Source organism: Phyllostomus discolor, chromosome 2 (genome assembly GCF_004126475.2).
Source record: "Phyllostomus discolor isolate MPI-MPIP mPhyDis1 chromosome 2, mPhyDis1.pri.v3, whole genome shotgun sequence".
Lineage (NCBI taxonomy): Eukaryota > Metazoa > Chordata > Mammalia > Chiroptera > Phyllostomidae > Phyllostomus > Phyllostomus discolor.
In genome coordinates, this window is record NC_040904.2 from 167,097,172 (window position 1) to 167,204,229 (window position 107,058).

Genomic DNA, 107,058 nt, shown 5'->3' on the forward strand with positions numbered 1-107,058 from the left:
GGTCTCAAGTGGTCAGCAAACGTTGACAAATCCTTCCTGCCTTCAGAGCTGAAAGTCATCTAAATCTGACAAAAAATTATTTTCTGTGCTCCTTGTCTCAGGCTTTTATGTATTAGTTAAAGCTGGTGAGCCTGGCCTGGTGGCTCATTTGATTAGTGCCTCGTCCCTGGTCTGGGCACATACAAGAATCAACCAATGAATGCACAAATAGGTGAAACAACAAGTTTATGTTTGTTTCTCTCTCCCTCCCTCCCTCTGCCCCCTCCTCTATTTCAAATCAATAAATAAAAATTAAAAAAAATAAAACTAGTGACACCAAAATATAAACCTTATTTTAATTGAACCATCCCCCAGCATTCTCTCAGTCCTCTGTGCTTGGCATTCATGAAGAGGAAGCTGAGGATGAACTCTGTGTGAAGCCTCCATTTTACACCGATATTCACTGAACACAAGCTGGACTGTTTGCAGTCGGACCATTGAGGATAACAGACGCTGAATTCTCTGCAATGATTTTTATCTCTGGTGTTTCTGGCACTGATTAAGGTTTCAGGCAAATAGAGGCACTGAGGACCTAGCGACAATCGCTAGGCAGCTTCCTGGTTGCCAGCAACAGTAAATGCCACAGAGACACAAAGACTCAACCTTTCACATGCTCACAATGAAACCTGGAGCCTGGTTTCTTATTTCAGATACAAGAGAGTCCTCCAGGTAGAGCACAACAGCTTCTTCTTTCCCCCTTTCATATTAGATTTTTAAATTTTTGTACAGAAACACCTATGGCCCTGGAACCAAGAACACTTATATTCTAGCCTCCCTCTTAATACTGTCCCTGTTTACTCTTCTGAGGAAGAAATGAAAGGAAATAGTGTTGTATACCTGAATTTGGAATTTTAAATAATGTGTGACTTGTTTAATGTGTTTGTAATTGTTAGTCTTCTGTAGCTTACAATTGAGTTCCACCCTTCTGAAAATATTCAGAAATCCTATATGAAAAACCATCCTAAGTTTATTCTTTAATTTTTTTTTAAAGAAAAGGTAGAAGCATACAGAATTTAGAGCACTGACAATTTAAGGTTTTTCCATGACTCAATCAAGGAAATTGCATAATAGCCTTCATCTGCCAACTTTACACACTGGTCTTCTCAAATACCTTGCTATTTTCCTTCTTCTATTTCCTCATTCTTGTCTCTTTTTCCCCATCTTTTGTACATGCCATTAACTTTTGTCTTTTTTCTGTAAGGCTGTAAAACACTCTAGGGTATAGTCATGTGGTATGCAAGGTGATAAGGAAAAACTGAAATATCCCCAAGCTTGTGAGTGTGTTTCCTAGCAACTGTGTGATACGTTGCTTAGTAACATGAGAGGTGAGAGTAAAGTCTCACTTACATATCTAAAAATACTGAAATCATTTTAAAAATTAATAGTAGGACTTACCTATTAAAATACACTAAATTCAGAGACAATCTTACCATGGGGGAGACTTATTTCAGGCCATGGTATCTTGAATAAACCTCCATCCACACACTCTTACAGGCTGTACACTAGAATAACAGATTGCTGTTCTTAAAACAGATGCAGAATAAACCCACTGCCTTTTCTAATCCTTTCTCTTCAACTTATGCATAATCAATGTTTAAGAGGAATGAAGAAATATTTTCTAAATGATATTCTAAGCTAGGCAGATGAAGAAAAATGTAGACTTTCCTTTCATCTGCACATGTATAGTTGATTTTTAAATCTAAAGGAAGATGGAGAAATGTTTCCTAAAACACCTTTTTAGGCTGGGTGCCATTGGGAGTTGTGCGTTTCAGGATTACAACTGTCTGGAGAGTAATTCTCTGTCAACTTACCCAGGAGTTATCAGAATTTAGAGGTAGCTGAACCATACCAACTGGAAGCACTAAAACGCTTTAGTTCCAAAGTTGTAAATTATTAATTCTAAGAAAATTTGACTTAGTATTTCTAAGAGAAATTGGCCTTCTAAATCAGATGCTCTGTTGCTGAAACTAGAAATTAGTATTTTTAACAAGCACCCAAGTTACTTCAGCACATGTAGGAAACTCTGGTGTAGAGATGATTCCAGCATGCTACAAGAGTTATATTCTGTTTCTGGGTCTTGGACTTCTAACATATAAAGTTTAAAGAAGAAGATTCAAAGACCAAGTCCTAGATATAATGTCACATTCTCTCCTTGAACTAGGCCCTTTGGCTAATAAAATTGGTCAAGCTTTAGAAGATTAGTCACTCATTCATTCTGCAAATATTTGTTAAGACAATTTTAAAATATAATTGACAGAATTTAGTGATCAGTTGGGACTAACTTAAATGAGTTAATATACATAAAGTGCTAAACATGGTGCCTGGCACATAGTATTATATGAGGTTATTATTATTTTAATCTAGCTGAGTGGACTAGAAAGATGGCAACAATGAGCTGATAGTGAGAAGAAAGAATAATTTAGTTATAGAACAGTAAAGAGGGTAATGGACAAAAGTAACTAATTCCATTTGGATATACTCAGTTTGAGTATATCCAAGCTGAGCATCTCAGTTTGAGATGCCTACAGGTCATCCAGGGGTATAAAATCAGTAACAAATGTGTCTTGAAGATGGGGGCATGTTGCATAAGACATTTTAAAAATAAATTCTTACTTTTTGTGTGGCTAGCTCTACATAAAAATTGGCCAGTTATAATTCCTCAATATTTTACTTCTAACAATAGCAATACATCTATAAACACTTTAGGAAACATTCATTTTGTTGTTGTTCACTGGTAAATGAATCTCATCTTGGTTATCTATAACATGGAGTTAATCAAGGCAAGGATCTGAGAGAAAAAAAGAAATACACATTTGAATGCTTGGGGGAGGGGACTCTGGAGCTTCTTTTGATTACTATTAAATCCCTGTAGCCAGTGTACCATGGCAACCTTTCCAGTCTGCCACCTAATTTCCATCTGCTTTGGGGAGGAAGGGAGGAACGGGATAGAGGTGGTTCAGTGTGCATTGTTGTGAGTGTGTGTAGATGAGTTAATGAAATGCAACCAAATTATAAACTGTGTTTTATGGAAAACTGAGATTATGTGCTGTCTTTTCCACTTCTTTCCCCTTCTTCTCCTCTCAGGATGCTTCTGAGCCTCTTCAAGTTTTATTCCTTTTTCAGAGTGACAGATTTCATCAGTAGGCTTAGGTAAACCACTTCCCCAGAGAAAAATTACAAATTAAAATGTGTAGCTCAGGACATAAATATTTCATTAAGGAGAGTGGTTCAGCCCTGGCTGGTGTGGCTCAGTGGATTGAGTGCCGACCTGCGAATCAAAGGTTGCTGGTTTGATTCCCAGTCAGGGCACATGCCTGGGTTGTGGGCCAGGTCTCTGGTAGGGGCATGCAAGAGGCAACCACACATTGATGTTTCTCTCCCTCTCTTTCTCACTTCTTTCACCTCTCTCCAAAAATAAATAAATAAAATCTTTTTTCCAAAGAACGGTTCAGTAAATTACTAAACATCAATGAGTAACCTGAAAGCATTTTATTACAATACCAGAGACATACTTTTAATATTACAGAGTACAAATGTTAATTGCATTGTTTTATGTCTTACTTCTGAAAGAGAAATTCATTAATATTTATCTTTGCTATACACATAAAAGTCCTCCCTAAAATAGATGAAACTCAATTACCAATATCACCACAGACAATTCTTACCATCATTATTAAAAAAACCCAAAAACTATTATTTAGTAATATTGCATTGTGTTGACTAGAGTTTGAGAAAGATAATATTAAGCTTTATTTTTCTTTAAGATTTTATTTATTTGTTTTTAGAGAGAGGGGAAAGGAGGGAAAGAGAGAGAGAGCGAAACATCAATGTGTGGTTGCCTCTTTTACACCTCCAACTGGGGACTTGACCTGCAACCCAGGCATATACCCTGACTGGGAATTGAACCAGTGACTCTTCGCAGGCCAGTCCGCAATCCACTGAGCCACACCAGCCAGGGCATTATTAAGCTGTAAATAAAGTTCTGAATTTAGATGTGGGTCATACTCTTACCTAAACTGTTAATGTTGGAATTTGGCCAATGTGAACGCAGTCTTTAAAGGCCATATTATAGTGAGAAACAATTCACTCAACATATGGGTCAGTATTGACCTCTAAAATAAAGATAAATGTAAATTCATCATGTCAGCATAACCATCTCCACCTCCCTGTTTAAATTTAGAGTTGAGGTGTGTTTTTATTAGAGAATTTAAGGAAAACCTACCTGCTTGAACCATTCTTTTATACTCAAACCTGCAAGGGGAAGGCAGTGTAAGGTGGGTAAGTATGGTCATTTCTCAAACGATGCAGAGACAGTGACATGGCACAAGACAATGAACACCATAGTGAGATGAATGTTGGGAAATGTGACCCAATTCTTTGTGTCCAGCACCTCCTGCATGAACCTTGCTCTCACAGCACTCAATACAATATACTGTAATAAGTTTCTATTCTTGGACCTTGAACTCCTCTGGATCAGGAAACATATTTTATGCCTTTTTTTTTTTTAAAGATTTTATTTATTTATTTTTAGAGAGGGAAGGGAGGGAGATAGAGATAGAGATAGAGGTAGAGAGATAGAGAGAAACATCAATGTGCGGTTGCTGGGGGTTATGGCCTGCAACCCAGGAATGTACCCTGACTGGGAATCGAACCTGGGACACTTTGGTTCCCAGCCCGCGCTCAATCCACTGAGCTACGCCAGCCAGGGCGCCTTTTTTTTTTTTGTATCGAGTCCTCACTGTATACTTCTTTTCGCTAACTCCAATGAACATTCTTCTGTCCTTATTAACAAACCTCTCTGCAGTAGTTGATATTTCTCAGCACTCTATCTGGACACTGTCCTTCCTTTGTTTCTGTGACATCAGTGGTTTCTGCTTTTCCTCCTCCTCCTTTAGCCAGTCTTTCTTTGTTTCCTTCTCTGACACTTCCTTTTCTTGCAGTTCTTTACTGGCTCCAATTTATTAAGTCTGCTCCTGAATCTGGTAAGTCGACCTCCTAAATATCTCCCTAAATCCATCTCTTTCCTTCCATTCCATTTCTTCTATTAGGCTTGGGTTCTCATCATGAAGTTTAGATGACTGAAATAGCCTCCTGAATAATTTCCTTGCCTTCCATCTCAAACTGCCTGATCCGTTCTTTAAAGATCTAACAGTCTTTCTAATCTGGTATAAATCGTGACAAAAAGAACTGAACCCATGTTTGACTGACGCTAGAGCTGGTGACCCCATCGTTCACTCTTTACTGCTGCTCATTCCTACACATCACCAGCTCCTCTAGACTCAACTTTCCATATATTTCCCAAATACATCTACTTTCCATTGCCATTACAACTTCTTTAAATCAGTCTTATCATATTAACCAGCAATCTTCTAACCATTTCCCTGTCTTACAGTCCCCATCCCCAACTCTACTGTATCTATTCTCTCTGCACAGAGCAGTCAGAAGGATCTTTGTGAAATGCAAAGGTCATTATTCCTCTTTCCTTTAATGGCTCTCAGTAAGTTTGGAATAAGGTCCTTTCATAATGGACTCTTTGCATAATCCTCCAACCTCATGGCTTCCCAGTTCTCTTTTCTAACGTTTTATGTAACAAACCACCTCCAGTTTCTGAAACTCACCCAGTAGTCTTTGTGTTTGCATATGCATGCTCTTTCCCATTTTTACCTACTACTCCTATTTATTTTTCAAGACAGTCCCAGTATCACCTCTTCCAGAAACCCTTCCTGCATTCTCTACACCAGAACATCCCACAAAGACCTGGAATTTATAGGTAATATGTATCTATTTGATCGGGATCATGCCATGCCTCTCTCTTGGAACTTATCAAAGTGTATTACATCCATTTAAATCTTAGTCAAACAAATACCTATTAATACCCTAGACTATGCCTGGCTCAATATATGTACCTTAGCAGGCAACTAATATTTGTTTCCAGAAAGAAGGAATGAATAAACAAATGTTTGAAACATGTAGGGTTGATCATCCATATGAGCTAATTACTTGGCTTTAAAAAAGAATATAATCATTTTTAAAATAATAAAGTTGAAATATGTATGAGCTAGAAAGAGAGAAGTTACTTTGATTTATGTATGACAAAAGTGTCATTCTATTCCAGTGGGGAAAGGGTGGTCTTCTAAATAAATAGTGCTTGGTCAACTGGACTTCTATATAGGGAAAAATAAATCTTGATCCCTACATCATACCAAACACACACACAAATATCAATTCCCATGTGCATTATGCAATGAAATGTAAAACATTAAACAATAAATCCTTTAGAAAAAATAAACCCTTTAGAATGTGTTCATAACCTTGTAAGAAGGCAAAGATTTTAACACTGTAACATTAAAACTTCTGTTCACCAAATGACACCACTGAGAGAGTGAAAAGGCAAGCTACAGAGTGGGAAAATATATTTTTAATCTTCAAATGCAACAAAAAACTCTTATTCATAATACAGAATGTACTCCTACCAATTCCTAAGATAAAGACAGGCAACCCATGAGAAAATATGAAAAAGACTTGAACAGGCATTTTACTAAAGAGGATATATCCAAATGAACAATGAACAAAACAAAAGGTGTCAACCTTATTAGTTAACAAATGAAAGTCACAATGTGATAAATATTACTATAAACTCTCCTGAATGGCTACAATGAAGGAGGATGAGGAATGACCAGAACTCTCCTACACTGCCAGTGGGAGTGTGCATAGTAATTACAACCACTCCGGAAAAACTGCAGTTTTTCTATTAAAGGTGAACATATACATGCTTTATTATCCCACCATTCCACTTCTAGGTATATAGCAGTAGAAAGACATACAACAGGCCTTGGCTCAGTTGGTTGGAGTGTCATCCCGTGCACCAAGGGGTTGCAGGTTTGATCCCCAGTCAGGGCAATACTTAGATTGTGGCTCAATCCCCAGTCAGAGCATATACAGGAGGTAACTTATCTGTTTCTCTCTCGCATCGACATTTCTCTCTCTCCCTCTCTCTCCCTGCTCCATCTGCCCCTCTCTTCCTCTAAAGTCAATAAGCATATCTTCAGGTGAGGATTAAATAAAAAGAAATACATACAACAGAAATTTGTAAATATGTTCACCCAAACACATGTACAAGCATGCTGGAAAATGCAAATATCCATTAACATTGGAAATGTATGAATTATGGTGTAGTCTATACACCATAACAATGGGATACTATAGAACAATGAGAACAATTTACAATTACACTCAATGGTCTGAATAAATTTCACAGACATAATACTGAGTGAAAAAAGCCATATATAAAAGGCTATTCCATCTATATAAAGTTTAATAACAGGCAAAATTGATCGATTGTGTTAGAATTTAGTGGGCATTACCTTTTGAGAGCAGATAGTGAGTGGATAGGAAAACAAAGGAGAGCTCCCTCAGGTAGTGATACTGTTCTGTTTCTTGATCTGCACGCTGGTTACACTAGTAATAATGTTAAGTTTGCAAAAATTCATCAAATTGTACATTTATGATTGGTGAAAATTTATGTCTGTGTTATCCTTCAATAACAAGTTTTCAAAATGAAGAATGAAAAAGAAAGCAAGCCTTCCCACTTGGTAAACATAATTACACCTAAATCATGTTTCCCAGTCAGTGGCATAACTTGAAATTCTGGGTTACACTTGGGGAATTCTATTCTCTTACCATACCACCAGCATATAATGCTGTTGTCATTAAGTTCTAAATATACATCTCCACTCCCTCTAATCCTGACCTTTCTACTTGCAATGTCAATCTCAGATTCCCAGTGGCCTCCAATACTTCAGCCCTCAATCCCTCTATCGCCTCATACCATGTAACATTTAACGTGTGAGATTACATCACTGATTGGTCCTGCCCTCAACACCCTCTGCACGACACACACAAACACACTTCCTGCTCATACTTACGTCCCTTCTCAATGTCCTCATTTCAGTAAAGAGTACCACTTACCATTTCATTCTCTTAGATCTCCAGGTTCAAAACATCAAGGGTTAGTTTTGATTCTTTCCTTTTACCTCATGTCCAAACAATCACCACTGGATTCTCCTTTGGGTAGTCTCTTCTATTATCCCTTTCAATCCATTCCCACTGTAATTACTATGGTCTGACACCTTCTGCTTAGATTATTGCAACAACCTCCTTTTCGGTCCACTTATCTCCAGTCTCTTTCCCTATTCCACTTACCTGTCAGATTAATTTTATGAAAATGCTGTTCCTTTCCCTTTACTCTTTAAAAAAAATAAAATTATAAAAGCTTTACACTGTCTGTGGACTCAAGCCCAAACTCCTTCTTCAGACTGCAGTTCAAAATACTTCATTAACTAGCTCCACTTTCCCCATATAACAAACACATCACCCACAATTCCTTCGAATGCCCAAATCAAGTAAATTTCTTTGCCTTCCTTTATACAGGCACCAGATCACCATCATACTATGTCTTTGCTAATATTATTTTCCCTATTTAAAGTACTCACTCTATTCTCATTCCATTCAGTCAAAAGCCACCGTTCCTATTGAAGGCTTCCATGATAAACCATAGGTCATAATATAAGGTCTTTTTTCTTCCTTTGAAATTTCTACAATTTTCTATTCATGGCAGCATGGAATAAATTATGAAGAAAATAAAACTAGTTTTTAACATCCACAATATCCTCTTTCCATATCCTTTGAAAATTTATTAAGGGATTTTCAAACATACTAAAAAAGAGAAAACAGTAGAATAAACTCCATATACCCATCATTAAAATTCAACAACTACCAAATTTTTGCCACAATCTTTTATCTACCATTTTTCCCTTTTTTCTTTGCTGGGGTATTTTAAAACAAATCTTATACCTTATTTTATTTAACCTACCATATTTCTGCATGCATCTCTTAAAATCATAAAAAATTTCTTATGTGATATTACCATTATATTTAATAAAAATAACAATTTGTTGGTACTATTTAATAACCAGTCCATCTTAAAATTTTCCTGGTTATCTCCAAAACGCTTTACATTTATTTTGTTTGGATCAAGGTCCAAACAACATCCATTGTTATGTTTATATGGCAGTTGTCAAACATCTCTTCTAACCCAGAGCAGGCCCCTCTCCCACCTCTTTAACCCCACCCCACCACTGATTTCTTGCAGAAACAACATAATTTGTCCTGTCACTGTCCCACACTCTACATTGGTCTGCAGTCTCCCTGTGATGCCTTGTTCTTACTCCTCATGTGTCTTGTTCATCTATCCCCTGCATTTCCTATAAGTGGAAGTTAAGAGTCTCTAAAAGCTCTAAAGATTTTATTAGATTCAGCACAGTTGTTTCTTGTAGATCACTTCATAGATGATGCCATGTACTTCCTAGTGGCTTACATCATAGGTTCATAAGGTCTGGTTGTCTACTTTTAATGATACTAACATTAATCAGTAAGTTCAGAGTGTAATAGCCTAATCTATTTAAAATATCCCCATCAATATTATATCTGAATTTTCATCCCCTTATTATATTTGCCTGACTAAATTATTTCATTAGAGGATGTAAAGGGTGATTTTTCTAATTCTATTTTTACTTTCGTATTTCCTATCTGGCATTTCATATTCTACAAAAGAATGATTTCCCCTAGTTAACTAGGTTCATTTGGTTACCCTAGAATACAGTTTGTACAGGAAATGCAGGACAAATGCTCAATTATTTATTTAATTATTTGATTGTCATTATGTAGAGTTGGCATCCTAGTTACTTCCAATACTGCAATGATATCACATGGGTATTTTTAATTCACTTTTTAAATCTTTTTTATTTTTCTTTTGCTTTGTGGGGACATCTTTGTAAACTTATGTGTTTATATTGTTAAAACTTTTATTATAAAATTGCATAAAATAATAATACATAAAATATAACTTTATTGCATAACAAATAATTATTAAATGAACATTCAGCTTTTATACCATTTACCTCCCTTTTCCCTATCAAAATCTCAGGAAAGTATCTTTACAGGAACTTTAATGTAATATAAAATCAATATGTCTTCTAGGGGATTTTTAAATAGAAGATTTAATTCTATTATAAAACTTAAAAGGAGTAATATTAAAGATTTGGTATCTTTATCATTTTTTATCTTATTATTTTTTATTATTTTTAGTATATTTTATTGATTATGCTATCACAGTTGTCCCACTTTTTTTCTCTCCTTTATCATCCTCTGCCCTGCACCACCCCTTCCACTACCATTCCCCCTCCTTAGTTCACATCCATGGGTCATACATATAAGTTCTTTGGCTTTTCCATTTCCCATACTATTCTTAACCTCCCCTTGTCTATTTTGTACCTACCATTTATGCTTCTTATTCCCTGTACCTTCCCCTCCATTCTCCCCGCTTCCTCTCCCTGTTGATAACTCTCCATGTGATCTCCATTTCTGTGATTCTGTTCCTGTTCTAGTTGTTTGCTTAGTCTGTCTGTGTTTTTTAGGCTCAGTTGTTGATAGCTGAGAGTTTGTTGTCATTTTACTGTTCAGTTTTTTTAAGATTTTATTTATTTATTCTTAGACAGAGGAGAAGCAGGGGAGAGAGGGAGTAAAACATCAATGTGTGGTTGCCTCTCATGCATCCCTCTGCTGGGAACCTGGCCCACAATCCAGGCATGTGCCCTGACTGGGAATGGAAATGGTGATCTTTTGGTTCGAAGGCTGGCACTCAAACCATTGAGCCACACCAGCCAGGGCCTACTATTCATAGTTTTGATCTTCTTTTTCTTAGATAAGTCTCTTTAACATTTCATATAATAAGGGCTTGGTGATGACGAACTCCTTTAACTTGACCTTATCTGGCAAGTACTTTATCTGCCCTTCCATTTTAAATGATAGCTTTGCTGGATAGAGTAATCTTGGATGAAGGTCCTTGCCTTTCATGACTTTGAATACTTTCTTTCCAGCCCCCTCTTGCCTATAAGGATTCTTTGGAGAAGTCAGCTGATTGTCTTATGGGAACTCCTTTGTAGGTAACTGTCTCTTTTCCTCTCGCTGCTTTTAAGATTCTCTCCTACCTTTAATCTTGGGTGATTTAATTATGATGTGTCTTGGTGTGTTCTTTCTTGGGTCCAATTTCTTTGGGACTCTCTGAGCTTCCTGGACTTCCTGGAAGTCTATTTCCTTCACCAGATTAGAGAAGTTTTCCTTCATTATTTTTTCAAATAAGTTTTCAATTTCTTGCTCTTCCTCTTCTCCTTCTTGCACCCCTGACTTGGATGCCGGAACATTTAAGGTTGTCCCAGAGGTTCCTAAGCCTCTCATTTTTTTGGATTCTTGTTTCTTCATTCATTTAGGTTGAGTGTTCATTTCTTCCTTCTGTTCCAAATTGTTGATTTGAGTCCTGGTTTCCTTCCCTTCTTTGTTGGTTCCCTGTATATTTTTATTTCACTTTGTATAGCCTTCACTTCTTCCTCTATTTTGTGTCTGTATGCAATCATTTCTGTAAGCATCCTGATTACCAGAGTTTTGAACTTTGTATCTGATAGGTTGTCTATCTCCTTGTCACTTAGTTCTTTTTCTGGAGGTTTCAGCTGTTCTTTCCTTTGGGCCATATTTCTTTGTCTCAGCACACTTGTTATGTAGTAAGGGGTCGAGCCTTAGGCATTCACCAGGGTGGGGGGAACCCACTTTGCTGTGTTGTGGGGGAGGGTCAGAGAGGAAACAACACCGCTTGCTTGGCTCTCACCTGCTTTCAGTCACTTTCCCTGCTACCCGCAAGCAAATTGGGCCCTTCCAGTGCTAATTCCAGGGTGGGTGGGTTTGTGTATGTTCTAGGACCCTGTAGATTTCTCCAATGAGCTCTCCTGTGAGACTGGGAGTTTCTCCCACCACTACAACCCCCACAGGATTTTATAGCCAGAGTTTTTGAAGCTTTATTTCCCTGATGCTGGAACTCCGGGTTGCGTGGTCTGTCTTGTACCCCCATTGTTCCTCCTGGCTTATCTGCCTGTGAATGTGGTACCACCTGGTCTGCCAGCTGCCACTTCACCCACCCAGTCGTTGCCTTGCACGTCCTCTCTGCTCTGGCTGCCCCTCTCTGTCCTTCCTACCAGTCTGGATGAATGTTTCTTCTCTAACTCCTTGGTTGTCAGACTTCCACACAGTTCAATTTTCTGTTAGTACTGGTTGTTTTTTTATTTTTAAACTTGTCCTTTTGGTTGTGGGAGGAAGCAAAGTGTCTACCTATGCCTCCATCTTGGCCAGAAGTCTGGTGTCTTTATCTTAAAACAAACAGGCATTGATCTGATTTACACAGTGGAGTGACATGATATATATCATGTGACATGATATGTAATATATATTATAATAAGATCACCAGCTGTGTGTGCAGACTGGACTGGGCAGGGGTAGGAGTGAATATAGAGGAAATGTAGGAGGGCACTGAAGTTGTCCAGACTAGAGATGATGTAGTTACTAGAGTTGAAGCAGTAGAGATGGAAAGAAAAGGATAAGATTTGAGGAATATTTAGGAGGTGGATTTAACAGCATTTAGTGACTGACTCTATGGTAATGAGAAAAGAAAAGGACAGATGTTAAAAGTAATTCTCATTTCTGACATGAGAAGTCAAGTTGCTTCATTTACTGAGCAAGAAAACTTGTAGGAAGCACATGTTTGTGTGAAGATAAGTAGTTCAATTTGGGATACCTGTGAGAAATCCAGCAAGAGATTGGAAGTATACTATATGATCTGGATCTAAGAAGACATGTTAAGACATCATTAGCATATAGAAAGGATCTTCGGCCTTGGGGATAAATGCACTTATCATCCACTGAAGTGGTTGAGGTCACATAGAATAAAACGAAGAAAAGGTCTAGGATTGAACCTTGAGAAACATCAACACTTAAAGATTAGGAGAGGAGGAAAAACCAGCATAGACTGAGAAAAAAATATAGGAGGGAAACCTAGAAAATGTAGCATTTTTAAGGCCAAGGGAAGAAAATGTCTCAAAAAAGAGGTAACAGTCAACTGTAACAAAGCTTTCATAGGTCAACAAGAACCAAAAAGTATCACATGGATTTAACAACAATTTTTTTTGTTTGGGAACCAAACCAAACATGAAGGGAATTTGGTTTTAAGGAATGGTAGTGGCAGAATCCATATTGGAATAAATTTAGGGATAAGTAGGAGGTAAAGAAGCAGGAAAAAAAAGTGTTGTACAATTCCTCTTTCCTAAGTTATGATACATAGGGTCATGCAGCAGAGTCTACAAGGGTCCTCTCCATACATACACAACACACACCATTATCAAGTCTATATACATGTATTTGTTTTATTCTTCAATTAGATTGGAAGATCCTGGTAAAAGGAGACCATGCTACTACCTGTGATTCTCACAGTATTTAGAATGGTCCAGGGTTTACAATAGACATTCAGTAAATGCTTTGTCTATGAAAAAAAGTTAAATACTTTATTAGCTACCTTTAAATTAGTAATCATGATAATAGTTATTGAAAATATGCACAGAGATAAGCTATTGACTTAATTCAACAAACATATATCAATATACGTCTAGTATATGCTTAGGCACTTTGCCAGGGACTAGGATTCACATTTTAATGGAGGAGAGGTATAGACATACAAATAAATAATTTAAATTCCACAATATTATGAAAGGGGAAAAATGTTTTATGCTAATCTTTTTTATGCTAATCATACTGCAGACAAGAATGAATCCATTAGTGAAATAGTTGATGTAAGCTAAAAAAAATTGGCAGTAAAAATAAATAAGTAAACTAGAATAAAATTTTTTTGTCTCATAGTTTGCATGCTATTAAATAAGACGAGGAACAAAAAGAATAGATTAGTTATTTCCCTTGCTCTCCTATTTATATATTTAAGATTATCAGTGCTCAAACAGTCTATTTCTGACCTAGATCTTATTGTTACTTATGCCCAAGGGAAGAAAAAAAAATCCTCATTTACATAAGGAGCAGAATGGTTCTGAGATAGAATTACACAGAATCAATTGCATGAACCCTCCTCTTTTTAAAAATTTAATCTTCAGTGTAAATTGCATAAAGAATTGAGACTATTGGGCATATCTCTTTTACATTGTAAAGAAAATAAAATTTAAGACTGTGCCTCTCATTCCCAAAAGATTTGTACACTTTACCATGGCCTAGTAGTGTCTAATTTATTTCATTATTAAAACATTGAAAGAAGTATTTTCAATGAGCTACTTAATTAATCCTTATACTTCCCTATGCATTGAAATCTTACTTTTGTTAAAAGTACTTCTGAGTTTAGAAAGAAGCATTCAAGTTGTCCTTAATTTTGCTGTCTCTTTACTGAAACATACTTTTATTTACTAAAGAAAGATAAGATGATGTTGAAGATTATTTTTTCTAGGAAATATGCAAGAAATAGATAAAATAATTTGTATGTTGGGTTTTTCACCCCTAGGGAAGACTACTGAAGCAAATTTGAAAAGTAAAACAGAGCTATGCAGAGTAGGCTAATAAATTCCATGGCCAAGGGCCACGGTTGTTAACACCACAACCTGTAGCAACTGTCTCAAGTCCCTCCCTCCCATGCCCGGTTTTGTCTGCTAGTCCAGCACGAATGAATGGGCTCTGCAGAGCACTGTAAACGGTGCTGCAAACCCTAAAAATAAGTCACTGAAAACTGAAGGGAAAATATAAATTTTCAACTTCGTGGCCATTACAAACCTCTTTATCTCTGAAATTTCATAGTAGTGTCAGGAAGCACCCAGTCTAACGTCTTATTCTCCATAGCTTATCTTTGTTGATAATGGAGCCTTTCTAAGCAGCAGCAACAACAAAAAAATGTTACTGCAATCCATTTCCTAGGGAGTGAAAGCAAACCCTTTTTGTCCCAACAGGCAATTGAGCAACCACCAGTCTCTAGTTGAATAGAAACGGTGTGAGACTGGCTACAATTCCCACAGTTCCCTCTCACAGATACACTAAATTCACATGAGATACATAAAAAAGAAATGCAGTTATTGGGCTAACCTCACACAGTTGTCTCTGGCTGGAGGAAATGATCATCCTTTTATGCTACACAGCCCTCCTCCTTTTTTATTTGGTGTCTCAGTTATTTTTCTCATTCCAGAAATTAGAACAATGCAGAATGTAACTGTATGCACAGGTAGTATTAGCTTTTGAACACAATTCTTTCTCCTTGCGTTTTTTCAGTTCTTTATCAGGAAAGATAATTCATTGTAAGGAACAATACACTACATAAAATATATTGCATAGACTTCTGGCAAAGAAATATTTCTTGTAAACTACAGTATGTTCATTATATCTCAATTATTGCCACGTTTGAACTATTTGTGTGCTTCCATATTTAGATGGTTACTCTTTCCATCTTTCATTTTTGTTTAGATACTTGAGGGAAGGCTGCAAAAAAAAGATCTGAAAATAAGTGACTTGAACTTGAGAAACCATTTTGGATGGCTGTTATTGAACCTTTAAAATTTGTTTTAAAAGGCACATTTACCCCAAGCCATTTTAAGCATCATCCCCATCGTCTCTCTTACTTTATTTTTAAAGCAATTACACTAGAGATGTTGAATCTTCACCGAATGTGGTCAAGTTTATTATACTTTGATGGAGGAACTGGGAGTAATTTTCCATTAAATATTTCATCTCAACACAAATTCTGCTATTAAGTTTTGGGAAACCCTTACATTGGTGGTTTTAACTGTAGTTTAAGATTCAAGCAACATAAACTCATCCAACCCCAGTTCTCTTTCTTCCCTTTTGCACCCCCTGCCTAGCCCCACCCCATCATGGATGCTCGGCTGACTGTTTTTTCTCGGTCTCTTTGTCTGAAGGATGCAAACAGTCTATGGATGCTAGGGAAAAGGGGGTGGAGGAAAGATTACCTCATCCCATGTCGTTTGCACCAATCACAACTCTCCTGTTGTGGCTTCTCTGGGCAGATTGAGGGGTCTGGACCAACAGGAAAAGGCCCCAGCCCATCCCCATGGTGACTGAGTTGTATATAGGGAGTTGCATCCGCCCATATGCCGCAGGTTCTCTTACATCGACCGCCTAAGAGTCGCGCTGTAAGAAGCAACAACTTTTCTTCCTCTCCGCCATCCGCTCAGCAGCCGCAAAGCAGCAACCATGGTAAGAATCTGTTTTCTCTGGCTCTTTGCGACCGTTGGGTGGGGTCAGTCTCCCGGGGTCTGCTTGAAGAATCTGAAACCCTTTTCCCTTTACAATTTCTTTGGTGAAGGTAGCTTTACGCTTTGTTAGCGAGATTAAGCCTCGTCTGTCCAGAATCCTTGAGCTGGCCGCTGCAGCAGTGCGGGGCACAGGAGCCCAGCAAGAACTGCGCCCAGGGCGCGGCAGAACTGTGGGGAAGAACAAAGGCGTGGAAGGGCTTTTTGTTACCCGAGCCTTTCCGAGCTGCAAGCAGCCCATCAGTTGATGTTGAAAGGGTCTGGGGGAGGGAAAGACGGTCGTGGCTTCTCCTGCTTAGCCCTCGTGTATGGGCATAACGTGTCCGTGTGGCGCAGAGAGGCCCTCTTCCTCCTCCAGTGTTTCCCCAAACAAGAAGACAAGTCTCGCCAAAAGACGAGGGGTCGGTGGGTATAGCTGGAAGGTGTGGGGGTTGAAAAGGACTGGAACAAAGTGGCGCCTTGGGTTAGCAGGGGGGAAAAAAAAGTTTTCCTTGCCGCTTCTCTGGCATTTTAGAAAGATACCGTATATTAACGGGGAAAAGTGGTTAGTTTCTGTAGGAGGCGGTGGTAGCTGGCGGTAGCCGGAGTCAGGGCGGCGCTGGGGCGGAGTTGTTTGTTTCTGGCTTCTCTGGCCTTGGAGCCACTGGGCGGGGTTCGCTCTTGCTAAACCTCTTCTGTCAGAAGAAGACTTTTAATAAGTCTCATAATTGCAGAACTGTAGGTGTTAAAAGGTTTTTCACTCACTCTAAAACGTAGACGAAATATTTTTTTGGGGGGGGGAGCAAAATCACAATTCACTTGACAAGCCCTTTAAAGTCTTGCCCAGGGCTATCCCGACGTGACTGACTCATCTGAGTGTCTGTCTCTGTTGCATGTGCCCAGAGGGAGAAAGACCACTGTGCAAGCCGGGGTACCCCAATCAATGTTCAGGACCCAGGGAAACGCCCTTCCCTCCCCACCCCCCATGTGTCAGTGAAGAGACAATGATAGACAATAGAAATTGTAGCCATAAAGATCATAGAGGAGAAAATATCTACTGAATGTGATGAGAATGAACATTCTGTGGTGGGTAGAAAAATCTCAGAATGAAAATAGGTATTATTTTGTTGTTTTAAATAAATACTTCATTTTCTTTTCACTGGGCTTTTATTCTTTGTTTCATAGCTTCTCATGTGATACTTGTTTCTAATTCAGGAACTGTTCTTTTAAAGATACTCATAATTTTTCCAGTTTTTTACAGTGGAGAAGATTCTGGAGAAACTTAAAAAAAAAAAGAAATTGCTGCAGACAAAGAAGAATTATACTGTGTCCAGCTGTCTTTTGTTCTCATGCATCTTCATTAATTCATTTCAATTTAGGCATATGGTCCCAGCCTGGCTCAGAGGAGGAAAACTGGCAGAATGGCACAATGAGATCATGTAGGCAGTTTCTGGAAATAGAGCTTGCTCTGTTAAATAATGTAGCAGACAGTACAGGCTAGCACCAGGCACAGCAAATGCGGCAATGCAGGAGTTAGCCCTTGTTGAGCTTCCAACTCCCTAAATACAGATGGATTCTGCAGATAGACTGCAGAAGGGTGTGGCTTCTGGCCTCAGCTGCAGTACAGATGTCCATGTTGAAATACCAAATCATATTTAGAAGAAACTCATCTTGATTTAAAGGGGAAGGATTCCAATTAATTAATTATTGAATTTAACTTTATAAAATCTGTGCTTTGAATATTTTTAAAGTATGAAAAGCCTATTCAAGCATGCCTGTGACAATGGGCTTGGACCATACTGTGAACAGTGCAGCATATTCAGGCCACACCCCTCTGCAGCATTTGTAGCAGGTGCTTTTAATTATTTCTGGCATGTTAGGGATATGACCTCAAATGAATTTCAAGAATATTTGTATATTCCTAAAAATATTCTTAGATAACTACTCAAAATTCAAAATGCTAACACAACCTAATTCTACAATTTTTCTCATTTCCTTCTAACAGCGTGAGTGTATCTCCATCCACGTTGGGCAGGCTGGTGTTCAGATCGGCAATGCCTGCTGGGAGCTCTACTGCCTGGAACATGGCATCCAGCCCGATGGCCAGATGCCAAGTGACAAGACCATTGGCGGGGGAGATGACTCCTTCAACACCTTCTTCAGTGAGACAGGCGCTGGCAAGCATGTGCCCAGGGCAGTGTTTGTAGACCTGGAACCCACAGTCATTGGTGAGTTGCCCTCAGTGACCCAAGTGAGATCCCAGGGGTCTGGGGCAGGAGGTGTGTCCTGGGGCCTCTGTGGATGCCCTGGGCTGGAGGGGGCTTGTGGGGGGTTGTTAGTGATGGGTGGCTGCTTTGTTTCCCTCCTCCAGATGAAGTTCGCACTGGTACCTACCGCCAGCTCTTCCACCCTGAGCAGCTGATCACAGGCAAGGAAGATGCTGCCAATAACTATGCCCGTGGACACTACACCATTGGCAAGGAGATCATTGACCTCGTCCTGGACCGAATTCGGAAACTGGTAAATACTACATTTGAGTCTATATATTTACATGAACCGATGTCACCCTGGTGAATTCAATTTTTAAAAAGATGCCAGAATATACATGAGTTAAGATAATGAATAAAATCATCAATAAGTAAACATTTAAATGAGTTGAGGGGGTTCTGTGGCAAATTAAGTGGAAAGCCAAACTGTAGCATTCATTCTTTGGTGCATGCCAAATGTGGGATACACTGCTCACTGTGTTAATTGGAGTCCCCAAGTTATGGGACTCTTGTGCCACTCTTCATGCTTACATCAATCTCTTATGTTCACGATTTAAAGAAATAGAAATTCTACATAAGATAAGTACCCTGGCATTAGAGAATTACATTTTCTTTTTCCTTTCTCTACAGGCCGACCAGTGCACAGGTCTCCAGGGCTTCTTGGTTTTCCACAGTTTTGGTGGGGGAACCGGCTCTGGGTTCACCTCCCTGCTGATGGAGCGTCTCTCTGTCGATTATGGCAAGAAGTCCAAGCTGGAGTTCTCCATTTACCCAGCCCCCCAGGTTTCCACAGCTGTAGTGGAGCCCTACAACTCCATCCTCACCACCCACACCACCCTGGAGCACTCTGATTGTGCCTTCATGGTTGACAACGAGGCCATCTATGACATCTGTCGTAGAAACCTCGATATCGAGCGCCCAACCTACACTAACCTGAATAGGTTGATAGGTCAGATTGTGTCCTCCATCACTGCTTCCCTCAGGTTTGATGGAGCCCTGAATGTGGATCTGACCGAATTCCAGACCAACCTGGTGCCCTATCCCCGCATCCACTTCCCTCTGGCCACATATGCCCCTGTCATCTCTGCTGAGAAAGCCTACCATGAACAGCTTTCTGTAGCAGAGATCACCAATGCATGCTTTGAGCCAGCAAACCAGATGGTGAAATGTGACCCTCGCCACGGTAAATACATGGCTTGCTGCCTGTTGTACCGTGGTGACGTGGTTCCCAAAGATGTCAATGCTGCCATTGCCACCATCAAGACCAAGCGTACCATCCAGTTTGTGGACTGGTGCCCCACTGGCTTCAAAGTCGGCATTAACTACCAGCCTCCCACTGTGGTGCCTGGTGGAGACCTGGCCAAAGTACAGCGAGCTGTGTGCATGCTAAGCAACACCACAGCTATTGCTGAGGCCTGGGCTCGCCTGGACCACAAGTTTGACCTGATGTACGCCAAGCGTGCCTTTGTCCACTGGTACGTGGGTGAGGGCATGGAGGAAGGAGAGTTTTCTGAGGCCCGTGAGGACATGGCTGCCCTAGAGAAGGATTATGAGGAGGTTGGTGTGGATTCTGTTGAAGGAGAGGGTGAGGAAGAAGGAGAGGAATACTAAAGTTAAAATGTCACAACGGTGCTGCTTTTACAGGGAAACTTATTCTGTTTTAAACATGGAAAAGTTGTGGTCTGATTAGTTACATTTGTATGTAGCAGTGTATACTCATATACAATTACTGGCCTGTGCTTTAAAACATGATGCTTTGTTACAGACCCAACCAGTTCATTTCTCTGATGGGTTTGAATAAAGTATTCCCTGGGTTTGAATAAAGTATTCCCTGTCTTAAATGAGTTCAGACTTGTTTGTCTTTTCTCTTTGGGTGTCTCTAAATGTTTATGTATTTAGTACATTGAGTAGAAAGTATAACTATTGACTGTGGTATATACATATATTATGAAGTGACTTTTAAAATATCTTACTACATTATAAAACTTACAAAATGTATATCTAAATATTATTAGATAACATCCATGCTATTAAGTTTTGACTCCATTATAATAGTTACTTAAAATACTAGTACTCTTTAGAATGAATAAATTGTTAATACACAGCCGATGGTCTGATTGGCTGCTAAGTATTACGAATGCATCATCAGGTCTTAAAACAAGTCTCCAAGCAATTATTCCCTATGCTAGATCTTGTTCTTTCCAAATTCATTTTCAGCTGAATGTGACAAGGGGAAAGCCTGATAAACTCACTCTAATATATTAGTTGTATATGTGAATTTTAACTCTCCAAAGATACTACTTTAATATGGGCCAATCACATCAATGAACAAAACTAATAGTGGAATTGCAGGCATCAGCACCAAAACAGTTTGAGCAAAATGGTTTCTTCAACAATAGAGTTCACCTGCTAGTCCAACTGATCAAAGGGCTAAGAATCCAAGGATAACAAATTGCCTTGCACTTTCAAGTTACCTTGTTCTGGTAAAATACCCAGTGGTGATTTTTTTGTTTTAGTATCAATTGCCTATTTAATCTATCTTTATCTTTGACACTATCAACCAAGGGGTAAATAGTATTGTAGTTACTGAAATCTTGAGTTTAACATAAGTTAAGGGAAATACAGTCATGTGCCACATAACATTTTAGTGAGGGACAGACTGCATATAAGACTGGTTCCATAATATAATGAAGCTGAAAATTCCTGTCACTCAGTGATGTAGCCATTGTAACATCCTAGCACACCACCACATTACATGTTTGTAGTGATGTTGGTGAAAATCATTTTGCTGCCAATTATATAAAAGTATAGCATAGTACATAATATTTTATAATAACCATGTTATTGGTTTATGTATTTACTTTTTATCATTATTTTAGAGTGTACACTTCACTTTAAAAAGTTTGTTGTAAAAGTGTGTTGTTCACACCAGCAGCAGCTTCACACATTTTTACTGTATCTCTTGATTAGCTAATTTTCTGTTGTGCTTAATTTAATCTTGGTTGTTTTGTAGAGTAACATGGCTTGTAGTCTGTGAGAACATAGCTTAGTTGTGTGGTAGACTATACCATCTAGTTTTGTGTAAGTTCATTCTGTGGTGTTCACACACATTGACACAATTGTCTGACAAAGCATTTCTCAACTCTTCCTGTTTGAATGACTAGTGCAATGAATGAATGTAAAATAAAAAATAAGCCAAGAATAACTAAACCCAATCTAATACTGCTCAGCAGTCTTAACTTGAAGCCAATGCAAATAGATCTGATGAACAAAAAATAAAAGTCCTCATCCAGATAAAAAGCAATGGAAACTAGATCAACTGTAAGTTTTTAATGTACATTCCCAGAAACTAGCAAAGTATAAGGGATATGGTAGGTATACAATGATTATTGGTTCAATGAATAAAGTGTAGGATAAAAGAGATACAAGTATAAAATCAAAGGGAAAACTATGATCCTAATTTTTAAAAGACACATTGAATAGCTTTGTCCACTGACAAGGCCTAGGACCACTGTAGCAATGAGTATCCCTAGCATTTAGGTGGTAGTCTCTAAATATCATTTTCCACTAAAAGAAACTGGAATGTTTTAGAGAAGAGACTGGCTCCAAGCTTGAAGCAGGAAATATATAAGTTCAGTCTCAATTTCTCATTCCAGAAAGCAAGGAAGACAAAAAACTAGTCATAACAGGAGTCAGGTTGAAGGGATGCTCATTGATGGTACAATGTGAGCATTGAAAACCATAGTGAGTGCAATAGCTTGAACCATATAAAATACATAAAATCAATGAGCTCATGGTATTTTGTGTTAAACAAGGGAAAACAGTATGGCAGCTACTTAAAAATATTAAATACTGAACTACCATATGATCCAGCAACTCCATTTCTTGAGTATATACCCAAAACAACTGAAAGCAGGGAGCTGGATAGATATTTGTATATCCATGTTCCTAGGAGCATTATTCACAATAGCCAAAAAGTGAAAGCAACTCTAATGTCTACTAATGGATGAATGAATAAACAAAATGTGGTATATACATACAATGGAATATTATTCAGCCTTAAAAAAAATTAAATTCTTCCCTGTCTGATGTGACTGGGTTGGCATCGTCCCCAAAAGCGGGTTGGCATCGTCCCCAAAAGCAAAAAGTTGTGGTTTGATTCCAGTCAGGGCACATGCCTAGATTGTGAGTTTAGTCCCCAATAGATGTTTCTCACATCCATGTTTGTCTCTCTTTCTCCCTCCCTCCCCTCCTCACCTCTCTCTCTAAATTAAAAAAAAAAGTAAGTAAATAAATAAAATTCTGACACATACTACAACATGGATAAACTTTGAAAACATTAAACTAGGTGAAACAGGCCAAACAAAAGAACCAGTGTTGCCTGGTTCTACTTACATGAGGTACCTAGAATAATCAAATTCATTGACACTGAAAGAATAGTGGTTACCAGGGACTGGGGGTAAGGATATAATGAGAAGTTACTGTTTAACAGATTCAGTTTGGAATGATGAAAAAGTTCTAGAGATAGTGGTGATTGTTGCAAAACAATGCAAGTATACTTAATGATACTGAACTATACACTTAAAAAGGGTTAAAGTGGTACATTTTTTAAAAAAGATTTTATTTTTAGACAGAAGGAAAGGGAGGGAGAAAGAGAGGGAGAGAAACATCAATGTGTGGTTGTTTTTCACATGTTCCCTACTGGGGACCTGGCCTGCAACCCAGGCTTGTGCCCTCACTGGGAATTGAACCAGAAGCCCTTTGGTTCGCAGGCTGGCATTTGATCCACTGAGCCACACCAGTCAGGGCAAATTTTATGTATATTTTGCTACAATTTCAAAAACAAACACTGAAAGCATAAGTCAAGAACTTAAACAAATGTTTACAGTGGTACCTCGGTACTCGTTAATTCATTCCAAAACTTGTGACCAGTGCCCAAATGACAAGTGCCAAACGATGAAGCATTTTATTTTAGCTTGTGGGGCGGTGTCATGACTCACACAAGTTCTGGCAAGTGTGATGAGTCCTAACCAAGCGCCAAGTGATGAAACATTTTTTTTTCCTTATCAAAGTGAGACAAGTACAGGGTTTGACTAGTTCTGAAGCTGACGAGTACTGAGGTATGACTGTACCTTTTGGGGAAAACACGGTCTAACCAAACTTTGAATGTATTGTATCATTTTACTATAGAAATATGTAACTGTATTACAAAATTATAATAAATAATTAAAGTAGAAAGTATCTCTAAAAATTAAGCAAAAGGAAACAAATTAATCTAACCAAGTATCAAGTATAGAGTGGGGAATTATTTCACTTGACTTTAAAACATAGTGATTTGGTTGTATATTCCTAGAGAGATATATTTTAATAAAAAAGAAATGCTAAAAAATAAACTTTTCAGTAATAATATTGCTAGTAATAATATATTTTAAAACTACATCAGATTAAATAAAATAATTCATTAATTTTATTAGCATACAAAACCTTAAAAGTTGTATCACATATGTTCAAAAAAGTGGATGAATTTTAAGTGGAGATATTGGAAAAATTCCAAATCAAAATTCTAGAGAAGAAAAATATATCTGAGGCCCTGGCCAGGTAACTCAGTTGGTTAGAGCATTGTCCCTATTTTCCAAGGTTGCAGGTTCCATTCCCAGTCAGTGCACATACAAGAATCAACCAATGAATGGATAAATAGGTGAAACAACAAATTGATGTCTGTTGCACTCTCTCTCTCAAATCAATCAATCAATAAAATTTTTTTAAAGAATTACAGCCCTGACTGGTGTAGGTCAGTTGGTTGGGTATCGTCCTGGTGCTGGTTCCGCTCCGTCAGGGCACATGCCTGGGTTGGGGGCCAGGCCCCTGGCTGGGGACATGTGAGAAGCAAACATTCAATGTTTCTTTCGCACATTGATGTTTCTTAGCCTCTCTTTCTTTCTCCCTTCCTCTCCTTCTAAAAATAAATAAATAAAATCATTTAAAAAATATAAATGAACTGTACAATGTTAAAACACTTAGTTTTGTTTATTTACATATATTTCATTTAAATTTATTTTACTTTTTATTTAATTGTAGAAAACTTAGCATAAAATTTACCATCTTAATCATTTTTTAAGTGTACAGTTCAGTAGTGTGATGTGCATCCAAATGGTTACGCAACCAATCTCCAGAACTTTTTATCTTACCTTGAAAAATTAAAACACTACTCCCATTAAATAATTCCTATTCCCTGTTGAGGCTAGACTTGTTCTATGACAGAGATTCCTTCCCATAAATTCTCTCAGAGACTGTTTGATCCATCCCTTCCCTATGCCTCACAGCATGGAACAGGCTTTTGTTCAACCCTAGGCAAGCAGGTAAGGTGTTTTCTCCTTATACGGAGTGGGTCACAGACCAGTACCCCTATCCATCCTGCACTGTTCTATATAATTCTTTAGTGCCTGCTACATGGCTGCACCTAACACACACCTCATATGTAAGTTCCCTTAATAAATTTTTGATGTAATGCTGGAGTTGTCAGAATTACATCAAGGTACTCAATTGTCTTTGGTCTTTACCTGCCCTCTGCTTATGGAGGCAGATTTTCAGGCTTACCCCAAGGTCTGCATCTATGAACATCCCCCCCTCCTCCTAGCCTCTGGCAACCACCATTCTACTGTCTGTCTCTATCAATTTGACTATGCTAGATACCTCAAATGATAGAATCAGGCAGTATTTATCTGTTTGTAATAGCTTATTTCACTTAGTATAATGTCAATGTACATCCATGTTTAGCATGTGTCAGAAATTCCTTCCTTTTTAAGGCTGAATAATATTCCATTGTATATACAGCATAGTTCATATGGAAAGTAGTACAATAATAAATAATAATAATAACAAGAATAAACTCTGTGCTTTGCATACTCACAACTGTAAATCTACTCTTGCCCTACCCTGTATATACCACATTTCCTTATGGACATTATGGTTTCTTCCACTTTTTGGCTATTGTGAATTATCCTGTTACAGCCCTGACTGGCACAGGTTCAGTCCCTGGTCAGGGTGCATACAAGAGGCAACTGATTGATGTTTCTCTCTCACATTTGTTTCTCTCTCTTTCTCCCTCCCACTAAAAATAAATAAATAAAATCCTTTAAAAATTGCTGTTGTAAATATGGGTAGACAAATACCTCTTCCAGATCCTGCTTTCAATTCCTTTGGGATATACCCAGAAGTGGAATTGTGAGATCACATGGTAATTCCATGTTTAATTTTTTTTGACTGACCTAAATTGTTTATTAGGTAAGAATTTCACAAACATTTCTTATATTAGCAGTAATGGAGAACTGGAAGGTATTATGCCTTCTCCAAGCTGCATAGCGAGAATCACCAATAGTGTGTGGTGGAACTTGTGTCCTTTCTAAGGTCATGGCACCTGAGGCTCACAGATGTCAGCCCTGGCATCTCCCCGGGTTTGTGGGCTGGTTTGGTATAACATAATGATTCAAGTAGGTGTCAGGATTCCTTCTGATAGCTGTATGGAATGGATCAAAGAGGATAACCTCAAAGAATTTGTATGTGGAATCTTCACCAATCCAGTAAGAATTCAGGACTCTCAGAGCCCCACAATGGAGCCCAGCTCACTCCTTGGCAACAGATGAGGCTTGAGGCTTGCTGTACATCACACCCTAGGAACAGGGCAATTGCAGCCACCACAGCACACTTGAGTAGGATATATGACATAACTTTGCTTGGCCTTGTATCCTAGCCTATGTGCTTTATTGGGCAAGGTGGGGGCGGTAGGCCCTGTGGAGCACAGGGAGCTTGTAGTAATACCAGCAGTGCACACTGAGAAGGACATTACATCAGACTACTTCTTCCTCCATAGCTCCCAGATGTACTTGTAAGCACCCATCTTGGTTTACCTGATGGCTGCGGCCAAAAGGAAAGGAAGAGCCTTTCTTCTATGTTTAATTTTTATGAGGAACTGCCATCCTGTTTTCCATAGAGGCTACAACATTTTACATTCCTGACAACACTGTACATGGTTTCTAATTTTTCCATATCCTTGACAACACTTGTTATTTTGGTTTGTTTTTTGATAGTAGCCATTTTAATGTGTGAGGTGGTATCTTGTGGTTTTAATTTGCATTCCCCTAATGATTAGTGATACTGAGTATCTTTTAATGTTTTTTTTTAAATGTGCTCTTTGGCCATTTGGATAGCTTCATTGGATAAATGTCTATTGAAGTCTTTTGCTCACTGTTTTTAATGTAACTTTTTAGCGAAGTATAATTGACATATTATAATTGTCATATTATAATTAACATAACACTATATTAGTTTCAAGTGTATAACATAATGATTCAAGATGTGTATATATTGCTAAATGGTCACCACAATAAGTCTAGTTAGGATCCACCACCATTCACAGTTACAATTTTTTTTCTAGTAATGACAATTTTTAAGATTTACTGTTTTAGCAACTTTCAAATATGCAATACAATAATACTAACTATAGTAACCATGCTATAGATTATATTCCCATGACTTACTTATTTTATAACTGAAAATTTATACCTTTTGACCCCTTCACTCATTTTGCCCACCCCCACCTCACTTCTGCCTCCAGCAACCACTAATCAGTTCTCTATATCTATCATTTGCTCCCTTTAAATTGGGTTGTTAAGGTTAGGGTTAGGGTTAGAAAAATAAAAAATAAAATAAATTGGGTTGTTAATATTAAAACATTTTTATCCCACTATTTAATCTGTGAGGTTATAAGAACCTTAAGATAACTAAAATGTAAAAAATAAAAAACTGACGGCAGGCCCTGCCTGGGTAGCTCAGTTGGTCAGAGCATCGTCCCGATAACCCAAGGCTGCCAGTATGATGCCCAGTCAGAGCACATACAAGAATCAACCAGTGGGCTTCAGACCTTCCTAAATCCCTTCACACAACCAGCAGCTGAGCCCAGCTCCCATATGTCTTGCTGAGTGGCCCCACGCCTGGCACTAACAACAGCAACCTGAAGATCGATTTATAGCTTATGCCAAGGGGCACCAGACAGAACACAGGTGGAAACTGACCTTGGCTTGCACCACCTGGGAAACCCGAGCCTGCACACCCAGCAGACAGTTACAGACCACGTCAGAGTACCACGCAATGACTTCCAAAAGTCACAGAGGGAGGTGGTAGCTAGCCAGGGATCACAGCCAGTCCTACCAGCTGTGTGGACTAGGTAAATCCCTCCCAATGATATACTGACAGCAATCAAGACAGCTATAAGAGGAGGTAATACTCGGTCCACACAGAGGGTGCCCCTTGAGTACCCAGCTTGGGAGACAGGCGAGGCTGTGCCACTGGACCCTACAAGACACCTATTACATTAGGCCATAAAACCAAGACATGGAGTCAAGCAGCTCTACCTAATACATAGAAACAAACACAGGGAGGCTGCCAAAATGAGGATACAAAAAAAATATGTTCTTTTGCTAATCCCTTCATCTTTTTTCAACCAGTCCCTATGTCCTCATTACCCTCTTACAGATGTCAGTCTGTTCCATGTTTCTATGACAGCAAAAGAATATTTTATCCAGAGACCATCATATAAATTTTATAATTCTCCTGTGTGTATTAATTCATTCCTATTAAAAGATAAAAAATATAATAATATAATAATAGAGGCTATGATGCTCATCTCATCCTTCTTTTTCTTTTTAATTATATTTTATTGATTATGCTATTACAGTTGTCCTGATTTTCCCCCTTTGCCCCCCCCACCCAGTACCCCCAGCTCCCTCAGGCAATCCACCCACCATTGTTCATGGCCATGGGTCATGCATATAAGTTCTTTGGCTACTCCATTTCCTATACTGCAGCTATTCTGTAACTATCTGTTTGTAATGATCAATACCTTCACCTCCTCACCTATTCCCCCACAACCTCCTCTCATCTGGCAACCATCAAAAGGCTCTTTATACCCATGATTCTTTCTCTATTCTTGTTTGTTTAGTTTGTTTTTTAATTTATTTTATTTTATTTTTTCCCCATGGGTCTTTTATACATGTTCATTAAAAAGTAAACAGAAATAGGCAAACACATTTTTAATAATTATTTTATTGTTGTTCAATACTTTTTTAGATTCAACTGTTGATAGATATGTGTTTACCACTTTATTGTTCATAGTTTTGATCTACATTTTCTTAAATAAGTCCCTTTAACATTTCATGTAATGATGGTTTGGTGATGACTAAGTCCTTTAGTTTTTTTCTTATCTGGGAAGCTCTTTATCTGCCCTTCAATTCTAAATGATACCTTTGCTAAGTAGAACAATCTTCACTGTAGTTCCCTGATTTTCATGACTTTGCATATTTCTTGCCAATCCTTTCTAGCCTGCAAAGTTTCTTTTGAGAAATCAGCTGACAGTCTTATGGGAAATCCCCTGTAGGTAACTAACTTCTTTTCTCTTGCTGCTTTTAAGATTCTCTCTTTATCTTTAACCTTTGGCATTTTAACTATGATGTGTCCTGGAGTGGGCCTCTTTGCATCTATCTGGTTTGGGACTCTCTGTGCTTCCTGGACTTGTATGTCTATTTCCTTCACAAAATTAGGGAAGTTTTCTCTCATTATCTTTTCAAATAAATTTCTAATACCTTGCTCTTTGTCTTCTCCTGGTACCCCCTATGATGTGAATGTTGGACCTCTTTAAGTTGTCATAGAGGCTCCTTACACTATCCTCATTATTTAAATTCTTTTTTCATCTTGGTGTTCCCATTGGTTGTTCTTTGCTTCCTTATGCTCCGAATCATTGATATGGTTCTCGGCTTTATCGACTCTATTCTTATTGCTCTGCAATTTTTCTTTATTTCAATTACTGTATCCTTCATTTCTGAATGGATCTTTTTATGTTGTTGAGGTCCTTACTAAGTTCCTTGAGCATCCTTATAAACAATGTTCTGAGCTCTGCCTCTCCATTGTTTATCTACATTTTGTTTAGTTCTTTTTCTGAAGTTTTGATTTGTTCTTTCATTTGGGCCATGTTTCTTTGTCTCCTCATTGGCAACCTCCCTGTGTTTGTTTCTATGTATTAGGTAGAGCTACTTTGACTCTGTGTCTTGGTAGTGTGGACTAACACAGTAGGTGTCTTGTAGGGTCCAGTGGCACAGCCTCCCCTATCACCCAAGCTGGATACTTGAGGTGTGCCCTTGTTGTGGGCTGAGTACACCCTCCTCTTGTAGTTGAGACTTGGTTGCTGTTGGCAAATCAATGGGAAGGATTTACCCAGGCCAGTCAGCTGCAAGGATTGGCTGTGACCACTGACCACCAACCTCCTCCCTCCATGGAGGATCATCTATGAAGGGGCAGCGTGGTGGTGCTCCAACGTGGTCTATACCTATACACTGGGTGCACTGGCCCTGGGGTTTCCTGGGTGATGCAGGCCAAGGTCAGCTTTCACCTGTGTTTTGCCCTACCCCCCACCCGGCCTGAGCAATAAAGCAATCTGAGATGGCTGCTGCTTGTGCTGGGCTGGGAGACTCCCAAGCAAAGCCAAGTTATGAATCCAGCTGGCTGTTGGAAGTGCCAGGCCTGGGGTTCACTGAAGCCAACTGTTGCTTGTTTGAGAGGACTTAGAAAGTTGTGTAGTATGAGCCAAGACCAGCCATTCATATGGGAAAGCAGCTTGGGTGAGTCTATAATTTGGGTGCAGCAGTCTCTGAGAATTTCGAAGGAGGGTCAAACAGTGTTAGCCAGGGTTGATGGAGTCTCAGATATGGCACCAGCTTGCTGGCTTTGTGGGGAGAGGGCTTAGAAAAGGGACAATGGCCCCTGTTTGCCTTGATGCCAGACACTTCAGTTTCTCCTTGTATACCACTGGTGCCTTTCAAGCTGCTACCTGGGTGCTGGAGCTCAGAGGGAGTGAGTCTGAGTAGGTAAGTCCATGTGTGTATTCTTTAGGAGGAACTGCTGGGGGCTCCAGAAGTTTCTTCCAGTGACTCAATCCCTACTGGTTTTTGTAGCCAGAAGTTGTGGAGACTTATCTTCCTGACACTGGAACTTTGGGCTGAGGGGCCTGGTGTGGGGCTGGTACTCTTCACTCCTTAGATATCCCTCCCGAATTTTTATCCACCACACATGGGTGAGGGACCATCCTGTTCTGTGTGTGTGCCCCTTCTACCAGTCTGGATGGATGTGGTTTCTTTAATTCCATAGTTGTCAGCTCGACATCTGATGGTTCTAAGTGATGGTTGCTCTGTATTTTAGTTGTAATTTTGATGTGATTGTGAGAAGAGGAGAGCGATGTCTACCTATGCCACCATCTTAACTGGAAGTCCTCCTATCCTTTTTTCTAGCTTTAATTGGAATGTAGCTTTCACCTTGAGACATATTTCTTATGTTTTTATCAATATATGAAAAGGATACAGATTAGTATGTGTTTCTATATTATTTATATATTTTAAGGTTTTTTATCAGAACTGATGTAGAATTTTATTGTCTTTTTTAAAAATATGATTTTTTATTTATTTTTGGAGAAAGGGAGAGAGCAAGAGAAGGAGAGAAATATTAATGTGTGGTTGCCTCTCATGCACCCCCAACTGGGGACCCAGCCTGCAACCCAAGCATATGCCCTGACTGGGAATCGATCCAGAGACTCTTTGATTCACAGCACGGCACTCAATCCACTGAGCCACACCAACTAGGGCTATTAAATATCTTTTCAGTAAAATTTAGAGATTGATGTTTTTCTCCTTCAACACATTATGATGACTTTTAAAGCTTTCCTAATGTTGAATCATCATTGCATTTCCAGGAAAAAACAAAACAAAACTTGGACACAGTGATTATTTTAGTAATATGTTGCCAGATTCTATTTGACATATAAATTTTCAGTCCCACCGGCAGTATGTGAGTATATGGCTGAGTCTTAAATTATTTTTCAATGTAGACAGTGGCATCATATCAGAGTATGTTCCAGGAAAATAAAAGGTGATTCCCCCAGAAGTCTGTATTGTACAGTCCAGGTAAGTAGGCCTTTTATGATCTAGCTTAATTCAGAGAAAGAATTTAAAGGAAATGATCAAAAGTAGATCATTCTTGATGACTAGAGGTGGTGAGAGCAGATACCCTCATCTTGTTTCCAATCTTAGAGAATGTTTAATATTTCACCACCAAGTAGAACGTTAGCTGTCAGTTTTTTATAGATATTCTTTATCACAGTAAGTTTCCTTCTATTCCTAATGTGCTGAGAGGTTTTCTTTTTTAAATAAATGGATGTTGTATTTTGTAAAATTCTTTTTCTGCATGTACCTATTGAGATGATTATACTTTTTTTTTCTTTATTCGATTCATATAGTGAATTAGATTCATTGCCTTTTGAATATGAAACTAACTTTGCATTCCTGGGACAAACTACATACAGTTGGTTTATATTTTAAAGCAGGAATTCCAAGTCTAGGGCTCTGGAAAGCTTAGGGTACTTCCTAGGTGATTTTCATGGATTGGTGAACTTGCTGATGTTGTAGGCAGAATTCTGTGAATTTGCTCATAGTAGATTGTTTCCAAAGATAGCTACTAACCATTTCTCTCATCTGTGTAGGTACGTAATACTTTTCCCATCAAGAGGTGGAGTCTATTCCTCTCTCCTTAAATCTCATTTGGCCTTGTGATTTTGCTGACTAATAAAATGTGACAAAGAGAATTTGTGCCAGATCCAGGTCAAGCCTTTAAGAAGCCTGGCAGCCTGTTTCACTCAGAGAGATCATGTAAAAAGAACCAGGGCACCCCACTCAACAGCCAGCACAAAGACCCCAGATGTGTGAGTGCAAATATCCTAGGCATTACAGCCCCAGCTAAGATCCCAGCTGAATGCAACTGCATGAGGGAACTAGATAACACCACATGGAACAAATGAATTGTCCTGAACCTGTTGGGGCCTGCCCTCCCTGGTCTCAGGAAGCTGTAACCCCCCATGACTTAGGCTGAGTGAGAGACCTCCAAACCAGGAGCCACTAAGGAGACAAAACTTATTTCCCTGGCATGAACGCTGCCTGTTCTGTGCCTGGCCTCCAATTCTTGATCAGTTAGCCAATGATGGGTAAGATTTCCCAAGGAGGGAATCTCCTAAGACAGGCATAATCATGTGGAGGCCTCAGGGAAGACACTCAGGGAGCTGTAGAAATAAAGGGGTAATGGACATCGACCCCTGCCCCCTCAGCTTTGTCAAAGCCTGGGTCCTTGTTCTTAGTTGTGAGAAATCCAAGTCTCCTGGCTGCTTTTGTCTCCTCTGCCCAACTCAGGCCTGCGGAAATAACAGGGGTGGTGCAGCCCAGACCAGAGTCGGCAGATCCCCAGGATAATCAGGCCTGGGACATAGAATATGCAAGATCCTGTGAGATCTGCTTGCTGGAGGATGCTATTGAATTAGAATATGAAGGCACAGGCAGGAAAACGGGACTAGCCTTTTAGGTCCTATAGTGATAAAACCCCAAACTCTGCCCAGAATCCCAGCAGGAGTTCTGTCAGCACCTTTGAAAATTACCTACTTGTTTAATCTTCCCTGCCAGGCTGTAATCCACAAACTGTGTCTGTATTCTTAGTGAAACCCTACTCAGGAGGGGGCTCAGGGCGCTCTCCACTAGAGAGAGTGGCCATTTTGTCCCTATTTCCCCACAGGACTCAGTTGTCTCTGTGTATGTTTTTCTCGTGTTTAGACGAGCCATCTGCAGCATTCCATGGTCACTGCAGGCCAGTGGCCGCATCATGAATCCATGGAATCAGGAGAATAAATAATCATTGTTTTAAGTCAGTAAATTTTAGGGTGGTTTGATACCTACCAATGGATAACTAAAACAAGGCTTATACATGCATGTGGAGAGATGACAGATATTTTCATCAGATTCTACAAAATGATTAAAACTACTAGAGGAATGAAATACTGAAAATACATCAGGAAATACACAAGCTCCTCAACATATTATGGGGTTACATCAAGATAAATCAATCATTAAGTTGAGAATATCATTAAGTCTAAAATGCTTTTACCCTGGCTGGTGTGGTTCAGTGGATTGAGTGCTGGCCTGAGAACCAAAAGGTTGCAGGTTCGATTTCCAGTCAGGGCACCTGCTTGGACTGTGGGCCAGGTCCCCAGCTGGGGGCATTCAAGAGGCAGTCAATTGATATATCTTTCATACATTGATCTTTCTCTTTTCTCTCCCTTTCTTTCTCCCTCCTGTCTCCTCTAAGAAGTAAATAAATAGTCTTAAAAATAATAAAAATATTAGGATATTTCTTAATGATGCATTCTCTTAGTTTTACAAGTCCATTTATTATTTTACAAGTCTATTTATAGCTGATACTAGCATGTTCTAGACAGCACTAGATAAGAACCTCCCCAAATCATTATTTTTTAAAACTCACTTTGGTAATGAGTCAGGAAGCAATTTCCTCCAAAGAATGCATTAAAGGTGCTAAGCAAATGTCTCACCTAGGCAACCACTAGCCCACTGAACCTGAACAATTCTCATTTTTGTTTTTCATTTTTCTCTTTTTGTAAAGAGGAAAATATCTTAATTTTATTAAGAGTGTATGATTTAGGCAATGTAATCTAATATCACCTATTTTAGGAATACTCTGATATAGATTATGTTTTCTTCTAATGACCTCAAATCCTTACTAAGCATTTCGTTTTCTGGTACTGGCCACTCTCAACCCTTACACATACCCTCCTGTATCCCATTTGGTTTCTTTACCCAAAGCTTTAATTTCTACCAATAGTCCACTAGTATCTGTAAAAATAGTCATTGATTACTTAAGATGTAATATTTCCCTAAAGTACTGGCATTTTATACAGGGAAATTTTAGGAACGAAAGGTTTGACTTTTAAGGGAATCATCTGGAAAACACAATTTCAAGCACTATCTAAGGCAAAGCAAGTAATATTTTGGATAGCTATTTTAAGTGCTCCCAGCCATTAAAATCAGAGTACACAGTAATGGACTAATAGTCACTCTTCCTACTCCAAGGCTAACCCTGCCTCTTACACTTTACCTTTTGTTTTTATTTCTAACATATATGTTGAAATGTAATTCACATATTATAGGGCCCTGGCTGGCGTAGCTCAGTGGATTGAGCGCGGGCTGCGAATCGAAGTATCCCAGGTTCAATTCCCAGCCAGGGTACATTCCTGGGTTGCAGGTCATAACCCCCAGCAACCACACATTGATGTCTCTCTTTCTCTCTCTCTCTCTCTCAAAATAAATAAATAAAAACCTAAAAAAAAAGAAATGTAATTCACATATTATAAAATTCACCCATGTACCTATCAGGTGTTTAGTATATTCATAGAGTTGTGCAACCATCATCACAATCAATTTAGACCACTTCATCACCCCCAAAAGAAACTCTAACCTAGGCAACCACTAATCTATTTTCTGTCTCAATGGATTTGCCTATTCTGGACATGTCATGTAAATGGAATCACACAATATGCAGCTTCTCTCACTTAACATAATGTTTTCAAATTCATCTATGTTGTAGCATATATCAGTACTTCACTTCTTTTTATTGCCAAATAACATTCCATTGTATGAGCATACAATATTATCTTTATTAATCATTTCATGGACTTTAGGGTTGTTTCCATTTTTTGGCTATTATGAATAATTCTTTGAAGAATAGAAGAATTTGCCATCCCAAAACATGCATCTTTGGATTATTTTGAACTGAAGGCAATTGAAAAGAAGCAGATAAAATAAAAAATAAAAAGCTCTCTGCTTTCCCCCATTTGCCTAACAGCAGGATATAGATTTGTACATGTTAATCACTGGCAATCTTAAATTTTTATCAGCCCAGAGGCAATGCCAGAGGACTCCATATAGCAAACTTTACTGACTAGCCGTTATCTTCCATTAGTCCCCCCATATATTTGCCTTCCCACAATCTGCCTCCCTTAGACACACAATGTCCTTTTCCTTTACCTTGTGACTTCTCTAAATATTTACTGTTTCTTCACTAAAATGCTATATAAGCCCGAGTTTTTAACCTTTGAGTTACTATCCGAGTTTCTCCCATATACATAAGAGATATACATGTTCATAAACTTCTATTTGTTTTTCTCTTGTTAATCTGTGTTCTGTTACAGAGCCCCAGCCAAGAACCTAGAAAGGCAGAAGGAAAAATATTTATATACACACTGTGGCAATGATCATTTGAAGATTTCATTTATTTATTCTTAGAGAGAGGGAAACTGAGGGAGGAAGAGAAGGAGAGAAACATCAATCTGTTGCCTCTGATACATACCCACAACCAGGGACCTGGCCTGCAGTGCAAGCATGTGCCCTGACTGGGAATCAAACCAGTGACCTTTCCACTTGTGGGATGATGCCCAAGCCACTGAGCCACACCAGCCAGGATGGCAACAAACATTTGTATGTCAGTTTTTGTGTGGCTATATGTTTTCTTTCCTTTTGGGTATATATTTAGAAGTGGAATTTCTGGGTTATAGGGTAGATAATATTACCCTATATTATCTTAATGCTTAATATTTTATGGAACTGCCAAACTGATTTCCAAAGTGGTTACAGCATTCACATCCCTACTAGCAGTGTATGAGAGTTTGAATTTTTTCCAAATTCTCACCAAGATTTGTTATTGCATGTCTTTTTGATGGTAGCCACCTAGTGGGTGTGAAGTAATATTTTACTGGGTTTTTGATTTGCATTTCCCTCATGGCTAATGATATTGGGGCCTTTTCATATGCTAACCAGCCATTCATATATCTTCTTTAGAGAAGTGTATATTTAGATTCCTTGACCATTTTAAATTGGATTATTTCTTGTTTATTGTTGAGTTGTAAGAGCTCTTTATATGTTCTATATACAAGTATCTTATAATATTTATAATTTGCAAGTATTTTCTCCCATTCTGTGAGTTGTCTTTTCACTTTCTTGACAGAGTCTTTTTAAGTACAGAAGTTTTAGCCCTGGCTGGTGTGGCTCAGGGGATTGAGTGCCAGTCTGAGAGCAGGTGGAAGGCTGGAGGGTTGCTGGTTTGATTCCCAGTCAGGGTAGCACATGCCTGGGTTGCAGGCCATGTCCCCAGTTGGGGGTGTACAAGAGGCAACCGATCAATGTATCTCTTGCACATCAATATTTCTCTCCCTTCCTTTATCTCTAAAAATAAATAAATGAAATCTTTTAAAAAATTGTGGATTCTGAAGTACAGAAGTTTTAAATTTTGAAAAGTCCAGTGTATCTATTTTTTTTCTTTTTTTGCTTACACTTTGGGTGTCATATCTGAGAAGGTTTTGCCTAACCGAAGGTCATTAAGATTTACTTCTATATTTTCTTTCAAGAGTTTTTAAATTTTATCTATTATATTAGGTCTATGATCTATTTTGAGTTAATTTTCGTACATGCGTCAGGAAAGGATTCAATTTTAGTTTTTGGATATAGATATCCAGTTGTCCCAGTACTATATGTTGAAAAGACTATCTTCTTTCCTCACTGATTTATCTTGGCATCCTTTTTTAAAAAATTAATTGAACACAACTGTGAAAGTTTACTTCTGGACTCTCAATTCTATTCCATTGATTATGTCTATCCTTATGCTGGAACCACAATCTTGATTACTGTTGCTTTGCAGGAAATTTTTAAATCAGAAAGTGAGAGTCTTCTAACTTTGTTCTTCTTTTTCAAGGCTCCTGGCTATTCTAGGTCCCTTGAATTTTCATATGAATTTTAGGATCAGTTTATTAATTTCTGCAGAAAAGCCAACTGGGGATTTTGATAGAAGTTGTGTTGCAGCTGTGTATCAACTTGGCAAATATTGTCATCTTAACAATGTTGTCTTCCAATCCTTAAACATGAAATATCTTTCCATTTATTTACATCATCTATAATTTCTTTCAACAATAATTTGTAGTTAGTCCATGATTTTAATTGCAATTATTACCAATTGTTAGGAAAAAAGGAATAATTATAATTCAGCTCTCTTGGTTCTTTTTCAAGATTTTGAAGAGAGATTTATTTGCTATATGGAAACTTAACCATTTTTTTATGCTTGGTGGGTCCTCAATCTAATTAATTTTTTCATTTCAGGACTATCAAATCTCCCATGAGAATAAGGTAGATTTCTTATTTTTGCTCAGTCTTACTTCCTCAAAGATACATTACTGTGCTATACAACATATTCTCTATTCTCATTAGGGATCCAATGTGCTTGTTATTTGTTCCCCTGGAATGGATTTTTATATCTGTGATAAAATGCAGGGATTTGGACTCCGGCCAAGATGGAGGCATAGGTAGACACACTGTGTCTCCTCACACAACCAAAATGAGGACAACAACAATTTAGAAACAAAATAACAACCAGAACTGACAGAAAATTGAACTGTATGGAAGTCCGATAAACAAAGAGTTAAAATGGACACATTCATCCAGACCGGTAGGAAGGGCAGAGTCAGGTGGCCGGGCGGAGAGGGGTCATGGTACAAAAAGCAATGGCACCAGGCACGCCAGACAGCAGCAGTGGGCAGACCGCCTGGGTGCACAGGCGGTGGCTGGCAGACCCTGGGTGCAGGGTGGCAATGGGCAGACCCAGCGAGGCAGCAATTGTGAAGCAAGGCATGGTGCCCAAGGTGGCTGGATGACTGGGCAGTCCCACATCCGCATGCAGATAAACCAGGCAAAACTGGGGAGTGAGACAGACCGCACAACCCAGGGTCCCAGCACCAAGAAATAAAGCCTCAAAACACCGATTGAAAACACCTGTGGGGGTTGAGGTGTAGAGAGAGACTCCCAGCCTCACAGAGTTCGTCAGAGAAACCCACAGGGTCCTAGAATGCACACAGGCCCACCCACATGTGAATCAGCACCAGAAGGGCCCAATTTGCTTGGGGGAAGCCGTAGAAGGAACCGAAATCCGACAGAGAGTGGAGCAAGCGCCATTGTTCCCTCTCAGACTCCAACCCCACATAAGCATCACAACCCAGTCAGTGACTGGGTTGCCCCGCCCTGGTGAACACCTAAGGCTCCGCCCCTCATACATAACAGGCGTGACAAGACAAAAAAAAATGGCCCAAATGGAAAAACAGATTAATGCTCCAGAGAAAATACAACTAAGGGACGAAGAGATAGCCAACTTATCAGATGCACAGTTCAAAGCACTGGTGATCAGGAAGCTCACAGAACTGGTTGAATTTGGTCACAAATTAGATGAAAAATTGAAGTCTACAATAAGTGAAATGAAGGAAAATGCATAGGGAATCAATAGTGATGGGAAGGAAACTGGGACTCAGATCAATGGAGTGGACCAGAAGGAAGAAAGAAACAACCAAACAGAAAAGAAGGAAGAAACAAGAATTCAAAAAAATGAGAGGCTTAGGAACCTCCAGGACATCTTTAAATGTTCCAACATCTGAATTATAGGGGTACCAGAAGGGGAAGAGGAAGAACAACAAGTGGAAATGTTATTTAAACAAATAATGAAGGAGAACTTCCCCAATCTGGCAAAGAAAACAGACTTCTTGGGAAGTCCAGGAAGCTCAAAGAGTCCCAAAGAAGCTGGACCCAAGGAGGAACACACCAAGGCACATCATCATTACATTACCCAAGATTAAAAAGAAGGAGAGAATCCTAGAAGCAGCAAGAGATAAGGAGACAGTCACCTACAAAGGAGCTCCCATCAGGCTGTCAGCTGATTTCTCAAAAGAGACCTTGCAGGCAAGAAGGGGCTGGAAAGAAGTATTCCAAGTCATGAAAGGCAAGGACCTCCATCCAAGATTGCTCTATCCAGCAAAGCTTTCATTTAGAATGGAAGGGCAGATAAAGTGCTTCTCAGATAAGGTCAAGTTCAAGGAGTTAGTTCATCATCACCAAGCCCTTATTTTATGAAATGTTAAAGGGACTTACCTAAGAAAAGAAGATAAAAAACATGTGTAGTAAAATGACAGCAAACTCACAATTACTAACAACCACACCTAAAACAAAAACAAAAACAAACTAAGCAAATAACTAGAACAGGAACAGAACCACAGACATGAAGATCACATGGAGGGTTAGCAATGGGAGTGGGAGGAGGAGAGAGAGGGAAAAGATACAGAGAATAAGTAGCATAAATGGTAGGTAGAAAGTAGACAGGGGGAGGGCAAACATAGTATGGGAAATATAGAAGCTAAAGAACTTATGACACATAGACATGAACTAAAGGGGGGAATGTGGGTGGGAGAGGGTGGGCAGGGGGGAGGGGAATGAAGGGGGGGAAATGGGACAACCGTAATAGCATAATCAATAAAATAATTTTTAAAAACCCACAGGGATTCCCCCCCCCTTAGATTTACAATTAAGTAAAACATCTTATTCTGCAGCTGCCATAGAAAATAGTATTAATATACCTTCTGTAGATCTTAAATGGGGCAAGGTATGTTTCTAATTTGTTACAAAGAAAGTTTACTTTTTTAAAAAATCCTTGACAGAGGATGTATCCACTATTCCAGAGGGCAAGGGAGAGAGAGAGAGAAAGGGAAGGGGGAAGAGAAGGGGTAGGGGGAGAGGGAGGGAGAGAGGGACATTGATTGTTCTGGTCCCTAGGTATGTGCTCTGACTGGAAATTGAACCCGTGACCTTTCTGTTTACTGAATAATGCTCCAACCAACTGAGCCACACTGGCCAGGGCAGGAGAGAGTTAACTTTAAAGAATCCTTATTTAGTATTCTGAACCTGAAGTTCTGCCAGATTGGAAATTTAAGTGCAGCAGCATTTTCTTCCTAATGTTGTATATAAATATAGAAGCAGATTATCCGCTTCTCCTCCAGAATTATATGTTGGTTGGTTGAACATATGCCAACATTCTTCATAACTTACATGGCTTCAGCTGTACATATTTTGTATCTCCCAGTTTATGCTTTTTAGAGGTATTTAAGCTAATATAGTCAAAGATACAGATTTCACTAATTTTTAAAAAAACTTTCTTAGATAATTTCCCCTAAAAAAATTTACAGAACTAAACATTGATTCTCTTCCACCACATATGAAATACATTGTTTCAAAATTTTATTAAAGGTAATTTAATTCAAATGAGTACTTCAAAATTACTAGTTTCTCATCCATTTTAATAGCTTGTCCTCCCTTCAAAAACACCAGCATTAAAATCAGCATTCTTTACTAACAACCCAACATAACTGCTATTCTTTCTAAATTACTAAAGTCAATTGACATTTTTAGTTTAAAAAAAAATCCTTGTTTACCATGCAGAAATGAGTACTACTTGGCAAGTATACATGAGAATTAGTTATTTTTTCTTTATGCACTAAGACAATGTATTAATACTTTTTTTGAGAACTAGTTCTTGAACCTGGATCATGCTAAAGATGAATCACTTTATAATATTTTCTGTGGAACCAAGGTGTTTATGTTATAGGCAAGAAAAGTGGTCCAAGGGCAACTAAATTAATTTAGAAGGCAAAAGAGCAAAAATACTATAAAATAAATCTAAACTCTAAAAATCTAAAAAATAATACGTTATTTGACCTTAAAATTTCTCAGTGGGAAAGCTTTCTGTGGAACCATTCTCCTCACTGTTATAAGTTAAAGAATGGAGACCAGAAAGAGTCATTTGTGGTGCTGAAGAGTGAGAACCTCGGTTGCTATCTCAAAGCTCAACAGGGTAAAAAGAAACTAGTTTTTTACACTATGCAAAATGTAATCTTCCCATACAAAAAGGAACAATACAGTACAATACAAGAGTGATACTATATCCATACACTCATCCATTTAATACCTTTGCCATACCAAATATATAACAGCCCTATGGTAGGCACTTGAGGATATACATTTATACATTCATTTCACAGTCAACACATTTATTCACTACTTACTACATAAGACTGGAGCTAAGACAGTGAAAAAAAAACAGATAAGATCCTCCCCTTTTAGAACTCATTTTCTAGTGAGGAGACAGAAAATAAGCAAATATATAATAAATGTGATAAGATAAAAAAGGAAGCAGATTAAGGGGGAAAGGAAAGGGATGAAGGGCACTATTTTAGAAAGGTCAAGGCCTCTTTGAGGTGATAATATTGGAAGTGAGCCAGTGGAAATCTGGGGGAAGAAGAGCAAATTAGGCAAAAGGAACAGGTGGAGAGCCTTGAGACAAAGTAGCACAATCACTGTGTCAAAGGTACAGTAAGAGGGCCAGTGCAGTGGAAATGGAATGAGAGGTAAAATGATACAAATGAAACCAGAAGCCAGACCACTACAATCTTTTAGAACATTGTAAGAATTTAGATATTATTCTAAAAATGAAAAGAAGCCTCCAGACTAGGCATAATCAAAGTTATATTTTTAAAGGATCATTAAAAAAAAGACAGCAAGAATAGAAACAGGGATGAAATAGGGAGAAAAGTAGACTATTTTCGTGTCTAGGAGAGAGATGACAGATAATTCTGGATATATTTCATAGGTAGACCTGACAGGATTTGCTGGTGCATTCGATGATGAATATTTTAAAAAGAAAGAAGTCAAGAATAACTCAGAAGTCTTTGGACAGAGCAACTGGATGACTAGAGGTAGCATTCACTCAGATGAAGAAACCCTAGGAGAAGAAAAGAGCAGATTGTGTGCATGTGAGTATGGGAAAGGGGTAGAATTCAAGAATTCTGTTTTGGACAGGATAAATGTTAAGTAGGCAGCTAAATATGTGCTTCAGGGAAAAGAGGAAAAGTCTGAGCAGGAGACATAAATTCAGTAGTCACCAGTATATAGATAATATTTAAAGCCAAGTGTCCTGGCTGACGTAGCTCAGTGGATTGAGCGCAGGCTGGGAACCAAAGTGTCGAAGGTTTGATTCCCAGTTCCCGAAGGTTCGATTACATGCCTGGGTTGCAGGCCATGGCCCCCAGCAACCACACATTGATTTTTCTCTCTCTCTCTCTATCTCCCTCCCTTCCCTCTCTAAAAATAAATAAATAAAATCTTTTAAAAAATTTCTTTAAAAAAAAAGCCAAGAGACTAGATGGACTAGATGCCTTTTTATAGTTATGTGACCATTTCTTTGTATCAGTGGTATTCATATTTTTGTTTGTGTACCACCTAAAATTCTTTTGAAAACTACCTATATCTTTAGACATTTTTAAGTCAATATCTAAAATTTAAGTTTAAATGATTTTTTTAAAAATGTACTTTTAAACATATTGTAAATTTTGACATTTAAAAAGAACTCTTGCACCTTTCTGCTACATCTAGTGAGTCTAAAAACACAGTAATTTGAAACTTATAATTCACATAAGGAAGCAAAAAACAACCAATCAGAACAACAAGAAGGTCCTGGCCGGTGTGGCTCAGTGGGTTTAGTGCAGGCTTGTGACTGAAAGGTCACTGGTTCAATTCCCAGTCAAGGCATAAGCTTGGGCTGCAGGCCAGGTACCCAGTTATGGCAACTGATCAGTGTTTCTCTCTCATTCTTTCTCCCTTCCTTCCCCTGTTTCTGAAAATAATTTAAAACAACAAGATGAAAAAAGAATCCAAAAAAAATGAGGAGAGTATAAGCAGCCTCTGTGACAACTTAAAAGAGGTCCAACATTCACATCATAGGGGGTACCAGGAGAAAACAAACAGCAAGAAATTGGAAATCTATTTGAAAAGATAATGAAAGAAAACTTCCCTAATTTTGTGAAGGAAATAGACATATAAGTCCAGGAAGCACAGAGTCCCAAACCAGATAGATGCAAAGAGGCCCACTCCAAGACACATCATAGTTAAAATGCCAAAGGTTAAAGATAAAGAGAGAATCTTAAAAGCAGCAAGAGAAAAGAAGTTAGTTACCTACAGGGGATTTCCCATAAGGCTGTCAGCTGATTTCTCAAAAGAAACTTTGCAGGCCGGAAGGGATTGGCAAGAAATACTCAAAGTCATGAAAAGGGGGACCTACAGCCAAGAGTGTTGTACCTAGCAAAGGTATCATTTAGAATTGAGGGGCAGATAAAGAGCTTCCCAGATAAGAAAAAAACTAAAGGACTTAGTCATCACCAAACCATCATTACATGAAATGTTAAAGGGACTTATTTAAGAAAATGTAGATCAAAACTATGAACAATAAAATGGCAAAAATACTTATCAACAATTGAATCTAAAAAACAAACTAAACAAACAAGACAGAGACAGAATGATGGATACAGACAATGTTTTGATGGCTGCCAGATGAGAGGGGTGTGCGGGAGTAGGTGAAGAGGTGAGGGGAATTAAGAAATACAAATAGGTAGTTACAGCATAGCCATGGGGATGTAAAGTACAGTATAGGAAATGGAGTAGCCAAAGATCTTATACACATGACCCACGGACATGAACAGTGGTGGGGGGATTGCCTGAGGGAGTAGAGAGTACTGGGTTGAGGGGAACAAAAAGGGGAAAATCAGGACAACTATAATAGCATAATCAACAAAATACAATTAAAATAAATGAAGTACTGATAGATGAACACTGAAAACATAAAGCCAGAGTAAAATAAGCCACTGATTGTATGGTCTGTTTACATGAAATGTCCAGAATAGACAAATGCAGAGAAACATAAAGCAGATTAGTGGTTATTAGGGGCTTGGAGAGGGGTAAATGAGGAGTTATTGCTCATTGATACCAAATTTCTTTTAGGGTGATAAAAATTTTCTGGAGTTAGAGTGTGGTGATGGTTGCACAACTCTATAAATATGGTTTAAAAACAAACACTGAATTGTACACTTTATTATTTTTAAGATTTTTTAATTTTATTTATTTTTAGAGAGAGGGAAGGGAAGAAGAAAGAAGGGGAGAGAAACATCAATAGGTTGTCTCTTGCATGTGCCCCAACCAGAGACTGGGCCCACAACCCAGGTATGTGCCCTGACCGGGAATCAAACCAGCAACCTGACACTCAATAACTGAGTCACACCTGTCATGGCTGAATTGTACACTTTAGAAGGGTGCAGTTTATAAAACGTGATAACTCAATGAAATTTTTTTACAAAGTCAAAAACACATACTTCTATCTCTTAGAGCCTTAACCCACTATTTTACTTTTTGTTGACTTTTTTATATTGATTCTAATTATAAAAATAATACATCTGGGTTAAAGAAACTCTTAAATAAACAAAAGCAGAAGAAAAACCAATTTAAATCACCACAAATCTTACCATTCAATATTAAGATTTCTATTTTCTTTTCACAAGGTGTTACCAGAAAGAGGACCTGGCCCTGAGCAGGCCTGCCTGGGGCCAGCGGGTAGTGTGGGTTCTTGACTTCCTGTAGGAAAAATTTCACAATATGAGTCCAAGTGATCTTTTAGAGGATATTTATTAAATCTGGGAACAGTAAACAAGGAAGGGCCCAGAACAGAAGAAGCAACAGGTGAAGGACTATGTGGGGAAATGAGCCTCAACTGGGCTGCTTTGGCTCTCTAAGAAGTTGGAGAAAGGGGGCCGTGGGGATAGGGTCAGGGGGTTAAACCATGAGGAGCTGCCACTGCCCATTGCTCCCTGGCTCTTGCAAGACTCATGTGGTCCCTCAGAGTTTAGGAGATGCATGCCTGTGGGTGAAGAGGGAGAAGGCAAAGGCATGGGCGTGCTCCAGGGAGGGAGAGCACACTGGCACCTTCATTTAGAGGGCTTTCAAAGACTGGGGGTTTAGTGGCCATCTTGGGAGGATCTCAGTAGGATATTCCTCTGCTTTATGCTGAAGTGCCAAATGAGACTTGTTCCCCTGATTTCATCTGTCCTTGGGTGTGGTTGGCAAATGGTGCAAATTAAATTTCTGCTCTCTATCTTCCTGAGCAGTGTGATTTAAACTTATTTACCCTCTGATTGGGGAAGTGCAAACCATTTACTCTTGTGTCCTTCATTTAGGGAAAATAGCGTTTACTAGCTGGCTGCAAATTGCTTGTTAACTATCTGTCTCATTTTCCTTATTATACTTGCCCCCGCTTACTGGCCTGTCTCAATTCCAAGCTAATATTGATTCCCATTCATAAATTAAGCTCAAGAAAGATAATCAAGAATCTAAAGTCATCACTATTAACTGACAAACTTAGAATTGAATTTAATACTATCTAAAATTAAAGTCCATTTTCTTTCCCCTATACTATCTGAAGAAAAACAGAACAAAGTGGCATATATAAATTTATAACACTGCAATAAATAGAAGGCCAAATATTTGAACATTTTTGAGGGTTCATAAGTTGTGGCTATTTGTTATGTCTTTCCTTGTAGAACTGGTTAAATGAACAAGATACTTTGTGAACTTTCGTGTCTAAGTCACAATATGAAACTATCAACCAATGTTACCGACCAGCTTAGAACAGTAACAAATGGCCATGATATTAAGTAGCAAAGATGGAAGGGGCTCAAATTAGCAACACAAGATTTCCCACTACATCAAAGATTCAAAGCAAGTAGTTACAGGCCCTACAACAATCCAAGAAAAGAAAAACCTATGTATCAGTTAAAATGTTAAGATGCCGGGTAATACTGTGTATATATTTCAGCAAGTTAACAACTACTGTTTAGTTGTTAAACAGAGACAAATTGTATACATCCATGAATAATATAAACATATAGTCCCATGCAAGTTTAGTATGGGTAAAAAAGGAAAAAATGTCAGCCTTTCCTCTCAGGTACTGCAAGGTAGAAAAATTAATTAACTTAGCATTATTCAATATTTTTCTGGTATAAAGATATCAAACTAGGTTATATTTAAACATCCATTTGGCTCTACTATTTTCTGAAATCTGAGGTATCATCAGGGACCTAAAATTATTTAATTAATTAATTAATTAAAAAAAAGAGAAGCTCGAGCTGTGGCTGGATAGCTCAGCTGGTTAGAGCATTGTTCCATATACCAAAAGGCTGCGTGTTCAATTCCTGATCAAGGCATACACCTAGGTTGCAGGTTCAATACCTGGCTATGGCACATATGGGAGGCAAACTATCAATGTTTCCATTTCTCTCCCTCTCTCTCAAATCAATAAAAAACATCAAATACTTCCTTATTCACAACAAGGGAATTCACAAATAACAAGGCTAGCAACGCTAATAGTTTTAAGAAGGTATCTGGGGAGACACCTAGGCCCACAGAAGCAAATCCCTGCAGTGAAAGCTCTAAGGCTCTGCAGAGATCTAGAAGGAGGGAGGTGCCTGCTTTCAAATGGCTTTCATCCAGAGCAGACAGCAAAATGGAGTTCAGCTAGGTGGTTCCCTAACATTCACACTTCCAGTGAAGACAAGCTTAATGACAAGCATTCCTTGGAGGTATTGTAGGTTCAGTTCCAGACCCCTGCAATAAAGCTAGTTGTAATCTTTTTACTGGTGGACAGCCTTGCCTTCAATTTGTAAAAAGTGTAGTATCTGTGATGCACAACAAAGCAAAGCACAATAAAATGTACATGCATTTTCCAACTCCTTTTGAGAATAAGTGGGACAAATAAATTTTCAAAAAAATGTGTGTGGCAACCTTAAACTAATAGGATATTATATGTCAAGAATAAGTGAGAAAATATTCAAATATATTCTTTTCCCCTATACCAGTTTGGAAAGTGTGTGAAAATTTGGGGTTTTGACAGGACTGATAAAACATTTATGAGAAATAAATAAGCACCTCTTTGTTTGCATTCCAGGTTCATAGGAATATGAATGGAAAAAAACATATATCCTTACAAACTGCACACACAAATTAACAGTGTACATTTTTTTTGCATGATATGAAGGGTGAAAGCTTTAAAAAATCTGAATCAGGTAAAACTGAATATGAACTGTGAATTTTTACTGTTTTATGTTTACCTTTTTTGTTACTAATACACTATTACTAGGAAGATATTTTGAATAGCGTAGTAACAATAATAAATTTCTGCTATAACCATTTAAAAGCCACACTTTAACCCTAACTAACCTCCTTATGTATTTCCAAGGGTTAGCAATGGTCTTGAAATAGTCTGCTGAAAGGAGAGGGAGAAAAAAAATCTACTCACTATAATCTGGGCCTCCTACCACTAAACTATAACCAACTGATCTATCTTGACACAACAGAACGCAGTTATTAATTATATAAAAAGTTTTACGAAATTAACAGAAGGAATCCCTACTTTCAAATATCCTTCTGTGTCAAATTCATCCCTACCCAAGTTTCCATCCTCACTTCTTCAGTTCAGCTACCACATTTGAAATGCGTCTTCAAACCTCCCTTTTTAAAAGTCCCTAGGGCTACCCTATAAAGTTGGTGGTTGAGATCCAAAAATGGGGCCCTTTTAACAGTTTGGATGTGAAATGCTTAGGTACCGTAATACTCTTGAATAACTGTCTTTTGCTCAACCTTTGGCACCTTTAAAGAACAAGTTATTATAGTAAACCAAATAGAACTATTCTGTTTTCTAAACCTCGCGTACTCCACATTATCAGGGGTGTACAGTATGAATGCACTGCTTTTAAAGAAACTGAGAAAAGGAAAAGGCAAAACTCACTGACGAATTGTGGCAACATGAAAATAATCAGCTGAGCTAACCGGACCAGAAGTTTCTGTATTTCATGGTGCTTCCTCTTTAAAACTGTATACACTTCTTAAGTCTTAGAGTTAGTCCAAATTAAGGCAAGCTTCCTCTCGAATTCCCAGGATGGTTTGTTTCCGAACCCAGCCCGCCCTCTGCCCAGGCCTCGGCAGCCATCACCGCAGACTGCAGCACCCGAGCTCGCGGCCCGCAGGCGCAGAGGCCCCCGCCCCGCTGGGCCGGCGCGGGGAGGGGGCTCCAGACTTGGAGCCCGCCTCTGCGGCGGCCGAGCCCGGCACCGAGTGGGCGCGCCGGGCCGGAGGAGGGGCCCGCGGCCGCGGCACCGCCTGTGCCCGCCGCCCCTCCCCGAACCGCTACTTAAGCAACTCTGGCACCTCCCCCGCCTCAGTGCGTTACTTACCTCGACTCTTAGCTTGTCGGGGACAGTAACCGGGACCCGCTGTCTTCTCCTGCTGCTTGCGCCTTCTAACCTGCAGCCATGGTGAGTGGGCCGCGTGCGGCGCCGCCCTCGCTGGGGATCTCAGAGGGCCTCTAACTACAGAGCGCTGGGACCAGCGCTGTCTGTTTGGAGAGCAAAAAATGAGGCGAGCCAAGGGTGGGTATAGATGGATTCCGGTTTGTGGAGAAAAGCTGGTGCCCGGAAAGGGGGGCCCCCACCTCTTCTTGGACTCTGGTAGGGGATGGTGGCGTGCCGGTTCCCTCCACCGTGGTTAGGGCTCTTATTTAGCCCTTGGACCCCGGGTGCCGCGCGCCAAGACCCTGCAGGCTTTTCCCGCGCGTTCCCATCCCCCTTTCCTTCCACTGCCTTTGGCGGGCACGCGCGCGCTCTCCCCGCCCTCACTTCCTCCTCGGCGCGAAAAGCAGAGGCGGGAAGGAACCTGACAAAAGCGCACGCGCGACCGTTACCTTCCCGCCAGGGAGCGGCGGGAGACAGCCACTGCAGTCTGCGCGTGCGCGCTAGGGCGCTGCGGGTCTATGACTGGAGAGTGTCTCCTGTTACCTGGAGTTTCTGTTTAAAGATGAAAAGAAGATGAACGTAAAGGAAGGCACCTTGTCAGTGTGTTGCACAATGCCAGCGTATTAGAAATATTACCCCCCAACAACCCGTAGAGACCATCTGCCCCTCTATGGCCTCTCTGCTATGTCAGGCATGCTTGTGAGAACAGGTGGTGATGGTGAGGGATTTTGAGGGAAGGGAAATACGATCTTGGTCCAGATATGTGCTGCGGATAATCCCCTGAAGTGCCTTAACAGATGTGGAGGTGCTTGGTTGAGCCCAACTCCTGATGGGAGCTTAGGATGGTTGGCCATGGCAGTGCTCTGCCTACGTGGCTGGGCCTGTTCCGTGTCTGCAGCTGCGCGGTCCCGCTGGCCGCAGCGGGCGCGGTCACGCACACCCAGAATTGCTCATTCATCCTGTGCCGCAGAGCCCTGCCCCTCATGGCTGGGGCGGGGGAGGGGGGGTGGGGGAGCCGGTGCCCAGACACTTCCTGTTCCCTGCTCTGGACACGTGCTTCCTATACTGGGAGCTGCCCGGAAGTCTGGCCACCTAGTCTGGAATGGTATTCTGGGGCCTGACTGCTGGACGAATGGCCTCCTCCCTATCTTGGTCCTTCACAGGAGGAAGCTATGACTAAAGTCTTTTCTTGGTTTGGAAAGAGGTCTTCCTAAATTAGAGGGGGAAAGGAAATTCATTTAAAGCAATGTGGGTAAAAAATATATAGCAGTAGTCCCCTAGAAAAGTTTACGTTTTAATTCATCTTAAGAGGCAATCTGTAAAATTTAAAATTTCATACGTATATTGTTCTTCACATTCATTACCAGATTGCTTTCATCCTTATAATTTTTTTTCTTTTCCACAGCGTGAGTGCATCTCCATCCACGTTGGGCAGGCTGGTGTTCAGATTGGCAATGCCTGCTGGGAGCTCTACTGCCTGGAACATGGCATCCAGCCCGATGGCCAGATGCCAAGTGACAAGACCATTGGCGGGGGAGATGACTCCTTCAACACCTTCTTCAGTGAGACAGGCGCTGGCAAGCATGTGCCCAGGGCAGTGTTTGTAGACCTGGAACCCACAGTCATTGGTGAGTTGCCCTCAGTGACCCAAGTGAGATCCCAGGGGTCTGGGGCAGGAGGTGTGTCCTGGGGCCTCTGTGGATGCCCTGGGCTGGAGGGGGCTTGTGGGGGGTTGTTAGTGATGGGTGGCTGCTTTGTTTCCCTCCTCCAGATGAAGTTCGCACTGGTACCTACCGCCAGCTCTTCCACCCTGAGCAGCTGATCACAGGCAAGGAAGATGCTGCCAATAACTATGCCCGTGGACACTACACCATTGGCAAGGAGATCATTGACCTCGTCCTGGACCGAATTCGGAAACTGGTAAATACTACATTTGAGTCTATATATTTACATGAACCGATGTCACCCTGGTGAATTCAATTTTTAAAAAGATGCCAGAATATACATGAGTTAAGATAATGAATAAAATCATCAATAAGTAAACATTTAAATGAGTTGAGGGGGTTCTGTGGCAAATTAAGTGGAAAGCCAAACTGTAGCGTTCATTCTTTGGTGCATGCCAAATGTGGGATACACTGCTCACTGTGTTAATTGGAGTCCCCAAGTTATGGGACTCTTGTGCCACTCTTCATGCTTACATCAATCTCTTATGTTCACGATTTAAAGAAATAGAAATTCTACATAAGATAAGTACCCTGGCATTAGAGAATTACATTTTCTTTTTCCTTTCTCTACAGGCCGACCAGTGCACAGGTCTCCAGGGCTTCTTGGTTTTCCACAGTTTTGGTGGGGGAACCGGCTCTGGGTTCACCTCCCTGCTGATGGAGCGTCTCTCTGTCGATTATGGCAAGAAGTCCAAGCTGGAGTTCTCCATTTACCCAGCCCCCCAGGTTTCCACAGCTGTAGTGGAGCCCTACAACTCCATCCTCACCACCCACACCACCCTGGAGCACTCTGATTGTGCCTTCATGGTTGACAACGAGGCCATCTATGACATCTGTCGTAGAAACCTCGATATTGAGCGCCCAACCTATACTAACCTTAACCGCCTTATCAGCCAGATTGTGTCCTCCATCACTGCTTCCCTCAGGTTTGATGGAGCCCTGAATGTGGATCTGACCGAATTCCAGACCAACCTGGTGCCCTATCCCCGCATCCACTTCCCTCTGGCCACATATGCCCCTGTCATCTCTGCTGAGAAAGCCTACCATGAACAGCTTTCTGTAGCAGAGATCACCAATGCATGCTTTGAGCCAGCAAACCAGATGGTGAAATGTGACCCTCGCCACGGTAAATACATGGCTTGCTGCCTGTTGTACCGTGGTGATGTGGTTCCCAAAGATGTCAATGCTGCCATTGCCACCATCAAGACCAAGCGCAGCATCCAGTTTGTGGACTGGTGCCCCACTGGCTTCAAAGTCGGCATTAACTACCAGCCTCCCACTGTGGTGCCTGGTGGAGACCTGGCCAAAGTACAGCGAGCTGTGTGCATGCTGAGCAACACCACAGCTATTGCTGAGGCCTGGGCTCGCCTGGACCACAAGTTTGACCTGATGTATGCCAAGCGTGCCTTTGTCCACTGGTACGTGGGTGAGGGCATGGAGGAAGGAGAGTTTTCTGAGGCCCGTGAGGACATGGCTGCCCTAGAGAAGGATTATGAGGAGGTTGGTGTGGATTCTGTTGAAGGAGAGGGTGAGGAAGAAGGAGAGGAATACTAATTACCATTCCTTTTCATCCTGCAACATGTCATACTCAGAATTTCAGGTTCAGCAGCTGCTCTCTGATTAGATTTTCTTTGCTTTTACCTGTAATCATGTCTGTCGTTTTCATGTATACCTGTAAGATTGTCTGCTCATTTCAAAGTAAAGGCATTGAGAAAGAAGTTTGGCTTTGGTCTTTGTTCTACACTGATTTCTCTACACTTGGAGGATAGGGTCTCTGCAACAAGGTGGTAATATCAAGGAACCCACATGTGTCTAGCTGCTTCTCAGAAGAAAAAGGAGCATAGTTCAGGAAAAGCAGAGCATGATTCTGTTGTACTGAAAGTCATTCGGCTAATCCAGTTCCTGAAATCAGGTAATTACTCATGATTTAGGAATAGTAAGTACAGATATACCTGGTCTTACTGCACTTCAGAAACATTGTTTAAATTGAACATGTGACCATCCAGCCAAAAAACTTCAATTCCCTTGCAGTTTGTTGTGATCTGGACCCCAGCCCACAATATCTCCAAGGTATGCCTGGCAATCGCTTTGGATCTCCTGCAAATGTGACTGCTGGTAAAGTGTGCATTTGTTAAGAGTATTGCTCTATTACAGAGGGTTAAGTGGGAACATTTCTAAAGGATAAGAGCTTACATTATTCCAAGTATATCCTTTGTCTACATCCAAAGGAATCTAGAGATAGAGGATTTAACCTAAGAAAATGTTTCATTCAGAAAACATAGGGACAATTAAGTTTTGAAAATGTTGATGGAATAAACTTGTCCCACTCTGTATTAACAAAACAACTGTTGTAGCTTCTACCCTGGCTGGCATAGCTCAGTGGATTGAGTGTGGGCTGCGAACCAAAGCATCACAGGTTCGAATCCCAGTCAGGGCACATGCCTGGGTTGCAGGCCACAGCCCCCAGCAACCGCACATTGATGTTTCTCCCTTCCCTCTCTAAAAATAAAATCTATTTTAAAAGTTGTCGCTTCTGAAAGAAATTCGATTTGGCAGAGATTTGAGAGAGTTCTGTTGGGGGACACTGCAGGCCTAGCATAGCCACACAAATGTGGCCACCACAGTCTGCAGAGGAAGGTAATTGCCAGTGCTTTAAATTGGATTAATGGCCAAATTAAGTTTTTCAGTTGATGCTCAACTCCCAAAGGGAAGACAATTTTGAGAGATATTTGAAGGCCCTTTGAAATGTTCCTTTTATTTTTGTAAAACGAAGGTAAGATAGCTAGGCCAGAGCCTGGAAAGCAGCAACAAACCAGTGCAGAAAAGAGCTTGCTTTTCAGGCAAGCAATGCTCAATGCAGAGGGTGCCATGATGCTTTTTCAGAGTTATGAGGCACAAAGCAGGGACAGGATTAAGCCAGTGTTTAGACTATAATGTTTTATTTTGGAGAGAGGGGGAACAATGCTTTTTTTTTTTAAAAAAAAAAAAAAGGAAAATTAGAGTAAGGTAAATATTAAAATGACAAGCTTGGGTGGTAAGTACATAGGTGTTTGTGATCTATCTGTTAATGCATAGCAAATTGACCGACAATTCTGTGGCTTAAAACAGCATATGGCCCTGGCCAGTGGTTCAGTTGGTTGAACCAACACCAAGGTTGCGGACTTGATCCCCAGTCAGGGCATTTAAAGGAGTTAACTAGTGAGTGAATGAATGAATGGGTAGAACAAACTGATGTTGACCTCTCAAATCAATAAAGAAAAATTTAAAAACAGTATATGTGTATTACCTCATGTAATTTCTGAGGGTCAGGAATTCAGAAGTAGCTTGACTGGGTGGTCTGTCTTGGGGTTTATCATAAGACTGCAGTCTTCTGATGCTTGATGGGCTGGAGGACTCACTTCCAAGGTGGTTCACTCACATGCCTGACAGGTTAGTGCTGGTTGTTTGCTGGCAGCCTTAGTTCTTCACCTTGACCTCTCAAAAGGTATCCTTGAGTGTCCTAATGACATGGCAGCAGGCTTCCCCCAGAGTAAGTGATCCAAGAGACGACAAGTTAGAAACCATGTCTTACGACATAACCTTAAAAGTTGCACTGTCATTTTACCAGTATTCTGTATATTACACGTCAATACTATTGTGCGAGGAAACTGCAATAACAGGAGGTGGGAATCAGTGGGAGTTTATAATTTCTATGTTGCCTAGAACAACATGATAGTTACAATCTCCTATTTTCTGTAGGCTTCAAATACTTTATTTTTTAAAAGGAGGGAAACCTGTAATTTAGAAAAGTTTTTCCATTTTCTACAGTTCAAACTCAAATTTCAGTATTTTTAAATATATTTTACTGATTATGCTATTACAATTGTCCCAATTTTACCCCTTTGTCCCTTCCATCTGGTACCCCCCATTCCCTCTACCATTCGTCCTGCCCCTTAGCTCATGTCCACGGGTCATGCATATAAGTTCTTTGGCTTCTTCATTTCCTAGACTGTTCTTACCATCCTCCTGTCTATTCTGTACCTACCAATTTGTACTTCTTAATCCCTGTACCTTTTCCCCCATTCTCTCTTCTCCCTCTAAACTCCCCCTAAAAGATCTCCATATCTATGGCTCTATTTCTGTTCTGCTTGTTTACTTAGTTTGTTTTTTAGATTCAATTGTTGATAGTTGTGAATTTATTGCCATTTTAATGTTCATAGTTTTTATCTTATTTTTCTTAAGTCCCTTTAATATTTCATATAATGGTTGGTTGGTGATGATGAACTCCTTTAGCTTTACCTTGTCTGGGACACACTTTATCTGCCCTTCCATTCTAAATGATAGCTTTGCTGGATAGAGTAATCTAGGTTGTAAGTCCTTGATTTACATCACTTTGAATACTTCTTGATAGTCCCTTCTAGCCTGCAAAGTTTCTTTTGAGAAATCAGCTGACAGTCTTATGGGAACTCCTTTGTAGGTAACTCTGCTTTTCTCTTGCAGCTTTTAAGATTCTCTCTTTATCTTTAACCTTTGGCATTTAATTATGATGTGTCTTGGTATGGTCCTCTTTGTGTCCACCTGGTTTGGGACTCTCTGTGTTTCCTGGACTTGTATGTCTGTTTCCATCACCAAATTAGGGAAGTTTTCTTTCATTATTTTTTGAAATAGATTTCCAATTTCTCGCTCTTTCTGTTCTCCTTCCAGCACCCTTATGATTTAAATGTTGGTACATTTGAAGTTGTCCCAGAGGCTTCTTGGTCTATCCTTGGTTTTTAGGATTCATTTTTCTTCTTGCTGTTCTGATTGAATTTTTTTTCTTCCTTATGTTCCAAATAATTGATTTGATTCTTGGCTTCATCTACTCCACTGTGGATTCCCAGTAAATTTTTCTTTATTTCACTTAGTATAATCTTCATTTCTGCCTGAGGCCTCTTTATACTGTCGAAGTACCTAATGAGTTCCTTGAGCAACCTAATAACTAGTGGTTTGAACTCTGCATCTGATAGGGCCCTTGAAGAGGAGACTCCTGAGACTCTCAAAATTTCTTCCCCACCCCAAACCCTACCAATTTTTACAGCCAGAAGTTGTGGGGACTTATCTTCCTGGCACTGGAACCCTGGTCTGGGTGGTCTGGTGTGGGGCTAGAATTCCTTGCTCCTGAAGTATTCCTCCAAATTTTTTTTTTTTATCTACCACAAGTGGGTGTGGGACTACTCATTCCGTGCCTCCATGCCTCTCCATGCATCTCCATGTCTCTGCCCCTCCTACCTGTCTGGATGAATGCAGCATCTTTAATTCTTTGATTGTCAGTCTTTCATACAGCTCAATTTTCTGACAATTCTGGGTGACATTTGTTTTGTAGTATAGTTGTAATTTTGCCATGGTTATCTGAGGAGGCAAAGTTTGTTTACCTGGAAGTCTCAAATTTCAGTATTTTTATTGCCTTGTGAGCTGTCCTTTACAATAGACACCTATCTACACTCCTGAGCTATCCTATCCCTTTTATACCTTAATTATTTGGTTATTGATCAAAATAGTTGCTAAAATTCAGTATTTACTTCTGTCCCCTCTGTTCCCAAACATTTTTAATGTCAAGACAATGACTAGTAGTTGATTAGTAGTAATCAAAGCCTTTGGTGACATGAGATGCCAAGTGTGTGACATGGCAAGGATGGCCATAATGAAATGCTAAGACACCCAGGAAATGCCACCAAGCATTCCTTTAGGGGAGTACTAGGGTCTTATCATCTACATCTGTGCCCCAGCAGCAAGCACAGTGTTTGGTAATGCTTATGGCCCACAGATTGCTCCCATGGAAGTAAAAATAAATAATGATCATTTCCCTCTTAGGCCAGATTCTTTATTGTTCTAGTCAATGTGAACATTTAACCCTAGAGCTTTGTAAAACACTCACCCTCTCTAGGCCCAGGTCTCTTCAAGCACCTCCTAGAAGGTGAGTCTCAGGGTGGCAAGTCCCAGGGAACAGAGAAAGACACTTGACCTCTTGTTCTGTTACTAGTCAGGCTGTCAACCTTCTGGCCCTGTTCTCCCTTTAGTACTACAGACTTCCATCCTGCCTTTCTCAGAAGAGGGTGGTAAATAGGGCGATCAAATCTTGGAGGACTTGTAAGCTTAGAGATGTAGGTCTGGGCTTGGGAGGTGAGGAGCAGGGCACCTCAAGCCAGGACATTACAGCTCTGCTCAGGGTTACCCCAGAGCCATCGCCAAGGGAGAATGAGAGTCATTTACTCAGAAAAGAAAGAAATATAAGTAAAAGCCTAAGGAGGGCTTACTTAGAGATGGTGAGGACAACGATAATGATACATAACAGCAACACCTTCAGTTTACTACCCAATTGCTTTTTTTAAACACCAGAAGGCTTAAATACTTCCACAACCCAGCATTCTTGGCCTCATTTTTTTTTTACAGAGGGCAGATTTAATTGGGAAGGAAGAAGGGAAGTGATACCACAGCCCAGTATCCTGCTTTGTATCCTGCCTTAAATGTTGCCTGCCACAAGATCAGAGGCAATAGGGGTCTTGAGGCCCTAGGAAGGACCAGGGCTGTGATTTAAGGACATGCTCAGATTGAGGCTTGAGAGAGAAAAGAAAGAGATGCCATTTTTCCCTCCCAATTCCATCAAATTCCTGGCAAATTCCTTAATGCCCTGCAGATGGCACCACTGACAAGGAGTTCTCTGCCCAGAAATGCTGAGCTCAGATTTGTGAACTCCGCCCTGGCTGTCACCTGGGAGCTGAGCCTAAAAGATATAAAACAAACTGGCATCCCTAGCATCCCTAGCATCCCTAGCATTCGCATGCTTGTCACTTTTTGTTCTGTCCATTCCTGGAGCCAGCTGGACCCCATGCTAGGCCATTGTGAATCAGGGAGACACAGGAAACCCCACACACATGGAGCTCTTGACCTCAGCTCCTCTTCTGGGTGCTTCCCAGGGCAGATGGTTATAAAAAACATGGCCTTGGGGTCAACAAGGGGTAAGAAAGGAGTGTGTTGACAAATTAAACTAAACTCAATATTGATACAAAATCAATAACCACCCGATTATGAGGATATCATCATGTAGATACTGATATCATTGTGTTGCAAGGGCCAGGTTTTCCTTTCCTCCGTCTGGTCCATAAACTAGAATAAATGCCCTACCCTACCCACCCCGCAACTGATGAAGCCATCTCCTAACTGACAGCCTGCTGTATGTTACTGTGTCCAACTCTGATGGAATCAACCTTATCACTTCAGTCCTGCCTGGGGCCTTCAAACACTATTCTCTCTGCCGATATGTAATACTTGTTCCATCCACAACAGACCCCACCCCCTTTGCCCAGTTAACTCACACTCTTCCTTCAACGATGAAAACCCACATATCATGTCATCAAAGATTTGAAGACTAGGTCAAACCAGATAAGATTTTCTAGTATATATATATATATTTTTTTATTTTAATCATTGTTCAAGTACAGTTTTCTCCCCCCTACTCCCATTCCAGCCCACCCACCCAACCCTCCCCCCTTCCCCCCCATTACCCCCCACCCCTAGTTTTTGTCCATGTGTCCTCCAAATTTGTTCCTGTAAACCCTACCCATTCCCCCCTGAAATTCCCTCTTCTCTCCCCTCTGGTCACTGTCAGACTATCCCCTATTTCAGTGTCTTTGGTTATATTTTGCTAGTTTTTTTTTTTGTTTTGTTGTTTAGATTCCTGTTAAAGGTGATATCATGTGGTATTTGTCTTTCACTGCCTAGCTTTTTTCGCTTAGCATAATGCTTTCCAGCTCCGTCCATGCTGTTGCAAAGGGTATATCTTTTTATAGAATTATCTACTTTTCTCTGAAATTAAATAATTTCAGAATAATTAAATAACTGTATTTTGGGGTTACATATTTATTTGTGTGATTATTTATTTAATTAATATATTTCCCCACAAGATTTTATAAGCTCCATGTCTATTATACAGTTACCATCCTTATCAACAGTACCTAGCTTAGTGTTTAATATGTGACTGACACTTAACAAATATTCCAAGAATTAATTATGGAAAAGAACATAGATTCAAACTTTTAGCTCTGTAAGCTAGCAAAGACTGCCTTCCTCTTTCCCCACTTTCCCAGTCCCAAAGATCTAAGATACCTGAGGAAGGCAGTGACATCAAATGAAGGTGAAAGAAAAAAATTGCTTCCCTGTTCTAAAGATTCTTCTTCAATAAGAAGAAATCCCTTAGCCTCTCTCTGGCCCAACCCTAGTATCTCACGGTGCTAATACTCAGGAACTTCTGCTGGCTCACATTGACCAGATGAATGTGTGCCATGAGACAGGTGTGACTCGGCTGCCAGAACAGGCTGATGTCACCTAAGACATTCCTTCTCTACAACAGAACACAAAGCTAGGTAGGTAGGTATTCCCACCATCCTCTTCACTAGTTACCCTACAATGCAAACTATTGTCCACTTCTGTGCACCTTAAGAAGGATATGGACAGGCAAGACAGTTTCCTCCAAGGGGTGAGTGGAGTGGGTAAGTAAGGGGTCCTGGGTAAAGCAACTCAGAAAACTGAGGTTTTTTAGATTAGAAAAGAGAAATCCAAGGAAGAGCTCCTATCCAGAAATGACAGCAAACTCATTCCTCAAAACCCCAAAGGTCAGGGAAAATGATGGGAAGAACATCACAGCTCATTTTCTAATAATTAGCTAGGTCCCACAATGGACCACTATGCCATCCACGTGGTGAAAAGCAAAGAGTTAGAACTGAAGACTTCTGAGATTCCGCCTCATTTCCAGAGTCTAGGATTTCCAAATTTTCCAACAATCTCAAGCCAATCTTTCATTATGTCTCTTCTCTCAAATATTTTTTGGAGAGGTCAAGATAGGTAGAGGCAAAGGAACAGGGTCTCTCAAAGCATGTTTCTTAAACCTTTCCCCCTAATCCTGCCAATAACAATAACAACAAAAAGTTCTGCTCGGGAAGCCTTGACTAAGGGGAACCTCTGGTTTCCCTACAATCTTAGACAACAGGGACATTCCAAAATTGTTGGTTTATTTCTAGAAATTGGTCCAGTTTCCATCAGAAAGAAGGGGAAAAGTTTACAGCCTGTCTTAGTTTGGGCTGCTATAACAAAACATCATAGACTAGAAGGCTTAAACAACAAACATTTATGCCTCACACTTCTGGTAGCTGGGAAATCTAAGATCAAAGTGCTGGCAGATTCAGCTTTGTGAGAGCCCTCTTCCTAGCTTTCACATGGCCCACTGCCTTCATGCTGTGTCCTCATATGGCTGAGAGAGAAAAATTCCTAGTCTCTTTCTCATCTTATATGACATTAATCCCACGATGGTGGTTGTACCTTACGACATCATTTAAAACTAAGTACCTCCCAAAGGCCCCACCATCACATTTGGGGTTGGGTGTTAACATGTGAATTTAGGTTTGGGAGGACAAAAACACTTTGTCCACAGCACAGCATTTAGTATTTTCACCTTAGAATTGGATGGGTTATTTCAGAAGACCCAGAAAGTCCTGGGAATAAAACCACCCTAAAGTTACCAGTCGTAGAGTGAGCAGGAATTTTTCTGTACTCTTTTTAAGTTTTCTGTGGGAAAATTGAGACATGTAAATAAGAATAGAAAAAATTAAAATAACCCATAATCTAAATGCTGAAAATTTTGTTTTTTTTTTAAACGGTAACTTTTGAGTGCCTTCCAGTTAAGATGGCGGCATAGGTAAACATGGCTCGCCTTCTTGAATAACCACATGAAATTTACAACTAAAATATAGAACAACCATCAGAAATCAAGTTGAATGGAAGTCTTACAACTATGGAATTAATAAACCACATCTAACTCTGGCTGGTGTGGCTCAGTGGATTGAGTGCAGGTCTGTGAACCAAAGGGTCTTGGTTCAACTCCCAATCAGCATACATGACTGGGTTGCTGGCCAGGTCCCCAGTAGGGAACATGCAAGGGGCAACTACACATTGATGTTTCTTTCCCTCTCTTTTTCCTTCTCATCCCCCCTGTCTAAAAATAAATAAAACCTTAAAAAAGAAAGAAAGAAAGAAAGAAAGAAAGAAAGAAAGAAAGAAAGAAAGAAAGAAAGGAAAGGAAAGAGAAAAGAGAAGAAAAGAAAAGAAGAGAAAAGAAAAGAAACCACTTCTATCCAAACTGGTAGGAGAGGCAGGGATGGGAAATGGACTGGTCCCACACCCACGTGTGGAGGATAAAAATCCAGGAGGGAAAGCTCAGGAGTGAAGAGTCCCAGCCCCACACTAGGCCCCCCCAGCCCAGGATTCCAATGCCAGGAAGAGAAGTCCCCATAACTTCTGCCTGGAAAAACCAGTGGGAGTCAGTGGAAGAAACTTCTAGACTCCCAAGCAGATCTCTTTGAAGAACCCACACAGTGACTTATTCAGACTCATTTCCTTTGAGCTCCAGCATAAGGTAGCAGCTTGAAAGGCACCAGTGGCATACGGGGAGAAACTAAAGTGTCTGACATCAAAGTGAAAGCTGAGGGACAGCTTTTTCCCTGACAAAAAGGTGAGCAGAGGCCATTGTCTCTTTTCTGAGCCCTACATACACAGAGCCACAGAGTAGGCAGGCTGGTGCTATATCTGAGACTCCATCAACCAGGCTAACACTGTCTGCCCCACCCTGGAGAATCCTGAGACTCTGTCCCACCCAATTTACAGGCCCACCCAAACTGTTAAACCTTGACTTTTTCTATTGAATGGCTGGTCTTAGCTCCTGCTTCACAACTTCCTAAATCCTATCAAACAAGCAACAGCTGGCCTCAGTAAGTCCCCAGCCCTGTACCTCTTGCTAAGTGGCCCCAGGCCCAGTACTAGCAGCAACCAGCCTAGATTCACAACTTGGCTTTGCTTGAGAATCTCCAAACCCAGCACAAGAAGCAGCCATCTCAGGTTGCTTTATAGCTCAGGCAGGGTGGCCCCAGCAGAACACAGATTGGGCTGACTTTGACCTGAACCACCCAGGAAACCCCACAACCTACACATCCAGTGGACAGCTACAGACTATGTTGAAGAACCACCACAGATGGCAGAGGTTGGTGGTCAGTGGTCACAACCAGTCCTTGCAACTGACTGGCCTGTATAAATCCCTCCCATTAACCTGCCAACAGCAATCAAGGCTCTACTACGAGAAGAGGGTGTACTCAGCACACAACAAGGGCATACCTCGAGTACCCAGCTTGGGTGATAGGGGAGGCTGTGCCACTGGATCATACATGACACCTACTACATTAGGCCATGCTACTAAAACAGGGAGTCATAGCAGCTCTACCTAATACATAGAAATGCAGGGATGCTGCCAAAATGAGGAACCAAAGAAATATGGCTCAAATGAAAGAACAGATGAAAACTTCAGAAAAAGAACTAAACAAAATGGAGATAATCAATCTATTGGATGCAGAGTTCAAAGCACTGGTTATAAGGATGCTCAAGGAACTTACTGAGGACCTCAACAGCATAAAAAAATCCAGTCGGAAATGAAGGATACACTAGTTAAAATAAAGAACAATTTACAGAGAAACAACAGAAGAGTGGATAAAGCCGAGAATCAAATAAATGATTTGGAAAATAAGGAAGAAAAAAAAACCATTCAATTAGAACAATAAGAAGACAAATGAATCCAAACAAAGCAAGGATCAGCCTCAATAACAGCTTCAAGAGGTCCAACATTTGTATCATAGAGGGTACCAGGAGAGGAGAAAGAGCAGGATATTAGAAGTCTGTTTGAAAAAATAGTGAAAGATGGGGATGGCTGGGGTGGGGGCAGTGGTTGGGGAGAAATGCAGACAACTGTAGTTGAACAAAAATAAAATAATTTTTTAAAAGATTTTATTTATTTATCTTTAGAGGGGAAGGAAAGGAGAGAGGGAGAGAAACATCAATATATGGTTACATCTCATGCACACCCTACTGGGAACTGGCCTGCAACCCAGGCACGTGCCCTGACTAGGAACTGAACTGCGACCCTTTGGTTTGCATGCCCGTGCTCAGCCCACTGAGCCACACCAGCCAGGGCAATATATATATATATATATATATATATATATATATATATATATATATATATATATATATATTTTTTTTTTTTTTTTAAAGAAGATATAGTAAAAGAAAACTTCCCTAATTTGGTGAAGGAAATAGACATGCATGTCCAGGAAGCACAGGGAGTCTTAAACAAGATGGATGCAGAGGGGCCTACTCTAAGACATCGTAGTTAAAATGCCAAAGGTTAAAGATAAAGAGAGAATCTTACCTGGCTGGCGTAGCTCAGTGGATTGAGTGCAGGCTGCGAACCAAAGTGTCGCAGGTTCGATTCCCAGTCAGGGCACATGCCTGGGTTGCAGGCCACAGCCCCCAGCAACCACACATTGATGTTTCTCTCTCTCTCTCTCTCTCTCTCTCTCTCTCTCTCTCTCTCTCTCTCTCTCTTTCTCCCTCCCTTCCCTCTCTAAAAATAAATAAATACAATCTTTTAAAAACAGAGAGAGACAGAGAATCTTAAAAGCAGTAAGAGAAAAGCAGATCACTATTTATAAAGGAGTTCCCATAAGACTGTCAGCTGATTTCTCAAAAGAAACTTTGTAGGCTAGAAGGGATTGGCAAGAAATACTCAGCCATGAAAAACAGGGACCTACAGCCAAGATTACTCTACCCAGCTATCATTTAGAAGTGAAAGGCAGATAAAGAGCTTCCCAGATAAGAAAAAAACTAAAGGAATTCGTCCACTAAGCCATTATTATATGAAATATTTCTTAATGTTTTAAAATATTTTATTTAGGCCCTGGCTGGCGTAGCTCAGTGGATTGAGCACGGGCTGGGAACCAAAGTGTCCCAGGTTCAATTCCCAGCCAGGGTACATGCCTGGGTTGCAGGCCATAACCCCCAGCAACCGCACATTGATGTTTCTCTCTCTCTCTCGCTCTCCCTCCCTTCCCTCTCTAAAAAAAAATAAATAAATAAAATCTTTAAAAAAATAAATAAAATAAAATAAAATATTTTATTTATTTATTTTTAGATAGAGGGGAAGGGAGGGAGAAAAAGAGGGAGAGAAACATCAATGTGTGGTTGCCTCTCATGTGCCCCCCACTGGGAACCTGGCCTACAACCTAGGCAAGTGCCCTGACTGGGAATTGAACCAGTGACCCTTTGGTTTGCTGGCTGGCATTCAATCCACTGAGCCACACCAGCCAGGGCAAGCTTTTGAAATAAATGGTTTATCTTTGCTTTAAGCAAGGCTTGTCCATTGTTTTTGTGCATCTAGGTTAACATATCTTTTTATTTTTTAGCTTTGAGAGTAAGTTTATTAAAGCTGGGAACAGTGAAACAAGGAAGGGCTTAGGACAGAAGCAGCAAATGGAAAGAGAGCCTAGGTGGGGCTGCTTTGGCTCTCTGGAAAGTGAGAGAAAAGGAGGTCCTTGGGCTAGGTTGAGGGGGTTAGTGTGGGATGACCTGCCACTGTCTGTTAGTCCCCTGGTTTCACGTCCCTGAGGTCCCTTAGAGTTTATGAGATGCACACCTGTGGAGGAAGAAGAGTGGGAAGGGAAAGGCAAGGGCGTACTCCTGGGAGGGAGAGTCCCCTTGGTTAACATACCTTTGAAATCAACTGAATCATCCTCAAGAAAGCACATAATGCTATTAACTACCTGTAAACCCATCCCACCTTGCTTTCTTTCACCCTCATATAATCTTCCTTATGTTTCCTCGTTAATTTCAAATGCATAAAAGAAACTGCAGAACTGTCATCAGTTTGGGCTCCAATAAACTTATAAAAATTCTCTGCAGGTTTGGATGCTCCTCTGTTGACAAATGCAATTCTCTTTATTTATTTTAATTTTAATTTTATTTGAGAGAGACATCAATTTGTTGTTCCACTCATTTATGTAGTTATTGGATCTCTTTTTAAGTAAAAAGATGTATTTATTTATTCATTTATTTACAGAATGAGGAAGATTAAAAGAGGAAGACAAACATCAATGTGAGAAACATCATTTGGTTGCCTCCCATATGTACTCCTACCAGGGACCAAGCCTGAAACCCAGGCATGTACTCTGACCAGGAATCAAACTGGCGACATTTTGCTTTGTGGGGTGATGCCCAATCAATTGAGCCACACGAGTCAGGATGGTGGTTGCTTCTTTGTCTTCTTCTTCTTTTTTTTTTTTGTAAGATTTTATTCATTTATCCTTAGAGAGAGGGGAAGGGAGGGAGAAAGAAAGGGAGAGAAACATCAATGTGGGAGAGATACATCAATCTGTTGACTCTCACATGCCCCCACCTGGGGACCTGGCCTGCAACACAGGCATGTGCCCTGACTGGGAATTGAACCAGTGACCCTTTGGTTTGTAGGCCAGTGTTCAATCCACTGAGCCACACCAGCCAGGGCAGGACATTGGTTGATTCTTGTATGTACCCTGACCAGGGATAAAATCTATAACTTTGGGGTATTAGAACAATGATCTAACCAACTGAACTAGCCATCCAGGGCATAATTCTTTTACTTTAGGAGCCTAGATGGAGGAGACATAAAAATGCAAACTAAGTTAAGGCAACTTATAATAAATGTGACAAAAATAGATTGCTTTAGATAAGGCAGTGGGGGTGGGGGAGACTCCTCTGAGCAAACATTTAAGTTCAAACCTGAAGAAAACAGGAACCAGCCAAAAGTGAATTGGGAAGGAGGAGGGGAAGTAAGAGCTCTCTTAGGCAAAGGAAACAGCAAGTGCAGAGTCCTGAGAAAGGAAAGAGCTTGGCAGGGTCCTCCAGGGACTGACCAAAGGCCAGAATGAAGAGGATGCCAAGTCAAAGCAGTAGAGAGAGGACTGCTCACAGGTCACAAACTCAAATGCACAAGTTAGCTGACAATATAAATGGAAACTGGTGAAGTATAAGTGCTTACCCAAGTAACAGGAGCTGTGGAAGTCTAGTACATCCTTCTCCGTCTACAGAGCCACATGTCCTTGTTGCCTATGTCTGCCAGACCTTCTATTTAAGAGACAGAAATCTGAATTTTTAAGGTGTCATCTCCTGATTTTTAAACCTTTGTTCAAATTTGTTAAAATGCTGTGAGCCAAACAAACATAGCATGTCTAATGTAGTCTGAAGGTGAATTTTTTAAAAATATTTTATTTATTTTTAGAGAGGAAAGGGAGAGAGAGAGAGAGAGAGAGGGAGGGAGAGAGAGAGAGAGAGAGAGAGAGAGAGAGAGAAAGAGAGAGAGAGAGAGAGAGACGGAAGGAGGGAGAGAGAAACATCAATATGCGGTTGCTGGGGGTTATAGCCTGCAACCCAGGCATGTACCCTGGCTGGGAATCGAACCTGCGATACTTTGGTTTGCAGCCAGCGCTCAATCCACTGAGCTACGCCAGCCAGGGCTCGAAGGTGAATTTTTTAAGTTTTTATTTATTTATTTTTAGAGAGAGGGAAAGGAAAGAAGAAAGAGAGGGAGAGAAACATAGATGTGCAAGAGATACAGTGATCCCCTAACTGGGGACCCAGTCCACAACCCAGGCATGTGCTCTGACTAGGAATCGAACCGTCTTTCAGTTCGTAAGCAGGCACTCAATCCACAGAGCCACACCAGCCAGAGCAAAGGGACATGAATTTTTAAGTGCAAGTGGATGATTTTTGAGAGCTTTTGAGCTATGACAAGATCTAATCTGTGTTATAATAAAATCATTAAAGTACATAGGCTTGAAATTAAGATCTGAGAAGTGTTAAGCTCAAGACTACCTCTCCCTGACAAGCTGTGAATTCCTCCAAGCCAGGGTCTTGACCCATTCATGTTTGTTCCTACAACACGCTCAGTAGACCCCAGCCACCTCTCTTTTCCTTGCATCAGAGCTAAGCACCCAGCCAGCTATCTTCTCTTTGAAACTGTGTCTATTTTCTCCCTTCCTATTGAAGTTCTGTTTACTTCAAGCTTGGTTGCTAAAAGGGAAATCCGTTCTTCAGGTTCTCTCATTATTGTGCTATCACCAAAGGTGGATATATAAGTATGTATGTATGTATGAATGAACAAATGCATGCTTTTTATTTCCCAGGTTCTATTGCAAATCACTGGGGGAACAGAAAACAGATAAAAATAACTTGCCCCAAGAAGTTACGAAGGTACAGAATTCAGTTGTTAATTCTGACCCGACTCTTGTTCAGATAGTAGCTAGGTGCAGCCTAAGGCCTTTAAAATTGGGCTTTGCAAATTTCAGCCCTTCTTTTGAGTTTTTCTGCACTGCTCCCTCCAATTTAGAGGATTTAACTTCACCATGGTGAGGCTTTTCAAACAGTAGTTATACCAACATCTCAGGAAGGTAACTTGCATTCCTTAATTATGTTGCCTTGGGCGTATGACAACCTCTCATCTTTTCCTAATCTCTAAAATACTAGTCGCAACACGTTCTTCTTAACGGTTATGATATTAAAATAAGATAAAGTGTGTAAAGTGCATGGCACATACATCGGCAAATGTTTGATTCAGCCCCACTCAACCATGTTCCCTTATAGGCATTTCCTCACAAAGTTTGGAAAGAATATTTCTGTAGTTCTCTATTCAGTTTTTTTTTTTTTTTCCTCTAGCACACACTTGGCCATCCACAAAAGTGACTTGAGTGAAAACTGGCCGCAAAGGAGTGCCCCACTCCATCAGGACACACTTTCAGAAAATGGTGCTATGGGCCTTGGGTTCCAGGGCAGTCGTACCTTTCAGAACCCCCACGGAACTCTCACATCCTGCCTGCTCCAAATGGTTCATTTACGTAAGTACGGCCAAACTAAAATTTTGGTCGCTGTACTATAATGCAGTAATCCTCCCTTCTCAACAGCAGGAGGTAAGGGAGTCGGTTAGTTGTAGAATGAGCAGCGATTGGTCTGAAAAATCCCGCCTCCTTTCTCAGGGAAAGCCTATCAGCGTTCCTCTCGCTATGAGCGGCAGCTCTCTAGGAGCCAATGAGTTCTGCTCTTTCAAAGGAACCCGCCCTTCCCTTGTGTTGTCGCTCGGTCTCCCGCAGAAAAGGACCAACGCTTCTTTACAGCCAACCTAGAGGCGGGTGTTGGCGTCTAAACGTGACCTAGGCCCGACCTTAAAGGGGAGGGGGAAGAGGGGGGCCGGGCAGGGGCCCTTAAAGTGAGGCTTGCTGGTGCCTGCCCCTTTAAGGGCGGGGCGTCCGGACGACTGAATCTCAACCTCCGATTACCCTGAGTTTCCGGCGCAGGCTGCGAGGAAAGCCTCTTCGGCTGGGTCCGGGTGTTTGGCGGCGGCGGCTTTATCCCCGCTCGTCCTCCCCGGGCCCGGAGACACCCCCACCTCAGTCATGCTGAGCAGAGTATGGAAGCAGCTGACTACGAAGTGCTATCTGAGCGAGAGCAGCTATTCCACGAAAGGGTCCGCGAATGTATTGTGAGTATGGGACCCGGGCAGGAACGTTAGGACCAAAGGGAGGAGAAGAACGAGTGTCGTGGGAGAGGTTCAGGTCAGAGTACGACCACCTGGGCTCAGAGCGCCTTCAGACTCTGCCTGGACCAGGGGTGAGCAACGAAGGGCCCCGGCCCGACCGAAGAACTGGTGCCCCAGCTGGTGAACCACTAGGTGGGATCAGCTGGGTAGCTGTGCGGTAAACAAAGCCGGTCGGTTTCCGTTCCTCCCCTCTGCACGCCCCTCCCCCTCCCTCCCTTCTGTCGCTCAACACTCCCACCGTTCTGGGTCCTTCGGGATCTGAGAGTCTGGTGAGTCTGCCCATCTTAGTTCGAGAGGGATGGGTTTGATTAAGAGAGGGCTTATTTGCATTTACTCTCCTCCCCCAACCCCAACTAATGTTTGTTGAAAGGAGACTTTGGTGGGTCTCCCCCCTTTGGAAGAAGGAACTCTTTTTGGGGTGGATTCTACTAAGTGGAGGTGGAGAACAACTAAAGTCCCCCCCCCCCCATCACCACTCCTTTATGGGTGTTAGGAATCCTGCGAGGCCAGGTTTCTAGCTAGCTACCCAGCCATTTAGGGATTACCATTTAGGTATAGTGGTTCCTCTCAGTGTTCTAGAGGGCACCTGGCTTCCTTCCTTACTCCCTGACTGCCCGCTAGAGAATCAGCTGAACCTGCCACCGCAGATGGGATTCCTCAGTTCTGGGCAGTGGGCACCCAGAGGCGCTTAGGAAGTCGAATCTTCCTCAGGCCTGCCTTGAACTCTTATCTTTCTCCTTTCTCCTCAGTCTTCTTCCTCGGGAGCTCCCCAGGGTAGCCCTCTCTTCTATATACTTGATGGGAAGGAAAAGAACGGTTTGGAAGAGTAGAAGTGTTACTGAGTGGGCTCATCCTTGGTTTTTCTCAAGCTGGTCTCTAGTCTGCCCAGGGCAGCCTCAGATTGGAGGAGGGATAAAGTGAGCCTCGACTTAAGTGGATCTGTCCTTATCTGTGAGGACTGAAAAGTAGGAAGTATATCAGTCCACGTGTAGAATGCCTTATCTGCCTTCAGGAAGCCTTTCTCTTGTGTCCCTTAGTGAATAGTCCCACATGGTGAGGTTGGGCATATCATTGAGGCTCCCCCAGGCCTTGAGACAATGTGTGGCCAGAGGCCCACATTCTTAGAGAACAGGGAGGGATGTGACCTTGGACAGAGAGGCAATCCTGGGTGTCTCCCCCATCCTTTAGTCCCATTAGCTGAGGACATCGGTGCTGGCAAGGGCAGCCTGAACGCTTCTGGTAGCTCCTCCACCTGGCTCCCACCCCCTACTCTAGAGAATGGACTAGGCTCTGTTGGAACTGGGTGGAACTTCAGCCTGACCTTTTGAGCCCTCCTACCTTCCTGGCTATTACGCAAGCCAAGGGCAAAGCACTAGGCTGTAAAAATTCTGCAGTTACTGTCTGAGTGGCTCATTCTATTCTGCTTCCCTAATGTCAAAAGCTACAGCTTTGTCCTAGACCCATGGCTCTCCTGGAGTCTCTCTGACTTCTTCCCTCTTTGGTTAGCTATGTACAGATTTTCTGTGAGGACTGGAGGACCCACAAGACTGATCCTGTCTTTGACTACTTGCAATACTGTCTCTTCTCAAGACTCCCTGATTGTGGAGCCAAACTGAGCAGTCGCTTCTCCCCTTAGAAATAGCAGCTTACCTGGGGTGGGGTAGGGTAGGGAGGCGAGCATGTGCAGAGTATTCTGGCCAAGTCCTGCCTTAACTGTCAGTTGGAGGTCCAGTCACCCAGAGGCACAGGACAGGCCTTGAGAGGCCCGGCCCTAGTGTTGGGAAGTCACTTGTGGGAGGAACCAGGGCTTGACAGCCTTTAAAGGGGCTGATGCTGACTCTAGAGACTTTGTAGATGTTGGGCCCAATTAAGTCCTCCTCTTAGGGGCAGAGTGTTAAATGAGGTTCTGGTTTGGCCCAGAGCAAACCTGATCTTTCAGGGTCCCTGAATAAACACTGTAGAAGAAGTTCTGATTTGATCTAGTGACATGATTCCTACTTACTCTCTCCTGGAGCTTGGGTCAAGGTGGCAGTGGGGGAGGAGGTGAAATGTGGGAAGAGTGAAGTGTTAGGACAATGTAGATATCCCCTTCTTCCCCTCAAACTTACTCCCCCGTCCAGTAATGTGCTAGAAGTAATTCCTCTCGTTCTGTGGCCCGTTTCAGGTATGTGTTCACGTGTATCTTTAGTTTTTTCTGCCCATTTACCAACCAGTATTCGGCCATTGCTATTTTATCCCAGGAATACCCTTGTAGGGGCTGTCCCTTGCTGTTTCTCCAGGTGCATGGGACAGTCCCTGTCTGTGGCTTCTTAGAGGCTCCTGAGGCCCTGACTAGAGGAAGTACCAGGGAGAAAGATGGAACCCCTGGAAATATGGAGACTTTTTGGGGGGAATTGATCCCATGGAGTTAACAGAGAGGCCACTGGGGCTGTGGATGTGCTGGGGGTTAGAATTTCTCATCCCAGCTCACACTCTGCCACAGATCTCAACACTTCTGTTTGCGACACTCTACATCCTCTGCCACATCGCCCTGACTCGCTTCAAGAAGCCTGCCGAGTTCACCACAGGTACCCGTGATTTCCCTGCCTTCTGCTTACCCTCTGCCAGTGTTCCTGTTGCCATGGGGCCAGCCTCAGGAGAATGGGCGGGTAGTGCCTGCTGGGAAGGGAAAGGTGGCTGTTCTGGAGCCTGTGCCTCTTCTGCCTCTATACGTCTGCAGGGAGGCACAATGTGGTATAGTGGAAAGTCTAGATAGAAGTGTCCACAACTGAAAAAGCCACTTGGAAAGTCCTGTAACTTTTCTGACTTTTAGTTTCACCATCTACAAAGTGGGCCTAATCCCTACACAGTCCATTGTCATTGTGTGGACCAAACAAGATGGTTAATATAAAAGCCCTCTGTAAACCTGAAGTGGGCAACTGCAAGGCGAATGTTATCATGGGCACAAGCTCTGTCACCACCTCTCCTAGTGCTCCCAAACCCAGGACCAGAGACCTCTTTGACCACTAGGACCCCAGGACCTGGTGGTGGTGGCATTTCTCTAGAGCCAAAGTGTGCTCACATTGGAGCTTTCCTTTCTGTAGGCATTGTGTGACTTGTCAGGGGGTGGCACACTTGTCCCAGTTCCTAGCCCCAGCCTGTCCAGGTTATCCTGTCCTGGCCCTAGCCTATCCTCCCTTCCAGATGGCTTCATGAGCCCCAACCTGGGAAGGCAGCTACTCAGTGTAATTCTCCTGGGGACTTTTTCTGTGAATCTCCCCTCCTCCTACTCACTGCATTTCTCTTTGCTGCACCCAGCCACTGATGTAACCAACCTCACAGACCAGTTGTTTACGATATGTTGAGCTTACAAAGAGGAACCTGTGATAGGAGACGTCATGGGGAGGGAGAGAAGTGAGGGAGTTTCTAGCCTGTACTGTCTCCACCTGGGACTACTGCCACCCTGGCCAGAGAACATGTTGTGGGGTTCATAGCATGAGCCTTCCCAGAGCCTCCTGTCCAGCTCTGTCCCTGCGGGTGAAGGCCCTTCTTTCGGGGGCAGGAAGGCACATAGCAACACAAACTGTTCCCAGAGCTGCCCACTGATGTCCTGCTTCTTCCCCATGCTTCTGTTTCTTATAGTGGATGATGAAGATGCCACAGTCAACAAGATTGCGTAAGTGTTGCTGCCTGAGCACCTGGCACCAGTAGCGTTTAGAAGCTGAGATCTAGTGAGGTTCTGGAACTGGCGGAGAGAGTGGGGTGTCACAAAGTAAAAAGAGAGTTTCTGCTTCCATCCTATTTCTGGCTTCTTCCGGCTTTACCCCACCCTGGGGACGCTTGAAAAAAGCTGCTCTTCCTGTCTCCCTGGTTAGTCCAGGAGCTTCTGGGATCCACATGGCCAGGAACTATCAGCTGGGACCTGAGTCACCAGAAATGGCTTCAGCTTGGCTTCACCCCCCAGCAACCATTGGGAGGGAGTAGGGTAGGATGAAGGCTAATGAAACAGCAGGAGATGGGAAGGTGGAACCCCCCCAAAGGGGAGGCATGCTTGATTCTAAGAGGATGGGCCCTTGTTCCAGGCTGCTATTATTCACTAACAAGTATAAAGAAAAAAGTAGAGATGTCCCCTCTGGGTCAGCAGACTACAAGAAGGCAACTTTTCCCGCCTTGATGGACCAAATCAATAAAAGTGTCCCTTCTTTTCAATGGATGTGGTCCAGGACACAGACCCTGGCTACAAAGCTAGGTTTTAGCTCCTTTTTCCCTCTTTGTCCTAGTGCCTTGTGCAGGGCATAGCTATATGGGGTGACCCTGCTATTATGTGGGCTGAAGAAGGCAAGCTCAGAAATCCACATCTCTGAGCAGAGGAGCCAGGCCCCAAAGGTTGGCATCATGCCTGGTGCACCCTACAGGCATGTGTGGGAGGATCACATTCCTGGGGACAGTCTGGGCAAGTGACCTGGCAGGTGACCAGGTTCCCATGAATGCCTGAGATTATGCCCATCACATATGTCAAGGCTTCCCTTAAGGTAAGGGCCAGGATGGGGAAGTAGTGGGTATAGCCCCAGCTGATGGCTCCTTCCCTCAGTCTGTCACTATTCCAGTCAGTTCCAGGAGAAACCACAGGTGCTCACAGGGATGGACAGGCTTTCAGGCCCAGGGAAGTGTCTGAGCTAACCAAGGGGCACTACCTCTTCTCTGCCCAGGCTCGAGCTCTGCACCTTTACCCTGGGCAGTTTCCCTGGGTGCTGTCCTCCTCCTGCCCTTCTCCATCATCAGCAATGAGGTGTTGCTCTCACTGCCTCGAACTACTACATCCAGTGGCTCAATGGCTCCCTCATCCATGGTATGTGGCTCCTGGTTGCAGCTTGGGGTGGGTGATAGGGAGCAGAAAGCATCAGGCAGATACAGACAGCCTTGGACTCATCAGTCAGAATCACCCCATCCCTGGATCCCTGATCATATGGTCGGTTCCTCAGTGGGTTTGGCCCCCTTTCCTGACCACCCTTGCCTTTCTTTTTTTGCTCTAGGCCTCTGGAACCTTGTTTTTCTCTTCTCCAACCTGTCCCTCATCTCCTCATGCCCTTTGCATACTTCTTCACTGAGTCCGAGGGGCTTTGCTGGATCCAGAAAGGTGAGTGAAGCATGCATTAGTCAGTCCAGGGGGGGCAGCAGAATTCCACTCAGATGTTTCAAGTAAACAGATTTTAATGAAGAGACTATTTGCAGGGGTATTTTTCAGAGTTGAGGAGACCAAAAAGGAGTTTGAGATGCTAATGATGGCAGAAGTCAGTACCACTCTAGGCTTGTGGGAACAGAGGAAGAGATAGCTTCTGGAAGCCACTGATAGTTGATGCTGGGGAGGTGCAACCATCTAGCAGAGGAGTGGCTGGTCCTTCCCAGTGGGCAAGCTGAACAGGAACCCCAAGGACAAAGGGGTTGTGTTATGCAGACCTCAGGGGTCAGCCTGCCAGGTCAAGACAAGGATGGGGAAAGGACCCAGGGAGGGGGGTTACAAAAGAAGAATATCCAGGATAAAGAGTGGCCCCAGATTATGGGGTTGGAGGACAAAGTGGTCTAGCAGAATAAGAGGGAGATGGTTTTTCCTGTCTCCCAAATCCAGTTCTCTGGTTCCCCAGGCCAGGCTGCTTTCCCCAGTGTTTCCTTCTTTCCCTACACTGCCCAGATGTTAGGATTTCTCTCCACTCCACACCTGTTGCCTTCTTCCATAGGGTGTCCTGGGCCGAGTCTACGAGACGGTGGTAATGTTGGTGCTGCTCACCCTGCTGGTGTTGGGCATGGTGTGGGTGGCATCAGCCATCGTGGACAACAAGGCCAGCAGGGAGTCACTCTATGGTGAGAGGGCCTACTTCCTTCCCACCCTCCAGGCTGAGTGGCTCTTTAGTTGGCTAATGTTCCCCTGCCCAAAACAACTGTATCCCTCTAAGATGGAGAAAGTTGGGATCATTTCAGTCATTAGGCTGAAGTTTTGAAATGATAGGCTTCAGGCCAAATCTAACCTGCAGAAATGTTTCGTTGGGCCCATGTAACGATGTAAAAATATATACGAGTCAGTTGCTGACATGTTAAAGTTGGGAGGTTTTACATTAATGTCAGGTCTCTGGCTTTGCTTGACAAGGCTGAGGATCTGGCTACACTAGTCCCTGGTGACTGTGGCTGAATAGCCATTGTGCCCTGATTTGTGTTACTGGCCTAACCCCTGTAGGTTTTATGTTGTCTCTGTGGCCTCTCAGTCCCAGTAAGCAGGAAAGAGATGGGTTGAGAGTACTTCTTGTTTCACCCACAGACTTCTGGGAGTACTACCTCCCCTACCTCTACTCCTGCATTTCCTTCCTTGGGGTCCTGCTGCTCCTGGGTGAGTGCTCATGGTCTGGGAGAGAATGGGAGAGGTCCTTGGGCCAGAGCCACCAAGGTCGGAGAGAAAGGGAATGGAGGGGTGGGTGGGGGGAATGATGGAGGGAAGGGTCTGGCAGGTGACTGGCTTCTGTCCCCACAGTGTGTACTCCGCTAGGTCTCGCCCGCATGTTTTCGGTTACCGGGAAGCTGCTGGTCAAGCCCCGGGTATGTAGTGCTCTTTGTCCTTTGATCCTGTGAGGTGATCTTCCTGCAAAGCTGAAGCCAGACAGCCTTGCAGAGGGCCACAGCCTTTGTTGGCTCCTGTATCCTTCACCCCCATCATCTGGAGGGGGTTCCCAGACATACAAAGCAGAACACAAGGCAGTCAGGCAGGATGGATAAAATTGCTGACCACAGGGTGGTCATTGAGAGGTAGGGGAAGGAATGGGACTCTAGAGCCCGAGGGCAGGAGCCTCTTACTGTGAGTCCGTTCCTTTCCACTGCCCCAGCTGTTAGAAGACCTGGAGGAGCAGCTATACTGCTCAGCCTTTGAGGAAGCAGCTTTGACTCGCAGGATTTGCAGTGAGTTGCAATTCTTCCTAGGTGGGATGGTGGGTGTGGCTCAGCAGGGGCAGCATCATCTTCTCTGCCCTCAGATCCCACCTCCTGCTGGCTGCCTTTGGACATGGAGCTGCTGCACAGACAGGTCCTGGCTCTACAGACACAGAGGGTCTTGCTGGGTATGTGGGTTGGTAGGGATGGGAATGCCTGGGTTTTTCCAAGGAGAGTAGCCCTCAGTTCAAGGACCTTGCTGACCACTTCCCATTCCTACACAGAGAAGCGGCGGAAGGCTTCAGCCTGGCAGCGGAACTTAGGCTATCCCCTGGCCATGCTGTGCTTGCTGGTATTGACGGTGGGTACACCGGCCTTGGTGGGGAGGGAGTAGTAGGCCTTCTCAGGGAAGAGGGAGGAGATGCAGGGACCTGGTTATCCTCAGTAATAGTAGTTGCTTCTCACTGAGTGTCTACTTTGTGTCTTGCCCCTGTTGAGCACATCAGTCCCCATTTTGTAAATGAAGAAACAGAGAAGTTAAGAAGTTTTCCCAAGTTCACACAGGGCCACTGAGTAGTTATCCAGGTTTGCTCTGGAGTGAAAATAAAAGTTGAAATCCAGTCTGTTCCCCCACCTGTTACAACCTGGACTTGGGGATAAGTCTTACTAGTCTGGAAGAAGAGATCCATTTTTCTATTTGGCTTTTTTTTTTTTTTTTTTCAATCCTTCCACCTGGAGAGGGTGCCCTTAGCATACCCTCAAAGGTTTTCTGTTCCTAGCACTAGCCATGAGGAGGTCCCATACAGCTACTTAGGAACTGAAAATGTTGGGCCAGAGTGTCTGCTCTTAACATTCAACTCTGGTACAGCTATGAGTGGGGGCTAGAGATGGGGACCAGTGACCTTTGTTTCACACAGGGCCTGTCTGTGCTCATTGTGGCCATCCACATCCTGGAGCTGCTCATTGATGAGGCTGCCATGCCCCGGGGCATGCAGGTACTGGGCTTCCCTCCCACCACGTCTTTTGCAGAGGGCCTGAGAAAAGACTGGGTGAGGGGCCAGAAAACTAAGGCCAGGGGAAGGCTGGGCACTGGGTGGTGCTGATGGTGGAGTACTCCACAGTGACACTGCTTCATCTCTCAGGATGCCTCCCTGGGCCAGGTCTCCTTCTCCAAGCTGGGCTCCTTTGGTGCCGTCATTCAGGTCGTACTCATCTTGTATCCTTCTGGAAACCCATAATTGCCTCTGTGCACTGAGTCTGTCTTCTTTGGGACTCTGGACAGGACTGCGTTGGAGTGGGGGGTAGGGGGCAAGTCCTCACCAACCTGAGGTTCACAAAGAAGGAAAAGACTTGCTTTTGAAAGGAGGGCTGGGGGAAAGGGGTTCTTCCCTTTGAGATGAGGCATTAATCCTTGGGAGCCAGCCAGTTCTTCCCTAACCCCAGTGACAGTTACCTGATGATATCCTCAGTCGTGGGATTCTACAGTTCTCCACTCTTCTGGAGGCTGCGGCCCAGATGGCATGACACAGCCATGACGCAGGTAGCTGGGTGAGAGTAGAGAAGGTATTCTGGGGGCATGCATGGGGGCTTGGTACTGACGGCTCTGCTACCTCACCTCCCCTTTCCTTACTCCTACCCAGATAATCGGGAACTGTGTCTGTCTTCTGGTCCTAAGCTCAGCACTTCCTGTCTTCTCTCGTACTCTAGGTAAGTAGCAAAAGAAGATAAGGAGAATTGGCTCTTTTTTTTAGTAATTTCTGGTGCTAACCAGGCACTTTATACACATGTTCTCCCTAATTTCCACAGCAGCCTATGAGGTGTTGTCCCCATGATACAGATCAAGAAACTGAGTCTCTGAAATACTTAGGCTGATTTAAGAGTAGTGTTGCTTCAAAGCTCATACTTTTCCATTTGCTACATCACATAGCCTTCCCCATTTTTAAAAATTGTGTTTAAATTTTAAAGGTAGGGAGAAGAGAGGGAGAGAGATATCAGTGTGTTATCTCTTGTACATGCCCCAACCAGGAACTGAACCTGCAACCTAGTTATGTGCCCTGAACAGGAATCAAACCCACAACCTTTTGCTTTGCAAGATGACACCCAAACAACTGATCCATACTGGTCAGGGCTAGCCTTCCCCATCTACTGCTGTTTATTTTAGTGAAAAGGAACCACTTTTCCCCAAATCTTCATTTGTGCTGGATCATCTAATAAACATTCTCATTTTAAAAATGAGGCACAAAGAAGCTAATTGATTTACCCAGTTATACAGCTAGCTTGAGGCAAGGCCAGGTCTCCTTGTCTCAACCCTTGTCTCCTAAATCCTGATCCAGTGCTTTTTGCACACTCCAGAGCATTTAATAATACACTCAGTTCAGCCATCTTTCTTTATTTAAAATTTTATTTTTAGAGAGAGAAAGGGAGAGAAACACAGAAGAAAAACACCAATTTGTAGTTCCACTTATTTATGCACTCACTGCTTTTTTTTTTTTTTTAAGATTTTATTTGTTTTTAGACAGAGGGGAAGGGAGGGAGAAAGAGAGAAACATTAATGTGTGGTTGTGTCTCATGCACCCCCTACTGGGGACCTGGCCTGAAACCCAGGCACACACCCTGAGTGGGAATCTAACCAGCAGCCTTTTGGTTCTCAGGCCAGCACTCAGTCCACTGAGCCACACCAGCCAGGCCTCACTGATTGATTCTCGTATGGCACAGGTGGCAAACACAAGGCCCAAGGGCCGAATCTAGCCCTCCACCTTGTTTTGTCCAGCCTGACACCTTGTTTCTACCTGGTGGCAGTGCCGAGCTCCTTGCCCCTAGTTAAGGAGTAGTTACATTTACACAGTCCTAAAATTACATTCGGCCCTTTGAAGGCAACAGGAGGCTGATGTGGCCCCCGATGAAAATGAGTTTGACACCCCTGTTGTATGGTATATTGGGACAGCGTTCTAACCAATTGAACTATCCAACCAGGGCAACTTCTCCGATCTTTAGAGCTATGATCTAGAATTACCTGGTAAAAATATTCTTAAAAAATGTTTTAAAATGTAACTACTTCACTCCAGGATAGTGTGAGAGTTGCATAGGTAATTCCTCGCCCCTAACTACATCATCCATACATCATAAATGATTTGATATTTAAATTAGTTCTACTTGGGCATGGTCCCTTTCTTGAGCATACTCAGGTGTGTACTTTTGCTTTCTTTCTCCTGAGCTCCAAGAGTTCCCATGAACTTTGTAACCCAGGGAGCGGTGGGCAGCAACAGTTTTTCCCAGGCTAAGCCCCTGAACTTGTCTCCAAGGACTCGCCTTTGCCTTTGTAACTTCCTTTCCCGAGTCCATGCAGTCCAGTGTGGCTACCTTGTGTTACTCTGACTTCCTTTCCTGTGTCCTAGACAGCCCAGTCTAGGCTCACTCCTGTTATCCTTTTATCTTAGCCTTTCATTTGTGTCACTGTCCCAAGCTTTTTTTTTATGTTGTATGATGATGTTTTATTGTATTTTACTTATTGGGTTTATTGGGGTGTCATTGGTTAATAAGATTATACAGATTTCAAGTGTATAATTTTAAAATACATCATCTGTATGCTGTACTGTGTGTTCACCACCCCGTCAAGTCTCCCTGCAACACTATTTATCCCCTCATGCCCTATTCTACCTCCCCACACCCCCCAATGTCCCCAGTTTTAATAAATACACTCTCAAAATTAAAAAAAAAAAGTTTATTTGGTTTTAAAATCCGTACTTTCTCTTGTACCACTTATACCTAAACCATGAGGATTTAGTAGTAAACTAGGCTTATAGGTCCACCAGTTAGTTCCTGTAAGTTGGATCCATGTAGGAATTGTTTTTAAATGGAGGATGGCCCCCCCAGATCTTACTTGTGATGATGATATATTATTGTGAAGGGCTCAGTGTTAAAATAGTGCCCGGCACATACAGCACTTAATGTGTGTTGTCTTGTTCTGTTCTCACAGTCCCATTATTTTCTCTATATAATTTGATAGTTGAGGAAATTGAGGCACAGGTGTTTAAGGAATTGCCCCAGATCACACAGTTAGTTTGGGTGGAGTTTGGATGTGAACCAAAGCAACCCAATTAGAACTCTCAGCCTCCACACTGCTCTACCTACTGAAAAAATATTTGACTAGCTTAAGGTTCCTGACCCAGAACAACTGGTGGGCCCAGGGAGCTCTTTGGGACAGCTGGAGCCAGAGGGATCCCCATTGGAGAACATGCCAGACTCTGGAAGGAAGGTTGCAGCAAGCCTGGCTGCTGACACTTTTTTCAGCAGCCCTGTAACCACCCAAGACAGCTTGGGAGGTAGGAATGATTTGATAGGAGAGGCCAACCTATCAGTTGCAGTGTTGAGATACAGCCACCAGGAGGCAGCACAAGCTGGGCTCTGAGCCAGGGAGGGGCTGGAGTGCCCACCTCTCATCCTGGTCTTTGTACATCAGGACTCACTCGCTTTGACCTGTTGGGTGATTTTGGACGCTTCAACTGGCTGGGCAATTTCTACATCGTGTTCCTCTACAATGCAACCTTCGCAGGCCTCACCACTCTCTGTCTGGTGAAGACGTTCACGCAGCTGTGCGGGCAGAAGCTGATCCGGGCTTTGGTGAGAGGGAGTGGGGAGCACAAGTTGGTGGGGTGATTATGAGGTGGAGCCCTCTGGAATAGTGGTCATCCCAGCAGGGGAGGTGGCATGCTCTCCGCTTTGTAGCTTCCCTCATCCATGCATTTTGTGGCCTGGTTGTCATCCCAGAGTCCGGGTGTATGTCCTACTTTTGATGGCCTTCTCCCCTCTTTTCCAGGGCTGGACAGACTGCCATTGCCTGTCTCTGGTTTCCCCAGGGCATCTAGGAAGACCCAGCACCAGTGACCTCCAGTTGGGAGTGGGAGGGAGAAAACTGGACACTGCCATCTGCTGCCTAGGCCTGGAGTGACACAGGAGTGGGTGGACCTTAGGACCTAGAATCTGAGAGGGGTGGGTGGCAGAGAGGAGCTGAGCACTCTGCACTGTTGCATAATCTGAGCCAGAGTTTGGGACCAGGGCCCCCTGCTTTTTCAGATTTAACTATGGGCCTCAGCATGGGGTGGGGCTGGGTAACTGGGTCTGGCTCCTGGTCCCAAATCCGTTTACACATCAATCTGCCTCACTGCTATTCCGGGCCATGCCCGTAGCCATGTTTACATGATTTGATGTGCAATAGGGTGGGGTGGGGACAGGGGAGGGACTGAGCAGGGGCAGACTTGGGAGGTAGATTGTCTCCCTTTGCCTCTGTCCCAGAAGAACCTAAGCACTGTGCTATTCTGGAGGGGCTTTGGACCACCAGAGATATGAGGGCATGGGGAAGAAGAGGCCACAACCATCAGCAATAAAGTCAATCCCAAGGTTTGCCTTGTTGTTGTTGTTTTTAAGATTTTATTTAGTTTTAGAGAGGGGAAGGGAGGGAGAAAGAGAGGGAGAGAAGTATCTATGTGTGGTTGCCTCTCACGTGGCCCCCACCGGGGACCTAGTCTGCAGCTCAGGTGTGTGCCCTGACTGGGAGTCGAACTGGCGACACTTTGGTTCACAGCCCACACCCAGTCCATTGAGCTACGCCAGCTAGGGCTGCTGTTGTTTTTTTAAGGGCTTGTCTGTGTCTGTTTGAAACATCATTGCTCTCTTTAGTCCTGAGTCTGTCAGCTGAAAGAAACAGGAGTCCTGTCCACCATCCTTTCCCTCCCCCTCCATCTGCATTCTTAATGTTCTTTGGAGACTTAAGTCTAGTGTTAGGACACACAATTAGGCAGCCTAGAGCTGGCTGGTCCTCTGCATCTTCCTTATGCCCATGGCCTTGTTTCTGTGCTTTGGTTATTGGGGGTAGGTAGGCAGGCATCGAATGCAGGGATAGGATAACCTTCCCCTGTACACACATACACCCTCAGCCCTGTCCTCCCTGACTTGACTATTGGATATGGAGTAAAAGAAGAGGCTGACTAACAAGGGTTTGAGATCTACCTCACAGAAAAAACTAATTCCATCTTTCCAGAGGCTATCAGCCCCTTAAATACTATGCAGACCCTTCACTACATTGAGGCTAGGGACAAAGTTCGTGCTCAAGGTTACACAATCTGTACATTGTACAGCTTTCAGGGCCACCATTCACCTTGTAATCTTATGTATAGTTACTATGACTTTTTTTTTGCAAATGGCAGGTGTGAGGAAGGGGTGCTTTTTTCCTACTATACACAAAGGTGCTATGGAGCTGCATGAAGGGTGAATATGAAATACCAAAAAAAAAAAGTGTAGGTGCCGTGAATACAGGCTGAGCACTTTACTATAGATAGGCCAGGCAATTAACTATGGGTTATGTGATAAGTAAGTTTGTGCTTAATTGCTTTGTCTAGTAAGGGTGACATAATTCTAACACCAAACCACAATGGATGGCAGTTAATTACTGGTTCTCAAGGAAACACAGGTGGGCAGTGTCAGGGCATGAGAGAAGGCTACTTAGAGAAAGTGATTTCTCAAGGATAGTAATGGATGGGTGAAGTGCTCCAGGCTCAAAACCTCCGAGATAAAACCTGAGTGTCTGGAAGCAGAGCCCCAGGCAGTCCAGAGAGGTAGAAAGCTAGAAAAGTGGCTAGATGAAAGTTAAAAAGTGCTCATTAACATGTTAGAGACTTAATAAGTACCCACTGCCCTTCAGGACCTTCCAATTGACAAGTTACTCATTTGAAAAAAGAAGTTGGGTGTCTGGAGATGACAAAAGAGCAAATTTTGAAGTCCTAAACCAGAGTAGAACTATGAACTTCTTGGGGGAGCTTCCGAGCAGAAGACTGCAAAGCTACTAAGGAAAATAACCCCTGGTACCCACTCCTTCCAGTCCTGGTTACTGCTGAAGAAGAGAGGCGGAAAGGGCAGAGATTTGGGGAGGCCCACAGACAAGGGAGGCTCTGGTTGTATGTATGCCCAAAGAGCCTGGCTGGCCTTGGCAGAGACTGGAACCAATACTTCCTGGGTGGTAGCAGAGAATATGGCCTGCTAGGATAGGCTTTGGGAGAGCAAAGATCAAGCATCAGGAGGATGGTTTGGTGCCAAACTTAGAACAGGCAACGGACTGGAAAGCTGCTAGAATTTCATAGGCAGGTAACTGCCTAGTTTCCAAGATGGAACACACTTAAGTCTCAAACTGGACCAGTGGTGACCAGCTAGAGCCCCCGCCCTGGTGGGAGGGGGTGGGCCAGTCCTGAGCAGAGGGCGGGGCCAGGGGCCACTTAAGGCGGAGCCCCGGCGTTGTGGCAGCGCCGGAGCCTGGCGGCAGAGCCAGGCTGAGCTGGCACCCACCCACGACCCCCCTTTCCTCCTATGATGGCCAGACAGTAGCAGGTTCCAGACCCCCAGGGGGGCATGTAGGCAGAGCTAGGGGCAGCCAGGTGCGCAGAGCCACAAGAGTTCTAGGGCACTCTGAGGGCAGTTCTGCCTGCTGCGCTCTCTGGTGCCGGGGGAATGTCCAACCGCAGGGCGTGCTGGTGAGGACAAGGACGTTCTCTTTTGGCCGGAGTCCGCTGCATCCATGGCGCTGCTGTCCAGTCTGGTGCCCCTGTGCTGCTTGGCACTTCTGGCGCTGCCAACCCAGAGCTGTGGACCAGGCCGGGGGCCGGTTGGCCGGCGCCGCTACGTGCGCAAGCAGCTTGTGCCGCTGCTCTACAAGCAATTTGTGCCCAGCGTGCCAGAAAGGACCCTGGGCGCCAGTGGGCCGGCGGAGGGGATGGTTGCAAGGGGCTCAGAGCGCTTCCGGGACCTGGTGCCCAACTACAATCCCGACATCATCTTCAAGGATGAGGAGAACAGTGGCGCAGACCGCCTGATGACTGAGGTAAGGTGTGTCTCTCCTCACCTGCGCCAAGTTCTCTACTTTCCTATAGCAGCCCAGGAGGGGAAGCTGGGCTTCACCTATAGAGAGACCTTAATCTCAAAGACCTCCCCTTGCCCCACCCAAAATAAAACCTTTGCTGGTAGGACTGAGTGATCCGGAGAGATCAGAACAGGGGGAGGGGGAGGAGGGACTAGTGAGAGTGAGTCTGGGAGAGACTTAGAGGGTGAGGGCGGGGAAAGGGGGATGGCGGCAGGCGAGACGGGAAATGGCTAAGGCGTGGACCGGGGGTCAGCTACCCAGCCAGGCAGGAAGGGCTGGGGTGAGCTGGGGGCCAGGAGCTGGCGAGGCTTCGGACAGAGAGCTGTGCCCTTAGCCTGGCTTCTGACCTGATTGTGGAAAAGCTGAAGGGGGCTGGGAAGGGGTGGCCAGGCCTTACCTGAGCAGGGGCTGGCATGGGAGAGGCATCCTAGAACCAGGGCAAAGTTATTCAAGAGTCTACACAACTGTCACAGGGGCGGGCCGGGGGAGCAGTTCTCAATGGGAAGAACAGATGGGCGCACCTAGAATCAAAGGGGGTTCTTGTGTCCCTCAAGATCAGTTTAGCTCAGGACTTTCCTTGGAATCAAGTAACTAAAATAAATTCAACTGCCACATATTGAACAACTGCTGCAGACCAGAACCTAAACCTAACCAACCGAGGAAGAGGTGAGCAATGCCCTGGGAGAGAAGGACCACCTCCAGCCAGTAATCTCAAATGTCAGAACTGGAAGGAAACTTGGAGATCACATTCTTCCACCATCACCCCACCCCTCATTTTACAGTGAAAACTAGGCCCCAGGAGGAAAAGCGATTTAATCAAAGTCGTAAAACTAATTAGTGGCATGGCTGGGACTAGAATTCAGGACTCCTGATTCTAAGTCCTATACACTTTCCATTACACCACCTAATTGTGTATGGAGCGAGGAGGTGGGGGGAGAGGGAGGGGTACGGATTTCCTCTGATTAATTGCCATAGTTTTTCAGGTTACTTTGTTAGGAAAACCTGTCCAGGAGAGAAAGAATCCCTTCTTGTTCCTGCTTGAAGCCTTCCTCCCACCAGAGATTGGGAAGAGGACACCCCTTCCCCCCCTTGGTCATGGAATGTTATGGCCCTTTCCTCTGGCTGCCACCTGCAGCAGAGCGGGCAGAACAGGGGACAGGCTCAGGAGGGGCTCTGACGGGCTTGGGAACACTTTTGGTCCTGCTTATCTCCCACACCCTGGCTGCAAAAGGCCTCCATTGAGTTGGCTCTGCAAAGGGCTGCTGCCCCCGCAGGTCAAGGCCTCAAGGCCTCCGTAGGGGACACAACGACAAAAAGTTGGAAGGAGTTACCACTTTTTCTGTCTTTCCCCTCCCTCCCTCTCCAACCCTGCGGAGCTGTAGAAGACCCTGCAAGAAGGGCAGGGGGACATTGTCCCCCTGGCAGTTAGGAGAAAACCAAGTTCGAGGTGAGAGGTCGGAGGAGGGGGGAAGAAAAGGAAGCTGTCCTCTTTGCACCTCCTCCCGCGGTGTCCGTGCGCTATGGTGCGTGCCAAGGTCTCCGGCTCCCAAATTGGAGCGGCCAAGATAACCGTGGTCTCACTCCCCCGGTGCAGGCTTCCAGCCGAGACTGCTTTTCCTCCTCTCCGCTCCCACCCTGCAGGGGGCCCCCCAGATCCGCACAAGGGCAGCTCCGGCTGTTCTCAGGTGCTACTCCCACGCTTCTCTGGGCTGCATCTGGACCAGAGATGGAGAGATGGCGGCTCTCAGGGCTGGCAGAGACTGAGCTGGAACCTGGAGGGCTGGCCGAGCTGGGGGAGGGGACTGGCGTGGCCGGAGCAGAGATGGGGGGGCGCGGCTTTCTGCCCTTTCCTCTCCCTGAGCCGGGGTGGCTGAAAAGCGCCTTTGTGGATGGAGCTGCTGAGTCCGCTTCTCCCAGCGCGTCCCCGGCCTCGGCCCGGGATTCTCGCTTGGTTAAGTCATCCCAGAGAATGGCCATTGTACTTCGTGCGGCCCCCGCCACCCTAACCCTTTTCCTAGCAGCCTTGATCCCCGTACAGCTCCGCTAGGTCACCTCTGTGGGGGGCACTCGCACTGTGAAGGGGTTAATGCTAGGGGCCGAAAGGAGGAGGAGGAAGGAAGGAAGGAAGCGATGCCCGGTGCCAGAGAAGGCAACGAAACAAAAGATGAATCAGGCAGAGGGAGGGCAGCCAGGGCTTGCAGGGGGGTCCAGGCTCAAACAGGGGCTCCTCTTGGGGAGCCAAGCTACTCAACCACTCCCTGAACAAGCTTCCACCGCCCTCTCAACTTTGCCCTCTCCCAGGTTGAGCCGATTGTCCAGGACGAGCAGGGGTTAGGGGCGGGCATTAAAAACGGGGAAAGAGCTAGGTATAGGCATCCGCCTCTCAACCTCAGACGTGACCCCGCAGCTCTGCCACGGTACTTTGGGAAGGGAGTGCAATTTGGCAACTACACCTATGCAGATTCTTACTTCCCCAGGGCATTCAAAGCTGGGAACGAGTGGAGTGCGGAGGGGAAAACAGAAGAGTCGACCTTCCTATCCAGGTCCCGTTTGCCCCCATAGTGGTGGTAGTGATAGTGAGGAGACTGATTCCTTTATTCCCTGACAGCGCTGTAAAGAGCGGGTGAACGCTCTGGCCATTGCTGTGATGAACATGTGGCCCGGAGTGCGCCTGCGGGTGACCGAGGGCTGGGACGAGGACGGCCACCATGCTCAGGACTCACTCCACTACGAAGGCCGTGCCTTGGACATCACCACGTCCGACCGCGACCGCAATAAGTATGGGTTGCTGGCGCGCCTGGCAGTGGAAGCCGGCTTCGACTGGGTCTACTACGAGTCCCGCAACCACGTCCACGTGTCGGTCAAAGCCGGTACAGTAGGGGGTGGGTGGTGAGGTCCACCCAAAGGGGGTCTCTCTGGGAAACAGTCTGCACAGCCCTGTTGCAACTCTAGGGGTGACCAAGGTGGGCGTTAACGTTATAAACCACCCTTCCACTTCTGCCCAGGCTGGGACCAGATCCGTGGGAAACTGTAGTTGTGCTGGGCCTGGTGAGGGCTGCGCTGGGCTTGACCCACATCTTTGAGAATCTGTACTAACATTCTTCACCCGATCCTCTCTGTGCTTGTTCCCTGCAGATAACTCACTGGCGGTCAGAGCGGGCGGCTGCTTTCCGGGAAATGCCACTGTGCGCCTTCGGAGTGGCGAGCGGAAGGGGCTGCGGGAACTGCATCGCGGGGACTGGGTGCTGGCGGCAGACTCGGCAGGCCGGGTGGTGCCAACGCCAGTGCTGCTTTTCCTGGACCGGGACTTGCAGCGCCGGGCCTCTTTCGTGGCTGTGGAGACCGAGCGGCCCCCGCGCAAACTGTTGCTCACACCCTGGCACCTAGTATTTGCTGCTCGAGGGCCAGCGCCAGCGCCTGGCGACTTTGCACCGGTATTCGCGCGCCGGCTGCGTGCCGGGGACTCGGTGCTGGCGCCTGGAGGAGACGCGCTACGGCCGGCGCGCGTGGCCCGTGTGGCTCGAGAGGAAGCTGTGGGCGTGTTCGCGCCTCTCACAGCGCATGGGACTGTGCTAGTGAATGACGTCCTGGCCTCCTGCTACGCGGTTCTAGAGAGTCACCAGTGGGCGCACCGCGCCTTTGCTCCTTTGCGCCTGCTGCATGCGCTGGGGGCGCTGCTTCCCGGAGGGGCTGTCCAGCCGACAGGCATGCATTGGTACTCTCGGTTCCTCTATCGGTTGGCGGAGGAGCTGCTGGGCTGAGTGCTGTAGGCATAGAAACCTCGAGGCACCCGCTCACCCAAACGAGGGCTGGGGGCTGAGATCTAGGGCTGCGGGCTGCGGCTGACGTTGATTGGGAGGGAGGGGGGGGGGATGGGGAGAAAAATGGAGTCTAAGTGGGACTGTCTAGTTTAGGGGCAACCTCCAACTGAAGAGGTGGGCCCGAGTCCTAGGCAAGTGGAGTTGATAGTGGGTACTCCTTGACAAAGGCTATTTCACCTCTTGTTCCCCAATGCCTCAGCCCTAACCGATTATTTTATTTTATTTTCTATTTATAAATCATAATATAATTATCTGTTTGCCTAGCCTGGCAGGATGAGGGGCTGGGGCACGGCGTTAACCCTGTCTTACACAGTCAGCCAATCTGACGTCTTGACATTTTCCTACAGGGGGGCTAATAAAGGGAAAGCTTCTGGGAGATTATTGGAAAATATCTTTATCTCAAGGATGATTTACCTCCAGAGTTGGGAGAAAAGGGACATATCCAGAGTCAATACCTTACATCCTCCTTCCTTCCTTCCCCAGCAGTTTTCCTGCCCCGATTCTTCCCCTCAGAGGGGGAAGCCCTAATCAATCAGCAAGAGACCAAAAAAAGTCATGCCTCTTTCTAAGCTGCTGGTCCCTTTTCTCACCCAAAGAGGACAGTATTCTGCATGCACAGTCATAGGAGTGTGCTGGCTGTTGCAAGGGCCAGTTGTTCAAGGAGCAAGAGGGCCCATGCGCCTCATTCTCTGTTCATAGGTGCTCCAGCGGGGCTGAGACTATCGTGGGTACCGATACTCAATTCTGCCCCCGCCCCACACACACATTGTTAGCCTGTAAGTCCTGGTCCCTTTCTCAAAGCCATGCATCAGTCTAGCCCCCTCCTACTCCTACCCTGGTGTAGGGTCTGGATGGAACCGGTTTGTTTGTTTGTTTTCTGGATATCATTGGACCAACTGGCGGACCCGTGGGAATTCCTAGTTAAATCATAACTGACAGTCCCCACACTCCTTGGTCAAGACAAAGAAACTGAACAGAAGAAGGCTAGAACCTATTCCTTCTGAAGGGCTGTGAGGGCGGAGAACCGCTTTCAGCCCCAATGTATGGGAGGAAATAGGCACTCCAAGCAAGGGCAAAATGGGTGTTACAACCCAAGCACCCTTCCTGATCGCCTGCCCTGGTTGTTGCCACAGGCGTCCATCACCATTTCTCTCTTTCCCCTCTCTCATTATTGCTGGCTCCGCTTCCTTGGCCTGAGTGTTTCTGGAGCCTTTGCTTCCAACACAACAGACGCCTCGAGTCCAGGCAGGCAGGTGCCCCTGAGTTACGAATGGAAGGTCTGAGGAGGTTGGACTGTACTGGAAAGGGGAGTGTCTAGGGCATGGGGTTGGGGGTGGAGGGAGGTGGTCGGAGGTAGGTGGTACTACCCGGAGCCCGCCTTCCCGGTTGCGCCTGTTTCTTCCTAGCAGCCGGGTCTCTGCTGTACACCGCCCTCTGGTGGTCTTCAGTACCAATTCCCTTCTAGACCAAAGGAACGGAATTATACAGTTTGACCTTGAACCCACCAACTGGCGTTAGAAGCGCCAACCTCCCACGCAGTCGGAAATTACCTGTACCTGTGGAATGGGACTGGACCGGCGCAAAGAGCCTGTTTGCAGGAGTCAAGAGATGGTACGTGGGGCTTGGGGCTTGTTAAGCTGCCGGGACTGAGCCACAGGTGTCAGGGGCGGTCGAGAAGCCACCCTGCCTGTCTTTGAGAATGCCCGTCCAAACTGTGGCATTAATGCATCTCTCGTGCCTGATTTAACTCTGTGGCTCCTGGAAGCTGGAGGTATAGCACTAGTCCAGATTTTTCATGCCCATCCTAGTTGTCCCTTCATCTTCACTCTTGTGACCCTTGAGTTAATATCTGAAGGTGAAAGCATGCTTAGGTTCCCAGGTAGTGCTTGATAAAGGCAGCATTTGAAAGTGGCTAAATTTACTTTTACCCTTTAGTGCCCTTCCACCCGACTTCTCTCAGTCCACACCAGGTGCCTATTTTTATCTCAGAAATGCACTTCAAGCTGTGGACCTTTTCTACTTGGGTTTTAAACCTGCCCTTGTCACCTTCTGTCAGATCTGATGCCCTCCAGTCATGTCACTTCAGGCGATTACTATTCTGATAAGCCAATTAGTCTTTTTCTGTAGATGGGCTCCTTGTTTTTACTACCCTTCCCAGGAAATGCATCTGTCTTAAATGTCTGCTGAAAACAAGCTCTTGAGACATAAAACCTGATGGTGCTGATTCCTAGTACCTTAATAAGTTGGGCAGGGCATGTTTGAGGACAAGGTTTCCCTTAGACTACATCCCATCAGCCCAGGCCTGAGACTCATCTCTCTCACACACCCCTTCCACCCCTTTTTATCCTTGTCCTCTGGAGGCTCTCCAGCTTCCAAAAAATAAATAAATAATAATAATAATAATAATAATAATAATAATGGTAATTTATCACCTGCCTGCAAGCAGCAAAGTGTATTATCTCCAGGAAGCTGGCCCAGAGGGCATATTCACTTTGTCACACAACATCTCCAATTGCAATACCTCTTTTCATCAATGAAAGAGGCAGTGCGGATTGGAGAAAAGGCAGGGCTTGGAAGTCAGGCCAACCCGGGAGATGATGATACTTCCCTAACAGAGTGGTTGTCGAGATCAGTGTGTGTGCCTGGTGTGGAGCAGACACTTAGTGAGTGTTTCTGTGCTCTGCATCCACATTTCACTCCCTTTGCTGCTTCTGATGCCTGTCTGCTTCTCTTCTTACCACTCCTATAGAAGCATTATCAATGATTCACAAAATGTTTTGGAGGGAGGGGTTGTTGCCCCTATAATATTTGACTTCATAAACACTCCTTTCTCCAGAAGGCACAGTGTGACACATTGGGTGTGTTTTAGAACTAAAGTGTAATTAAAAGTACTCTTGTTTTTAGAATTTACAGAGAATTTTGTGATAATCCTGGTAAGACCTCTCTGCATACTGGGAAACCATAGTTGAGAATCACTGCTTCAAGGTTCAGGTGACCTTTTTATTGTTCAGAATCCAGACCTTCCCCCCACCCTTCCTTTCTTTAGTCAGGATTTATTGAACATATGTAGTGTAGCACTGTATAAGGCACCAAAAAACACACAAAACATTAGGGAACAGCTTTCCCTTCAGGAGTGGTCCTAAAGGTATAAGATGATTAACTACCACAGCAACATTTTTACTTAATCAGGGTGAGTTGAATAGGCAGTAAATACGAGTACAGAGAAAGCCTTGCGGAGAAATAGGACGTTGAAGCACGTGTAGGTGAAGGAAACTGGAAAGGGCATTCTGGGCAGAACCGTGTGAGCAAGGCCTTGGAATCTGGGATGAAGATGTGCAAGCTGGTTGGAGAAGGAGAGGGGGAAGTGCAACTACATGGAGCTAATGTTTCCTGATCATTTACTACATGCCATGCCCTGCTCTAACACTTCACATGCATTCTCATTTAGTTTTCACAATTACTCCATGAGTTTGTATTACAGATGAGGAAACTGAGGCTAAGAGAGGTTTAAGTCACTTGCCCAAGTTACCATGGCCAATAACTGGTGGAATTGGAACAGGAATTACAAGATATAAGACTGCCTTGATGGATGAGGCCATAGCTTATGAGATTTAAACTATTTTTGACTCTTCTTCATTTTCTTTCTTGAATCCTAATAAGTCCTAGCTTTCTGACAGTTATTCTCTTTCATTTTCATTGCCTCTTCTTCTTCTTGCCTGGATGGCTGGTTTCCCTAACTAGAGCTACTTAGCCACCAGTTAAGGAAATATATATACATAGGTGCAGGTTTCTGGCAGGAAAAACATGCAGGCTGGCACACTAGCACAGAAAGCATAAGAAGACTCTCAGCTGTTTTTGGATTAAAGAAGAGAGGAGTTGAGTTTTGTTATGGACTGAAGGTATGTGTCCCCCGAAAATTGTGTTGAAGCTCTAGTGCTTATGTGGCTGTATTTGGTGATGGGGCCTCAAAGGAAATAATTAAGGTCAAATGAGGTTATAAGAGTAGGACCCTGATTTGATAGAATTAGTGTCCTTAAAAGAAGAGCTTGCTTTCTCTTTGCATGTACCAAGGAAAGGCCATGCCAGGACAATAGTGAGAAGGTGGCTGTCTTCAGGCCAGGAAGAGAGCTCTTTCCAGAAACATATGGCTGGAACCTTGACCTTGGACTTTCCTAACCTCCAAAACTGGGAGAAAACAAACATTTGCTGTCTAAGGCACCCAGTCTGTGATATTTGGTTATGGCAGCCCTAGCAGACTAATAATACAAGCTTCCAGAAATGTTGAAGTAAGGAAAGGCCGCTGCTAAGACAGGGCCTTTACTTAGTGAAAATAATCAGCTCTGCTTGAACATAATGAGTGTTTGTGACCTAGAGCCTCCTTGACATGTTTATTCCTTTTTTTTAAATATATTTTATTGATTATGCTATTACAGTTGTCCCATTCCCCCCTTCTCTCCCCTCCACCCTGTACCCCCTCTCCCACCCATGTTCCCCCCTTTAGTTCATGTCCATGTGTCATACTTATGAGTTCTTTAGCTTCTACATTTCCCATACTATTCTTGCCCTCCTCCTATCTATTTTCAACCTACATTCTATGCTACTTATTCTCTATACCTTTTCCCCCTCTCTCCTCCTCCCCCCCCCCTGCTGCTAGCCCTCTATGTGCCCTCCATTTCTGTGGTTCTGTTCCTGTTCTAGTTATTTACTTAGTTTCTTTTGGTTTTGCTTTAGGTGTGGTTGTTAATAATTGTGAGTTTGCTGTCCTTTTACTATACATGTCTTTTCTTTATCTTCTTTTCTTAGATAAGTCCCTTTAGCATTTCATAAAATAAGGGCTTGGTGATGATGAACTCCTTTAATTTGACCTTATCTGAAAAGCACTTTATCTGCCCTTCCATTCTAAATGAGAGCTTTGCTGGATAGAGCAATCTGGGATGTAGGTCCTTGTCTTTCATGACTTGGAATATTTCTTTCCAGCCCCTTCTTGCCTGTAAGGTCTCTTTGGAGAAATCAGCTGACAGTCTGATGGGAACTCCTTTGTAGGTTACTGTCCCTTTATCTCTTGCTGCTTCTAGAATTCTCTCCTTCGTTTTTACCTTGGCTAATGTAATTATGATGTGCCTTGGTGTGTTTCTTCTTGGGTCCAACTTCTTTGGGGCTCTCTGAGCTTCTTGGATTTCTTGGAAGACTGTTCCCTTTGCCAGAATGGGGAAGTTCTCCTTTATTATTTGTTCAAATAACTTTTCCACTTGTTGCTCCTCCCCTTCTGGTACCCCTATAATTCGGATGTTGGAATGTTTAAAGGTGTCCTGGACGCTCTTAAGCTTTTCCTCGATTTTTTGAATTCTTATTTCATCATGCTCTCCTGCTTGGTTGATTCTATCTTCCTTCTGGTCCACTGTATTGTTTTGAGACTCAGATTCCTTCCTTTCACTATTGGCTCTCCTCCGCACATCTTCCTGCATCTCTTTTATGGTAACCTGCATCCTTTCATCTAAATTGCGCCCAATGTCAACCAATTCCGTGAGCTTTCTGATCACCAGTGTTTTGAACTGTGCATCTGATAAATTGGCTATTTCTTGGTCACTCAAAGGATGAGTCCTGGGGGACTGATCTGTTCTGTTGGAAACATGTCTTATGTCTTTCCCTATCTCTACTTTTTTTTTTTTTTTTCGGTCTGGTCGCTCTTGTTACGGTGGTGGGCAGAGCCTTAGGTGTTCACCGGGGCTGGGCACCCCAGTTGCTAGATTGTGATGTTATATGTGGGGGCGGGGGCAGGAGCGGGGATGGGAGGGAACAATGGCGGTAGTTCCGTTCTCTAGGCTCAGACCCTTCTCTGGGACCCTGGGCTGCGAGCTCTGCCCTGGTACACAATCGCTGCCTCACTGGGTCCCCCAGCCACAGCTTGTGTACTCAGGGATCACCGCTGCGTTCTTGCGCCCCAGATGGCTGTTGCGCCGATTTCACGCCAAATTTTCCCCGACCTCCTCGCGCTGATGACCCGCGCCAGCCCTGCGCCCACCCAGCTCGTCGCCCCCTACCAGTCTGGATGTATGGGTCTACTTCAACTTCTTGGCTGTCCAACTTCCATTCAGATAAATCCTCTGTCAGTTCTGAGTGTTATTGTCTGTAAATTATTGTTGTTCTATTCTTGGTTGTGTGAGGAGGTACGGTGCGTCCACCCATTCCTCCATCTTGCCGGAAGTCGACGTGTTTATTCCTGACTGCGCTTTTGTGGTCCCTGCTATATTAGAGGAAACTTTCTTTTCTGGCTGGGAGACTAAGAAAGTTGTCTATGAGAAGAAGGCTATAGCTGGTCAGGGTATTTCCCTGTGGGGGATTTTGTAGCACATTCAAACCTCCTCTCCCTGTTATTGTCTCTATGTATGACTCAGTATACGTATATGTGTACAAATGAACCTCTCCTGTGAGAGGGTAAGGGGGGGGCTATCTTCAATAAGGTTTTACAGTGTGCCAAACATTGTGCTGTGCCATGGGGATAAGGCGTTAAAGTCAAGCATGGCTCTTACAGTTCATATCTGGTAAGGCAGGCATAGGTTGTTAGAAGGTTATTGAGTGTGACAAAAAAATTGAGAAGTGACATTTCAGCTGAGACCTGGCTTATGTGTAAGAGTTGTTGAAGTCGAAGGAATAGCAGTGCAAAAGCCTGGAGTTGGGGAGCAAGAGTAGATGAATCTGAGCAGCATCAACATGTTCAGTATAGCAAGAGGGAGACTGATGCACTTCAAAGATTTTCAGTGTTGTCCTGACGATGAAAAGCAATTGTAGGATTTAGAACAGGTGAAGAGGGGGGGAAAATCAAACTTGCATTTTAAAAAGAAAATTGGCATTTGGGCAGGCTTTTGGGGTTGACTTTATCCCTCAGCTGGTCCTCATCTTAGCATATGAGTATTGCTAGTTCTGATCACAAGCAGGGAATACCCCATCTTCACACAGTACATGTTATGGGAGCAGATGGTAGGGAGCAGTGTGGGGATATTGGAGCAGGACAGGAGGGGATAGGAACAGAATTGAAGGTGATACCTCACCTGACAAAGCCCTGACTTTGCTTTTCTCTGAAACTGAAACTAAACCTAAACCACCTCTCAACTTTTCTCCTTGGGACCACACAACCTAAAAACACAGTTGTGTGATTTCAAACCACATGATGTCCAAACAGCAGTCCTTTGAAGGGGAACTTTTTTTTTTTTTTTTTTTTTTTTTTGCTATTCTCTTTTGCTTTCCAATGATTCTTCCAGCAGAGCCTTGGCTTAGCTTGGACCTGATGGCCCTAAGCTGAGATGGAGCTGCCACCCTGAGAGCTGGGTCTGGGCTGAATATTGCAGCTGCCCAGGGAACAGCTGGTTAAGCCATCAGCAGCTGCAGCAGCTGGGATTCTACCCAACATGTGAGCTGAGATTAATCACATTTCCTCCACACACACATCCCTTCCTTGTTCTAGTCCCTGGTGGGTCTATAGTATCTCATAGAATATTTGAGACTAGATATTATTAATCTCTTCATGAACTAAGCTTAAGCCAAAGTCACCCACTTTCCTCTTCTCTTGGAGGCAGCTGGCCCAAAGCACTTCAGGGCCACCACAAGAAGGATGGTGTGGGTCTCTCTCACACACAGCCTCTCTTCTCTCCTTCTCTCTACCTTTTGATAAACAGGCTAGGATAGATTATTCTTTGAAATGTCTGATTTTCAGTAACCATTACAACTGTCTAAAGATGAAGGGGCTTCTTTGATAGGGTGAGGAGGTGGATATCCTTATCTTTGAAAGACTCTATACTAAGGCTTGGAAACTTGGTGGGAGTGTTGCAGGAGGATCAAGCATCATACTAGTGGTTGTCACTTTTAAACTGTGATTGCTTCTCACTTAACTATAATTTGATAGTTAAGAACAATAGAGCTATATATTCTATTTGGTGCTTATGCACCAGCTGTGTGACCTTGAGGAAATCATTTTATAAGAGATGCCAGAGACTACAATGAGGTACTTCTAAAAGGTTGGAAATAAGGAGGTGCTCTGAGATTTAAACAAAGCAAGGCAAAATTAATATGTAAAGGTATAAGGCAGTTCTTCCCAGGTCCAGAGACTTGACTCCCTCTTTTCAAGAAATTTTTATTAAACCCTAGGAAGTACTAATAGGCATTGTATTATGCTAAGAATTTTTAATATTTTTCTACTGAAACAGGCAGAAATCAATCATGAAAACATGATTGATTTAAATGAATTAAATTAATCATGTTTTAGCATAGAAGAGTAGCCTGATCAATTTTGGGTTTTAAAAGGATCCTTCTAGCCCTGGCCAGTGTGGCTCAGTGGGTTGGGCATCATCCTGCAGCCTGAAAGGTCATGGGTTCAGTTCCTGGTCAGGGCACATGCCTGGGTTGTGGGCCAATGTTTCTGTCCCTCTCTTTCTCCCTCCCTTCTCCTCTCTTGAAAAATAAATAAATAAAATCTTAAAAAAATAAAATGAAAGAGTAATTGATCAGACAGTATCAATCTATTAATCCCAAAGGGAATGTGGCAAAGGGGCAGCTCAGTCAATCAGAATTGTTACTGTGTGCCCAGAATTTTCCTGGGGAGGGAGATGCCCAGTGTGGTCACTGGTGGGGCAGGGATGGTTTTTCAGACCTCTGTATGACCTGGTGGAGATACCCCACAGAGAGAGTCCTCTCCTTTTATCCTGAATTTATGCTTGTGGTTGCCTCACCAGAAAAGGCAATGCCCTAGAATCTAGGCCCTAGAGAGAGGACACTGGCATCCTGGGTGATGGAAGAGAGAGCAATGAATACATTGGCATGGTGGGACTCAGGTCAGGTGCTCATGTATTAGGGTGAGGCTTCCCTGGCACATGAGAATTTGGAGTTATGAGCCATTCTCAGTGATGTCCAGGGAGGGAGCCAGACCATCTGCCCTCCTCTGACAATCTCCCTCTAGCTAAACTGGGAGTTCACTTTTAACATTTTATTTATTTGTTTGTTTGTTTGTTTGTTTGTTTGTTTATTTATTTATTTTAGAGATAGGGGAAAGTAGAGAGAAAGAAAGGGAGAGAAATATCGATTGGTTGTCTTTTTTACAACCTGACCTGCAACCCAGGCATGTGCCCTGGCGGGTAATCGAACCAGCGACCTTTTGGTTCACAGTCCAGCGCTCAATCTGCTGAGCCACACCAGCCAGGGCGGGAATTCACTTTTAAACGAATAATGATAATTATTATGGTGGCTTCAATGTAGTGAGTACCAACTGTTTCTTAATAGAGTGATAAGGATATCACATACATAATCTCATTTGCTTTTCACAACAGTTGTGCAAAAATAAGTGCTTGATTCCAGAAGGATTTAAACGGGTCACGCATGGGGCTGAGGGCCTGGGTTCCAAGGGCATGTAGTCAGAAACAATGCCTCAAATTATAGAACCATGGCAGTTGGGGTACTCTGGCAACTGCCACTGAATGCTAGACACTGCAGTTGCAGGCCACTGCCCTGACACCGGGAGCTGGAAGGCACTGCTGACTCTGCTGCCACTGTCTGCCCTGGAACTCCATCTTTATGTTGGTGGCCAGAAAGAATGGCAAACATCTACCTTGTTGTTCTAGCCATTTCATAGAAGAGAAACTGAGGTTTAGAGTGGTTAAATAGCCTGCTTGAGATCATGTAGTGAATAATCCAGGATTTAAAACCAGGTCTGTTTAACTGCCAAGTCCATGTTCTTTCCACTATGTTTTGCTGTCATGAAGCACTTAACTTTTCCAGGCTGCAGTTTCCCAACCTGTAGTCTGAAGAAGTTGTACTACATCAGTGATTCTCAAAGCATAATCCTCAGACTGGCAACCTCATTATCACCTGGAAACCTGTTTAAATGCAAATTATTGAGTCCTGCTCGGACCTACTGAATCAAAAACTTTAGTGTAGGGCCCAGCAATCTTTGCACTAACAAGTCCTACAGGTGACTCTGATGTATCCTCAAGTTTGGAAATACCTATACCAGATGATCATCAAGATCTCCTAGCTCTAAGAGCTTATAATTCAATTATTTTGTGAGTTGCTGGTTGTGGTCCTTGAATTGAGCAAGATCCCCTGAGAGGAGCTAAGTACTTCCCATTTTCCTAAAATGGGTTTGTGTTTATCATATTACATGCTAACAGAAAGAGTAAGGGGAGAAGTAGACATATGGACTGTGCAAGAAGATGCCTGTATGTACATCCTGATTATTTTTCTGTGGCATGCCTATGTCCCTAACTGGCCCATTGACATGTGAACATTGGAGAAGCACCCCAAAATCCAAGAGTCAACAATAAATATAAGGGGGGAAGGGTATAAGGGGACTACATGGTAATGGAATAAAATACAATAAAGATTAAATTAAAAATACCTTAATTCAATTATTTCCCCATGCCCTCACTTAAAAATTCCTGTTCTTCTCATGTCCTCTGATTATATAAATGAAGTTGCCACCTTTCTTCACTGGATCTCCTTTAATCAGGTCATCAATTTCATAACTTCTACCTGGAGTACTCTTTGTATGAGCCTTCACCATCCTCTTTGTTACTACTCTCATCTGTCCCCTCATGGTATTGGTTTCCTAATAGGGCTTGCTGCCTCTGGCCCCCACCTCTCTCTTTACATTCTCTACAAGGCCACCAGGGTGATCCTTACAAAGCCCAGCTCTCCTCATGGCACTGTCCTCCCCATAACACCCCACAAAAAAAACAAACAAACAAACAGCAAAAGTTCCAATGCTTATTGCAGTGCTTTCCAAACCTTGTTGTTTCCATGAGGATGTCCATGGTCCCTTTCCACCCATATAATTATTTAATGTTTTTCTCTAATTCAACTAATTTGTCTTACTGCCAACTTTAACCTCTTCTAAGCAAGAATATTTATGATCTCATAGTTTTGGCCTTATAGCTGTTATATTTTCTACCATGCATTAAAATTACATAACAATTTTTTTAAGTTTGTGTATTACTTAAGTCATGTTATATATCACTAGTGGTATATTTTGAGAACCCTGGGGGGGTCAAATAAAGGTTAAATTCTTAAAGCTGGCATTCAAAGCCATCCCTGATCTGATCCCAGCCTAATTTCCAGTCAATTTTCACGCAGCCTACACACAGAGAGTGCTCCATGTACAGTGTCCACTTGTTATTCCAGACACACTGTTTTCACTCTTCCCTTAGCATTTTGTATTTTCCCTTAGGGTCTTCTAAAACTTAAGGCTCATCTCAATCATCAATTACATTGTGAAATCTCTGATCCTTTCAGACAGAATCATCAACTTTGGTCTGTTTCTTTCTTTTCTTTTTTTAAAGAATGTTTTCTTACTCTGTGCTTCTAGCTACTTATATTGTAACATGAGACAATATAAATTTGTCTTCTAATCTTTTATTTGATGATTTACCTTACCATAACATTCAGAAGTATATCATGCAGAATCCTTGGAGGAAAGTGTTTGCACACCCGAATGAGGAATTGAGGAGAATATAATGAAAGGTCTGTTCATAAAGTTGTGGCCAGGGTGAAGGAGTATCTGCGAGAGTGGTAAAGCATTCTGAGTTTGGCATCAGTGGGGAGCTACTACAGGTGGTAACTCCTAGGCTTGAAGGGTCAAGGGAAGGAAGAGTTGCAAGGACCCACAGAGAGCTATAACTGTAGCTGTAGTTGAAGGAGAAGGCCACTCAACAGGGCCTGTGGCCTCTAGTTGCCATATGAGTGAGTCCAGGAGAGAGAACAGAATTGCTAATTCAACCCACAGGATCATGAGAAATGTGTTATTTGTTTTAAACCACCAAGTTTTTATATATTTTGTTATGCAACAATAAATAACTGATACATCGACAGGGATGTGAACCCATAACTGTTTCTCCACCAAAGCTGTGGAAAACCAAGAATACCTGAAGACCTGTGCCATGCAACCCATAATTTTAATGCAAAAATGGTAAAAATAGTAAAAATGTTTTCACTTTTCATAGAGATACTTAAAACAGTTTTCTGGGAGCATTTCATCTTATTTTGTCTCAGTTGTCTGAGACATAACAATATATAATGCTGTCACTAGAAATGTTATTCCAAGTCCATTTACCTAAAGTTAGTATAATTTGCTTCCTTTATTGGATCCTATATTGGTGATCTTTATATATATATATATATATATATATATATATATATACACACACACACACACACATATACATATATATATGAAGTAACCATTTAGGCATTACTTTTTTAGGTGTTTGATATTTAATAAACAAATATCTTGGTCCTGAGATTGTGGAGTGGTTCATTAAACATTTATTCCTAGTCCCCCTTTTTCCCTTCCTTCACTATAGAGGGTAGAAAATAAAATGCTAAAATTTCCAGGCTCCCTTGCTGCTAGAGATGACCACATGATATGGTTTTGTTCAAGGAGATAGATGTAGCTGGAAATCTGCTGAGATCTCTTATTTAGTAAGCCACAAAAGGAGAAAACCTTTTGTATTAGTCCTTTTGCTTTCTTCCTGACTAAAAGCAAGAGACTTGGAATGAGGATGGTTAATAAAGAAACTATTTACAAAGATGTGAGCAGGGCATAGAGAAACCACAAAGGGTAGAACAGTACCCCAGGGTGAGTATCAGAGAGGCTGTTACCGTGGTAGGCTTGAGGGGTAAGGAGAGGGAGTTACTAGAAGACAAAAGAGCTGTGTTGGGGGGGGTAACGTGCCTTGAGAGGTGCTGTGTCACAACCTTCACTGGGGGACATAGACACTGTCCTCCCTCCATTTGATCTCCTATGAGTGCTCCCCTGTGACTGAACCTCATTGGGATTTAGGGATCAAGGTCTGCCCCTTGGACACAAATCTGGCTGGGAAAGAGTGGAGAGACAGTGTATAAGGCATCTCTTATGTATCTTTATATCCCTGCTGTGTAACATGTAGTAAGAATGCCTGGTTCAAAGTAGAAGATGAGTAAGTTTTTACTGAATTTAATTGAATCCAGTTCTTTGTTCTGTCTTACAATACTTAAGACCCAATCTGGAATCACCACTAACCTCACTCAGGCCTAGTTACCACCAAAATTGCTAATCTTCAAAGAACTTCTTTTACTCTATAGAAAAAGTATTTTGGGGTTTCTTTCTGAGGCCAGATTAAGAAATGGCTTTTTGAAACAGCTTTCATAAATCTGGATTTTTTAAGACAATTAAATGGTTCTGTAGTTTTACAAAGACTGCCCTCTGGTATAATTCAATTCTTAAATACCTACTTCACCAAGGCATTCCAGGAGAAATAACTTCTGTGTGCTACTTGTATGACTCTCAATTCCTACATTTGTAACCTAAGAGCTAACCATCATTCAAGTCTCAGGTACAAATGTCACTTTCTCAGGCTTTCTAGGATATCACATAAAAAAAAAAAAGAGGAATATCACAGCCCAAGTTACCTCCATTAATATCTTGTTTTTTCTCATCGCAGTTATAACTTTTTTGTTGTAACTTATTTATTCTTTATTTGTAGATTGTTGGTCTTCTCCCAAAAGAATACTTGCTCTTTGTAGAGCAAGGAATTTGTCTGTGTTGTTCCTTGCTCTTTTCCCAGCACTTGGAAGAGTGCCTGGGACATGGTGGTTGTTTGATAAATATTTATTTATGAATGAATGAATAATACCAATTATCAACCTTAGGGTTTTTGTGAATATTAAATGAATAACAATGAAATGCACCTGTTTTCTTTCTCTCACCTCCTGTATTCAATCCTTCAGCAAGCCTGCTTGCCCTCAGCCTCAAAACTTACTTCCAAGAAATCCCAAATTCTTATTTCATTCATCTCTACCATCTTCACCTTTCACGTGACTACAAGTAACAGTATGTAGCTGATCTCTCTACTTCCCCACTTGCTCTTATCCCCTTCAAACCCCAATCCATTCTCCATAGTGAGGGAGATTTTAAGAAACACAATTCAGCTCATGTCTTGCTCCAACTTAAACATCATCAACAGCTTTCTAGGTACTAGAATTAGCCCAAACTCCTTTTACATGGCCTGGTTCCTGCCATCCTCTTAGGCTTCATCTGCTTTAGGCTAACTGGTCTCTCTCTCTCTCTCTCTCTCTCTTTTTCTCTCTCTCCCTCCCTCCTCGAATTTTAAAAATTTATTTTTGTACAAATTGTCATGCCAGAATACTGACACTGAAGGATTCTTCTGTGGGAATCTTGTGCTAGCTGGCCCCCTGTTGTCACTCAGACCTGAGTTTAAACAGGGCTTCATTTGAGAGGAAATATCACTAATCTAAAATGATCATTTCTTGTTTTAAAAAGTTTTATTTATTGACTTGAGAGAGAGGAAAGGGGGGTTAGGAGAGAAAGATTTGTTGTTCCACTTATTTGTGCACTCATTGGTTGATTGTTGCGTGTGCCCTGACCTGAGATCCAACGCAACTTTGGCATTTCTGGACAATGCTCTGATCAACTTAACTACCACACCAGGGCATAAAATGGTAATTTCTTATTATGCCACCTTTTGCACCTAATGCTACCTAGTATGTCCTTGTTTATGTGTTTGTCTCTTCGCAAATAGGTTTTAAGTTTCATGGATTCAGAGACCTTGTTTCTCATGTTCATCACTCTATTCTCAAAACTAAAGCAACGCCTGGAACATAAAGTATACACTTAGTAACTATTTGTTGAATAAATAAATGTGTTGATGATGATGTTGACAACGAAACCTCAGTCCTGGCCTCAAATTCTAACAGTTTGCCCAAGAATAATAATTGCAGTTCCGAAGTTATGTTAGATCCTGGAAGACTGTGGAAACATGGCAGTAAAGATCTGGGGCTGAGGGCTGGGGAAAGCGTTGGGAATATCTTAGAACTTTGGCCTTTTTTTCCCTATCCAAGGACCACACAGACCTTGCAAAAGGGAGGCCTAAAATCTTTTGACGAGAATGTCCAGGCCGGCCACAATGGGTATTTTCTATCAACGATTCTCTACAGCCACTTGGGCTAGGTTGCGAATGCGCAAACACCTCTAGGACCCCGGGTTCCTTTCTGTTTCTTTATGAATGAACCGGCTCCAGTCTGCGCACGCGCAGCTTCTTGTTCTCCCGCTACACGTGAGGCCCACCCTTTCCACCGGCTGGTGGCCCCACCCTAATCCTTTCTAATAGACCAATGGCAAGCGGCCTGGGGGGCGGAGCCCGGAGCAGCGCGGCACTGTAGTTCTTCTAGAGCGCCGCTCCCCTGCTTTAGTCTTGCAGTGTTGTGATCACGTGGTGAGCTGCGGGCGCGGCGCTTGTTTTGGTTTCTCTCTAGCTTGCCCTGGCAGCTTGGGGTGAACGCTTTTTTGTGCCGGTTGCTGCACCTATCTGCACTGTGGCCTCCTCTTCTTAGGGCTTTCTCAGCTCGCAGTTCTGCAAGCCCTTCGGGGCCGGTTCCTGCCATGCCGCTAGTCCGCTATAGGAAGGTGGTCATCCTCGGGTACCGCTCTGTAGGTGAGTCTCCGCCCTGGGGAGAGCATGGAGGCACCGCCGCTTTGTGGCCAGAGGAGGCGCGCTGTCTCAGGAACGCGACCCAGGAGGAATGGTGGCATCGTTAGAATGGAGATATAGAACGAGGATTGAAAGGATGTTGGAGGAAAACCTGGGGTGGTGGTAGTGTGTGGAGGGCTGCAGGAAGCGGAATATGTAAGAGTTAATGTGGACTTGGCTGCCGGAACACCGGAGTGGTTTCCAGTGTTACTCTGGGCGGTAGGGGTGGGGTCAGCGTTTGATGACAGGGCGCGGTCTGTGTTGGGCAAGTCTCAGGTGTCCGGGTGTGGAGCAGATTTGATCCCAGGGAATCTCGGATCTTTCTGGAGGTGGGTGGGGAAAGACTTCCTGCGGGGCTACTGAATGCATTCAGTTGCCAAGATGCAGAGATCCAGGGCTGAAAGAGGGTGAGGGTAGGTTAAGAGAAAGCATCGCATGGGGCACTCACAAGCTAGGGTGCTAATTTGGGGTCCCCTTTACTACGGGGCCACAGCCCGAAAGGACAGAGAGTGTGGATGTGAATAGCTGATTTAGATACAACTACCACTGCTTCCCACAGGGAAGACATCTTTGGCACATCAATTTGTGGAGGGCGAGTTCTTGGAAGGCTATGATCCTACAGTGGAGAATAGTGAGTGGACTTCTCCCTAGGGATGGGTCAGGGAGGGCTTGGGTGTCCCACACACCTCCATAATGTGGGATTTTCCTGGTGCCAATGAATGATTTAAATATATATGAAATCTAATCCCTTCTCTAGCAATCCTATTCTATGAGTGAAGCTGGAGTGTGAATTATGCAAGATACTGAGTCCAGGATGGTGTAGATGTAGACAATAAGATCCTTAACATTGTCTCTCCAGATTCCTGGAGAGCTTCCTGGACCTGGTCCATCTATGTCACTCCCCCAGGGTTAAGAATGTATCGGGGCACATATCACTAGCCTTACAAGGCACTCACAGTCAAATTTTCTTTTCTTTTCAGCTTACAGCAAGATAGTCACTCTTGGAAAAGATGAGTTTCACCTACACCTTGTGGACACAGCAGGGCAGGTACTAGTTTGGGTTAGGGTATCTAAATGTGACAGTTCAGCCCTGGGGGATGAAGTCTGGTAGCCCCTGTGGCTCATCTGTAAAGTAGTATTAAAAGAAAAGCGTTTTAGCACCTAGTGGTATGTAGCACTCATTGGAGCTACTCCATAAATACTTGTTGAATAAAAGTGACTGGAATTGGGAGTGCCCAGGGAGGGTACCCAGGATGCAGCCTACCAACCTTTGACATCTGAGTGTTATGGATCTAGACATTGGTGTTTCTATTTTTTGTCAGGATGAGTACAGCATTCTTCCCTATTCATTCATCATTGGGGTCCATGGTTATGTGCTTGTGTATTCTGTCACCTCTCTGCATAGGTAAGTGACCAAGGTTGTAAGTGGGGGACTTGCGAGGATCTGAGGATTGTCCCAGAACAAAGTTATAGCTCTATTTCTTGTGTTTAAAGCTTCCAAGTCATTGAGAGTCTGTACCAAAAACTACATGAAGGCCATGGGAAAACCCGGTAAGTAGGCCTAGTGCAGAGACCTAGTGTGGACACTACTGCATGGAAGCTAACAGAGAGGACTATTGGCTTTAGTTAGGGAGGAGGCTGGGATGTAGATCTTGTCTGGTTTTCTGGGGAATTGTCCAGTCCTAATGTGAAGAATGTTGGGGTCCACAGGCAGTTGGAAGGGATCCTAGAGTAACTGCTGTTTTCTCACAGGCTGCCGGTGGTGCTAGTGGGAAACAAGGCAGATCTCTCTCCAGACAGGTATGGAAATCTGTACAGCTCAAGGCAAAGGAAAGTGAGCTGGACTAGAAATCAGGCATGCTCCAGTTCTGGCTCTGCCACTGACTTGAACCAGTCATTTCATCACTTTTTGTTTCTAACTTGAAAGTTAAAACAAGATAACTTTTCTGTTGCAAAAGCTATAATTTCATATTTCAAGCCTCACTTCCAGACTTCTGTGTTTTACTTATATTTTCTCCTTTCCCAACCCTCCATCTAAACCTTGGAAGTGGGATGGGTTAGAAGAAATCCAGATTCTATAAAGATGTTGCAGAGAACATGAGGGCATTACTATCCTCCATCTTCATATCCCAAATTTGGTTCTAGGGAGGTACAGGCAATCGAAGGGAAGAAGCTGGCAGAGTCCTGGGGTGCAACATTTATGGAGTCATCTGCTCGAGAAAGTCAGGTGCTGGGCCTGAAGATTAGGGAGATGATGGGGTTGGCAGTATTTTTATTATGGAATTGCTTGGTGTTGGGGATGGTGGAGGAATGGGGTATTCACCTCAGAACTGGATGGTATTATTGGCAGTGAACTCACTGACAGTTTTGCCCTGAATTTCTATCCCATGCAGTTGACTCAAGGCATCTTCACCAAAGTCATCCAGGAGATTGCCCGTGTGGAGAATTCCTATGGGCAAGAGCGCCGCTGCAGTCTCATGTGAGCCCTCAGGCATGGTATAGCTGCTGGGATTCTCCCCCTGGCACTTACCAGGCTCCAATGGGGGCAGGTTCTCAGGACTTCACGGGTATGGTTGCCAGCTGTGTCCCTGGTCCTCTGGGCACACAATATGGTACCCTCATGTTTGCACACTTTTCCCAGGCTCCAGGGGCCTGGTTGTCAATGTTTACAAAAGGGGCAAGAATGTCTCATGGGCACTGGCCTCTGTTTTTGCTAAATGAATTCTTATAACCTGCAGGGTTGCGATATGAGTCCTGGGTATTGTTTATTCAGGACCCAGTCTCCTATGTAGGTTTTGGATATTGTTTGGGTGAAGGGAGCTGGGGACTCCAGAAGTGGAGCTGGCTCCCTAGGGTGAGAATGTATATATGCAAATAAACTGAGAAATCTTTTTGTTGTTGACTTCTCTGTGTCAAATATCACATTGACAAATAAGATATTGTGTCACCAGTATCTTATTGGGAAGAGCTCAGGGCCACTATCTCCTTTTTCAAGGATTGATGATTATGGTCTTTGGTGGGGAATCGGGGCTAATTTCTTTCCAACTACCTCATTCCAATTCCTTACTCATTCAGAACCATCACCCTAAGACTTACTACTTGCATTTCCCAGCTTTCGGTTTCTGCTGGGTTCTTCCTAATACAGGTACCACCAGTTGGCTGCCACTCCCATCCAAGTTCATAGGTTCTCAAGAGCCTGTTTACCACAGAAATACCACCCTCTAGTGGTCAGCTGCCACATGCTGACCTAGCTTCTCTCCTGGGCCTTGGCATTTGCTGGAACTCAGAGAGGGTAGGATTTGGGGAAGAGGAAGAAAGCCCCACATTCCTAATATTGTAAGAATTGAGAAGGAGTATGACTAAAGTGTTGTGAAGATTTTGTCTAAGAGAGTTAAGTAAGAAATAATGCCTTTGGTGTGTATTAACCCCCTGTGCCCCATACCCACAGTGCCTTTCATTAAAATAGATTGTTATTTTTCTACCTTTGGTGACCTTTTGATGCCTTCTACACCTTTGGAGTTGTGCTCTGTTTTTTAGGTGTCAAAGCTATAGCTTCTGCCCTTAATGACTCACCACTTCATTAGGAGGATGGATATATTTCAGCTAGGAAGGTTTGGTCCTACATACCTCTAGTTTTAGTGCTCCTCCCCCACTCCCCACCTGTCCTAGGGCCTAATTGACCAGTGCCTGCTGAGGAGTTACTTAAATGGTATCCTTCACAAGGAGGAGGGCATAGACTTCTGCCTACTGGGTAGACTAAGGTATTAGTTGGGGAGGATGGACAAAATCTAGGTGTGATTTTTAGCTCTGACCTTGATAGTGCCTGGCTCCAGGCTAGTTGGGCTTACAGTTGGGTATAATGGTTTGTCATGCCGGTTTTCAAAAGTTCTGCCAACTGCTTTTGTATCTCTGATCCACACGCTAAAGAGAAATAAGGGCTACTGGAAGAAGCATACTGCAAAGAGCAACCTTGGCTTATGAATCTCTTTAGGGTTATCACCCTTTCTCTTTACATTAAATTAGGTCTTTTTGCACATCTCACCCAGAATACTCATGACAGATACCCACCCTCCTGCTGCCATTTCCATGAGGCTTGATATAGACTTACAAACGCCTGAGATTTTCTAGAAGTGTATCAGGCAACCTCAAAACCTAGTAACAGTAAAAAATAGTGGTGAATGGTTGGGTTACTCTTTCACTTAGCTGTGGAATCTCGTGCAGTCACCTAACCTCTTTGAACCTCAGATTCTCATTTATGAAGTGTAGTTAAACCTTCTACATAAGGTTGAGGTGAGAATTAAACTGAGGTGATATATGGAATGTTTGGCAGTTTCTCATACATAATAAACACTTAAGAAATGGTAGCTATTGTGTTATTGGAGGTCTTTCTGGTGAGAGCCTGCCTTCCTGCCTTTGGGTGCAGATACTAGGGAGGTACCTTCTATTTTCCAACCTTTGCCTCTTGATTTATTATTTCCACTATAGCTGGGACAGGTGTTGGGTCGCTGCTGGAATTTTTTGCTGAAATAGACTTGAATGGTCCTTGAACAGCACATGATGTCAGTGCGTGGCTAGCACAGGACATGTCTAGTTTTAACCCCCCCAATGACTCTGGCCAGTAGGGATTTAGAGCTCCTGCACTGTCCAATACGGAAGCTACAAGTCATACATGGCTATTTAAGTTTAACTCAGTATTAAAATTAAAAAGTTCCTCAGTTGTATCACCTGCATTTCAAAGTGCTCAATAGCTGCATGTGGCCAAGTTATATTAGGTACAGTAGCTACAGTGCATATTAGACAGTGTAGCTATAGTGCAATGCCATCATTGCAGGAAATCTTTTTATAGCTCTCTAAACCCTTTCCCACAAACCTGGCCCTGCACCTGATTTGCCTGCCTTTCTCCACATCTTCCCTAAAAAAAAAAAAAGAGTGTGTGTGTGTACATACACACACATATTCTCCTAGAAAGGCATGCAGTTGGTTGAATCATGGCTCTATTTCTCACTAGATGTGGTTCGTTGGACAGTTGTTACCCACTTTAACCTCAAATCTTATTATGTATAATACAGGCATAATCCCACTTGATGCATAACGAGGGTGAGGAATAACTAAGAGTATATAAAGTACGTAGCACATAGTTAATTTGTCTCCTCATAGACCATCCCTTGGGTAGAGCTAAGACAGAAAAGGCATTCCATTTCTCATCCAGACGTATGGGGGGGGGGAGGGGACGGGGGGAGCTTGCAACCAGTGTTTGGGATCTCGTCTAGAGTAACAGTACTCCAGCCAGGTAGCAGTCAGACTCCAAGGTAGAGCCCGTT

The 107,058-nt window shown here is 43.1% G+C and overlaps 5 protein-coding genes across 7 annotated transcripts; all 5 read left to right on the forward strand.

The window, feature by feature from the left end:
• The first annotated feature begins 15,969 nt into the window (after positions 1 to 15,969).
• On the forward strand, positions 15,970 to 20,287 carry LOC114513013 (tubulin alpha-1A chain). Its single transcript, XM_028532117.1, has 4 exons — positions 15,970 to 16,173; positions 18,214 to 18,436; positions 18,580 to 18,728; positions 19,106 to 20,287. The coding sequence occupies exons 1-4, from the start codon at positions 16,171 to 16,173 to the stop codon at positions 20,084 to 20,086; spliced, it is 1,356 nt and encodes a 451-aa protein (XP_028387918.1). The 5' UTR covers positions 15,970 to 16,170; the 3' UTR covers positions 20,087 to 20,287.
• Positions 16,049 to 51,873, forward strand: LOC114513014 (tubulin alpha-1B chain). 2 transcript variants are annotated; one of them, XM_036019088.1, is made up of 4 exons: positions 16,049 to 16,173; positions 49,837 to 50,059; positions 50,203 to 50,351; positions 50,729 to 51,873. In XM_036019088.1, the coding sequence occupies exons 1-4, from the start codon at positions 16,171 to 16,173 to the stop codon at positions 51,707 to 51,709; spliced, it is 1,356 nt and encodes a 451-aa protein (XP_035874981.1). In that variant the 5' UTR covers positions 16,049 to 16,170; the 3' UTR covers positions 51,710 to 51,873. The 2 variants fall into 2 exon arrangements, with proteins under 2 accessions (XP_035874981.1, XP_028387919.1); XM_028532118.2 differs by lacking the exon at positions 16,049 to 16,173 and adding an exon at positions 48,323 to 48,455.
• Positions 51,874 to 67,154: 15,281 nt separating this feature from the next.
• Positions 67,155 to 79,902, forward strand: LMBR1L (limb development membrane protein 1 like). The gene is given in 21 exon segments (XM_036019090.1): positions 67,155 to 67,553; positions 70,093 to 70,177; positions 71,232 to 71,265; positions 72,299 to 72,323; positions 72,325 to 72,394; positions 72,397 to 72,438; positions 72,623 to 72,664; positions 72,667 to 72,704; positions 72,706 to 72,726; positions 73,325 to 73,448; positions 73,900 to 73,968; positions 74,110 to 74,174; positions 74,459 to 74,531; positions 74,606 to 74,689; positions 74,786 to 74,862; positions 75,419 to 75,496; positions 75,644 to 75,717; positions 75,951 to 76,041; positions 76,142 to 76,208; positions 78,961 to 79,121; positions 79,318 to 79,902. Coding segments are annotated over 21 exon segments (1,524 nt in total). The 5' UTR covers positions 67,155 to 67,481; the 3' UTR covers positions 79,450 to 79,902.
• Positions 79,903 to 81,693: 1,791 nt separating this feature from the next.
• DHH (desert hedgehog signaling molecule) lies at positions 81,694 to 87,541 on the forward strand. The gene is made up of 3 exons (XM_028532860.2): positions 81,694 to 82,368; positions 85,016 to 85,277; positions 85,543 to 87,541. The coding sequence occupies exons 1-3, from the start codon at positions 82,066 to 82,068 to the stop codon at positions 86,166 to 86,168; spliced, it is 1,191 nt and encodes a 396-aa protein (XP_028388661.1). The 5' UTR covers positions 81,694 to 82,065; the 3' UTR covers positions 86,169 to 87,541.
• Positions 87,542 to 101,418: 13,877 nt separating this feature from the next.
• Positions 101,419 to 104,628, forward strand: RHEBL1 (RHEB like 1). 2 transcript variants are annotated; one of them, XM_028532491.2, is made up of 8 exons: positions 101,419 to 101,701; positions 102,297 to 102,368; positions 102,718 to 102,785; positions 103,060 to 103,142; positions 103,232 to 103,288; positions 103,490 to 103,537; positions 103,883 to 103,964; positions 104,131 to 104,628. In XM_028532491.2, exons 1-8 carry the CDS (start codon positions 101,650 to 101,652, stop codon positions 104,218 to 104,220), a joined length of 552 nt encoding a protein of 183 aa, XP_028388292.1. In that variant the 5' UTR covers positions 101,419 to 101,649; the 3' UTR covers positions 104,221 to 104,628. The 2 variants fall into 2 exon arrangements, with proteins under 2 accessions (XP_028388292.1, XP_028388293.1); XM_028532492.2 differs by lacking the exon at positions 102,297 to 102,368.
• Positions 104,629 to 107,058: the final 2,430 nt, after the last annotated feature.

Excerpts from the sequence above, each read along its gene's own strand:
- LOC114513013 (XM_028532117.1), top strand. Across the intron at positions 18,437-18,579 it reads CCTGGAACCCACAGTCATTG|ATGAAGTTCGCACTGGTACC; the intron begins GTGAGTTGCCCT and ends TCCCTCCTCCAG. Across the intron at positions 18,729-19,105 it reads TGGACCGAATTCGGAAACTG|GCCGACCAGTGCACAGGTCT; the intron begins GTAAATACTACA and ends CTTTCTCTACAG.
- LOC114513014 (XM_036019088.1), top strand. Across the intron at positions 50,060-50,202 it reads CCTGGAACCCACAGTCATTG|ATGAAGTTCGCACTGGTACC; the intron begins GTGAGTTGCCCT and ends TCCCTCCTCCAG. Across the intron at positions 50,352-50,728 it reads TGGACCGAATTCGGAAACTG|GCCGACCAGTGCACAGGTCT; the intron begins GTAAATACTACA and ends CTTTCTCTACAG.
- DHH (XM_028532860.2), top strand. The coding sequence starts at position 82,066 with ATGGCGCTGCTGTCCAGTCTGGTGCCCCTGTGCTGCTTGGCACTTCTG. Across the intron at positions 82,369-85,015 it reads CAGACCGCCTGATGACTGAG|CGCTGTAAAGAGCGGGTGAA; the intron begins GTAAGGTGTGTC and ends ATTCCCTGACAG. Across the intron at positions 85,278-85,542 it reads CCACGTGTCGGTCAAAGCCG|ATAACTCACTGGCGGTCAGA; the intron begins GTACAGTAGGGG and ends TGTTCCCTGCAG.
- RHEBL1 (XM_028532491.2), top strand. The coding sequence starts at position 101,650 with ATGCCGCTAGTCCGCTATAGGAAGGTGGTCATCCTCGGGTACCGCTCT. Across the intron at positions 102,786-103,059 it reads TTGTGGACACAGCAGGGCAG|GATGAGTACAGCATTCTTCC; the intron begins GTACTAGTTTGG and ends ATTTTTTGTCAG. Across the intron at positions 103,538-103,882 it reads GCAGATCTCTCTCCAGACAG|GGAGGTACAGGCAATCGAAG; the intron begins GTATGGAAATCT and ends ATTTGGTTCTAG.